General features: G+C 48.5%; 5 protein-coding genes across 15 annotated transcripts; 3 read left to right on the top strand and 2 right to left on the bottom strand.

Moving 5' to 3' along the window:
* Positions 1–11563: 11563 nt before the first annotated feature.
* Cryaa (crystallin alpha A) lies at positions 11564–14399 on the bottom strand. Of its 3 annotated transcripts, none has more exons than XM_041635007.1 (4): positions 14211–14399; positions 13877–13963; positions 12700–12822; positions 11564–11773 (listed from the first exon to the last, which is right to left on the bottom strand). In XM_041635007.1, exons 1-4 carry the CDS (start codon positions 14397–14399, stop codon positions 11564–11566), a joined length of 609 nt encoding a protein of 202 aa, XP_041490941.1. The 3 variants fall into 3 exon arrangements, with proteins under 3 accessions (XP_041490941.1, XP_041490942.1, XP_041490943.1); XM_041635008.1 differs by having other exon boundaries at positions 13895–13963; XM_041635009.1 differs by lacking the exon at positions 13877–13963.
* Positions 14400–29053: 14654 nt separating this feature from the next.
* On the top strand, positions 29054–29623 carry LOC121435570 (protein S100-A10-like). The gene has a single exon (XM_041635018.1). It carries the CDS (start codon positions 29105–29107, stop codon positions 29396–29398), a length of 294 nt encoding a protein of 97 aa, XP_041490952.1. The 5' UTR covers positions 29054–29104; the 3' UTR covers positions 29399–29623.
* A 3831-nt stretch (positions 29624–33454) lies between these two features.
* Positions 33455–44665, top strand: U2af1 (U2 small nuclear RNA auxiliary factor 1). 3 transcript variants are annotated; one of them, XM_041635026.1, is made up of 8 exons: positions 33455–33609; positions 36838–36925; positions 39182–39248; positions 42787–42836; positions 42919–43017; positions 43337–43470; positions 43549–43641; positions 44380–44665. In XM_041635026.1, exons 1-8 carry the CDS (start codon positions 33566–33568, stop codon positions 44522–44524), a joined length of 720 nt encoding a protein of 239 aa, XP_041490960.1. In that variant the 5' UTR covers positions 33455–33565; the 3' UTR covers positions 44525–44665. The 3 variants fall into 3 exon arrangements, with proteins under 3 accessions (XP_041490960.1, XP_041490959.1, XP_041490961.1); XM_041635025.1 differs by lacking the exon at positions 39182–39248 and adding an exon at positions 40016–40082 and having other exon boundaries at positions 33456–33609; XM_041635027.1 differs by lacking the exon at positions 33455–33609 and adding an exon at positions 40016–40082 and having other exon boundaries at positions 36911–36925.
* Positions 44666–50235: 5570 nt separating this feature from the next.
* Positions 50236–71878, top strand: Cbs (cystathionine beta-synthase). Of its 2 annotated transcripts, XM_041634802.1 has the most exons (17): positions 50236–50355; positions 53941–54148; positions 58739–58845; positions 59744–59878; positions 60172–60251; positions 60563–60697; positions 61205–61274; positions 62694–62785; positions 63871–63996; positions 64417–64501; positions 65969–66074; positions 67039–67113; positions 67227–67361; positions 68428–68536; positions 69157–69241; positions 69970–70011; positions 71213–71878. In XM_041634802.1, exons 2-17 carry the CDS (start codon positions 53949–53951, stop codon positions 71314–71316), a joined length of 1686 nt encoding a protein of 561 aa, XP_041490736.1. In that variant the 5' UTR covers positions 50236–50355; positions 53941–53948; the 3' UTR covers positions 71317–71878. The 2 variants fall into 2 exon arrangements, with proteins under 2 accessions (XP_041490736.1, XP_041490737.1); XM_041634803.1 differs by lacking the exon at positions 69970–70011.
* A 3657-nt stretch (positions 71879–75535) lies between these two features.
* On the bottom strand, positions 75536–114429 carry Pknox1 (PBX/knotted 1 homeobox 1). 6 transcript variants are annotated; one of them, XM_041634793.1, is made up of 12 exons: positions 114320–114336; positions 98229–98465; positions 96550–96657; positions 94582–94709; positions 92155–92326; positions 90629–90799; positions 87995–88094; positions 86649–86746; positions 84238–84366; positions 82566–82642; positions 80656–80828; positions 75536–78629 (listed from the first exon to the last, which is right to left on the bottom strand). In XM_041634793.1, exons 3-12 carry the CDS (start codon positions 96598–96600, stop codon positions 78418–78420), a joined length of 1311 nt encoding a protein of 436 aa, XP_041490727.1. In that variant the 5' UTR covers positions 96601–96657; positions 98229–98465; positions 114320–114336; the 3' UTR covers positions 75536–78417. The 6 variants fall into 6 exon arrangements, with proteins under 6 accessions (XP_041490727.1, XP_041490732.1, XP_041490731.1 ...); XM_041634798.1 differs by having other exon boundaries at positions 84238–84360; XM_041634797.1 differs by having other exon boundaries at positions 87995–88091.
* Between the last annotated feature and the right edge of the window lie 26247 nt (positions 114430–140676).

Below are 140676 nucleotides of genomic sequence, written 5' to 3'. Positions count from 1 at the left end.
ACATACCACACACACAGGCACGCATGCTATCCATAAACACATTACTACATTGACACTTAGGCACATACACCCCTGCATACGTGCATGCTTGTGGGCCTGTGTTCATATACGCCTACACATTATATGCAAGTGCTTCAGACATCTGCATATGAATGCAGGTATGTGCGTGCATGCGCACACACGCACTCACACGCTGTAGATGCTCAGGACCCCAGACGCAGATAGACACAAAGGTCTGATCTCATCTCCTGCTTTGAGATTTGCGACAGCCCAACTGGGCCGCAGGGCGGATCTTGACAAGCTGGGCTCAGGTCACCATATCAGATGGCTTCCGTTTCTCTATGCAGAGCCCCCTTCTCTCCCTGACTGTTAGTCACAGCCTGCAGCCTGTGTGGTGGGCACGTGCATGTGCCTGCCTGTGTCTACTGTACCAACCTGCTCCTGCTCCTGTCTGTCTTCTACTAACAGAAGAAGAGGCAGAGCACAGTAACGGATCCGTGGGGATGAGGCCCCACTCGGTGCCGGCATGTGTCTTGGATTGAGAGCATCTACACTTGCAGGGACATCAAGTTAGCGAAGAAAAGACATAGAGGTTATGTCGTACTCTTACTAGTGGGTCCCTGGAACTTCCCACTGCCAGTCCGTGTCCCCGGCATCCTTAGTCTACTGATCATTATCAGCCAGCCGACTTCCATCTATCCCCTCAACAGCCCTGTAACTGAGAATTAGAGTCTCCAGTAAAAAGATGGAGAAACTGAAGCCCGGAGCAGTGGGCAATTTGGCCTTGTGCCAGCAGAAGGGAGGTGGGGAATGAATGAGGTCACTGCTTCTCAAACCCGAGTTATTCTCGTCTTGTTGGTGTCACGGTGACATTCAATGCACACGTTTGAGTCACAGCGTGGGCACCAAAGAGCTTTCGCTGTGGCAGGGAGGGCCCTTTTCCCTGGTGGGGTCGTGACCTTACCTAGGAGGGGTGACCAAGAAGAGCTAAGCTGCTTCACCACGTATCCCACGCCACCCTACTTTGTCATCATCCCACCCCTGCCCCGTGTCCTCCCCCACATCCTCCCACTCCTCCCTCCCAGCAGGCCAATGGCCCACCTTTCTGCGTCAACCTTAGCACTGCTGAGGCAGCTTAGGGATGAGTCCTGGGGGAGGAGGGGAGCCAGCAGTCGCTCTGGGCCCGGAACTGGGTAGAAGGTGCCCCCTGTCGGCCGTGTTTAATCCAGCAGCAGCAGCAGCCTCGGTGGTACTGGGAGCCAGTTCCTAAGCAAGACAGGAGCCAGGGGGCCCTTCCCCATCTCCAGGGTGGTGCTGTAGCAGGGTGGGGTAGAAAATGAGGTTTGTTTTTTCCACACCCTATTTCTGGGCCTGGTTATCTTGGTTGCTGCCTAAACTTGGTGTCTTGGGCTGTGTGAGAACAAAATGCTCATCTTTCAGCCCTACTTGTCAAAGGGGAGTTCTACGGCCAGGAGCCAGGAGCCTCATGAGACGACAGCCTTGTACCCTCCTCACTGGCATGCTTCCTGCTGTGGGCACTGAGCCTTTTAGAAGGTGGCCAGCTGGTCATCTAGAACCCACAGCCTAACCCTAGCCCCAACCCCGGGGACTGCACACACCCCAGCATAGCATCCTGGCTGAGCTAGCTGCTGCAAATCTCAGCTCCAGCACCATACTCTTCCCAGCAGATTCAGCCCCGCTCAGCCTGGCCAGGCCAGATCGGACTCATCTATGGCCTGGACTCTGAGGCCCTTCCTACGCTCTCTAGTTTACCTCACAGGCAGACTGGGAGCCTAGCAGCTCCATCTGCCATCTGCTCCCGAGCTAGGACAGAGGGCCCTATGCCCCCATAGCCTCTGCAAGACAGCTAACACAGATAAGAACCTTTGTGTTGAGTCTTTAAATGCTGAAATCCAGTCTTCCTGGTGTTTCCGTCGCTTCTGTGTTTTGAAGATCTATTTATTCGTGCATTTTATGTATGTGAGTGCTCCGTCTTCATGCACACACCAGAAGAGGGAGTCAGTTCCCGCTACAGATGGTTGTAAGCCACCATGTGGGTGCTGGGAATTGAGCTCAGGACCTCTGGAAGATCAGTCAAGTGCCCTTAACCTCTGAGCCATCTCTCCAGCCCCTCTATCACTTTTCTATATGAAGTAAACGCTGACCCTTGGAAGGAAAATGAAGACTCCACTCTTGCCAAGCTTCTTCAGCACCTGGGCCTTCCTACAGACAGTGACCTTGTGGCCTCCCAAGGTCACCACCTCTAAAGGCTTGACCCCAGGCCCCAGCTTGCTGATGGGGGTCCTGGAAACCTGATGACATCAGGAGAAAGGGCAGCTCCTCTTGGCCAGCAATCACCCTGTGCAGTTGCCTCTGGTACCAGGTGCCGTTCTCCCTATGGCCCTCGCTCCCCTCTTCTACAGAGTGGAGGAGCAACAGTGCCCATTTCCAGTCAGAGGTCCTTGCTCAGTAGGAGTAAGAGTCATTCACAGGCTTTGTTCCAACCCAGGGCACCATTCTCCTGCAGTTTGGGGAGCCCTCCCAACTCATAGGCTGATGTCTCTAGTGCTAGGCTAGCTTCAGAAATGGGTGAGATCGCTTTGGGTACCCTGGGTTAAAATAAACAGGATTTCTGAGCCAGACAAGAGGTTTGATACCCAGCTCTCCCCTGGGGAAGGGGGGCGGAGACATGCCCTAAGTCAGGCCTTTCTGTGAAGTTGACCTTCAGAGCCTCCCCTGAGAACAAGAAATAAACCCTTCCCACCTTCCACACACTACCTCTTCTCAAACTCAAACCACCCTCCCTCCAGCCAGCTGTGTCCCCAGGACTGTGTCCTCAGAGTTACCCAGACTACCCAACCCACAACTCAGCGTGTGCTCCCACTAGCTCACACTCATGAGTGAGTAGCTGCTGAGATCTGCCGAGTCAGAACACAAGGGCCCCTCTGATTGGGAGAGAATTTAAATGATGAAAAACCAAGCCCTTAGGCTGAAAAGCTGGCTACACCTGAGAGGTGTACAAGGAAAGCCCCTCCCAACCAAAGCCGAATGGGAGGAGGGGTCCTGTCTGCAGCTTCAAGACTTCCTCCGTGACCCTAATGTTCAACTAGGCCTAAAAGCTGCCAAGCCAGGGTTGCAGACTGTGGGAGACAGGGGAAGGAGACTGTGGCTGGGCAGGCTGCTCTTACAGAGATAGTGGCTGAACGTGACCCCATGGGCTGGCCGCCTCCTTATTTGTCCATTCGTTCTGCAGTGTTTGTGGAGTCCTTACTCAGTGCCAGGCTGTTGGAAATTCAGAAATTCAGGCAGATTTAGTCCCTGCCTAGTAGGAATGCTGCCTTGCTAGGAAGGGACTGGCAGTCACAAATGTCTCTGCACACAACCCTAAGAAGACAGCCTTACTGGAAAGAGAGCCACCTCACGTGGGGACCTTCCAGCAAAGGGAGCAGGTGGGAGGGGGATCCACCCATGCAGAAGCTTGAGTGGGCTTCAGTGACAGCGCGTGGCCAGCCGAGGACGGCAAAGACAAAGAACTCAGTTTCCTTGGCCCTGGAGATCCACACACCCACTTCTTCCTCCCCAGAACCAGATGGGAACATGGAGCATGGTCATGGAAGAACCGATTCTGCTTGGATCTGGGAACAGAAACAAAATGTTTCCTTTGGGGTACCTGGGAGCTTTGGAAAGGTCCTCTCAGGGAAGAGAGGTTGACCTGGTTCATCCCCAGGTTCTACTGGTGAAGGCACAGAGCATGCATGGCAGAGCACAAAGTCCCCAGGGTGATGAGGTAGTGTAGGCCACTTGTGGGCTTCCAGAGTGGGGCCCTTAGCTGGCTCTGAGGTCACAAACAGGCTCCCCAAGTCAGAACCAGCCCCATGTGGCAGATGTGATAACTGAGTCCAAAGGCCTTGGCCGCCCACCTGTGACTTGAGCCCATGAAGACAACGCAGACTCCGGCATCCCCACAGAGACCAGCTGCCTCCCAACCTTGTACCCCTTATCCATTGCTCAGCTCACTCCAAGGGCCTCCCCAAGCTGACCCCATACTGCCCCTAGCCTACCCTCCTCGTGGGCACTCTGCCCTACCTACAGAACCCAGACCTGGCACCCATGATAGGTCCTCGGGATTTCCTTCCAGTGCCCGATTGAGGTCACCTAGCTGTCCCCAAATTCAAATAAAAGAAGGCCCATGCCGGGCGGTGGTGGCGCATGCCTTTGGAGGCAGAGGCAGGCAGATCTCTGTGAGTTCGAGGCCAGCCTGGTCTACAAGAGCTAGTTCCAGGACAGGAACCAAAAAGCTACCCTGTCTCGAAAAAGCAAACAAACAACAACAACAAAAAAAAAAAGGCCCAGCCTGAAAGAGATCCTAGGCATTGCCTTGATGCCTAGGAACTCCAAGGAGCAAGCCCCTCCTGGTCTTCCTCAGGCCTATGCAAAGGGAATGGCCCAGATTACATGGAAGTTGGAGACCGAGGGTGTCTTAGTCAGGGATTCTGTAGCTGTGATAAACCACCATGACCAGAGAGCAAGTCGGGGAAGAAAGGCTTTATTTGGGTTACACATCCACATTGCTGTTCATCACTGAAAAAGCCAAGGACAGGATCTCAAACAGGACAGGAACCTGGAGGCAGGAGCTGATGCAGAGACCATGGAGGGGAGCTGCTTACTGGCTTGCTCATCGTTATCTGCTCAGCCTGCTTTCTTATAGAACCCAGGACCACCAGCCCAAGGATGGCACCACACACAGGCCCTCCCCCATTGATCACTAATTGAGAAAACGCCTTAGAGCTGGATCTCATGGAGGCATTTCCTCAGCTGAGGCTTTTTCCTCTCTGATGACTCTAGCTTGCATCAAATTGACACACAAAACCAGCCAGGACAGAAGTTTAGTAAGGGTAGGCCTTCCTGCCTTGCTCCCTTTTCCTTTTGATCAGGTAGCCCAGGTCTAGCCTCCAATTCTCTAAGTAGCAGAGGATGACCTTGGCTTCTGACCTTCCTGCCTTTCTTCCAAGAGAAGACAGGCATGTGCCAGCAGTCTGAGTTTCTGAGATGCTGAGGATGGAACCCAGGGCCCCCTGTATGCTAGACAAGAGCGTACCATGCCTACCAACTTAAGTCACAAGCCTAGCCCTGGTGCCAGCTAATATAAACTCCTCCCACTTCCCCTTATCTCCATCCCCCTCAAAATATCTTCCTGTAAAGATGTACCCAGAAACCATGCACACTAAGGGGGCTCCCAAATGACCCCTCCCCTTCAGCCTCCCCTTCCAGTGCTCAGGGCCAAACAAAGCCACCTTTTCACTTGGCCTTACGGAATGCAGGGGAGTGATGGAGGCCCTGAATTTGAGGTCTTGCTTTCTTCCTGGAAAGACCTGATCCCTGACGGTAGAGTCCCTGTCCCCCGGGGACGCTTTCTCACATTTCCTGGTTCCCGGAACAAGCGTTCCGACCAGAAGGTGGCAGTATCCTTGGCTGGGTGGACCGTTGCCCCGAGCTTGTTAGTGGGTGACTCATGGCCGGACAGACGCTAAACAGGGGTCATCTGTGGGTGTGCTCTGTGAATTGCCATAGAAACATCTAGAACAGAAACACAAGCTTTCGCCCATGAGTGTGCAGCTCAGCCCTCGGGAATCAGAAGTGGGTGGCCGCTTGCTGAGGTCTCAAGAAGTTAGCTCTGCAGAAGAACACGAGGGCGGGAAGCGGACTCGGCTGCTTTCCTGGTTTGCTGATCTTTAAGCGCCTCCCAAGCCCTTCGTTTCAATTTTCTGAATAAACCATGAAATTCTCTCACAAAGAATGAAGAAACTGGGGCTGGAAAGGTGCCTCAGTAGTGAAGAGCACTCGCTGCTCTTCCAGAGGACCTGGGTTCCATTTCCAGCACCCACATAGTGGCTTGCAGCCACCTGTAACTCCAGTTCCAGAGATTCCAACAACCTCTTCTGGCCTCTGCCAGCTCCAAGTATATGTGTGGTGCCGGCAAAACACCCAAACACATAAATAATAAAATAATAATTTTCTTTTTGGGGAATAAAAAAACTTGGAGCCCTCCACTTCCTGATCCACTTGGGTACTCCTGCCTTGGCCAGCTGGAGGCTGGACCATGGCCCAGGCTTGCTGCTCTCCACCCTACGACATTTCTAGGTCTCAGTTTCTTCATCACTAAAGTGTGCTGATGTCTGTCCTCTGACAGCGGGGCTTCCTGAGGAGGACAGGCACAATAGCGCTGTGAAGCAGCCCCAGAGACACCGACCGGTAACTCAGGGGCATCAGCTGTTCTTCTGGATGATCTCCTAGTCTCAGGAAAATGTCTTCTGAAGTTCAGACACACCCAGCTCTCCCCTGGCCCTTCTGCACCTGTGTCCCTGTGCCCTCAGCTCTGCGTATCAGCAGCCTGCAGTGCTGGTGAGCTTGGGGTTGGCTTCTGACCCAGACAGCCTTTTAACTGGAGTTCTTGCTCACACTGGGGGCATAGGCGTGGGGCTCACAGCTTCCGTGCAGAATAAAGGAGCCACCTCCCCTAACTCCACACAGCCCCTCCTTCCCAGTGGCCTTCAGATGCCCTTGAATATGAGGGAGAGGTATTTTCCTCATTAGAAAAACAGAAAACAAAATCTGCGTGATTGTATGCTCCTAGTTCAAGTACAAGTCAGGCACAGAATGAAGCTAATACGATGAGGCAGCTAGCAGAAGCCAAAGTGTGGCTGTGGGGCGTGTGTATGTGCGTGTGTGTGTGTGTGCGTGTGTGTGCTTGCACATGTGTCTGCGTGTATATTCATGCATGCTTGTAGCATGACTTATGTGTGCCTGCATGCATGTTTTTCTTTCTGTTCTATTCTAACAATGACAGCCTGCACACACACAGGTTTGTGGTCTGCCTGCCCCTCCAGTAAACTCAATCCTCAGCCGGCATCCTTGGGGCTCCCAGTCTCTCAGCTAACAACAGCAGCCTGGCAGGGGTAGGGAAGTGGAGGAGGTGGGAAGGTTCAGAGTGAGGAGGTGGGGGAGGGGGCGCAGAGGTTGAGGGACCTCCTGACAGCTACAGCCTAGGGCTGAGCCCACCACCTTGCTGAGCCTCCAGCCTGAATGGGGTTCCTTCTCAAGCATCCTGAAGTGAGATGATGCAGGGGTGCGGTAGGGTTGGGGGTATGGGGTAGGGGTGGGGAGTTCGACCCTGCAGGAAAGGATGATGTCCTGGAGCAAGCAGACCCTGTCCCCAGCCTCCAGCATTCCCTTCGTGCCTTTCCTTCTAAGCTGGGACCGTCCCACGTGGAAGCTTAAGTCCCTGGGCTCATTGTTCTTGCCGGCAACAGCTAGCCGAGCCAGGCCGACAGAACGAGTGCTCTCAACACCTGTGTCAGTCAGCTGAGGCCGCCAGTTAGGCCCCTCTCTCCCGGCCTCCCTGCCCCCACACGGGTCTCTGCAGCTGTGGCCGGAAGGAAGCTGTTCTGACAGCCTCTGCCAGAGGCTTCCCAGCGAGAAGCTGTAACCCCTGGGGCCCAGCCGGCTCACAACTCGCATCAGTGCGCGCGCAGGAGCCGCAGCCTAGCTGCACGGTGCTGGCCTGTGTTAGGTGACCTCTCCTTCGAAAGATTGTTCCTGCAGACTCATTAAACAGAAACGCGACTGACCCCCACAGGGCCTTTGTGTGTCTCCAGCTCAGGCTCCCTGATGGCCAAGACTCCGGGGCCAGGGCTCCTACAGTTCCTTGTCACGGGGCCAGGGCTCCTACAGTTCCTTGTCACACGGGCAGAGGCCCCCAGAGCCAGGCCCTGCGGTTGTTTATTGCGGCTGCTCCCTGTTGCCTGGACCGGTGAAGGTGACCCCTAAGGCTGGTGTTCTCGAGTCGCTGGCGGCCAAAGTCTTGTCTTTGAGGCAAGGCCTCTGCTGCCACCTGGTGATGAGACTGTGACACACCAGTGGTTAGTAGACAAAAGTCTGTGAGGTCGAGGCCAGTTGAAACAAATACGGGGAACCTGATTATTTTAGGACTGAAAAACCAGCCTGCAGCCACAAAGCAATCCCTGAACAGAGCAGGACCAGCATCTACCTGCTGTCCCCAGAGATCCCAGCCTGCAGATTTCCGGTGATGCTATAATAATCTTCACCTGGGGATCCAGAGTGCTGGCTTTGAGGTCAGCGTGGATTCCATCCCAACCTTCACCGACGGGCAACACAAGGCAAATGACTCCATTTCAGAGCTAGGATTATGTCACCTAATATAAATGACCAAGTCACCGGCTTCTGGGTAAGTAGCGGGTGGACTGCCAGTTTCCAGTGTGACCAGCACCCTACTGGGCACACAGTAGGTCCTCTGTTAAGAAGTGCACCCCTACTGCTCTAACTCTGATCACACCACCATGCTGCTGCTGGCGATGGCCATGGAACTGATACCATCATGGCGGTGACTGTCCTAGATAGCGCATTATTTATCAATTTGGCAGAGCCTAGGGTGGGGAATAGAGGAAGAGTCTCGTGTGAGTAATAATCTCTTTATCAGATTGTCCTATGGCTATGTCTGTGGGAGACTGTCTTAGTTGTTAATTAAGGTCGGTGGGGGGAACAGCCCACTGTGGGTGGTACCATTCCCCAGGTAGGTGGTCCTGGGCTGTGTAAGAAAGCTAGTTAAGTGTGAGCCTTGAAACAAGTCAGCAAACAACATCCTCCAGGATTTTTGCTTCGTGTTCCTGCTTGAGTTCCTACCCTGACTTCCTCCAATGATGAACTATGACGTGGAAGTGTAAACCAAGTAAACCTTGCCCTCTCGTAAGTTGCTTTTAGCCAGAGTTTTACTAAAACAGCAGAAAGGGACCTAGAAGAAGGATGGTGGTAGTGGTGATGGTGTCGTCATGACGACCTTGGTGGTAGTGGTGACAGTGTCGTCATGACGACCTTGGTGGTAGTGGTGACAGTGTCGTCATGACGACCTTGGTGGTAGTGGTGACGGTGTTGTCATGACGACCTTGGTGGTAGTGGTGACGGTGTTGTCATGACGACCTTGGTGGTAATGATGATGGCAATGAGCTCCTCAGGTTGTTAAGTCTCAAACCTGGGACAAACAGCGAACTGAGGTGCCTATTAATATATCAAAGCAGACGTTATCCACCAGCCTGTCTCTGAGAGCCAGTACCTGTTACAGAGCCATCCTGGCTGGGATGCCTCACCCTCACACTAGACCCTCCCGCCCAGTGGCTGCCCATCCCCCAGCTGCTCTTCCCTACATAACCTCAGCCATCTTGGCTACCAGTCCTTTTTGGGTCTCTTGGTCTCCTGGCTTCCTGGCTCTCCCCTCTCTTCTTCCCCATCCCTTCACATAGCCTGGTCCAGTTTTCCAGCCGTGTTTACTCTAGACTCTCCCAGATGTCTCTGCCCTTGCCTGTGTTCTCCTTATATCTATAATAAAAAGAAGGAGCAATCATGTCCTTCTTTTATTTCTTTTTATGATTCACAGGTGATGAGAGTGTCATGGCAGGTGATGACAATATCATCACAGTGGTGATGATAATGGTGATAATAGCCATGGAGATGACAATGGTAATAATGATGATGATGATATAATCACGGAGGGTGATGGCAATTATTATTAGAGTGTCAATGATGGTGGTGGTGTCATTGATGATATTGTCATGGTAATGATGGTAACATCATGGTGGTGGTGATGGAGGTGGTGGTGATAGTAGTTATTGCTATATCCCCAATTTTAGATCTAAGACTCTTTTAGAGGCAGTAGCATTGCAAAAGTAAAAAAATTATGACACAGGCCTCCTCACTCCCCACTGGAGTAGGAGAAGAGAGTGGCCTCCATGTTGAGATACATAGATAATTTATAGGGAATACAGAGGTGTCGGCTTCAATCACAGGTCAACCAATCAGCACAGACAAAATGTTCACAAAAGTCACAAAAGCAGAACTGCACATTTACAAAAGAGTTTAACCAGCGGTCAGCCAATGAGATTGGCAGCACAGTCTTAAGATTAGGACACATTTGGTGTCCCGAGTTAATCACCAGTGTGGCAGGTTTTAGGGCCTCCTGCTTTGCCATCTCGAAGGTTGTAACCCCACTGTGACAGGTTTTACATTTCCATGTTCTGCAGTCCCAAAGGCAATTGTCTTACCTCCTGTTTCACTTAGGGAGATTCATCTAAACCTTTAGCAAACACGGGTGTCAGACCAGGGTCCAGGGGAGGAACATACCTCTTTCAGTTATGATGATAGCATTGAAGACAAGAAGGACATGATGGTGATTATGTCATTGTGGTGAAAATGATGACAGTAATGGTGGCAGTGATAATGATGGTGATGTCATCATGGTGATATAATGGAGGCTGTGATGATACTGTCATTGTGGTGATGATGAAAATGGCACTGATGATAGTAATGATGTCATCATGGTGATGATGATGCCAATGGACGTGATGTTGGTGGTGATCATGATGATAGTGATGATGATTATAATGATGATGACATCATCGTGTGGTGACGATGGTGATGACTATAGCAAGGACAATTCCCTGAGGTGGGACTGAAATTCCAGGAAGGGCTCACAAATGATTCTTACACTGGAACCACACAGCCACATCCAGGTGTCCTGAGTGGAGGGGGAACAGGTACCACTATAGAGCGGTGCCTCCAGCAAGGCAGCATCCAGGGAGATTTTTCTAGGGAATTTCCCACTGGTATTCCAGGATCTCCTCTACTTGTGTGACCTCAGGCAAGGACAATAGAGCAGTTTCACTCTCCAGACTCTGATGAAGAAGGTAGGGGCATGCTGGGAATGTATTTACAAAGCACTGTAAATGGATCTGAACAGAGAGCAGGAGCCTGCTCTGGGTAGACATGAACTTCCAAGTCCTGTCTGCTCTGGTGAGGGAAGGGGAAAGGAAACCTGACACCTCCGGCGTGGGTCAGGACACGGTGCCACTGAGCTAGCTACAGAGGACTTGAGAGACGGACAGGTTGCCAAAAACCTGCTCGGGACAGGCAGGAGATGCTGACCACACCCTCCCGGGTGCCCACCCCCCTACCCCAAAGGGAAACAGCACAACACCAGACTGCAAGTTGCTTCTGTCACCTGCTCTTTATTGTCTGCCAGAGGCTCCATTCTCATGGGTGACCAGGGTCCCCCAGGAGCAACGCTACATAGAGAAAGTTGCAGGAAGAGGGGCTGAGAAAAGTGGGCCGTCGGAGCTCAACACACGAGCCTGCAGCAAGTGTGAGCAAGAAGGGAGGTGGCCATCCAGGGGCTCAGCAGAGGGCTCTCAGAGTTGGTTAGCCGCCACCCACTCCGCTTTGCCGCAGAGCTCAGAAGCCACATCCCAGGGGGCCAGGTCATATCTCAAGAGTTCAATGCCATCATTCCAGCTGGCTGGTGTTGAGCCTGGGTCACCCTGAACCTGCAGCACCTCAGGCCAAGACCCCAAGCTCTCTAAGTCACTTTCTCAAACCCTCAGCCCTCTGAGAAAAGTAGAAAGGAAACAGAAAGGAAGGGAGGAAGGCAAGGCAGACTCTGCTGTGGTCCCTGGGCTCAAGGGGTCAGGGGCCTCAGGACAACCAAGGTGAGGCCTGCTTAAGACGAGGGTGCTGAGCTGGGCTTCTCCTCCCGCGACACAGGAATGGCCCTCTCACTGTGGCCAGCATCCAAGCCAGACTGGACCTTGGGGCCAGAGAAGGTCAGCATGCCATCCGCAGACAGGGAGCAGGAGAGGGCAGACTGGTCCACATTGGAAGGCAGACGGTAGCGACGGTGGAACTCACGGGAAATGTAGCCATGGTCATCCTGGGGACAGCCGGGGGAGGAGGACAGCATGGTCAGGGATGAGAGGGCTCTCAGTGGCCACCACCATCCCACACTGGAAAAAGAACATCTTAGACCACACAAGATGGCCAGGGTCCAGGTGGTCTCAGAGGGCTGGGCTTTAGGACCAGAGCACCAGTGCCTAGCCCCTTCACCATGAGATTCACAGACTTGCAACCAGACTCCTTCAACCCTGGAATTATAGCAAGCCTCCAAGGGACCACTGGCAAAGGCCAGTTACAGAGAGTGGGTCTGCTCAGGGCCCGTGCTGTGAAATGGGCTTCTGCAGATTCTTCCTCAACCATCAGCCACCCTACCCTGTGACTCCTGATCACTGCCGTCCTAGGTTCTATATTCCTCCCAGCTTCCCCTCCCCTTGGACCCACAGGGACTGCCCAGGACCAGGGTGGCAGCGGTCCCACCCCACAGAAAACTTCAGTTAGACAGAGAACTCACTTCCTCTGGAATCCTGGCCCCTCAGACTCAGCTTCCTGAACCCAATATCCCCCATCTCTAGGAACAAAGGCCAAGAGGTAGGAGGTATACTCTGCAGCCTGGCCCAGGGTCAGGGAAGCCTTGTTCTGACTTCAGCACTTGGGGTTCTTTTTCTCCAGTCAGGTTGCATATGGCTCAGAGGGGCTACTGCCTTCATCATTCTCATTTCCAGAGGTCCTTTCTAATCCCCTGTCATACAGAAGACCCAGGGGGACAGCTGGAATTGTGCCCAATACAAGGGTATCTTGCATCCCTGAGCCCCGCACCCGCTGCTGCCTGGCCCTGCCGGGGCTGAGCACAGTGACCTCCATGGTTCGGGAAGGTCCCAGAAGGAGCAGCTGAGCCAGGGCAGCCTCCCATGGTCTCTCTGGGGGTACAGGGCCCACATAGATGGGGATACTACCCAAACTCACCTGTCTCTCATTGTGCTTGCCGTGAATCTCCACGAAGTCCTCCAATACCTTCACAGTGAGGTCCTCAGGAGAGAAATGCTTCACGTCCAAGAAGATGACAAACTTGTCCCGGTCAGATCGGACCTGAAACCCAAACCCACATGTGGAGCTCCCCAAAGGGCCGCCAGCTCCAGTGACAAAGGGAGGGGGGGCAGCTGTGTGACTCCTTCTGGGTGGATGAGGCCAGACAGGGAGGTACCCACCCATCAGAACCGACAATCAACCTTGTCATCATAGCTCCTACTTCCACAGGCCGAGTAAGCCTAGAGGTGGAACCGCTCACCTGGCCCCACAGGTGAGAGCACCTGTAACCCCCGGACCCGAAGATTGGGCAATGCTAGGTCCGCCAACTGATTATAGGGTGGTTGGCTAATTGGTTATAGGTTGGAAGACTAGTTAGAGTAGGATGGCTGGCTGATGAATGAGTGGCTTGCTGGCTGGTTGGTCGTTGTCAGAAGGCTACTTACAAGTTGACCAGTTGTTTGGTTATGGCCTAGTGGCTGATCGTGAGTTGGGAGGGTCTTAAACACGTTAAGTAGCTCGTTGATTAAGTTAAGCCGGTAATGAGCTGGGTGGGTCTTAGCATGTGAAGTAGCTAGTTAAGCTATTAGATAGCTGATTGGTTGTGGTTGATCAAGGCCTGGTGGTTTCACTGGGGATTGTTTTCCTGGCTGGCTGGGAACTGGTTAGCTGGTAGGATAAAAGTCTGCAATCTCTCAACAGCCCCAGGAGCCCACCTCACCTGTCCACGTGATGCTACTAATAGCTTCAAATCACCGCTGTCTGCCCACACAAAGCCCATTGCGCTCTCCTCCCTCTGCCCTGACTAGAGCCTGTGTTTGGGCAGTTTGCATCCTAGAACTCTGGCTGGATCTGCTCTGGGAGCCTTCTTTTAAAGCAAAGGGAGGCTTAACTCTTCTAGAACTGTGGATCACTTGGGTAGGGAGGGAGACGGCCTTGTGGCCTTTCTTTGGCTATCAGGAAAGCTAGAAGGAAGTTCCATCCGCAGCTTTTGCCAGCTACAGAGGCTCGTGCCCCTCTGTAAGGAAACCCCTCCTCTCTGAGCTTTGGGCGGTACATCCCACCCCCACCCCAAAAGAGAAAGTTCAGGGAGGGGCGGCCAGCTCAGGACGCTTGCCTTTGTCACATGACTTGCCTTGATGGGGTTGTTCTTGGGGTTTCCAGCATGTGGTTGGTGCATTACAAACCACATATGGGTCATGAGCTGAGGGGAGGAAAAGACAGCAGTTGGGCCCAGGCAGGTCTCCTCCTCCGGCCCCTTTCCCAGTGACGTGGGAGGTTGTGACGGCTAGGCTTGTGGGACTACCCAGCCTCTGCTGGATGGGTATGAGGCTGGGAGAGGCAGAGGCAATGCTAGAGGAGGGCACAGGGTGGTAGTGGATCCCTAGCTGTGCTCTAGACCAGCACAAGACCCCTTTGACCAGCAAGAGGCCAGGGTGGCGGCATTTTACCTCAGAGATTCCAGAGTCCAGCACCGTGCGGAAGAGGGACTGGCGGTAGTAGGGACTGATGGTGGAAGACAAGAAAGGCAGCAGGTCGTATTCAAAAAGGCCCTCGCCGAAAAACTGGTCGAACAGACGGCTGGGGTAGAAGGGCCCCAGGGCACGCTTGAACCAAGGGTGCTGGATGGTGACGTCCATGTTCTTCTTGGCAGCACAGGGACCGGAGGCTGGCAGCGAGTCAGGCAAAGGCCTCTGGGCAGTGCAGTGGAGAGCTAGCGTTCTGGTCCGCCCTATATACGCCTGCACAGAATAGAGGCATTAAGGGATTTCCCAAAATGCCTATGCTCAGCTCTGACGGGAGGCTGCACTGTCAGCAGCTGGGATGCTCACCCGTCGCCCAGCCCCAGCCACACACCCTGAGCAGCAGGGGCCAGCTCTCAGTCCAGATGTCCCCAAGGAGATCTGGAGAGAGTCTTATCCTCCAGGGACAGCGCTACTTCACACGTTGTCCTGAGGGATCCTCCTGGCCTCCCTAGGAGTTTCACAAATAGGGAAACTGAGGCACAGAGCTTAACAAGCCATCTCCCAGATCTCCCAATGAAAGCATGTTGTTCAAAGCAAAACACCCTCTGTCTTTTTCTTACCCATAACAAAATATACACAACACAGAAAAATTTGAAAGGAGACAGAAAACAACAAAGAAACTGGCCAAATCCGGCTCTGGTTTCTGCTCTTCCTAAGCGTCTGTATGCTTCCATGATTCTGGGCTTTCATCTGTGCACCCCAGCCTGCGCTCCCCTCCCTGTGGTCACCGTCCTTAGCAAAGCCTTCCCAACATCTCTTCACCGTGGGTATTAAACCAGCTGCTTCTGTCCAGTTCAGGATTTATACAAATCATTCCCAGGTCTTCCAGGGTCTTCCGGGCAAGGCTGGAGAGGATTCTGTTCCTCAGCCTGGGACACACATCCAAGTATCACCAGACATCCCTGCGTTCCAGCTGCCTGTGTGTGGCCCTGGCAGGTGATGAGAGCACCAAGAACAGGGGCAGAGAACCTTGGCCCTGAAGGCTTGGGATCCCAGAGGAGTGACTTCCTGGGTTACCAGCAGCAAGGACTGGAAGATGCATCTGATAAATGCTGCACAAAGCAATGAGAGCCTCACAGTCTGCCCCCCAAGTCCCCACAACACTCGTTGCCCACAACTTAGTAGTTCTTCAGGCCGCACTAGGAGGCGGGTCCCAGTAGTACCCTGCGGGGTCACTTTGACCACCAAGGCCATCAAATGAGAAATAATCTCCGGGAAGGAAGACAGCAGTTGAGTTCAACATGACTAAGTAGCGGATGTGAGTTCAGACTCCGGAGCCTGACCCAGAGTGGTTTATTTTAGGCGTATTTAAGCACAGCACAGTTGGATGAAAACTTTTCTGGTGCTAATGAATTCGGTCCCATGTGTACAATAAAGCACACATAAATCTCTCTGAGGAACAAAGCAAACTAAATAAAGATCAGACGTGACTACATCGAAATTCTTTGTAAAGCATGTAAAGCTTTTCCTCGATCTATAGGACCCATTTTTATGGAAGGTGATAGGTTCCACAGACTGAGAAAAGCAGGCTTACGATAAGGGCCCTGGGGAGGGTCCAGGGTGGTCTCTGGCTACACAGTGCAAAGGTCACCAGGCTAGAATGCACATCTGATCCCAGCCTTCTGCAAGGGTAATCACATCCCCTCCCTTGAAGGAACAACCCTATGAGCGTTCCAGGTTCCCGTGGTGCTTATCTGTGAGCACAAGGACCTCCACGCCTTCGGTATCACTCTACTTTACAAACCACCAAGGAAGCGGGACTCAGGAAGGCTGAACTGCATGAGCACATCACCCCACTTGGAAGACAGGAATGGCTTCCAATACAGAGGGCTCAGGCCGCGTATTAAACTGGGGGTCAACAGGGCTGGAGAGATGGCTCAGTGGTTAAGAGCATTGCCTGCTCTTCCAAAGGTCCTGAGTTCAATTCCCAGCAACCACATGGTGGCTCACAACCATCTGTAAAGAGGTCTGGCACCCTCTTCTGGCCTTCAGGCATACAGACAGAATATTGTATACATAATAAATAAATATAAAAAAAATAAAATAAAATAAACTGGGGTCAACATCCGGGCAGTAGGAAGGGGTGAGAAAGCATACCTAACTAGGTTGAGGACCTGAGATGGTAAGTGGAGAGGGGCTAACCCAAAAGAGCACTGGCTACGCCCTCCTTGGAGAGCTTCAGTCAAACCAGGTCCACAATCAGGGCTATGAGGAGCCACCCTAGAGCTTGAGAAAGCAAAGACAGTAGTGTTTGTTCATTTACAGAGAGGCATTTGGGGTCCTGCAGGATGAATGAGCGGGTAAAGGAGCTTGCGGCACAAGCCTGACAACTCAACCCCTGTGAGGCTAGAAGGAGAAAAAAGATTCCACAAAGTCATCCTCCAACCTCTACCTGAGGCCACACATATGCACACACACACACACACATGTGTACACAAAGACACACACACACACACATGAACACATACATATACATGCACACTCAATTATTTATTATTATTATTATTATTTTAAACCAAGCCAAAAAAAAGTCAAGTCTAGCCTTTGAGGCCTGGAAGCTACTCCAGAAGCTGAGTCAAAAAGCTCTCAAGTTCAAAGCTCACCTTGGTTAGAGTGAACTCAAGGTCACACTGAACAGCTTCGTGAACTATCTCAAAAGAAAAGCAAGGAAGGCCCGGGGAAGGAGCTCAGTTGGTAGCACGCTTGACTGTCCGGCACAAAGCCCTAGGTTTGATCCCTCACACCACACTAGCCAGCGGTGGCACACGCCTATAATCCTAGCACTTAGGAGGTGGAGGCAAGAAGATTGAGTGTTCAAGGTCATTCTTAACCACCTGGCAAGTTTAAGGCCAGCCTTGGCTACAGGAGGCCCTGTCTCTAAATAATAAATTAACAAATAGATAGATAAATAAGGGCTTAGGGGGATATTATGGCAGCATAGCACCCACCTAGTATAAATGAAGTCCTAAGGTCCATCACCAGTATCACAAAAAAATAATAAATTTTCGTATTTTTAATCACAGGTTCTTTTAAGTCATTTTGACTTGTTTAAATGCTGTGTTAAGAGCTAGACATTGTAGTACAAGCCTTTAAGGCAGAGGTAGGCAGATCTCTGAGTTCAAGGCCAGCCTGTTCCAGGACACCAGGGATATACAGAGAAACTCTGTCTTGAAGGAAAAAAAGTGTTGGATTAAGACAAAAGGACTGGGAATTTTCAACTCCCACCCACGTCACTGAACACAGAGAACAATATTCTTCTCTGTCTCCTAAACAGATCCTGTGTGTGGATAAAGACCAATCTGGAACTACGGGCAGGAATAATGCCAAGGTGCCAGCCTGATACCTCCTCTTATGGGACACACAGCCTGGTACCAGGGAGGACAAAGCAAGCTTTTATACCCCCCAGAGTCCTGCTCCTAGAGAGATTATTAATCCCCGCATGCTAAGGGTTCAGTGGGCTCAGGGACTATGAGAGGCACAGTCCTCACAACGGGGCTTGCCTTCAGCCTAACTAGGCCTGAGTAGGCACAGAGTGGTGAAGTTCCAGGGAGGGAAATTTGAAGGTCCCACCCTTCCGCCTCAGCTCAGGTTGCTGCATGAATATCCTGGAGCTGCTGGAACAGAAAAACACAGTCTAGGCGGTTTACACAACACAGATGTATTGTCCTGAAGCTCTGGAGGCCAGAAGTCTGCAATGTGTATCTCGGAGCTAAAGTAAAGGTGCTGGATGGGTAGGGCCCTTGGAGGCTCTGGAGAGAATCAGCTTCCTGCTTTTCCAGCTTCTTCCAGATCAGGGCTCTGCCTCCACCTTCAAAGGAAGCCAGGGAGAGGCAAGTCTTTTTAATATTCCATCCCTCCAGCTGTCACTCTCCTACCCCTCTTAGAAAGATCTGTTCCAGCCGGGTGGTGGCGCACACCTTTAATCCCAGCACTTGGGAGGCAGAGACAGGTGGATCTCTGGGAATGCAAGGCCAGTCTACTGTACAGAGCAAGTTCCAGGACAGCCAGGGCTACGTAGAAAAACTCTGTCTCGCCGGGCGGTGGTGGTGCACGCCTTTAATCCCAGCACTCGGGAGGCAGAGGCACGCGGATCTCTGTGAGTTCGAGACCAGCCTGGTCTACAAGAGCTAGTTCCAGGACAGGCTTCAAAACAACAGAGAAACCCTGTCTGAAAAAAAAAAAAAACAACTCTGTCTCAAAGGAAGAAGGGAAGGAAGGAAGGAAGGAAGGAAGGAAGGAAGGAAGGAAGGAAGGGAGAGAAGGAAGGAAGGAGGGAGGGAGGGAAGGGAGGGAGGGAGGGAGGGAGGGAGGGAAAGAAGAAGAGAGGGAGGGAAACAGAGAGAGAGAGAGAAAGAGAGAGAGAGGTCTGTTCCTGCATGCTACAATACCAGCCTTCCAGGCAGGATGTACCTACTGGTGTAACACTGGCATGGCGGTCATAGGAATAACCAACCACTTTCTGCATGGAATTGAGGCCGACTCCACATGAGGAAACTCTTAGAAACCTGATGAAGAGCTCATTACTGGTGAAGTCATAGCTGCTAGCAGGAAACCTACCACCACTGTGTTTTGCTCAATGGACACGTTGTCAAACTACCTTCTAAATACTGACGTTTAATCCCATAGATTAGTGCTGCTCTCACCTTTGGTAAGAGAAACTTCTTTTGCGATGGGTAGCAGAGTCAAAGAGAGTCAAAATAGTGAGAGTAAGTGACCCGCTGAGCGGTCAGGACTAAATGGGACATTTACATGAACGCCCCACACCCAAGCCTCAAGGAGCATCTGAGAAGGGAGGGAAGGAGTATGAGAGGTAGAGAGTAAAGAGTAGGGCTGTGAGATGCTGTCTTCTGGATACAGCATGGCGTTGTTCCCATGAGCCCACAGCAGCTACCAGAGCAAGATGAAGGCAGCCAACATTTCACCAGAACGCCTCGTGAAGGCACGGAAGAATCTCTGCTACTCCACAAATTTGCATGCATCAACAGATTTCAAAGGATCTCATTTACTTGTATAAACTTCATGGGGGAAGGGGCTGTTGGATCAGTTCTGACTGTGGCCCACGGGACCCACCCGTGCTTTAGTGCAGGCTTAATGTTTAAATTTGTGAAACTGAGCCCAAATCAGGCATCACGTTCAAACACAAGCATCAGCCCATGCCTGAAATATGTCACTAAATAGAAACGCTCTCTTCTCCCTAATTGCCAATTGCTTTAAGGAGAAATGAGAATCACCGTTATCCATAATTATCACCTGATTACACTGAAGTCGATTTTGTCCTGTGAAGGGTGACGTGTTCATAAAGCAATCAACCTGTGTGTGGCCACACAGTCTGCCTTCTGAGGGGGCAGCAGCACCAATTCCAGGCCCCTTCCTCAGTTCCACAGGCAGGGCTGTTCTCACCCTAGAGCTCGGCAATCTCTATATTCTCACTCAAAGACGTCTCTTGGCTTCTCTTTGGCCAACCGGAATCGCCAGCGTTGTGCTTGTGTGGTGGGACATTATTAAGTAAAACTGGGGTTACAGGAACACAAACTCCCCGGCCCTGGACAGCGGTCTCAACCTCTCTTGACTAGAACCTTGGAAGCAGACAGCCCAGCATGTCCTGTTTACAAATGATGTCCCATTTGCAGGTTGGAAACAAACAAAAAACAAAACAAAACAACAAAAACAACAACAACAACAACAAAAACAAACAGAAAAAAAAATCCATTTCCCAAAATCAACGAAAGACAATGCACCCTTTTCCCGGGACTGAGAAAGAGGTCTGAGCAGAAATGAGTCCCTCTCTCACAGACTCTGGCTGGGGACTGCTAAAGGGCCTGGATGCCAATGGCTACCATGTGTGCCCAGCGTCCTGGGGCCTGTGAATTCAGGCCACAGGGCAAGGGGAACCTACAACGCAGGCCTCAGGCTGCCAAAGCTACAGGGACACCAGTCACTCTTGATCCAGGGGATGGGAGTGTGGGCTTAATGCCAGATATTCTGAAGGTAGAGGAGGAGACAGGGAGCAGAGGTGGGGATGTTAGGAAAGCACCCCAGTGGAACATGCTTTAGAGAGGCATTTGTACTGTGTGCCAGGTATGGGGAGTGTGGGATATGTGGGGATTGTGTATCTGTGATGTGTGTAATATATGCACCTGATATGTGTGTATGCTGTGTGTGATTGTGTGTCTATGGAGTGAGGTAATAGGGTGGAGTTGGAGGTAAGTGTGTAGTGGGTAAGCATTGTGTGAAAGAATGTCCTTGGTGAAGTCTCAGCCTTCACCTTGGCGACCCTCTTCCCCTTTGTCTAAGAACAGAGGCCAGGCAGGAAGGCCCTCCAGACTTGTTTCCGTGTCCTCCCCATCTGGTGTGGACAGCAGCTTCCCACCCAACCTCAGCCTTCCTGCTCTGCTGCACACGGCTCAGCCGCCCCATCCTGGCAGAGCTGACATCTGCTCGATTCTGAGGATTCCTGCGACGCCAGCAGTCTGCTGTGCAGTCAGAAAGCCTCGCTCGATTTTCCACCCCAGGGGCCAGGGCTCCTACACAAAGCCAGCGCAGGGTGACCAGCATTGTGGTGGGGCAGCAGGAATGCGCCCAGCTAAGCCCTGGCCCCAACCTCGGGGGTCAGCAGGCCAGACAGAACACACATCCCAGAAAAAAATGAGGGCCAGGCATGTCTGCCAACCCCTCCCAGGACAAAGCCACTGGCTGCAGACCAGTGAAAGCCCCCACCAAGCATCTGAAGAGGCCAGCCTGGGAGCCCTACCTCCGCCAAGGACTCCACACACCTGGTTTATAGTTCCCACCCCACCTGCTCACTCACACTTGGTGTGGTTGATAACTTCTGCCATGGCAGTAAAATGCTGTCTCAGGGCTTCTATTTTCATTACAAAAATATCCATGGGTCTCAAAAGTAGAAAAATTGGTACAAAGAGCATCCACAGAGGTACCAGTCGGATTTAACCATCGGGGTTTTTACCCCAATTGCTGTGTGTCATCATCACCACCATCATCATCATCATCAATTTATTTATTTATTAGTTACTGAAGTTTTGCTTGTTTGGTTGGTTGGTTGGTTTCTTTGAGACAGGGTTTCTCTGTGTAGCTTTGGTGCCTGTCCTAGAACTCACTCTGTAGACCTCAAACTCACAGAGATCCACCTGCTTCTGCCTCCCGAGAGCTGGGATTAAAGGCGTGCGCCACCACCGCCCGGCTAATTATTGTTTTTTAAACAGTTTTTAAACAATTTATTCATCTTTATCTGTATGTTCATTGGTGTTTTTTCCTGCATGTATGTCTGTGTGAGACTGTCAGATCTTGGAATTACAGACAGTTGTGAGCTGCCACGTGGGTGCTGGGAATTGAACCCAGGTCCTTTCGTAGAACAGTTGGCGCTATCACTCCAGTCCAAGGCAACTTATAAAAGAAAGTATTTAACGAGAGGCTCACTTACAGTTTTAGTGTTAAGTCCACGGCTATTGTGGCAGGGAGCATAGCAGCAGGCAGACCTGGCACTAGAGCAGTAACTAAACGCTTATATTGTATCCTCAAATTGGAGGCAGAGAGCCAGTGGCTGGGCCTACTATGAGCTTTTAAAACTCAAAGTCCACCACCCAATGACACACCTCCTTGAATTAGGCCATGCCTCCTAATTCTTCCCAAAACAGTTCTACCAACCAGGGACCAAGCATTCAAATACATGAGCCTGGGCTGGAGAGATGGCTCAGCCGTTAAAGGCTAGACTCACAACCAAATATATGAGCCTATGGGGGCCATTCTCATTCATACAACCACAGCCTTAGTAAGGATTTAAATAAGTATCTAACCAGTTGCAGATAATTATAAAATAAAATACATAGTAAGGGGAGGAGTATTTGCCTAAAGTTACAGAGGCCCTAGGTTCCATTCTTAGCCTTGCAAAAAAAGGAATAGAATAGCAGATCTCACTGGGCCACAAGATACTGATCATGCACCATCAACTGTGACTATGAATGGCCTTCAGGCCCTAAGGTCCCCTGGACGAAGTGAGGGGAATCCAGAGGTCGTGGTGATTTCCACAGCCAGCAAAGTCACAATCTGAAGAAGCCAAGAAGGCAGCTTGGTTCAGCACAACTAAGTAGCTGGTGTTGGCTCAAACCTCAGGAGCCTGACCCAGAATCATTTAGTTTAGGCATATTTAAGCACAGCATGATTTGGTAATTAAATCAATCCCATGTGTACAATAAAACATGCATAAATCTCTTTGAGGAACAAAGCAAACTAAGTAAAGATCAAATGTGACTACATCAAAATTCTTTGTAAAGTACTCATGACACTGATCATAAAGATAGGTTCTATAGATTGACTGAGAAAAGCAAGCTTATGATCAGGGTCCTGGGAAGGGTCCAGTGTGGTCCCTAGCTACGCAGATAGTGCAAAGGTCGTCAGGCTAGAATGCACATCTGATCCCAGTCTTCTGGGAGGATAACGGATTTCATACTCCTCTTGAAGAACAATGATCTGTGCTGACATTTCAGTTTCCCCTGATGTTAGCCTGTGATCTCAAGGACCTCCATGCCTCCTACAAGGAAGAAGAACCTTCCAGCTTATTCTTGAATGCCCGCTGGGTAGTAAGATCTTATGGCTTTTTTCGAGACCCGATTGTGTTTCATGTCACAGAATCACAGAACTGGGATTTGAGAAGGGATTTCAACTAGCCCAACCTTTTCAACAAGCCCTTCAGGTAGTCCAGTGGATCAATGAGCCAAGGTGGGTCCCTAGAATCTTGCAGCTTTGACACCCTTCCTCGCAGTGCCCCATCTGATTTAAGATGAACCAAACCTGCTGAAAGACTCTAAATGCATTTGTAAGCCCCCTCAACCCTAAGACATTTTTCTAAAACCTTACACTCACTCTATCTTGGAAAAGAGACAGTCCCCCCCCCACACACACAAACATACTGGACTGCTTATCCTCCTGTGTCCTTGTGAATAACCACATGCTGGACTGCTCATCCCCCTGTGTCCTTGAGAATAATCTTCAAACGTAACTCCATTTTGGGAACTGAGGTAAATACAACCCACAGATGTTGACTCAGTTCCTGATGTATTGATTTAGTTGCTGGACCAAAGGTCAGGAAGACCACAGAGATGCTCTCCCTTATCACGTGACCACGTAACTATTCTCCTGCCCTGGAATAGACCAATCATTGCTAGTAAGCCTTTGAATGAGCCAATCCAATAAGTTGGAAAACAACCTACAGGTCACCCCCCCTTGTGTCTGTGGCTTTTTGCTTTAAAAGATGGACTGTAACAGCTATCGATGTCCTTCATATCCCGAACCTGAAGGACCCTGTCATGACAGAATAAAAATCCTCTTGCTTTTGCACAATTTGCATTATGTGAATGGTGTCTGGAGCAACTCTTCCCTGATGTTTGGACTTCTAGTCCAACACTGCCAAAGGAGGGACACTTGCCTTCCCTACAACACAGATGGGAAAGATGACCTTAAGATATTAATTCTCGAGCTGGGCAGTGATGGCACATGCCTTTAATCCCAGCACTCAGAAGGCAGAGGCAGAATGATCTCTGTGAGTTCAAAGCCAGTCTGGTCTATAGAGCTAGAGCTAGCTCCAGGACAGTCAGAGCCATACAGAGAAACTTTTTGTTTGTCTCAAAAAAAAAAAAAAAGAACAAAAAGGTGTTACTTCTCTTGGCCAAAGGACTTCCTGTGGTAGACCCTGCAATGAACCAAAGTCCAGAGTCCCAGGCACAAGTCTTAAGTCATGCTAACCACCGTACTTCATATGGCTATCTGTGTACATCTTTACCCATTATCTATTGCTAAAACAGACTACTTGAGACTGGGTACCTTATAAAGAACAGAGATTTATTTGGCTCAAGGTTCTAAGGGATGGGAAATCAAAGAGCATGGTTTTGGCACCTGTTTCACAACAGGGCATAATGCAGAAGGCCAGGGAAAGGGAAATGGGAAATATTACTTTAACTAGGCAAACGTGTTACATTTGTTTAATTGTGTAAAGATGTGTCGCTATTTTATCTTGCCTGACTAAGGCATCTGATTGGTCTAATAGAAAGCTGAATGGCCCATAGCTGGCAGTGAAGGGATAGGCAGGGCTGGTGGGTGGAGAGAATAAGTAGGAGAAGGGATCTAGACCTGAGAGAAGAGAATGAGGAGAACAAGGGAGAAAGATGGAGACACCCAGGGCCAGTCAGCCACATGGAGTAGGACATACAGAATGAAAGAAAGGAAAAAGTCCAGGGGCAAAACTTAAATGAAAAGAATCAGGTTAACTTAAGTTATAAGAGCTAGTGGGACAAGCATAAGATAAGGCAGAGCATTCATAACTAGTAATAAGTCTCCATGTCGTGGTTTGGGGGCTGGTGGTCCGAGAAAGCCTGTTTCAGAGAAGAAGCATGAGACAGACAAGCACACCTTTATCGGGACCCTGCTCCCACAGCCACCACACCAGCATTCAGCTGGTCACCAAAGCAGAGCCTTCCCGCCTCACACCTTGGCAATGCCCCACCTCTCCACACGGTGGCGCTAGAGACCAGGTTTCCCACAGGAGCTTTGCCTGTGCCGGCTGCAGCAACTGGCTGACCTGTGCTAAGGAGAAATGGGCAGAACCTGCAGAAACCCACCAGTCCTGCCTGATTACACCCAGTCCGCCAAACCGAAAGCTTTCTCCCTCTTACCCATGGCCCCTGCCTCCAGCTCAACCAAAACCCCCCAGAGTGTCCTTCCTAAACGTTTGTTCACTAGTTTACCGCCAGTCTCTTCCTGGTTCTAGATTCTTCTCCTCTCCAAGAATCAGTCCACCCATCTCCTCCCCAGCATCCACAGCTTCGCTTTTTCAAGCACCAGTATTGAGACATGGCTTACATACCATCAACTTCAGCCTTTAAGTTAAGTGGTATACCATGTTTAAAGTGGAACAGAATCCTCCACCCCTGCTCCACTACCAAGTGTCAGGACTTTCTCAGGATTTGCCTGCTTATCTGTTTCTGTTTGTTTGCTGGCTGGCTTGCTTTGAGACTAGGTTTCATTGTGTGCCCCAGGCTAATCGGGAACTCACTATGTAGCCCAAGATTGCAGTGGGAAGCCACTTGTTTGTTTCCTGGCCATCCAGAATCCCAAAGTAACCACACACAGAAACTGTAATAATTAAACCACTGCTTGCCCCATTAGTTCCAGATTCTTATTGTCTAACTCTTACATATTAATTTAACCCACTTCTTTCTTTTTTTGTTTTTTTTTTGTTTGTTTGTTTTTTTTTTTTTGTTTTTTGGTTTTTCGAGACAGGGTTTCTCTGTGGCTTTGGAGCCTGTCCTGGAACTAGCTCTGTAGACCAGGCTGGTCTCGAACTCACAGAGATCCGCCTGCCTCTGCCTCCTGAGTGCTGGGATTAAAGGCGTGCGCCACCATTGCCCGGCCAATTTAACCCATTTCTATTCATCTGTGTATCACCACAAGACTGTGGCTTATGGGGTAAAGTTCCAGTGTCTGTCTAAGGAAGGGTTTTATGGCTTCTCTTTGACTCCGCCTTCTTCCTCCCAGCATTCAGTTTAGTTTCCCCACCTAGCTCTGCTCTACCCTATCACAGGCCCAAAATAGCTTCTTTATTAACCAATGGTATTCACAGCATACAGAGGGGAATCCCACATCACAAGATAACCCTGGACTTGTGGCCACCATCTTTTCTCAGACCCCTGAGTCCTAGTATTATAGATGTGAGCCACACCAGCAAGTTCTGGGATGTTTTCATCGCCCAAAAGGAAGCACACCCATGAGCAGTCATCCCCTGCTGTATCCCCCAGCCCTGGGCAGCCTCACATCCATCTGGATGCACAACACACACACACACACACACACACATCCAAAAAATAAATAAATGTAAATTTTAAACCTGAAGAAAACAAACAGTCTAGCTTAAAAACTGACTATGCAGCTAAGTGGAATCACAAATAGCTAATAAACACCTTTTAATTTTTTTTTTTTTGAGAGGGTTTCTCTGTGTACCCTGGCTGTCCTGGAACTCACTCTATAGACTAGGCTGACCTCCAACTCAGAGATCCACTTGCCTCTGCCTGCCAAGAGTTGACATGTGATAATATTTTATTTTTGCTATAACAAATAAAGCTTGCAGCCAGGCAGTAGTGGCTCATGCCTTTAATCCCAGCACTCGAGAAGCAGAGGCAGGAGGATCTCTGTGAGTTTGAGGCCAGCCTGGTCTACGAGAGCTGGTTCCAGGACAGGCTCCAAAGCTACTGAAAACCCCTGTCTTGAAAAACAAAATAATAATAATAATAATAATAATAATAATAATAGCAGCTCAGGATCAGTGTGGAACAAGCCACTAAAGCCACTAGTTAGCCACAGAGGCCAAGAAGTAGTGGCACACCCCTTTAATTCCAGCACTCAGGAGGTGGAGACAGAGGCAGACGGTTCTCTTGAGTTCAAGGTCACCCTGGGCTACACAAAATTAATCCAGTCTAAAGGAGAAACAGAGCCACCAGGCAGTGGTGGCTCACATTTTTTTTAAATTTATTTATTTATTATGTATACAATATTCTGTCTGTATGCCTGAAGGCCAGAAGAGGGCGCCAGACCTCTTTACAGATGGTTGTGAGCCACCATGTGGTTGCTGGGAATTGAACTCAGGACCTTTGGAAGAGCAGGCAATGCTCTTAACCACTGAGCCATCTCTCCAGCCCCCGGCGGCTCACATTTTTAATCCCAGTATTTGGGAGTCCCACGCCTTTAATCCCACCCAACACTAGGAAAGTGGCTGCAGGAAGGGTTATGACTGGGCTGAGCGAAGACTATAAGGTGGGAGGAGAAACATGAGTTTAGAACATCCTTTCTGAGGATTTGTGGAGACAAGATCTTGCCCTCTTTGGCCTAAGGATTCGGTAGAGGTAAAAGGTCTCTCTAATGGCTGGCTCCTTTACTTCTCAGATCTTTCAGCTTTCACCCCGATATCTGACTCCGTGTATTTTATTATTAAACCCAATTAGAATTCACACTACATTGGGATTAAAGGTGTATGCCACTGCCACCTGGCAGGAAACACTTTTTCAGATTATGTTTTAGTCTTAGAGATATGGCTCAGAGGTTGAAAGAACTTGCTGCTATCCCAGAGAACCCAAATTCAGTTCCCAGCATCTATATGGTGGCTCACAAAGACCCTGCAACTCTAGCTGCAAAGGTCCTAGTTGGGTGGTGGTGGCGCATGCCTTTAATTCTAGCACTCAGGAGGCAGAGGCAGGAGGATCTCTGAAGCCAGCCTGGTCTACAAGAGCTAGTTCCAAGACAGGCAACACAGCGACACAGAAAACCCTGTCTTGAAAAAAACAAAAGAAAAAAATCTATAACATCTAATTTTGTCATTTTTATTTTATATGTGTTTAGGTGTGTGCCTGCATATTGGATGTTCATCATGTGTATGCAGTACCCAAGGAGACCAGAAGAGGCATTGGAACTAGGGTTTCAGATCACTACAAACTGCCCTACTGCTGAACTGCCCTTCTGGCCCTAAGAGGATATATCGTGATAAAAATAGTTACAAAGTCTCATTTGCAAGGGTCATGCCTATAGGAGATTAAGGCTATTCTTTCAAAAAACACTGAAACAAACTATCCAGTGCAGAATGAAAACTAAGAACAAATAATACCTATTTCATGACCCCTAGCAGGGCCTGGACCAGGTTTCCAAATCAAATACATTCACATTTTTGCAACTAAATTCCTCTTGCTCTGTGAGATAAGTAGCAGAGGGATTGTGTTAGACCTGGCTTCCAGTTGACTATCGGGTCACTACTAGCTAAATTGTAACAAAGTGACTTGCTTAATTATAAGGTAACCACACACTGTAACTTTTCTGTTGTTGATTCTTGGGAAAGCTTTGGACTTAGGTGGCCTTTGTAGACGCTAACACAGTAATTCCAGGGTGGGTGAGGGAGCAACTCCTATAATACCAGCACTAGGAAGGAAAAAGGCAGACAGCTATATCGTCAGTTTGGGGCCAGCCTGATCTACATACTGAATTCCAGGCCAGTCAAGGCTGCATAATGAAACCTTGTCTCAAAAAAAAATAAATAAATAACAATAGAAAATTCAGTGCTCCCTGCTCACTAAGAATCTTTTCACAAGCAGGTCACGTGGTCATACTGAACAATCTGTGGGAGCTCCCACTCCCACACTGTCTTTCAACCCTTCTACCCTTTCTCATTCTCACCTGCATTTAACTCATTCTAGCAAGTTCTCCACCATTCAAGGTCAATGTGTGAGGTACTTTGTGTATAAATTCAATGTTTTCTCCACCTGGCAGTGGTAGCCATGCCTTTGGGAGGCAGAGGCAGGCAGATCTCAGTGAGTTCGAAGCCAGCCTGGTATACAAAGAGAGTCAGGACAGCCAGGACTGCTACACAGAGAAATCCTGTCTCCAAAAACAAACAAACAAACAAATAAAATCAATGTTTTCGGTTCCTGTGTCTTTGGGTGATAAATTTTGGAGGTGAAGAAGGCAGTCTGCCACCCCTGGGGTTTGGAAACGTAGTTCATTTGGTAGAACACTTGCCTATTGTCTATGAAGCCCAGGAGTAGTGGTGCAAGTCTGCAATCCTAACACACGGGCAGAGGCGGGGAGATCAGTTCGAGGACATCCTCAGCTATGTAACAAATTCAAGGGAAATCTGGGACATATAATAAAGTCTTTAAAAACAGAAGGGGGGGGGGGGAACTCCCGGCCATCAGCGAGCTCCTCTCCGCTGTGTCCAGTTCTTCCTACGACTGCTGCGCCTCGAGGGCCAGGTTTTAACAGACCTCTCCAAGATGCCTTCTCAGATGGAGCACACCATGGAAACCATGATGCTGACATTCCACAGATTTGCAGGGGACAAAGACTACTTGACAAAGGAGGACCTGAGAGTGCTCATGGAAAGGGAGTTCCCTGGGTTTTTGGAAAATCAAAAGGACCCCATGGCTGTGGACAAAATAATGAAGGACCTGGACCAGTGCCGAGACGGCAAAGTCGGCTTCCAGAGCTTTCTGTCACTAGTTGCAGGGCTCATCATTGCGTGCAATGACTATTTTGTAGTACACATGAAGCAGAAGGGAAAGAAGTAGGCCCAGTGGCGTCCTGGTACTCCCTCCTTGATGCGTTTCTCCCCGAGGAATTGGCCTCACTGCTTCTCGAGAGCAGATCAGGGCCCTTAGGAAAGTGCAGATGCCATCCAACTCCAATTCGACAAGCAGAGAAAGCAAAGGGAATGCAGTGACAGAGAAGCTTGTGATTTTTATATTGTTTTCACCCTTCTGCCCTCAATAAAGACAGTCCTTTTTTTTAGTTCTGAAAAACAAAACAAACAAAAAAAAAAAAACAGAAGGGGGGGGTGCTGCTGCATGTCTTTAATCCCAGCACCTGGTAGGCAAGAGCAGATGGATATCTGAGTTTAAAGCCGGCCTGTTCTACAGAGCAAGTTCCAGGACAGCCAGGACTACACAGAGAAACCTTGTCTCAAAAACAAACAAACAAACAAATAATAAAAACAGAAAGAATTGTTTGGCCCAGAGACTATGAAAGCAAGTGCTGTTGGGGCCTACCAATTGTCTAAACACTCGCAATCATGAAATGGTGGTATTGATATTGATCGTGCAAAGACGGTGCCAATATCTATCTATCTATCTATCTATCTATCTATCTATCTATCTGTCTGTCTATCTATCATCTATATATCATTCCCTCTTCTTAAAGAATATAAAACTCCCTTCACAAAGGGAGGGAAAGTAAATGTCAGAAGCATGACTATTCAAAAGACATTCAGGAAGGGATGGATGTGTGGAGCGGCTGTGCAGAACACCGAAGGCTGCGTTTTCTTCCAGGCCAGCTTCTCTGTTAGGAATTCATGGCACTTACACAAGAGCCAGGCAGGAAACATGTTCTGGCTTCTTTTACATAAGAGGCAAAAAGCCCATATTCACACCTGTGGCCTTTTCCAACCTGCCAGCTTCACCGCGGAACCTGTTGTTCTTCTCTTAGTCCACCCTGCCTAACTAGAAACGGAGCCAGAAAGCTGCCTCCTCCGCCCCTGGCACTTGTTCAAACTAGCTTCCAGAGCAGATTCACAGAAAACCTGCCCGTGTGGTTTTCAGCTGTTTCCGGGTAGGAATCTTTCCATCCGGGCAGGTTGCTTTTCATGTCGGCGCTTTTGCATATTCATACTCACCTTTAAAGTTCAGCCGCTCCTGCTACTTTGCAGCTTGTCATGACCGACACACCACTCCCTGGCATATGGTGGCATCTCCGTTGCCAGCTCCATCACTGGCAAAGATATTCCCACTTATGCACTTATAAGCTCCATTTATCTGTAGCTTTTCTCTCTCTATCTCAAGACAGGGTTTCTCTGAATAGCCCTGACTGACCTGGAACCTAGCTCTATAGACCATGCTGACCTCAAATTCACAGAGATCTGCCTCCCTCTCCCTCTGTGTGCTGAGATCAAAGGCATGCTTTGCAGGCGCCACCACCCAGCTCATTTATTTGTATCTTAAACAAACAAACTGGGAATTGAACCTGGGCCTTAGGAATGATAAACCACCGTTTGTACCACGGAGTTACAAGCCTAGCATGCCTCCCTCTTTTTTGGAAGATCTCACTGTGTATAGTCCTGTCTGGCCTGTAATTCCCCATGTAGACCAGGCTGGCCCTTGGGAGTCTCTGCCTCCTGAGCATGGGATTGACTGCGTGCATTAACACCTGGCTTCCCCAGCCCTTTGCAAAACTTTTTGCATTTGAAATAAGAGTCACTAAGTTGTCCAAGATGGCCTTGAGTTTTTGAACCTCCTGATTTAGCCTCCAGAGTAGCTGTGATTCCAGGCTTAGACCACCAGAGCCAGCTTAAATTTTCCAGTTTTTCAATGGCTCTTGCCTATTATCATTGCTATGAAACTTTGACTATTTCATCTGGCCTCCTAAATGAGAGGAATTTTATTCATGTTTGCTGCTTTTTGGAAAAGACAGCATTTCTGCAAGTCCTCCTAGTAAGCAATGGGGTTCATTTAACTTTTTAAGAAAATGTATTCATTGTGCAATTATGCCCAAGGTCATAAAAATTTTGAAAATTAAAACACACTAGCCAAGTGCAGTGGACCATGCCTGCATCCCAGTTACTCTTTTTTTTTAAATATTTTTATTATGTATACTATATTCTGTCTGTGTGTATGCCTGCAGGCCAGAAGAAGGCACCAGACCCCATTACAGATGGTTGTGAGCCACCATATGGTTGCTGGGAATTGAACTCAGGACCTTTGGAAGAGCAGGCAATGCTCTTAACCTCTGAGCCATCTCTCCAGCCCTCCCAGTTACTCTTAAGGCTGAGGCAGGGGCATCACTTGGGTCCAGACTTGCAGGCCAGCCTGAACAACATAGTGAAATACTATCTCAGAAAAATTAACTCTAAAAAACCTTTAAAGCACACACGCATTGGGTCTGGAGAGATGGCCTAGCAGTTAAGGGCACTTGGTTGGTCTTCCAGAGAGGGCTTGGGTATGATTTAAAGCACCCACACGGCCATTCACAACCATCCGTGGCTCCAGTTCTACAGGATCTGATGCTTTCCCTGTCCCCTATGGGCACAGTTTAGTGGAAGTGCCAGATAAAATAAACACAGAGCACTACTCGCTGAGGACGGTAACTGGGTTTCATGAGATGCAGCTGAGCCCATGAACAAATGGAAACAAGAGTACAGCCAGGCAGTGGCAGCGCACGCCTTTAATCCCAGCACTCGGGAGGCAGAGGCAGATGGATCTCTATGAGTTCGAGGCCAGCCTGGTCTACACAGTGAGTTCCAGGCAACCACACAGAGAAACCCTGGGGTGGGGTGTATGGGTAAGAGCGTACAGACAACTGCCAGCTGGGCCAGTGGCTGGGATTCCAAACGGGCATCTGTCATCCCAGATGTAATAGTATTTTTATGGTCGCGATGACCTAGCACCTGACAAGAAATAGCTTACAGGTTTGTTTTGCCTTGTAGTTGAGGGGATAGAGTCCATCATTGTGGGGAATGCATGGAGGAATATGGAAGTGACTGATCCTGTCCTCACAGACATCCCCAGAGATGCCTCTTCTCCACAATACAGGGAAGTTGACTTGAAGATTAAACATCACACCGGCCAAGGCACGGCTGATAACATGCTTAATAGTTGGTAGTGTGCTTAACAGACACGGAGTTCTGGGTTTGATCCCTAGCTCCACATAAACGTGATTGGTAGTGCCCACCTGCAACCCTAACATTCAAGAAGTAAAGGTTCAGAAAGCTCAGAAGTTCAAGGTCATCAGTAGCTGTGCGTAGTAGCCAAGTAACCTGCAGCTTATACAAGATCATCTCGTGGAGAAAAACAAAGCAAGCACAATAAGACAAACATCACAGCAGCCTGTATCTTAAGTATCTGTCACAGGACTTGTTCTCATAATGTCTCCAAATAAGAGATAAACAGATGTGGCACGGAGAAGTGGATAAATAAGTGAGACAAGGGTAGATAGTTGGGTGGATTAGTGAGGGGTGAATGCACGGGTGGGAAGATGAACAAATTGACGGTTTGGTCATCATTCTGGTTCCGATAACCAGGTTAATTGGTGAGAGCCTGTATAAACCTCAGTTTCCCAAAACCCAGCAGCCTTCCCTCTTCCACGGTTCATCCTCGGGTGGAAGAGGCTCTACAGCCAGTCGGTGGTGGTGCACGCCTTTAATTCCAGCACATAGGAGGCAAAGAAAGCAAGCAAAGTCATCCAATCGAGTTGATCCCACGGCCTGGGTCTCAACTCGAGATAACAGGATTAGACTCTGCCTGGAAATGTGGTAACTTGAAGGTGCTGAGCTGGTGACTGTGGGCATGCTATAGGTTTAAATCCGTCCAGGAGGCCGGATAGGGGCCCTTGTCTAGAGCCGCACCACTGCGACGCCCGGGGTAAGAGAGTGAGCAAAGGGAGAAGGCGCGGTCCCAGCGGCGGGAGCGGGAAACCGCGGCGCTGAGCACGCGCGGAGCAGCAGTTCACAACCCAGGTAGCAGGCAGCGCGCGGGACCCGCCCGGGCGGCAGGGAGTGCGCAGGCGCCAGGGCCGGGGGCGGAGTTTCCATAAGTTCTTCGTCCCGCCCCCACGCAGGCAACGCCTCTTCCAATTGGACGGAGCCGCTACGACGGGCGTGGAGAGAGTCGTCGCGTCCGGTGACGTCTTCCGAGGACGTCGGGAGAGTCGGCGGCGTCGGCTGCCGTGTCGGAGGCGTCCGCTGGAAAATGGCGGAATACTTGGCCTCCATCTTCGGCACCGAGAAAGACAAGTGAGTAGGGGAGGCCTACCGGAGCTTGGGCCGGGGCGGCGGTGGGCCAGCGGGTGCCGGCCGAGGCAAGCGATGGCGGCGCCCAGGCGTGGCGGGCCGAGAGGCCCTGGCGGCCTCGCGCGTCTAGGCGCCGCTGCCTCGTGGGCCGGGCGGCGGGACCTGGCGGGCTGCTCGGGCCGGGCCTCGGGCTTCGTGGGGCTCCGCGCCGGTTTCCACTCGGGACTCTGCCCCACGCCGCGCTCCCACTGCCGCCCTGGCTTCTGCTGCGAGTTAACGCGTTTCTTGCAACTTTGGGCTTTGAGTGTCGTGTCGGAAGTGCGGCGGCACTGTCCTCGCTAGAACTCAGTCTCTGGAACTAATCGTTGGGAGCGGAATCGACCGAGTAAACCTGCCTGCCGAAGCGTTGGCGGGCTGGCTTTTCTTTTTAAGGTTTGCGTGGGGTAAGAAGAAAAAACATCACAATAATTCCGCTAGTATTTGTATGCCACCGTGGCGCATACCTATTTCCAGTTTGCTGGCTGAAGTTTAGACTGAAGGAAACGTCTTCAGACGCTTTGAAGGATAATTCTTATTTTCAAAACCTAAAGATTGTCTGGCGTAACCTGCCCGGCGTAAGTAGTCACCATCTTGGTGTTCCTGAATCTCATACGAGGTTTATACAGATATCTGTGCTGGGAAGCCTCTGTGTTTGTTAGTAGATAACATTTTTGGTGCCACATCTCACTGTTGAAAATGTTCTCCTTTCCCGGCTGTCCAATCAGGCACCTTTATACAAGATAGTCTGCTGTGTGTGCAAAAGGGAATGTACCTCAAAGTCTCCTGCCCAAATTGGCAGTCACTGTAGAGGCATTTTATTAGGTGTCAGGTCCAGGCCAGAGTTAAGAGTATCAGCTGGGATAAAATTTAGGTTCTCAGGAAGTCATGGAGGAAGTCTGTATGTGTTAAGAATGACTGCAATATATTAAAGGGACGGAGAGATGACTCAGTGGTTCAGAGTGGGAACTGCTCTTTCAGAGGCCAGGAGTTTGGTTTCCCAAATCCATTTCATGATGTCTCGCAACCACCTGTAACTCCAGATCTGGGGAGCTTCATGGTCTAGCCACTACAGGCCCCTACATGTAGTAGGTGTACACATCCAGCCCCACATAGACTTCTTGGTCTTTTTGAGACACGGTTTCTTTTCCTAGCTCTGACAGTCCTGGAACTCACTCTATAAACCAGGCTGGCCTTGGACTCAGATCTGCCTGCTTTGGCCTCTACCTCCTGAGTGCTGGGATTAAAACCACCCAGCCACATATAATTAAAAATAAAACCTTTAAAGTACTTTAAAATAGACATTCAAAGCCAGGTGTGGTGGTGTGTGCCTTTAGTTCCAGAGCACTCCAGAGGCAGAGGAAAGCAGATCTCTGAGTTTCAGGTCAGTGTGGTCTGTACAGCAAGTTACGGGCCGGCTGGAACTACATAGAGACCCTGTCTCGATACATAAATATACACAGGAAATAAGTACTGTGACGAGTGTGATTTCTAAATTCTGGGGTCACCGAGAAGATGGGTTGGAATGCAGTGAAATGTGTGCTAGTTCTGACACAAGAGAGGCGTCCTTTCAAAATGCCTGAAGGGCCATAGTAGTTCTGGCCCTGTGTTCATGTCTGTAGTGAGGGGGTATCATTCAGATTTTTTATTTTTAATCTAGGTTCTGTTATTTCAGCAGAAAGTCGTCTGTAATAGGGACTTGTGTGCCTGTTAGTTTTTGGGTTTTTTGTTTGTTTGTTTGGTTGGTTGGTTGGTTGGTTGGTTTTTCAAGACAGGATTTCTCTGTAGTTTTGGAGCCTGTCCTGGAACTAGCTCTTGTAGACCAGGCTGGCCTCGAACTCACAAAGATCCGCCTGCCTCTGCCTCCCGAGTGCTGGGATTAAAGACGTGCGCCACCACTGCCCGGCTAATTTTTGTTTTTAAGAAGTAAAATGTGGGACTTTTCTAATTAAGTGTTTAGCTGTGATATATTTTTCTAGATTCAACTTGTCTGGTAGAGATCACCCTTGTACTCTACCCACACACTCCACCAAGTCAGGGTTTCTCTGTAGCCCTGGCTATCTTAGAACTCAATTTCTAGACCATGCTGGCCTCAAACTCAGAGGTGGCCTGCCTCTGCCTCCCAGGTGTTGGTATTAAAGACATGCACCACCACTCCCCCGACCTTAAAAGGTCTTTATTTTTAGTTGATTTTGTTTTTCAATGCTTTTTTTTTTTTATGTGAATTGGTGTTTTACCTATGTGTAGTCTGTGTGAGGGTGCCAGTTCCCTTGAAACTGGAGTTGCAGACAGTTGTAAGCTGCCGTGTGGGTGCTAGGAATTGAACCCAGGTCCTCTGGAAAAACAGCCTGTACTCTTAGCTGCTGAGACATCTTTCCAGCCCCTCAGTTGATTTTTCTAAAAAGATACTGTCTAATCAGGTTAGGTTGTGTAAGGAGCTCCCTCATAGTCGTCCTCTGGTAAACTCAGACTCTGATGTATTGTTGCTGTCTGGTTATAATAGGATAACTGGTCTTTGTGGTCCCAAATTTCACTGAAGTTGAGACCTTCAGGGTGAGGACCTAAGCATGTGGCTCTTGTAAAAGTCTCTTATGGGGCAGCATTCCGAATAGGGAAGCTGCATCGAGTGAAAGTTCACATCACAGACTTGCACCCAGCCCTTGGTGGCTTTGGTTGGTTGTGCTTCCATGGAGTATCTAAGCAGTGCTAAAGAGACTTTGTGCAGACATGTGCTCTCCAAATAGCATGTTTGCAATGAGGTCTCTAAAGAAATTGCCTCCCCAAACATGAATTTGAAGAAAACCTGGATTTTGTTTTCTTTAGATAATGACGGCACTTAATTAAGCCTGTGAATAAGAATACATATCTCACTCCGTTCTTGAAACAGTCCCTAATTGGTATTGTCCTTATTCTGTAGATGACATCCAGGACCAGAGAGTGGGGCGATCTTCAAAAAAGAAAAGCAAAGAAGATACTAAAAGGAGAGGGGCTTAGAGTAATGGAGCAGGTTAGAATTAGAGCATTCTGTAGGGAGATGATTACAGCCTCTAACATACTGCCTGTAAGAGGAAGCAGCCAGCCAGCTGCCAAACTTCTGTGATTGGAAGAAAAGTAGCTGGGAAATAAGATCCTGTTAATGGTATTTTCACCATTTCTTCCCCAAAATAATCAGTTCTTATTCTTATTCCCTTACAGAGTCAACTGTTCATTTTATTTCAAAATCGGAGCATGTCGTCATGGAGACAGATGTTCTCGGTTGCACAATAAACCGACCTTTAGCCAGGTTTGTGTGTTGTTGGGCTTTTTTTTCCCCCACATAATTATCAAAAGTTCTTGTGCTTTCAATGTTGATTAATGTTTCCACACACTTAGTAAGTCCTTTTTCCCTCCAGTTTTCTTTTGTATTTGTAACAGGGTGATGGACCCACCACACCTCAGTAGGAAGTCCTGTTGTTCTTACCCTTAGAGGAGCTCCTTAAAGGGCTCACTGCCCTGCTCTCCCTTCAGATGATGTAGTAGTGATGAGCCACTGGGCGAGTATGAGGCATGGGTGTTTGTCTGCGGACGCAGCCTGCTCTAGGTCCTCAGAAAGGTCCACACTTTGACACAGTTTCAGCAGGCATCATGATCTTAGAATTGTAATGGTAAAGATGAGTATAAATTGCCCCAAGTAGGTCTGGTTGGCTCACTGAGAGGTGCTTGTCATCTAAGACTTAGGTCTGTCTAGGTTAGCCTCAGTCCCACATTTGGTTTGGTGGGGCAGGGAGTTGCAGGGAAGGCAATCTGGTCTCAGCAGAGACTGACTAATGAATTAAGAGGGCAGAGATTGGAAGGTCTTGCTGCATCTGTCTGATTGGGCTGTGGAGTTCATTCTCCAGCCCAGGTCTACTTGCAGCAGCCCTCTAAGCCTTGGATGTGTCTTTTCTTGAGCACACATTTTTCTTTCACATACTTTGCCCTTCTTACATACTCTGTTTTGGGGGGTTTTGTTGTTGTTGTGGGAGTTTAAGAAATAGACCAGTTAATACTAGGAGACAGAAGAAATGGATCTTGGTTTAGAACATAAGACCCCAGGAAAACCACAGCATTATATGTTTTTAGAGGGGAGGGTTCAATAGTTTAACTCCCCAGTTATCACTATGGTTAGTGTAGAAGGCACCTGTCCTCTAATGACCCTCAAAGTGACCCTTTTTTGTGAATTTTCATACTTTCAAAGTACCTCCTTTAAACTGTGTTATGAGTGTGGTATTTGACTAGTAACAAACTCTTCCCACCTGACCAATGGTTATTGGCTGCTAAATGTGCGTGCCTTTATTATGTTTGTGAGGCATGTGAAGTGGTAGGCAGAGAGACTGTTCTCAGCCCTCTGGGCCTTTACTGTCCCACAGTTACCTCCTATGGCCTGAGCACTGTCCTAGAACAAAGCAGGGAGGATGGAGCCCCATACAGTGTAATGAGCTCAGCATTACAATAATCACCTCCTTTGGGTTTGATTGACAAGTCAGAGGTCACTGTAGCTTGTCTTTGCATTGCTTTCCTACAGGGAACAGCCTTTGTATGCCTCAGTAGTGGGGAGACCTGCAGGGACCAGGGTGGTAGAGAATTGTTTTAGCTCAGTGGCTCAGGGTGTGTGGTCTGGTGTTCAGCCTTCCTCCCAGGTGGGTTCCAGCAGCAAACGTGTCCCAAACACTATTCCTCTTCCTACACCCTTTGAGCACAGGCAGAAGAACTGCTTTCTTTCTAGCTCATTGTTGAGAGGCTGTGCTCTAGTCATACACACAGTCTCTTGGCTAGTATAATTGTAGTGTGATTCAGGGTGGGTTTCTTTGTAAGCTCGTAGTCATGTGGACGTGAGATTGATGTACTATATTAGCTTACTAACTTAAACATGGTTTGTTTTTTCAGACAACTTGATTTTAAGAAGAACGGTACAGTGTAAGGTTTCAAGTCTGCCTGATCCAGTTTAAAGCACAAGGGCTAAAAGGATTTTTTCCTTAAAAGAAGGATCGCAAAAGAGCAAATGTTTTAACTATTGTATTATGTAAACAGAGACCCACCAAGAAAGTGTAAATAAGAGTCAGGTATCCAAGACAACTGGCGTGGCTGTTTTGCTAAGAGACCAGAGCTTGAGTACTGCATACAGTTGAAGTATGCGTTTGTTTAAGAGAGATTCTGTGTGGGGAATATGATTATTATGTGACTTTTCAATATGTTCGTGTGTGCTGGCTTGAAGTACAAGAAAGTGTTAGTCTTCTCTTATCTTGTATTAAAGCACTTTATCATTGGTAACGGGGACCACTCAAAACAACAGATACAGTTCCTTCTTGGTTGCTGGCTGACTTGACCCAAGTCACTGCTCAAACTCTGTTTTCATAATATGATGGTTTTGGTGTTCTTGGCACAAGACACAAGTGTCTGACTTGTGAGAAAAACAGCAAACAAACGTTAACCGTTTGCAAACAAACTGTCTCTTTGCAATTGTCTGATATATGCACAGCAGCCAGTAGAATTCCCCTTTTTATTTTTTTTTTCCCCGCAGACCATCTTGATTCAAAACATCTATCGTAATCCCCAAAACAGTGCACAGACGGCTGACGGCTCACACTGTAAGTCCCACAGTTGGAGAAATTTTTTTTAAAAACGATGGTGTTCAAGAGCCCACTCTTAATTGAGACATAACGCTGGCTCTGAGCTGCTGACATAGAGCTGTTGCAAACAGGACACGGTGCTGGAACCGCGTGGCACACAGCCAGAACTTGACAGGGGCCGCGCTCAGGAGGCGCTTCTAGGGAAAGTCACTGGCCGGCCTCTCCTGTCGACTAACATTTGTCACGAGAGTGTCCGCCCACAGGAAGCGGGTTTTAACCCGGGTAGCCGATTGCGGCTTTACAGTGACTGAACCCTGGCCTTCCTTAAGTTCTTTCTGTAAAGTTAAAATGTAGGAATATTAAGGTAAGTTGCCCAGTAAGTGTGGGTTTTATTTCATCATTATAATTTTTCCTCTAGGAAGTGGAGATTTCATGACATGAGATTATTGTATTTTTCTGGTACAGCGCTTGGTTCGTCGCAGGTGCGAGCACTTTTCCTCTTAGTCTCTGTCAGCTAAGAGCCGGTGCTATCCTTGCTTGGCTGGCACTTGGCAGTGGAGAGTCCGCTGTGGGCAGAAGTGCGATATTAGCATCTCATGAGATCTCCCAGCACTGCAGTGTTAGTGTAGTTCAAGACAGCCACCAACTAAGGGGACACCTCTGCTCTAGAGAAATAACCTGCTCTCTTTTCAGCGCCGACTCAACTGAAGCGATCATCACAGGCAACCGGTTAAGTGTGTACATTTAATTTCCATAATATAAAGTTGTTGCGTTTTGTATTTCAGACCATTGCCCTCTTGAACATTTACCGTAACCCTCAAAACTCTTCCCAGTCTGCTGACGGTTTGCGCTGTAAGTTCATACAAGTTCCTTCCCTGGTCCCCTGGGCTTGCGTGTCAGAGCTCAGTGTCCACTCCACCCGGTCTGCTGTGCTAGTGTCAACAACCGCCTTCCTAGAAGTGACAGGAGCTGTTGTCCCCACTGACCTTCTGGAGAGCTGACCTCCTGTCCCTTAGTCAGGATGACAGGACTGGCAAGGGCACCCTTGAAGTAGTTGGGACTTGCTGCTCTTTGCTCCCTCCGCATTTGGACCGTCACCCTGGGATGCACTGGGATTGAGTTCGAGGTCTGCTCTTCCCTGTGAAGAGCAGTGGCATCTGAATGGCTCTCACTTTCTGGAACTTGAGTGCAAATTGCTTAGAAATGATCTGATTTTTATCTCTTAATAGCCTCGTTTCCATAAACTCTGCACGTCAGAGGTCATGTTCTTACATGAGGGCCTTGTTCTGAGTGTTTCCCGGGTGAGGGTCTGCAGCTCACACTGACCCAAATATTCCCGCTGCACCCCCCGCAGGTGTGCTGACCAGATGAGCACTCCCTGTAAAGATGCTCAGGGTCCAACCACGCACTTTGTATAGGTAGCACCTCCAGCCTCAGGAGGTAGTGTGCTACCTTTGGTAATGAAGGGTACTTCATGGGGCAACAGCTTAAACTGGTACCAGTCAACATTGCAGATTTGTGTGCTGCGAATTACTGTATTTAAGTTATAACTGTTCTCCAGTGGAACACTGGGATGCAGTCGTGTCCAAACCCAAGGTAGACTCCCCTTGGATGGCCACAGCTAAATCCAGCACACCTGACCGCAAGCTCCATCTGTTGGTTGGCTTACCCTGGGTAATAAATGGTCCCAGGCCATCACCTGCTGGAACTGGCCAGGCTGGGAGGCCTCTGGTGCACGTGTCTGTGAGTCGGGCTTTTCGTGTTTTCCCTGCTAAGGTGCTGGGTGTTTGTGATGGCCAACCCTGACCTGACAATAGAGCACTCTCTACATTGAGACAGCATTCACCTGGCAATCCTTGGTTTAAATACGTGGTCTCATTTTATTTTAGAAGGAAGGTCTGCATAGGAGGAGGGAGGTGTTTATGTGTGGCTTTATTAAGTAACGTTTGTTCTCATCCCTGCCCTGGGGTATAGCAAATGGAAACCGTGGTTGGTAACAGTGATTGTTCTTTGCCTGCTGGTTCAATTGGGGACTCTGCTTAATGACAGGATGTTGTGTTTTCTGTCTCTATTTGCAATGCACAGTATGTCTGGGTATATTGTAAACTGAATTTTCAGCTCTTATTAAATCTTCCAGTCCTGGAGTCCAGGTTGTGGAAAGTAAATGAAAGTAACGCTTCATTTTAGAGCAGATTGCCACCTTGACATTTGTAGAGAAATACATTTCAGGTACACAGATTAAAGTTGAATATAAATCTCAGTTTTAAGAATAGTATTTCTTTAAGAAAAGTAATTTTCTACGTTGTAGTATTTAAAATATATGGAGCCCACTGCTGTTCTGATCAGTTGTCTTGGTGTGCTAGTCTCGGGCTTTTGGGGTCGTTATGACTGATGGGAAATGGAATGGAGTAAAGTAGTTGTCAGTTTTAAACCATCACCAAATTGGGGGTGTTTTCCTTTCCGGATTTCCTGATCCAGAAGGCCTTGATATTAGCTGCTGTCATCTGCCTATGGAGCAGGCTTCTCAGCCATTTGCTATTGCCTGTGACCTGTTCCTTTTCAGGCAGGATGGGGCATCCCTGAAGGCTTGGTCAGGTACCATATATGGGGTAGGCTCCTATCACATTTCAATAAAATTTGGGTTTTCGGGCCAAATCATTTCCTCGAAATTCAAAATAACTAAAACAATCCCAGATGGGTTGAAAGAGAGCTGAAGTTGTCAGAACCAGAGCCGAGGCTAGGCCTTAGTTTCAGACACCAGAGCCAGGTGCCCTCGGTGTGGTGCCAGAAGAGGCAAGTTACCTGTAAGCTCGTCCAGGAATATGGCTCACAGAAGGTGTTTATTGACGACCCAAGCTGGACATCTCGGCCCCCAAACCCTGCCAGACCCTTTCCACCTCCTCGCTCAAGTGTTTGGAACATGACTTTATTGACATCCAGTTCTGTGAGGTTGAGGGAATGATGGTTGGGTTAGACCGACTGGGCACAAGTGCTCGTGACCAGCCATGACTTCACTTACTGCATGGCTTATGGAGGGTAAACTTGGTGCAGAGGTGGGGAACACCTTCAACAAGGTCTAACTGTGTATAGAGAGACATCCAAAATGCTGAAAGCTGGTGGCTTGGGTTTCAGTCATATCAGAAATAAGTGTGTGGTATTCCGTGGTTGCCAGTTGTGTAAAGGCGCATGAGCTCTTGCTCACTCACCTGGTTTCAGCTGTCATTTTCACCTAATAAAGGGGAAATCAGTGTGTTTATCTGGCCTCCAGTCTTAAGGAAAGCATTTTTATTTTAAAAGGTCTGAATCCAAGAGTCACCTTTTTCCTTGGACTTTGTGTGACCCTTTGGCACCTACTAAAGCTGGCTGTGGTTTTGGTAGCCAGGACTGAGGCTATGGTGGGCATTTTAAGATCTCAACAACTCCATATCACAAGCAGTTCGGTGCTCCTGTAGCATGCAGCTCTCTGGCCTGGCGTCCTCTAGACAGTCACTGTAGCAGTTGAGCTTGAGGACAGCAAGGCCACAGGGCTCTCACCAGCTGGCTGTCTTTACTGCAGGTGCTGTGAGCGACGTGGAGATGCAGGAGCACTATGATGAATTCTTCGAGGTAAGCACTTGGGCACAGGTGGGAGGGCAGCCACGAGAGACGGGGCTGTGCACAGTGCTCCTCAACCCATGTTCCCCCTCAGGAAGTCTTCACCGAGATGGAAGAAAAGTACGGAGAGGTTGAGGAGATGAATGTCTGTGACAACCTAGGAGACCACCTGGTGGGGAACGTGTATGTCAAGGTACAGACCAGTGGGTAATGTCTAGAGTTGATGCTGCTTGGGCTGGCACGGCTTAGTCTGTGTACTTTGTGTCTTTTTCTGAACTGATTCCCTGTGGGAACAGTCTGATATTTGCTCTTCATGGGTTGGGTTTGAAAAGGTAGTCAACACTTGGTGCAATCTTAGGCTGTCGTGGGGGCTATCATGAGGAGGATTGGCAAAGTTTTACTGCATCAGCCCATAAGTGTTTTGCTCAGTCAGTGTGTAACAATAGTGGGGTGGAGAATTAAACATTAGCAACACAGGAGTAGAGTGGCAAAGCCCTTTTTTTGCTTTTCAGTTTCGACGTGAGGAGGATGCAGAGAAAGCTGTGATCGACTTGAATAACCGCTGGTTTAATGGGCAGCCAATCCATGCAGAACTGTCTCCAGTGACCGACTTCAGGGAAGCCTGCTGCCGCCAGTATGAAATGGGGTAAGCATAAGTACAACTCTGGTGGGTGGAGCTTAGTCAGCGTGGGCACAGCCTAACATGTCTGGATCTGACCCACAGAGAGTGCACAAGAGGGGGCTTTTGCAACTTCATGCATCTGAAGCCAATCTCAAGAGAGCTACGACGGGAGCTGTATGGACGCCGGCGCAAGAAGTGAGTCCTCTGGGTGCATGGTGAAGTGGGAGGCTCCCCATTGCCAAAGAAAAACCAGGCCTGGGACTGGTGCAAATACAAAATGATTGGGAGAAGCTCGCCCCCTGCTGTGCAGAGGAGGCACTTGTGTTCCAGAGCTGCACGTGTCTGCAGGGATTTCTGATGGTGCAGGTTGTCTGGTTTTGCATATATTGGTCCATCATTGCTGACAGGTGGGCACTGTACTCTTGTTCCTGGCCCTGTGTCACAAAGAAGGGGTCAGGATGAGTCGAGGTCACTGATTCTAGATAGTTCTCTCCCTCTCCTGTTACACATAGTTCAGGAAGTAGAAATTGAGATTGCTTTGTCAGCAAGAAGCAACTCTTTTTCTCTAAAAATCAACCTAATGGACTCTGTCTAGCCATTCCTAAGGAGTGGGTCAGGTTGGAGAAGGAAGGGTTGTGTGTGCACAGCAAGTCAGTGTGGGTGTCCTCTGGGTGTGCTTCCAGGCGTCACTGCGCAGCCTGCGTCTGTTCTGTGCCTCTTTCCCACAGCATTTCAGTTGGTTCTAAGTTACAGGATACTGAACATAGCACACACATTTAGTTTGGGGATGCATCCTTCCTAAAGATAGTATCTAATTGGGGTGTGTCCCACACTTGAGGCTTGGAAGCTACTGGCCTCATCTCTCAGTTCATCACTTTGCAGGTAGGGCTGTCAGTGCTATGCTTTGATGCCATTTTCTTGTCCTTGATCCAGGCATAGATCCAGGTCCAGATCCCGAGAACGGCGGTCTCGATCCAGAGACCGTGGGCGTGGTGGCGGCGGAGGAGGTGGAGGTGGTGGAGGACGAGAGCGTGACAGGAGGCGGTCAAGAGACCGTGAGAGATCTGGGCGATTCTGAGCCGAGCTGTTTTTACCGTGTGTCTGCTAGACAGTGTTGTAGTTGGTTGAGAAGCCAGTTCATAATGGGATTTTTTTTTAAAAAACAACAAAAATAAACAAAGATGGGTTTCTGAATAAAATTTGTAGTGATTATACAGTATTGGTGTGACTTCTTGTAAAGTCTCTGTCTGCAATTTTTTTAAAAAAAATATTATGTATACAATATTCTTTCTACGTGTATGCCTACAGGCCAGAAGAAGGCACCAGACCTCATTACAGATGGTTGTGAGTCACCATGTGGTTGCCGGGAATTGAACTCAGGACCTTTGGAAGAGCAGGCAATGATCTTAACCGCTGAGCCATCTCTCCAGCCCCCTACAATTTCTTTTTAAATGATTTATTTAAATTTATTTTTGTGTGAAATTGTGAACTGTCATGTGGGTGCTGGGAGTTGAACCCCAGTCCTAGAAGAGCAGCCAGTGCTTTCAATTGCTGAGCCATCTCTCCAGCCCCTGCAATTTCTTTTCTAAAAGTACTAGTCCTATGTCCTTGAGGGAGGTTCATATCACTGGTTATAAACAAGTCTGAGGGCATAGAATCACAGCAGGCAAGGGTAGCTTCTTCGTTAGGAAAGCTGCTCTGGTGTCTTCATTACCAGGAGTTGTTCTTCAAGCTTTAAATATAATTGGCAGAATACAGACCATGGGCCCACACCACTTGTGGTGGGTGTACATACTATGGCACACGTGGGGGTTCAAGGACAACTTTCAGGAGTTGGTTCTACCTTTCTGAAGCAGGGTCTTTTCTGGCCCGCCTTGCTGAATCGGGGTCTCCTTGTTTCTCTGCACTCCAGGCTGGCTGGTCTGCAAGCTTCCTGCCATGAGTCCCAAGGCTAGATCTGCACCACAAGCTGCATCTGGCCTTTAATCCCAGCACTTGGGAGGCAGAGGCAGGCGGATCTTTGTGAGTTCAAGGCCAGCCTGGTCTACAAGAGCTAGTTCCGGGACAAGCTCCAAAAGCTACAGAGAAACCCTGTCTCCAAAACAAACAAACAAAAAAAAAACCTGCTTGATTTAAAAAAAAAAAGATCAATGGATTCACTGAGATACAAATGAATAAACCAGGTGAGGCACAGGTAATTCCAGTTACCCAGAGGTAGTTAGGCTTCATGAGATCTCAAAAAAGCAAAAAAAAAAAAAAACCAACCAAGCAAAGGGGTAGTTACATTTCTTTCTCAGGAGGCAGAGGCAGGCAGATCTCTAAGTTTGAAGCCAGCCTGGTCTACAATCAGTGATCCCTGAGGAGAGGGAGCACCACCCTTACCCGGTAAGGGCCAATGATTAATGCAGAAAGAATGATGTGGTTAAAATGTCATTTGGTGACACTTGTCGATAAAAATTGGTTCAATGTAGATATTAGAGTGCGAGAGACCAAAGCAACCAAAGCATCCCCATGGTTACTAAGTCTCCCCAGCAGGTTACCCCAGCCATGCTCTCAGAGTTATTACCAGGTTAGAGATGAAGCCCAGGAGACAGCATGCTGGCTAAGGGTTCATGAGGCCTGTGGCACCGTATAAACTCATCCTAGAACTCCGGAGAAGGTGGAGACAGAACCCGAAGTTCAAGGTCACCATTGACTACATAGCAATGGTGTATTTGAGGTCAGTCTGGACTACATGAAATCTTGTCACAAACAAAACGAAAAGTTAGCATCAGCAAGAAGACAATATAATCCCTGACAAAAGCGGGGACATAAACTCAATATTCCTTTCATGGCCTTCAGTCAAAGTGTGTCATTCCGTGGGTCTGGCCAAGAGGAGGAAAGAACACACAAATTCAAATCAATGGATATGCTGCAAAAATGCCGTCCTGGGCCCTTCAGAAATGTCCCTGTTCAAATACAGGGTAACCTTGGAACCATTCCAGATAAAAAGGAGGGCACAAACCCAGGGACTTGGCAGAGGACAATGTTGGGGCCACTGGCAAACTCTGAGTAATGGCAAGCAGCTGGAGTACAGTTCGTGACTAGGTTCCTGGTTGTTTTGGGTGGGGTGTTGTTTTAGAGACAGGGTTTCTCTGTGTGGCCCTGGCTGTCCTGGAACTAGCTCTGTAGACCCAGCTGGCCTCGAACTCACAGAGATCCGCCTTCCTCTGCCTCCCAAGTGCTGGGATTAAAGGTGGCACCACCATCGAGCAGCAAGTTCCTGTTTTTGGCAGGTGCATTGTGGGTATAGGAAGCAGTCCTGTTTTTAGGAAGTCATCAAGTATTGAAGGGAAAAGATGATTGTGCTGGCTAGTTTTTTTTTCTGTTTTTTATTTTTTATTTTTTTTCAGTTTGACACAATCTAGAGTCATCTGAGAAGAAGGATCCCCAAATGAGAAAACGCCTCCATCAAACTGGCCTTTAGGTAGGCCTGTGGGGGATTTTCTTGATTAATGACAGATGTGGGAAGGGCCAGCCTATTGTGAGTGATGCTACTCCTGGGCAGGTGGTCCTCGGTGCTATGAGAAAGCAGGCTGAGCACCATCAGTGAGCATCACTCCCCTCTTCATCCATCCTGCATCTAGGTTTCTGCCTTGACTTCCTGCCCTGACTTCCATCAGAGACAGAGTATAATCTGTAAACCGTATACACCCGCTCTTCCACAAGTTGCTTTGATCATGGTGATTTCACAGCAACAGGGACAACTACTGTCCACAGCAACTAGGACAGTGTCTCGCCTGCCTGCAGCTTGCTTCAACAGCTCAGATGGCACAAGTGTGCATGTGTGCGTGTGTGTATGAGTGTGTGAGTATGTGTGAGAGATAGAATGTGTGTGTATAAAGGAGAGAGGGGGTGGAGTGCGGGGCACAATGGGAAAGTCCACATGAAAGGCTCTTAGAACTTCTTTACTTTTCCCTACTCTTTCCCACCCCTGGTAGTCTGAAATTAGGTCACGACTGTCAATTTTAAACAAAACGAGATACTACACAAACTATCAAAAAATTGATTTAAAACTTAAACGCGTTTTTGTCCCCCACTTGCATGGGAAAGAAATGCAAACACGCACACACACACACACACACACACACACACACACGTGCGGGGGCTGTTGGAAACTGGGGGAGGGACTTCTGGCCTCTTTCACTCTGTTTGAGTAGGCAGCCAGCCAGAGGCAAGCAGTCCTGGCTGCTTGAGTCTTGTCCACTGTAATTTCAATGCATGTCTACATCATCCCAGGGCTGTTCTCCCTTCTCATCTTCTTGTAAGGACACCTATCATCGTGGATTTAAGCCACTAGCATGGATGTAATCAAATCACATCCCCTAAGACCTGAATTGATTCTTCTTTGATCTCTCTCTCTCTCTCTCTCTCTCTCTCTCTCCCTCTCCCCCCACCCCTCGTTTGTTTGTCTTTTGAGACGGTTTCTCTGTGTAGCTTTGGAGCCTGTCCCAGAACTCACTCTGTAGTCTCGAACTCATGGATCTCCCTGCCTCTTCCTCCCACCACCGCCCAGCTTGTTTTCCTTCCTTTCTTTCTTAATTTATTTTTACATGTATACAGGTGCTTTGTCTGCATATATGCCTGCAGACCAGAAGAGGGCATCAGATCATGAGCTGCCGTGTGGGTGCTGCCAATGAATCCTCTGGAAGAGCAACCAGTGCTCTTAACCGCTGAGCCATCTCTCCAACTCCAAGACCTGAATTTTTTTTTTTTTAAATTTTTTCTTTCTTTTTTTTTTGTGGGTTATGGAGGAGGAAGGGTGAAGGGGGGGACAGAGAGAGAGGGAGAGAGGAGAGAGAGAGAGAGAGAGAGAGAAGAGGAGAAAGAGACAGAGAAGGGGGGAAGCTGAGAAGTGGGGAGAGAGGCAGAAGCGAAGCTGCCTCTCCGAGAGGAAGATGGAAAAGAGCTGAATTTCTAAATATGGACCAACACTCAGGAACTCAGGAGATGGGTTCCTGGAAATTCCTGTTAGTGTCCTTGCCTTTAGTATGACGGAATAAGTTATACCGGGAGCCTAACAAACAAAAAACCTCAACATACTTAACCCCCCTAACAAAAAGCCCACTCTCCTATGCTGATCGCCAGATCACTAACCACAAGCTCCACCCCTCCCCTCCCCTCCAGCCTCCTTTCCCGCTGGCACCCAGTTCTCAGACTCACTTTGCTCTTGCCCCAGGCACTTGCAGTTTCCAGCCCAGAAGACAAGATGTGGTTCCTTTGATCAAATGATATCTTCAGATGTGCTTGGTGGCCCAGATCATCAATTCCAACTCTAGGGAGGCAAAAAGAACGGAAGTTGGAGCTTGTCAGCCACCGTGTTTCAAGAAGCAAAAGACAGGGGTGGAGAGATGGTTCAAGAGTTAAGGGCACTGACCACTCTCCAGAGGACCCAGGGTTCGATTCCCAGCACCAACATGGTGGCTCCCAGCAATCTGTAACTTCAGGTGCAGGGGATATGACATCCTCTTCTGGTTCCTGTGAGCACTGCCCACACAAGATGCACAGAAGCGCCCAAGCACACACACACACACACACACACACACACACACACACACACACACAAATTTAAATGTATATTATTCTTTTTCCAAGACAGGGTTTCTCTGTGCAGCCTTGGTTATCCTAAAACTAGCTCTGTAGACCAGGCTGGTTTCCAACCCACAGAGATCGCCTGCGCTGCCTCCTGAGTACTAGGATTAAAGGCGTGCGTCACCACAGCCAGGCAAAATAAATGTTTTTTTTTTTGAAAAGCAAAATAAATAAATAAAAATAAATAGAAACAAACAAATAAAACTGAGATCACCTACTTAGCCAGAGGAGACTCGTCAAAATCAGCTTATTTATTTTAAGATTCTTTTTTTAAAATTGATTTTTAATAAGTATTAAAATGTATTTTTTCTCTGCTCCCCTTCCTTCCTCTCCCCTCCCCTTCAACCATCTCCCATGGTCCCCATGCTCCCAATTTACTCAGGAGATGTCTTTTTCTACTTCTCATGTAGATTAGATCCATGTATGTCTCTCTTAGGGTCCTCATTGTTATCTAGGTTTTCGGGGATTGTGAATTGTAGGCTGGTTTTCTTTGCTTTATGTATAAAAGCCACTTATGAGTGTGTGTTTGTTTTTTAATTTTCCCTCAGGAGTCTATATAGCCCAGGTTGACTTCGATCTCAAATTCGAGATCCTCCTCCTTCGAAGCCATCCCAAATGCGGGGATTCCAGGCATACCCCATCACGCCCATTTTAATCTCCTATGGATGGAAATCAATATTGGGGCGCCCTTCCCGTGGCATCACGGGCCCAGGCCCCTCAGGCCGGTTGCTTAGTGAGCCTCAGGCAGAGCAGCGATGTGTGACCTGAGCATGCCAAGCCAGGAAACCTCACGTTTCGCCGAGGCACATCCTCGGGCGAAACGGGTCCTGGAAAAGGAGGTTGTCTGACACTCGGCCAAACTGTGCCGCAGGGTGCAAACCTTTGGGCACAAAATAGGAGCCCGCTCTAATGCCGGGTGACAAACGTGTGTCAGACGGCTGAGCTTTCCGAACTTTCGAGCGCACCTCCCTGACTTCTCAAAGAACAGAAAGACGCTCGCGTGTAGAGGTGGAGCGTCTAGCCGGCCCCTTGCTAAGGCAGAGTGGGGGTGGGGAGAAGGGGTGTGTGGGGGTGGGGTAGGTGGGCGGCCGCTCTGCGGCCCGGGATTGGCGGGTACCGGCCCTCCGCCCCCGTCGCCGAGCCAATCGCGTGCGCCTACTCTGAGCCGCGGGGTCGGTGCTAGACCGGCCACCCCCAGGATCCCCAACTGAGCGTTGAACCCGTTCTTGCGCGCTTTCCAGCCTAACCTAGCCGAAGCTTTCCCGCATCTGAGTCCAGGTAAGTTCTGGACGCGTTGAGTCCGGCGCAGCGAGGTTCTCGCTGCGGTTCAGTGCCCCGCGGGCGCTCCCCACCCCTGCGCGAGGACTTGGCATCACCTGCACCTGGAAGCTCAGAGCTGTGCCAGCTTGCGAGTCGGGTGCTCCGGGTCGCTAAAGTCTGTGTGACTCCACCGGGAGCACTCTGCCGTCCCCGTTGCCCCGCCGAGACCTGCGTCCCTTGCCCCCTTCCCACAAGCATCGACCTCCTCGCAACCCCAAGCTGAGTACCCACTTGTGGATCCCACGGCCACGCGTCTCGGAGCGTGGAGCCAGGTTCTAGGGTGCTCTGGTACCGGTCATCGATTTTTTTCTGTTTTGGTTGGAGACTGGTGTTTCACAAATTGTTCTTATGGGGCCCTGGTGCCGGGTGGGGTAAATATTGAAGTAGTGGCGCGCGTGGGGTGGCTACTGCGCGGGAGAGCAGATTCTGTGCCTGGTGCCTCGTGCGGAGCCTGGCGCTGGGCGCGCGAGACCAGGAGTGTGCGGCAGCGGGGGTGATGGGCGGCGGGAGGGTAGACCAGGGCTATGTAACTTGCAACTTGGCAAGGGTTTCTCACGTCACTGCCGTACACTGTCTCCAATCGCCCCTTCCGCACATCAAGTAGCCAGATGGTGTGTGTGGGAGTTCGAAGTCCCTCGGTAAACTCCGCTGGAAGAGTAGCCTCTTGGTGAGGGCGGGGAGGATGCCCTGAGGAGTGCTCTCCAAGGCGAGTTCTGGTTCGGGTTGCCGGTGACTTCCTGTTCCACTAAGATACCCTGAAGGATGGCATCGGGTGACCAGTGCCTGAATGGCTTTCTGGGGAGTTCTACAACCAGTGGCGCCCAGCAGGAGGGCGCTCTGGAGAGGAGTCTTGCAGAACCACCTGCCTAGGCCAATACCTGGCTTCATGCCTGGAAGCTGTGTTCTCAGCGTCTCCCAGGTGGCAGGTTTGATTCAAGTTAGTTTTCCACCAAGGGGATTAGTGAGATGGGACAGGGCCGAGTAGGGCTCTTGACCTCAGCTGGGAGTGCTTGGCCCTGCCTCTCTTTTCCTTTTTACAGTCTATGCAGCCAGGTTAAGATTGAACCCCAGATTCTTGCTGGCCTCAGGCATGATTTTCAGTGCCCCATGGGCACGGTTACATCGGTTTTAGAGTGTGAGACCTCCGCCCACCTCTCTGCTGGAGGTGGAGTCTTTGGCTTGCTGTCTAGTCTTGGGGCCCACAACACACCTGTGAGTACCCAGTATCAGCTTCTGTCTCGTGTTTTACACAGGAAGTTTATTCCCCCCCCCCCCCCCACCTTCAAGACAGAATTTCACCCAGCTGGCCTGGAACCCAGGCTGTCCTTGAACTTCTAATCTCCTGCTTCCACCTCTGGCGATTACTGGTTTGTGCCCCGTGTCTGGCCTTGTTCTTCTTTGGTGTAAATTGTGGGTTAATGTACATAAAACATATTGTCTTTTCTCCAGGTCCATGGAAGGTGGGTCCCCAGGGGCATCCTTCCGCGTAGTCCTATGCACCTCTCACAAACTCCAAATCAGGCTTAGATTACTTAGAACACCAGAATGGTGTCCAGGTTAGCCAAGCAGATGCTGAGGGATGAGGAGAGATGCTCGGTGGTTAAGACCTCTTGCTGCTCTTGCAGAAGACCCTGGTGGCTCACAATGGGGATCTGGCTTGCTCATCTGGCCTCTAAGAGCACCAGGCTCGCACATGGTGCACATACATACATTCAGGCAAACATCCACACATAGTAGTAAATTAAAAAAAAAATTTGAGACAGGATTTCTCTGTGTAACAGCCCTGGCTGTCCTGGAACTCACTCTGCAGACCAGGCTGGCCTCAAGCTCAGAGAGATCCTCCTGCCTCTGCCTCCCAAGTGCTGGGATTAAAAGTGTGCGCCATCACACTCAGCTTTTAAAAAAACTTTTTTTTTTTAAAGCAGCTGTGATGCTCCATTCTTTCTGGAAATAATAAGAAAACGTGTCCTTATTAAGTACATACACATTTCTTTCACAACTGCTTTCTTTGTGGAATAATAATATGAAAATGTGTCCTTAATAGGCACACACACATTTCTTTCTTTTGTTTTATTTGTTTTATTATATTTACTTTTTATTTTATTTTTTGGGGGGACAAGGAGTTGTCCTCTCCCACCAAACTACACCCGCCCTCTGAATGAATAATTTCAACCCGCAGTGCAGTCTGAGGTGCAGAAACGGTCACTATGGAAGCAGTGTCTTCTCACTTTATCCACAGTATGGCGCAACGCCTGTCACTGTCTGTGCAAGGTTTTGGCTAGTGTTGAATGTTACCTTGACACAGTTTAGAGTCACCTGATCAGGGGCCTCAACAGAGGGACTGCTGCCTAGGTCAGTTTGGCTTGGGGTCATTTAGTCCTCGATGTGGGAGGAGCCAGTCCCGTGGGAGTTCTGAGCGGTGTAAGACCCGAGAAGGCGGCAACATGGCTGCATTTGTCTCTCCTGGCTCGTGACTGTGGCTATGATGTGACTAGCTGCAGAAGTTCTGCCCTGGCTGCCCTGAAATGATGGACCGTAACCAGGAACTGTAACTGAAATAAACCCTGGCTACAGGGTGAAAATAGGACCAGTCTCGTGTGTTTTCATCATCTCAAAAGCCCTGTGCGTTAAACAGTTACTCTCTTTCTGCACACCCCTGCCTTTGATGTCCTGTACGCTCTGCTCCTATTGATTTGCCTGTTCTGGGTCCCTCACATGCATCAAATCATAGGACATTTGATCATTCTGGGCATTTCTAGAAATGAAATTTGTTTTGTGATTGACTTCTTTCCTCTAACATCATGTCTTCAGAGTTCATCCATTCTTAGTTTTAAAAAACAGATTTACTGGGGCTGGAGAGATGGCTCAGAGGTTAAGAGCATTGCCTGCTCTTCCAAAGGTCCTGAGTTCAATTCCCAGCAACCACATGGTGGCTCACAACCATCTGTAATGGGATCTTGTGCCCTCTTCTGGCCTGCAGGCATATACACAGACAGAATATTGTATACATAATGAATAAATAAATATTTTAAAAAAAAAAAAAAAAAAACAGATTTACTTACTTGTGTCTATGTATGGGTTGCGTTGGACATCTTGCTTGTTACGTGTGTGCTTAGATCTGAACTCCAGTCTTGATGACTTCAAAGCAAGCATTCTTAACTGCTGAACCATCTCTGTAGCCCCAGTCTATTCCTTTTTGTGGCTGGATAGTTAGTATCCATTGCATGGACGGAACACATTTTTGTGCATCCATTCATCCGTGACCTTGGGTGATGTTCACCTTCTGGATCTCAAGGCTGTCATGAGAACGAGCATACTAAATATCTATTTCTATTTTTCTTTAGTCTCTGCCTTGGAGTTGAGTTGCCGGATCATATGGGAGTTCTCTGTTTAACTTTCTGAACAGGAGCCTAACTATTTCCACAACAGCTGGAGCCTATGCCTTTTCTCCCATCTTTGCTGGGTTTGTTTGAGTGGAGTGTCATTCTCACAGGGGACGTGTGAGCCAACTTCCAAACCAACAGATCTCTGCTCCCTCTACAGATCCCAGCATGCCTTTGGGGACATCCCAGTGTGAAGCTGGTTCTGCAGAGTGCCCTCAGCACCCCGAGATGCACTCAGGGAAAGGACACCTAGAGAAGGGCTCTTCGGGGGACAGTGAGCGCCTATGGATCCCACCCGATACCCCAAGCCGATGTACCTGGCAGCTGGGCAAGCCCATGGCAGACTCCCCTCATTATCACACAGCACCGTAAGTCTTGGCTTTGATCCCGAGATGGCAGGCCTATTTCCTTGAGGGGTGGAGCAAGGGAATGGGGGCCATACAGCTACCAGGTTCAGGGTGAGGACCCCTGCTCTGCGATCCACGTGGGGGCAGGCCCAGGGGGCTAGAAGCAATGTAGACCAGGTTCAGAGAGGCCAAGGTTTTTTGTACTATACAGCACAGATGTACTGAGTTGTACTGAGTGTTTGGTTCTTATGGGTTCCTTTTATGGTTGGGCAGAGACTGTCAGTGGCACTGATAGATATCTGCCATGATTTTATTTGAAAGAACTCAAATCAGAAGCCATTCCACACACAGTTACTCAGTAGCTTGCTCAGGAACAGTCACTGTGTCGTGCCCTGTTCTAATCCCCAGGATGGAGCCATACGGGTTCCTGCCCTGTTGTAAAAGCCCTTAGGATTATCTTCATTCCCTTAGTCTAATGTCTTCAAATTAAAACAAGTGGGTGAAAGGATCTGCGTTTTAAATCTTAGAGTCCTGTTCCCTGTGTGTGGCCACCAACATTTATGGTTATTGATTCAAAAGTCTGAACAAGCATGGGCAGGTGTGGGAGGCAGCATTTTCAAGGCGCCAAAGGAGGGGGCAGGGGAGTATACAAACTAGAAGCTGTGCCCATTGAATGGGCTCCAGTGCTGGGAGGTCAGGAGACAAGTGGGGGCCTGGCCGGAGGAGTCCTTGCTGGGACAAGAGAGCAGGAGGTAGAGCCCGTAGCTGCAGAACTGACTGCCGAGGGTGTCTGAAGGCCTGGGAACTGCTTGTTCAAAGACATATGTGGCATGCATCAGCCCTTAAAGGGCAGGTTTGTCCTCAGCTGCCTACCCCTGCCTTTGTCAGAAGTCACTGGAGGACCAGGGAGGAAACCCGAGGGAAGGCTCACACACTACACTGGTTCAGGGAACCTGGTATGGCCCCAGATATCAGCAGAGAAAAAGATGGAAGATATTGAACAGGGCGAGACAAGCCAGCCAGTTCCAGAGGTTCCTGATGTAGGGACTTCAGAGGGAAGGACAGGTGGGCAGGCAGCCCTGATGGTGAATTGGGGTTTCTGAGGTCCTGTGGGGCTGCCCTCGTGCGCTGGCAAGGCACAGGCAGCTGGGACGGGCAACAGATCTGAGCCATCACCTGTACAAACAGCTGATAAGTTTCTGAGTGAGGTCCCAGCCCGTATCCTGGTGCTACCCCTGCCTGGCCTCCCTGGGGTTGAGGGTCAGGAGCTCTTTAACTTGACCCAGCCTATCTCTACTTTTCTGAGCCCAACCATAGACAGCCTTGGAAGGGAGCATGACCAGCTCTTCTGCAGAGCAAGACTGCCTCTGTGGAACCAACACCTCGCTGGAGTTTAGCCTGTTGCTGCGTGTTGGCACCCAGGCAGCTGCTTTTCCTCCCTCCCTGGAACTCCATATTGCTTACTCCTCCCCTGAACAAGGGCCAAAGGTGTCTGAGATTTCTATTTAGTCAGTTTGGCTTCAGTATGGGAAGCCTGGGGTGGGGAGGCAGGAACCTGGCAGCCTTGAAGTCTGGGTGTGGGGCACAGGGTGGCTGAGTACAGCTAGGGGGAGGCAGGGAGTGCGTGGACATGCAGCCATTCCTGAGCCTGTGGAGGGAGAGTTGTAGAAGAACTGTTCTGGAAACTGCTTTGGTCACTTTGTACTGCCATGGAAATGCTGAGGATAGCCTTGCAGATAGGCTTGACCTATCACTGGCCCATAGCCCTGGCCCCAAGGGCAAACACGAGCAGCCCCAGCCTTGGCCCTTTTGTTTCTTTTCTTTACTTTTTTTTTTAAATATTTATTTATTTACAATATTCTGTATGCCTGCTGGCCAGAAGAGGGCACCAGACCCCATTACAGATGGTTGTGAGCCACCATGTGGTTGCTGGGAATTGAACTCAGGACCTTTGGTAGAGCAGGCAATGCTCTTAACCTCTGAGCCATCTCTCCAGCCCTTTTCTTTTCTTTCTTTTTTTTTTTTTTTTTTTTGAGACAGGGTTTCTCCGTGCATCTCTGGCTGTCCTGGAACTCACTCTGAAGACCAGGCTGTTCTCGAACTCAGAGTTCCTCCTGCCTCTGCCTCTTGAGTGCTGGGATTAAAGGCATGTGCCACCACTACCCAATTGGGCCTTTTGTTTCTGTATACCACTTCTGCCTTGCTGGCCCTGTAACGTCAGGCTTCTGGGGACTATGCCAGTGGCAGGATATCTGGATGTCAGCAGTGAGGACCCACTCCTGAGAGGGAGACACCTCAGTTGTTCAGGGAACTGAACGGAAAGAAGGAGTTCCTCTGTCAGCTATGGTTGACGAACCAAAGGGCTAGGATACTCAGGGAAGACTTTCTAGGCAGAGGCTGGGTCTTTTGTCTCAAAGTCAGGCTTTGTTTGTTGGTTACATAGCCTAGCTTGTTCTGGGCCTTGAGCTCACAGTAATCCTCCAGCCTCAGCCTCCCGTGTACTAACTCGGATTATAGGTGCCTGGCTGTTTTTAGTTTGAGACTTTGGAGTCCACTGGTATCATGAACCCACGACACTGTCGGCTGGAGGGTCCCATGTGGGTTTTGTCCTATTTGACCTAGTGTAGAATATGATCCAGTCTGGGAGAGATGTGCCTTTGCAGTAGAGCCATTTGAAGCATAATCTAATGAATTTTAAAGAAAGCTAACCCAATTAGCTGTTGAGGAGGCTGGACTGAAAATGGAGATGTTGTAATAACAGCGGCGGGGCTGTGTCCCCAGCACCCTGGCCACCTGCTAGCTTATGCCCGAAATAACAACACACAAACTGTATTCATTTAAACACTGCTTGGCCCATTTCTATCTAGCCTCTTCTAGGCTAATTCTCGCACCTGGACTAGCCCATTTCTAATCATCTGTGTAGCCCACGAGGTGGCTTACCAGGGAGATTCTAGCCTACGTCCATCGTGGGTCGGAGCTTCATCGCGTGTGCCTCAGAGAGCAGAGCTATCACGTCTACCAGGGAGAGCAGAGCATGGCGTCTCTCTGAGGTGTCTGCCTCCAAGAGGAGAGCTGTTGAGTCTGAGCTCACTTCCTCTTCCTCCCAGCATTCTGTTCTGTTTACTCCTCCCACCTATGTTTTAACCTATGAGGGCCAAGCAGTTCTTTATTGCTTAACCAATGAAATCAACAGATTGATATGACACTCCCACATCATGGAGAGGATGAGAAATTCTGCCACAGAGAAATGAGGGGCCAACCATGGCTATATCTGTCTAAATAATGATTGGGAAAACCTCTGCCTGACAGGGCAGCAGACCTGGCACGGAGGGAGTACTCACTCCCCAGGAAGAGAGTGGGGAGGCAAGGGCTGCTGTGCAGGGGCAGAGGACTTGGGAGTTTTCTGGAAGCCCTATAAGGCAGGAGAGAGACAAGACAGGAGACATATGTGGTCAGTTAGTGTATCAGCTGTTCAGTGATACTCTGGGGCCCTATAATGTTTGAGACCCATAGGAGGAAGTAAGGGTTATATGTGGTCAGTTAGTATATCAGCTATTCAGTGATACTCTGGGGTCCTATAATGTTTGAGACCCATAGGAGGAAGTAAGGGTTATATGTGGTCAGTTAGTGTATCAGCTGTTCAGTGATACTCTGGCGTCCTATAATGTTTGAGACCCATAGGAGGAAGTAAGGGTTATATGTGGTCAGTTAGTATATCAGCTATTCAGTGATACTCTGGGGTCCTATAATGTTTGAGACCCATAGGAGGAAGTAAGGGTTATATGTGGTCAGTTAGTGTATCAGCTGTTCAGTGATACTCTGGGGTCCTATAATGTTTGAGACCCATAGGAGGAAGTAAGGGTTATACTTTGAAGACTGGGGTAAAGTTTATGCAGTGTAAGTTGAGCCTAAGGATGAGTAACAGACCCAGCTGGGATAGAGATCTTCTCCAGTAGTAAAAGAAAAGATATTAAACAGAGGTGTGTGTGTGTGTGTGTGTGTGTGTGTGTGTATACATGTACCATAGCACACATGCACATGTGGGAGTCGGGGACAACCTTGGGTACCAGTTCTTGCCAACTTGTTTGAGACTCTTGCTTTTCTCTTCTTCTTCTTCTTCTTCTTCTTCTTCTTCTTCTTCTTCTCTTCCTCCTCCTCCTCTTTCTCCTCCTCCTCCTCCTCTTCTTCTTTTTGTTTTGTTTTTGTCGAGACAGAGTTTCTCCGTATAGCCCTGGATGTCCTGGAACTTGCTCTGTAGACCAGGTTGACCTCGAACTCACAGAGATCCACCTGCCTCTGCCTCCCAAGTGCTGGGATTAAAGGCATGTGCTACCACCTACTGGTTCTGCTGCTCTGGCTCATTTTTCTGGTTCGAGCACAGGGGTTTTAGAAACACACTACTATGTCCACATTTGACAGGAATTCTAAGGGTTCAAATCCAGGCTTGCCCAGTATGATGCTTTAACCACTGAGCTGTCTCCTCAGCCCAGAGCCAGATTTTTATCTCCTCAGAGCCATTCTGTAATTCTTTATCTCCTAAATGCCCATGATGCCCAGCTTCCAACTGTTATTCTTTTTTGGTTCCTGAATGGCTCCCTTTCTCTGTTTTAGGACAAAATCTCCAAAAATTTTGCCAGATATTCTGAAGAACATTGGGAACACCCCCATGGTCAGAATCAACAAGATTTCAAAGAATGCAGGACTCAAGTGTGAGCTGTGTGAGTGTTTGGCTCTTCTGGGACAGCCTCCCTCTGGACCAGGACCCTGGGATGACCCCTTGCTGAGGTTCTGGCGGTGTTGGCAGTGGGGTCTTCTGGGATGCAGGATGTGTGTTGGTGACGGAGATGGCCTCTCTAACTGATGGTTTGGGGTCAAAGAGCCTACCTGGGAAGGTTCTGTAGGGGTCAAAGGCAGAAGCAAAACCTGAGCGCTCGGTATATCTTTTTTTATTTTTTAATTGTTTTTTGAGACAATGTTTCACTGTGTAGTTCTTTTTTTGTTTGTTTTGGTTTTAAGAGATAGGGTTTCTTTGCTAGCCCTTGCTGTCGTGGAAGTAGCTTCTCCAGCCCTGAAACACCCTTGAGGTGGGGAGGAAGGCTAAAGAGCAAGGGATGGTCCAGCATGGAGGGAGGCGACGTCAGGTGTGGGTGGGGCTGAGCAGAAAGGCTGGGCTCACTGACCAAAGATGATGGAGGCTGCCAGGGGTGGTGGAGTTTGGGGCAACTGGCAGGGGTTCCAGGGGACTCAGGTCTGAGGTGGTCTGTCCAGGGCTGCTTGAACTGGTTGCCTTGGCAGGACTGTATGGGCTCAAATCCAGACACCTACTGCCTGTACACATTCTGCTGGGACATGTCTGCTAACCGTCTGCCTGTGGGTTCTTGACTGTCTTTCCCGTTTACTTAGTATCGCCATGGGTCTGCAGGCCAGGTGGGAGACAGGCCAGCTGTGACCGGGGGTGTCCAGGTACAGAAGTGGGCAATGGGTATACAGATGCCCAGAATGGCAAACACCCAGGCCTGCCCTCATCCTGGGGGTATATCCGGTGTAGTTGAGGGTGGCAGGAATCCATGGGGGCCAGAGAGTCCTCCCCCCTCTCTGATTCTGTTTGGCTTTCAGTGGCCAAGTGTGAGTTCTTCAACGCGGGTGGGAGTGTGAAGGACCGCATCAGCCTTCGGATGATTGAGGATGCTGAGCGAGACGGCACCTTGAAGCCTGGGGACACGATCATTGAGCCGACTTCTGGGAACACAGGTGAGGGTAGGGCCAGCTGAGGCTGAGCAGAGGCTGAAAGTCCCTGGTCTGTGCAGACCTGCAGGGAAGTCAGGAGGCAAAGGTTGGCTACCTTGTTCTGTTTCGCTTCACCCCCAGAAGTATACCTGGCTGCCAGAATAAATTCCCCTAAGATCGCCATCAGAGTGTGGGGTTCCTACCCAGAACAAGGGCCCTTTGTCCTTCCATGCTTCGGGGGCATGCTCCAGGCATGGGCAGGGAGGCACAGGGCCTTGGGCACGGGGCCCCTCTCACCCTCAGCATGCACCCCTCAGGGATCGGGCTGGCTCTGGCAGCTGCTGTGAAGGGCTACCGCTGCATTATCGTGATGCCAGAGAAGATGAGCATGGAGAAGGTGTGTCTAGGGTGCGGCGAGGTGGAGGGCGTGGCCAGTGGGAGGGCAATGACTTGATGGGCTATTGTTGAATCAAATGGATAAAAAGGGGAGCTGGGGGGGATAGGGGTGGCGCTTTGGCTTTCAAAGTGTCTTCCCTTCTGCTTTACAGTCTCTTTGCCTTGTTCTCTCTCTCTTTCTCTGTGTGTATGTCCCTCTGTGTCTTCACCCTTTAATAAAAGCCTTTCTTTACTGACTGGAGGGTACAATTTAGGCTGGTGCCTAACTTAGGGATCAGACCCAGGGATGAAAGTATGGTTTTCCCTGTGCAGGTGGATGTGCTGCGGGCCCTGGGAGCTGAGATCGTGAGGACCCCCACCAATGCGAGGTTCGATTCCCCCGAGTCTCACGTGGGAGTGGCATGGCGACTGAAGAATGAAATCCCCAATTCTCACATTCTGGACCAGGTGAGGTGTCTCCCCTACCCCACTCCTGCTCCCCCAGGAGAAAATTTTGTGGTCAGAGATTTGTGTTCAAGTGTGCTGTTTCCTCTGGGTCCTGTTGGGAGACTGGGAGACAGGTCTCTGCCCTGCATGAGCAAGGTGACAGTACTTCCTCTGGGGAGGTGCTCCAGGGCCCTGCTCAGTGGCAGAGCCAGTGGTTTTGGCTGTCCCACCACCCAGTTGTGCTTGGTCAGCAGTGAGGGTGGGCTACCTTTCCAGAGGACCCTCTGGGCTCTGAAGATGCAGAATGTCTATAGCCTGCATCCCAAGGCTCAATCCGCTGTTCATTTCCTTTCTGGGTTAATTTCACATTGTGATGACCTGATTTTAATATCTTGTCTGTGAGGTTCCCGAGATGAGGTTTTCTAGGCTGCTGTAGGACTTGCTGGCCAGCGTGGCACTGACTATCCAGTGTCCGTGCACGATGCAGGTGATTTCCGTTCCCTCACCACCTTTCTCTCTTCCACACAGTACCGCAATGCCAGCAACCCTTTGGCGCACTATGATGACACGGCCGAGGAGATCCTGCAGCAGTGTGATGGTGTGTGTGCTTTCCACTCCTCCACACACCTTGACCGCAATCATCATTTCTTCTTCTTCTTCTTCTTCTTCTTCTTCTTCTTCTTCTTCTTCTTCTCCTCCTCCTCCTCCTCCTCCTCCTCCTCCTCCTCCTCCTTCTTCTCTTCTCCTCCTCCTTCTTCTTCTTTTCTCCTCCTTCTTCTTCTCTTCTTCTCCTCCTCCTCCTCCTTCTTCTTCTTCTCTTCTTCTTCTTCCCCTCCTCCTCCTCCTTTTCCTCCTCCTCCTTCCTCTTCTTTGTTATTTACTTATTATGTATACAGTGTTCTGCCAAGGGAGTCACTCGCCCTCTCCTTGGCAAACTCAGCTTAAACACCCATCTTTGTGAAATAGTTTCTGGAGACACTATTCTTTCCCTGAGGCCTCTTGGCTTTCACCGGTGCCTCTCCCTGTGTTCCAGAAACATGATTCAGACTGCGTGTCCACATTTAATTTTTTCTTTTTTTCTTTCTTTCTTTTTTTTTTTTTGCTTTTGTTTTGTTTTTTTTTTTTTTTTTTGGTGTTTTTTGAAATAGTGTAGCTCTGGCTGTTCTGGAATTAGCTCTTGTAAGACCAAGCTGGCCTCAAACTCACAGAGATCCACCTGCCTCTGCCTCCCGAGTGCTGGGATTAAAGGTATGAGCCATATGCCTGGCTAGGGGCATTGAATTTGACATTCAGCTTTTCTTACCTCTGGCAATAGTTGTGGTTATCTTACTCCAGTACAGGCATGAGGCTCCTTAGAACCATGTACATGTGCTGAGTGCCTATTTCCTGGGGCTGGTGGGAACCCTAAGAGGGACTCATGGGAGAAGGTGCCTGAAGGTCCCACCCTTGGCTTCCCATTAGAACCTGGTGTTGGCATTGACCTGAGTGCAGACTTGTTCGGTGCCCAGGAACCGGCCCATAAAAGCCCGGGTATTTGCTTAGCTGGTTTTATGAGTGAGAATTCTCATTTGGCAGAGTTGGTGCACATTGCTTCATTCCTGAGTTTGCCCAGTTCAGGCTTGCTTGATGTGGAGCTGACCCTCAGCAGCATGAGAGAGCTTGGGCCAGTTCTCAGCTTCAGCCATTTTTCCTGTATCCTAAAAACCCAGTTTGCTTATCTGTAATCACTCAAGAATCAGCCAGCCTAGGAAGGCACACCATTGACAGCTTATCTCTGCCAAACTTTTAGCTGCCCAGCCGTGACCCATCCTTGTAGATCAGCTACACTGGTGGTTTAAAGGCCAACGTCACAGTACAGACAGCAGCCCCTGCCTTGGGCATACTGTCCACAGATGGGGGCAGTGACAGGCGATGTTTATCTCCTTGACCTAGTTTGGCTTAATTGTATTTCCACCAATGGTCATTCAGAGTGGAGGGCTGACTGAGTCGTGACCTGAGAATGTCCTCCCTCCCCCAGGGAAACTGGACATGCTGGTGGCTTCAGCGGGCACAGGTGGCACCATCACAGGCATCGCCAGGAAGCTGAAGGAGAAGTGCCCCGGATGTAAAGTGAGTGTGGCACCTGGGTGGTGCTGGTACAGACTGGGTGGCTGAGAGGGAGGGCCTGGACTCACTCTCCTGCCTGCGTGGCCTGAGCTGTGTTGAGAGGCTCAGGGCTGTTGGCATCAGGCTGGCAGGTCCCTCTGCCTGGAAACTGGTTTCTTCCCACATTCCTCTCTCATTGCATTGCTGTCTTGAATAGTTGTATCAAGTTGCCCAGGAGTAACTTGGGGAGCAGAGGGTCCTGGGGGCTCCTATTCTGATTAGTGAGACTAGCCCAGAAGCCACCAGAGAGAGTCCCAGGTTGTCGTGAGTTATGGCAGTGGTTCTCAACCTGTGGGTTATGACCCCCTTGGGGGTTGTACATCAGATTTTCTGCACATCAGATATTTACATTATGATTCATAACAACAGCAAAGTTACAGTTAGGAAGTAGCAACAAAAATAATTTTATGGTTGGAGGGTAGGCACAACATGAGGAACTGTATTAAAGGGTCGTAGCCTTAGGAAGGTTGAGAGACACGGGTTAGGAGCAGGCCTGATGAAGAGGGGCACAAAGAAACAGGGGTATTTTCTCCCCATGAGACTGCCCACCCTCCAGGAATATATCAGTGTGCAGAGCTGTCCTTTGTCCCCAAAGGGCTCTCCAAATGCTCATGACTGGGACCTTTCCTAGAGCAGCATGGGGAGAATCTTTCGAAATACCCTGTGCTAGATCTTAGCTCTGAAAGGTGTGGCCTTCCTGCTTCTTTTTTTTTTTTTTTTTTTTTTTTTTTTTTTTGGTTTTTCGAGACAGGGTTTCTCTGTGGCTTTGGAGCCTGTCCTGGAACTAGCTCTGTAGACCAGGCTGGTCTCGAACTCACAGAGATCCGCCTGCCTCTGCCTCCCGAGTGCTGGGATTAAAGGCGTGCGCCACCATCGCCCGGCCCCTTCCTGCTTCTTGTCTGAGATTCTGGGACTAGCTAGCACAGGCATCCTGTGAGCCAGTCATTAACAGGCAGATATTAGTGGATTAATCTCCTTTCTAATGGCAGCTGCCCCGGGCTGGGTTGCATTTCTCCCTGACCTGAGCCCTAAAGCTGCCCACCCTGCAGATCATTGGTGTAGATCCTGAGGGGTCCATCCTTGCGGAGCCTGAGGAGCTGAACCAGACAGACCAAACAGCCTATGAGGTGGAAGGGATCGGCTATGACTTCATTCCGACCGTCCTGGACAGGGCGGTAGGTTGGGCCAACGTGCTCCCCCAGGCAGAGTTACAGGAGGCTGCCGCCAGATCCTTAATCGCTTCTGCATTCTGGCACTCAAGCTGACCTAATGGGTGTTGAGGGGACGGCGTGGGGAGCGCAGTTACAGGAGCTGAGTCAGGGTGAAGCGCAACACCATGTTCAAATATGGCCTCTGAGATGCAATGGGAAGGACGGACAAGGATGGCCAGGGTGGATGTGGGATGGCCACTATTAACAGAGATCACCAGACCCATGGAGATGCTGGTGGTCTGAGTTACTCTGCAAAGCACAACTGAGCAGGGAAGGGCAAAGAAGTCTCAGTTTGCAGACCCAGGGGACAAAGTCTTCTGGGAGGTTTCCCCGCCCCCAGCCCCCTCCACCAGAGCAGAGGCCCATGACCCTGTCTTGCCACAGGTGGTGGATAAATGGTTCAAGAGCAACGACGAGGAGTCCTTCACCTTTGCCCGCATGCTCATCGCCCAGGAAGGGCTGCTGTGTGGTGAGTGGCTGGACGAGCCCTGTGGGGGGTAGGGTTAGAGAACCGTCCAGGCTGTGTGCAACCTACTCCAAATGCATGGATGTCATGGACATTCTGAGGCTGTGTGACCACAGTGACTTCCCTTCCCGTCCGTCTGTCCAGGCTCTTCCTTCCTTAGCTGTTTGCTTGTCCTTTGCAGCCTCTTGGAGTCACCTGTGGAGATGAGAGCGTGAGGCACAGGGCCCAGGCTTCATCTGCCCTTCTAGTGTCTGAGGCAAGCTCTTGTGGGTCCCCCCCATTCATATATAGTCCTGTCCTTGGAATGATGGCTCAATCATCAGCAGCTGGAGGCTAGGGCATGCTGGGACCCACAGAAGGGCTCCCTCAGTCATCCTGTTCAGGGTGAATAGGGCACCATTGCCTGACCACAGAAGTTTGAGTTAGACCTGAGAATTGGAGAACACCAAGCGTGCCTGAACCTGCCCTATAAGTGTGGCCCCATCTGTTCTGAGTCATGCTGGAATGGGGCAGGGGAAGGCAGTCAGCCCCTAGCATGGCCTGGTCAACAGCCAAACACTATTAGGAGAGGGGGAACAAGCCCTTCGATTGAAGAGAACTTTCAGTGTGACCACTAGGAGGAGGCTTGTGACGTGGACTCTCATTCAGTGAATTTACACACACACACACACACACACACACACACACACACCGCATGACCACTAGGAGGGAGAGGAGACATGTGGCTTGGGCTCTCATTCAGTGAATTTACACACACACACACACACACACACACACACACACCCGCATGACCACTAGGAGGGAGAGGAGTTTATGCCCGCCTCTCGCACTCAGTGTAAGAAGTATAAACCTGGGAGCAGGACCATGGCCTCTGTGAGAGGCACCAGGTTGACCTTTCTGACTGACTTGTGCCTTCTTAGGCTGAGCCTGGAGGAGCCCCAACTGGAGAGGCAGTGTCACAGTGTCTTTGGCTCTCTTTGGAGGTCCCAGGACCAGGGCCCTCTATGGTCAGTGTCAGAGAGCCTGGTGTCACCCTACTTGCTTTGCATGGTGGCTTTGAGCAGTCAGTGAGACACGTGTTTTCCTTGTTTGGCTCTTGGCTTGGGGTCAGGCTATAGCTTGGGGAACCAGGAGCCCTTGTCGTGAGCCCCTCTTCTGACCGAGCATGATTTGCCTCTTTATCCCGGGGTCTCCTCAGTCTTCCAGAGTGTTTAATTATGGAATGCGAGCTCCATTGACCTAGAGGAAAAAGATGATGCAGAGGAATAGAGTCCCTTAAGGCCTGTTCTCTGTCCAGAGATCCCACAGATTCTTCCAGAGCATGAATGGGCATGTGTGAGATACATGCCTAAATGGTTCCCACAGATCCTTCTAGAGCATTGCCGTAGGTGTGGGGTTATACAAGCACATGTTGTTCATCTATGGATGCACACACAAGCCTGTGGGCAAGTCTAACAGTCCTCTCGGCAGGTGGAAGTTCAGGCAGCGCCATGGCTGTGGCCGTGAAGGCTGCCCAGGAGCTGGAGAAAGGACAGCGCTGTGTGGTCATCCTGCCTGACTCTGTGCGGAACTACATGTAAGACACACCCCTGGTCCCTGTCGCCCTCCTGGCTGCTGTCACCTAAGTGCTGACCGTGGGATGCTAGGAAAGGGTAGTGGACAGGTGGACCCTGTAAGCCTGCTAGCCCCAGGATCCTCCATGTCTTTGGAGCCAGTGTTCACTTTACATGGCTCTATCCTGAGCCTGTGTGTGTGTGTGTGTGTGTGTATGCCCATGGTGACAGCTCTGGTAGACAGTTGTGTCCCCTATACACTCCTCTGTCCTGGCTGAACTAGGAGGAGCTACTCTGCAGTAGGCCTCGTGGGCAGCAAGAGTACTCCCTCACCCCTTGGACTTCCTCTACAGCCTGTGAGCTATGTTTGTGTTGAGTCTGGCAGCCTGGCAGGGCCACGCATGGTGCATGGGCATCCCACTGGCTTCCAGGTAGGGTGATGAGCAACCCAGAAGGCCATCCATCTCCCCTGCACATGGCTGGCCTGTCTTGGGTGTGCATCTGTGTGTGTGCATGGTCCTGTTTTGTGTGAGTGCAGGCGTGTGCTCAAGTTGAGGGCCAGAAGCCCTTGAGCATCCTATACGAGAGTGCTGGAGCAGGGGCCGCCTCTGCCGCATGTTGCTGCCCCTCAGCCTGTCTCCCGGTAGAGATCCTAACAGCTCTGTAGCCTGGCTCTGCAGCTTTTGGTCAGAATGGGAAAGGCTCCCTCTTTTGGGCAGACCTGGAGGGGGGGGGCGGTCCAAGGAGAAGGCTGCCCAGGAACCTACAAGAGGGGTACTGATCACAGAGGCTTCCAGAAGCAACCTCCTTGGTTCCTTCAACCTCGATGCCCAGTAACCCCCAGTTCTCTGCCTCCATGGAACTCCACCATCCTTCCATCGTACGCTGAAATTGGCCCGAGTTAGTCACAAGGCCCTCTGAAACTCATCCCTGACCATGTATGTGCCCACTGGGTACAGAGGCCTCAGTGACACCCTCACCCTGCAGGTCCAAGTTCCTGAGTGACAAATGGATGCTGCAGAAGGGTTTCATGAAGAAGGAGCTCTCCGTGAAGAGGCCTTGGTAAGGTGCTGCCTGACCCTGGCATCCCTGGATGAGCAGGAAAGGCAGCCTTCCCGTTTCCCGTCACGGCGGTCACGCCGCCTTTCCCTGTCCTCTTCCACCCGCTCCTTCAGGTGGTGGCATCTACGTGTTCAAGAGCTGAGCCTGTCAGCGCCACTGACTGTGCTGCCCACGGTCACCTGTGAGCACACCATCAGCATTCTCCGGGAGAAGGGCTTCGACCAGGTGCCCGTGGTCAACGAGTCAGGGTCAGTCTCACCCGCACGCCGGTCCAGGACTCTGCCTTTAGACTGTGCCAGGATCCCAGGTCCTGCTTCCCAGGCCTCTGTGCCCATGCCACTAAATGGGATGGGCAGCCACAGGCTGCATGTGGTCACTTTGCATACAATGTCTAGAGTGACAGACAGCTACTGACCACCTTGTCCCCCAAGCAGCTGAGATTAGACCCTACTAACTCTTGGGGGGGCCTCAGTTCTTCTGTCTCCCTAGTTCATTGTTAGTATGCAGGCCCACCCGTGCCCTAGGGAGTGGGTGACAGGCACCCTGGGGGGGTGGCACACACAACAGTGCATGAATATGCAATGGTAGGGAAATCCAGTTGACCAGCATCCTATACCCAGCTTCAGAAGTCTGATGGCTGGTCACCATGGACCCCCATGGGGACATAAACACTGCAGGACTCGTAAGCTTGCTTGTCCCACTGTTCTTCCTCCCCCAACTGTGTTTTTTATGCATACGACTGCTTTTTGCCCTGAATACATGTATTTGTGTGTATGTGAATCTATGTGTGTGTGTATGCACACGCGCGCATGTGAATGTGTGTGCACCACCTGTGTGCCTAATGCTTGCGGCAGTCAGAAGACATCAGATTGGGAGCTAGAGTTACAGGTGTTTGTGAGCTGCCCTGTGGGTGCCAGGAACCAAACCCAGGTCCCCTGCGAGAGCAGCAAATGCGCTGATCACTGAGCCGTCTCTCTATCTCCTGGGTTGAGTGTGAAAGGATCTTGACATCAAGTCAACATAAGACACCCAAGGCCAAGTTCTCTGCACAAGATTTATTTTCCCCAGAGGGACAAAGGGCAAGGAATGAGAGACAACGACAGGAGATAGAGGGTGAGGGAGAAGGGGAAAGGGATATTAAGGAGATGGACCTTGATGGCTGGTGTATATGTATATAATCTAACAGTTTGACAAGCCAGAGGGAATGGGGGAAGGGCAAGGCCTGCCAGAGCCACGTTTGCCATGCTTAGGCCTGCTAGAACCCCTTCTCTGACCCTTGCCTCTTCTCCCCCGCCAACTCTACGCCCTTCCCAGGGCCATCTTAGGGATGGTGACTCTTGGAAACATGCTGTCATCCCTGCTTGCTGGGAAGGTGCAGCCATCAGATGAAGTCTGCAAAGTTCTCTACAAGCAGTTCAAACCGGTACGCGTGTTTTCCAGAGGGAAAGTGGGCATAGGAAACCGGTACGCATGTTTTCCAGAGGGAGTGGGCATGGGAAACTGGTACGCATGTTTTCCAGAGGGAGTGGGCATGGGAAACCGGTACGTGTGTTTTCCAGAGGGAGTGGGCATGGGAAACCGGTACGTGTGTTTTCCAGAGGGAGTGGGCATGGGAAAGCAAGTTGGGCCTTCAAGGCAGGGCATAGTGTTTGCGGTGCCCAAGGTGGGTCCCTCCCATACCACCCCTCGGAAGCTCTACAGCTTGCTTAGGGGGTTCAAGGTCACTTCAGTTCAAGGTCACCACTGTCACATAGATCTTGCATGCAGACTCTGTACTCTTGGTCCATCTCTCCTTCACAGACCCCAACAAGCCATGGTGTGTCTGCTAGTTTGGCCTCTAAGCAGAAGCCATGGGTTGGAGTCAAATGGCAAGTCACTTTTCAGGCAGGTTGCCACAACACAGAATGCTCTAAGCTCTGCGGGGCCTTTGTTCTACTTATCTGAGCAGCTTTGGAGAATGTTGCACCTCTCGCCTTTGTCAAGTCTGTGGGGGCTGGTAGCTCTGAGGGCCAGCATGGAGCATGGACACAGCTTTTCTTGCAGATCCACCTGTCCGACACACTGGGCACACTCTCCCACATCCTGGAGATCGACCACTTCGCCCTGGTGATCCATGAGCAGATCCAGTGTGAGTGGGGTTCACTTGGTGCTGGGTTCTTGTTGGGGGCAGAGGGTGTTAAGCCCTGGACACTGGCCGTGCCTGGCCCAGGCTCTCTTGGTACAGACTTCTGCTATGCGCAGTAGGCAGGTATGCTCCCTAGTGGGTGATAGGGAGTCTGTAGTCCTCATCTTCCCACCATAGCTTTCGACATCCTGATTCTCTCTCCATGGACCTGTCAATCCAGTCATGTACCCAAGGAACACACAGGGCCAAATCATGCTCCAGCGGGCCCTCATGTCACCTGTTTAGATAGCGTAGCATTTACCTAGGTGCACAGGGTGAGACAGCAGGCAGTCTTTAAGGATGCTGGGGGCTGTCTCAGAGACACCTGCGACAGCTGGACTTCCTGGCCCTTCAGGACATATCGCCAGGAGCTATTAATTGGTTCTGATGGGCTCCAGGGGTACTCTGCAGGGAAGTGCTGGGCATCTGTTAAAAGGATAGCCTGTGAGCCACACTTGTCTCTGTGCATATGAAACACAGTCTGTCCTTCCTGCTCTCAGAGAACCTTCCCAATGTCAGCATCTGCAGGATGTCATCTGGGGATGACACTCTCAGGTCCCAGTGGGGTGAGGGGCATTGATTTTCATTCCTCAATCCATAAGAACTGGGAGGGCCTTATATCTGGCTCCAAGGCTGGCCTACATGTGGGGGTGGCCCCATGTCTAACCCCTCTCCCGTCCTTGGCTCTACAGCACGAGACCAGGCCTGGTCAGGAGTGGTGGGGGGGCCCACAGGTATGTACGCCTCACCCATCCCAGCCCCTAGGAAGTAATCCTTACGTTCAGAATCACAGCTTTCCAACGGCATCTAGGGCCTTGGATCTCCGAGGTTGGGTTGGGTGGTAGGGGAACTCCTGATCTTTGAGCATCTCAAAAACAAACAAAACAAAACACGAATTCCAACATCAGGGGCAGCTGGACTGACAGGACAGAGCTGTGTGTTGTCACAAACTAAACATTCCCCACCAAAGCCTGCACGGGGAATCAGTCAGCCTAATCGGAGCCTGCTATCACGTGCTCCATGTGGGTCCCAGAGCCAATCAAGTGGCCCCTTTGCTTCAGGGGTTCTGAAAGGCAGCAGTTGCAATTCTTTTGAGTTTTTCTGTCCTTTCCTGGGGTTCCAGATAGGCCAGTGAGGTGCCTGTCCCTGGTGGGTATCTCTCAAGGGGCTTCTGTCTTCAAACCCTAGGTGACCTGAGCCTCTCAAGGGCTATGCCAGCAAAGGCTATCCTAAGAAAAGGCCTGAGAGAATGGGTATCTGTTCGGGGGTGGGGGAGGTGGCACGAAGGCCCAGCCCACTATTATGGAGGCGGACATGTGTCAAGGGCTGAAGGCCAAGTCATCAGCCTAGAGACTTGTGAACCAGGGTAAGTCCTGGGCCAGGGACACCCCTACTCATGGGAAGCCCCTGTGTTCCTCTCAGTCCCTCGTATGCTCTGTGGACAGAAGTCTGGGCTCCCCATATCCTGTCAAACGAATAGAAAACTGTTGTCATGGCCCCTCTCTGCCTGTAGGCCCTGTGCTGTAGGGCCAGGCCCAGGCTGACAGGAGGCTCCAATCTGAGAAACCTGAGGTGAAGAGGCTCTGGGTGCCATGCAGGACTCTGGACAGAAAGAGGGCCTGCGGCTTGCCCTGGCAAAGACACTGCACAAGGCCTGTGGGCATAGGCTGAGAGGACACCCCTGCCAGGCTGTCCATTCTGGGGAGCCTGGGTTGGTTTCCGGTTCTGTTCCAGACAGCACCCGGCATCCTATATTAGAGCTGCCGAGAGGAACTGCCCTCTGGCGCTGCCCACGTGGCTCAGCTGGAACAGCAGTGGCTGGTACTCTGTTCCTGCTTAGAGGCTGGAAAGGGTCTCCAGCTTCCGACAGGCCGCGGCCTCAGATCAGCTCTCTATCCCAGCACCTTTAATCCAGCAGCTGTTTCCTTTCCTTAGACCACAGCAATGGCCTGTCCAGCAAGCGGCAGATGGTGTTTGGGGTCGTCACTGCCATTGACCTGCTAAACTTCGTGGCAGCCCGTGAACAGAACCAGAAATAGAACCCGAAAGTTGGGACTGGCTTCCATCCTCCCTGCTGGGACCTCTTGGCTTTAGAGACACCGACTAGTCATGCCCAAGTGCAACAGGCAGCACAAACAGGTGGCTGTTTAGACCAGCTGCAGAGGTCCAGCCTCCCTGCTAACATTCACCTTCTTAACTGAATCCCGAGCCTGAGTACCTTACGTGGGTGTCCTCTGGTGTCACAGAAGAACTGAGGGGTGTCAGCCGTGCAACTGTGACAAGCCTGAGGGGGCCAGCAAGTGTCCTCCATAGAGAAGGGTCTAGCATGGGGAAGGGCAAACCCTGGACCGACTTTGTGTCCATCATCAGGGGCGGTGTTGTTCTCAGCATGGGAGCACGTGGGTTTTAATGATGGTGTAGTTCCTGTGACCCGAGACCCACAGCTTTGAACAGAGTGCCCACGGTGTCACCACTTAGGCCATGCCTCCTGTCAAGCAGCTCTGGCTCACCCTCCCATGCACCCCTGACAAGTACTTACCCCACTTTCTGTCTCGATGGGTTTCCCTGTCCTGGGCACTTCCTATTAAATGGACTCACACACCCGTGGCCCCGTGTCTCATGGTTTCGTGTTGCGACCAATGTCTGAGTTGCATTCCTCTTCATGGCTGAGCAACGGTCCATTGTGTAAGTGGTTCTTGCTTTGTTCTGTTCACCCATGCACAAGTATGTGTTGTTTTCACCTCTTGGATGTTGTGAGGGTCTGTGCACATGTCTGCTCAAACACGTTTTTCCTAGGATGGATCCTGGATTTGGGCTCGCTGCAATCCTGTGTTCCATTTGTTGCAGTGGGCTGCACTAGTTCACATTCTCGCCTGTGCGTTCCTGAGCAGCTTTCTCAGCATCCTCCCCAACCCTGGACATCTTTCACTCTTTTTTTTTTTTTAAAGATTTATTTATTTATTTTTATTATGTATACAACCTTCTGCCTCCATATATGCCTGTGTTCCAGAAGAGGGCGCCAGATCTCGTTACAGATGGTTGTGAGCCATGTGGTTGCTGGGAATTGAACTCAGGACCTCTGGAAGAGCAGCCTGTGCTCTTAACCACTGAGCCATCTCCAGCCCCATCTTTCACTCTTTGTGATTCAGATTTGCCTCCCAGCAACTACAGCTATCCCACCTGCTCCACCCATGTTTAAGTTGTGCTGTCTTTTTCTTTGCTTCTAGGGAGGGATTTTGCTTTGGTGTGGGGTTCAGGGTCTCACTCACTATGTAGCCCAGGCTGGCCTCAAACTCATGAGTGTGAGGATGGAAGTGTGTGCCACTCTCCCGCTTATCTTTACTTAGTTTCGCTTTTGTCTATCCTCGCCGGGTGTGTCCTCCCCAGTGCCACATGTAAGACATGAAAACCCATCTTTGCTTCTAGGAGTTGGATTCACTGCTTAAAAGAAAAATTCATCTATTTATTTTACATCCCAGCCGCAGTCTCCCCATCTTCCCCTCCCAGTCCCTCTCCTCCATCCCCCCTCCCACCCCACAATTGACCCCCTCCATTCAAGAAATGGTATATCTCCAATGAGTATCAATAAAACATGGCATATTGAAGTTGCAGTAAGACGAAGCACCTCCCCACGTGTTAAGGCCAAGGCTCTTAACTCTGAGCCATTACTCCAGGTCCCCTCTGGAACAGCCAGGGCTCTTAACTCTGAGCCATCACTCCAGCTCCCATATATAAACATTTTAAACAGTACCCAGGCCAGCAGATGAATCAGCAGGTGAAGGCACTGGCTGCTAAGCCTGATGACCTGAGTTCCATTCCTAGAACCCGAGTGGCAGAAGAGAACTGATTCCCAAAACATTTTCTTCTGACTGCAGCAAAAAAGGGTGGGGGATAAGTGTCCATCCTCAGAGGAAGGTAAGCAGGGTTGGAGCTGAGAGCTGGTATAGGGAGTGAGTGAGCACACGGGCATGTGAAAGATGAAGTGGAAAGGGTAAACTGGAAAACAGGTATATGGATATGAAGAAGAGGGCACGCACAGACACCGAGCCCACAGTGACAAGGCCAGTTGGAGATCCAAAGGGTGCACCGCAGAAGCAGGACACTAGCCGCCACCACATGTAGGGGTCAGCTGCTGCACACAGCTAGCCCTGCAGGAACAGGAGTGCATGCAGGCTTCACATGGGTCCCAGTCATGTGTAGCTGGGTCTAATGGCTTAAGGGGTGACCTGGGTCTCAGGACCTAGCTGGTCAGATCCATTTCCTGTGTCTCCATTTCCTATGCCCCCATTCCAGTCCTGCCAAAGGCAGGGAAGAAACTAAAAGCCATTACTGCCATTAAAGCTGTCCTTTACAGAGACTGAAGCTATAGCTCAGTGGTTAAGAGCACTCGCTCTTCTTTAGGACCATTATCAGCAGCTACACGGTTATCACATAACCATCTGTAACAACAGTTCCAGGGCATTCAAGGCCCTCTTCTGGCCTCTGTGGGCATCAGGCCATACATGCAGGCAAAACACCCATACACAAAAAAATAATAAAAACTGTGCAAGTATGATGGTATGAAAGAATTCCTAATTTGTATTAACACTCTTGCTGTTTTTACATGGCCAAGTCTTGGGTTCAAACAACAAGACCCCGAATGGCATCACTGGCATAGGTAATGGCTCTAAATGCTGCTTACCTATGAAGTACTCACCAGATGATCCCTTGAGCTCGGGCCACATCCAGATGATCCCTTGAGCTCGGGCCACATTGGCCTTCCAGAACATCGAAGGCCAGGCAAGAGACTGGGAAGGAAGAGTATAATAGGGCCCTTAGCACAACTGACTCCATGATGGAAGTACTGTTTAGGCCATAAAACTCCGCAGGTATAGTAGCACTACCTGCCAAAATGAAAACAAAAACCTAATCCATCAAAGTCCATAGTTCTGAGAAAGTCTTTAAATATACTAACCTTGCTTTTTGGCTTCTGCATTTCCATTTCTGGCTAACTGTTCTTGTTAACTGAAGTATGTCAACCCAGAACATGGTTTTTGTGTTTAAAAGCTCATCCTGAGAAAGGCTCAGAGCTACAATGGGATCCCGGGCACCCAGTGGAGTCCACCAGGCCAGCTAGTAGACTTCCTGTTGGTGTAAGCCCATGTCCAAGCATCTTCTCTGGGCCCCCTGCAGAGAGCACACTGTTGGCCTATGGGGTCTCACCAGGCAGGCATACTCAGATGCCACAGCTGTGGGGGTCTTTAGGTTTGTTGTTGGACTTGTAATTCTCCTGCTTCAGCATCCTAAATACTGGGATTATCAGCACAAGTCACCATACTTGGCAACATTTAGGTCTGAAGAATGGAAGGGAAATATTGGATCTAGTGAAGGCTGAAGAGCTAATCGTACAAGGATAAAAACTGTGCACTAAGGCTCCCTCTCTGACTCCATTGAAAGGCTTGTGGGCTAAACATTGTATAAATCACAAAAAGCAAAAGCCCTACGCTTTTAATTCAAATACACCACCCATCCACAATTATTTTGCTAGGCTTGTCTCTGTTTACACAGGTATGTTGAATCTGTAAGTCATCAATACTTCCCAAGATACTGGCCACCCAGAGTTCCAATTTTAATGTTATTTTTGTCTTTTTAGACAAGGTCTCTCCTATCTCAAACTTCCAATACAGCTCAATTTGAGCTTGAACTTCTGATTTTCTGACCTTCCACTCCCAACTTCCAGGATTATGGGGTGCTAGGCATTGAATTCAGGGTTCTGTTCAGGTGCTCTACCATCTGAGCTCCACCCCCAGCCCTTAGACACACTTCTGAAGAAAAAGCCTTTGGTCCACGCCTCCAAGCACAAGCTGTACCTACAACTCCTAGACAATTTCCTGTGCACCTTGGACACAACCAGGATCCGCCTCACAAGGATTTTACAGTGTGGACCAGCAGAGGACATGCCCAGGATCCGCCTCACAAGGGGTTTTACAGTGTGGACCAGCAGAGGGCACTGCACCCACGAGTCATTCTTTTCTTGTTACACCAAAGTAATTCAATTTATGAAAAAAAAAAATGAAAACTATTTTGCAAGTTTTTCCTGAAAAATGACGAACCGAAGCCCAGACCCTTGAGGGTGCAAATAAAGCTAAACAGTTAGCGCAATGTCAGCTTGTCCCTAGGAACTCTGGTGTCACCACAAGATGTGTGACAGTCTGCAAGTCTCAGTGTGAAAAAGCAGCTTGGTGGCACAAGGTTTACAGAATCAATCATCCACAAGGCATGTTTTTGTTTTTAATTTTTTCTTTGATAAATCAATTGCTTCACAAAAATCCTTTTAAAGACAACAATCCGAGAAAACATATCGTTACAGTATTCACATTTTAAAGATTGTCAGTTTCAAAGACCGAACTTAACTGAAGAAGGCAGACTGCTGAGTTCTGTGGCCACCTGCGGGAGAAGTCCTCAGGATGGGTATTCCCTGCAGTGTGCGGGAGCTATGCAGAGGGGAGCATGTTGCCAACTGCCCGCACAGGTGCGCCGGCCACTCAGCAGGCTACACAGTGTCCCATCAGCCTTAGGCGGAAAGGTCACAGTGCATATTGCATATACACTTCTATTTGACAATCTGGACTCAAAAGGGAGAAAACTGAAGCCACCAGATGGGTGCTCAGCCAGTCTGGATTTCTGCTAGGCAGCCAAACAGCAGGAATGACACAGGTTGACTCAGAACACATTCGAAAGGCTCCAATGTCAGGGAGGACTTTAATAGGAATGGAAGCTGGAATCTGACCGTTTAAACAAAGACCAAAGGAGATGGACTTCCAGATTTTCTCCACAGGCCAAGGAAAGGAGAGCAGAAGTTATGCTTGGGCTCTTGAGACAGGGTTTCAAAATGCACCAGACTGATCTAAGCCTTGCAGTAATCCTCCTGCTTCTGCCTCCTAAGTGCTTGTATTCCAGGTACATGCCACAATGCCCAGTAAGCAGGTGTCTTGAAGGTGCAACTGACAGACAAGAAATGTGCTGGGCAGCAATTCTATGAACAGCTTGCCTCATGGGAGTTACTTAGAGGCATCTCAGTATGCATGGGAGGTAGACAGAAACTCAGGCTATGACCCTGTGCCAGCTCTTTTACAATCTTTTTTTAGAGTCAGGTTATGTAGGCCAGGCTTACCTCCTGTCTCGAGTTCTGAGATTTGGGATTCCAGGAGTGTGCCACTACACCCAGGTTTTCTCAAGATCTTCATGTTATCCCTCTGAATTTAGCAGCTGAGAGTTCAGGGCTTAAGAAAGCTGATTCAACTGGAAAGGACACACTGGATCACGGTGTTCAAATCCCAGCTAGCCACCAGCTGGCATGCAAGCCAGACAGCAGGGACTAGGCTTCCTTTAGAGAGAGTGCAGACCTCTGCAGGAGCTCACAGGGGCGATGCATTTCTGCTTTAAACCCAATACTGACAGTCTATCAGGCTTTTATATACATGACTTAAAACATTAAAGTAATTTGAGAATAAGTAATGGAAAGGCTGCTTAACACATTATTCTCTCCTCAGAAAAGTTGCTGGCAAGATTTTTGGTTTTGTTTATTTTGTTGTTCTGGTTTTGTAGTGCAGGCTCCTTCAATGGTTTGAAAGGAGACCCTATTTTTCTTGTGACTATTTGTCTGTCCAGGTATTCGCTCTATGACTAAACGGAATCAAAACAATTGGGGTGGGTGTGAACCATTCCAGAAGAAAAATGTGAATTAGCTAAAGATGTCCTCCTAAGGTAGCCTTGGCCATAACCAATTACCACCCTTGGTTCCCAAGAATGGCACCCTTGACAGCTGCACAGCAGGTGGGCCTAGGTACCGTCTGTGAAAATACAGCCGCTTGCTCAACATGAAGTAGGGAACTAGTTTTCAGAGAAAAGGCCTCCCAAGTAAACCAAAAGCAAACCCCCAGCCTACAGTCTGCTCTGTCTTGACACCAGGAAATGAAGTCCCCAAACTGTCCTAAATCGTGAAAGGGGAGGACTCTGGAAATGGGAAGCAGCACCTGCACTGTGAGTGTGTGACAGCAAGAGCATTGCAGACTCTGTGAGCCGAGAGTGGGGCCACTGGGACAATCCCTGCACGGGTCTAACTCCAGAGGTCTGCCCATTGTGTAAGATGGTTTGGGTGTTTCATGTTTCCCCAGCTCTGAGCCAGTGGGGAAGAGCACATTTTATATTAGTTTATAATAAACATTCTATGTATAACATGTTTTAACTAAAAAAAAAAAATCTAAAATTACCACCCAGTTAACATGGCAAGGCAGCCATGTAACTGCAGTCAGGTTTGAATTAGGCTGGACTAGGCATGGCAGAGAGCTGTGACACTAAGGGCACTGCGTGGCGGCAGCTCGCTTACCATCCATTCTACTGAGTACACTCTGTGAGACGCTAGAGCAAGTGTAAACTGTAGTCTGAGTATCACACATGAACACAAACTGGAGATGGCAAAAGTTCAGTTGACGGTTGCTTCCTTTGAGCAGTTATGGTGAGACCCCCACCCAGGGAGCAGGAGACCACCATGGGCGGCTGCCTTTCAGAACATTCCAAATCCAAAGACAAGCATGTGCTGTTCCTTCTCTAGAAATTTATCCTCAATATAGTCATAATCCAATTAATAATTGATCTATAAAAATAGCTTTTTATCCAATAATCCCAGCAAGGTAAAAATAGGAGTTTCTTTTTCTATATAGCAAATGAAACAGGCAAATGCTGCCCAAAGAGAACTCAAGTGTGCTGTGGGCACTCGCAGCCCACCAGGGCCAGCGTCTTCTTGCCCTGCAGCCCACGTGCAGGTCATCTTCAGACCTGTGGGCGACATAAGCAGCAGCCCCCAGACCTGCTGTAAACCACAGAACTCAACTGCAACTGCATCATTTTGTAAAAAATGGCAGCACTGTTCCTTAATCCTGTCAGGATGGAGGGGCAGGGGCCACTCCTCACTTTTCTAGCGTTAAAAACCCACACACGCACATCCGAAGGAAGTCGCTGCACCAGCGAAGACATCTTGAAGCTTGCTGTGAAATACAAAAGTGCACCCTTCTATATCTACATATAAAACATATCACAAAGAAAACTGTGTAAAATGTTTGCTGTGCTCCAGCTCCGCGCTGGCCCTGCTGGCGCAGGTCCTACTGCAGGGAGTCACTGTTCTCCAGCACCAGCCCACTGATGTGTGTGGGCGCCAGCGCACCCCCGTCATCTTCTGTGCTGTCCACCGACTCATCTTCACTCTGCCCCGCCATCATGACCTGCTGTACGGCCAAGGTGGCCCCATCTGAGGACAGGGACTGAAGGCTGTCCACATTCATGTTTACAGGTGTGGTGATGGTCACAACGGCACCTAAAGTGGAGCACAAGGGTGTCACTGCCTTCACCAGCCAGAGAGAAGCACAGACAGAAACTGCATGCTTGTTCAGTCTACATTTAAGACAGCTGTGTGGATGCCAGTCACTGCACCAAAGGGTACAAACTACTCCCGCCCTACTTCTGGAAAGGTGAAGTCCATATCATCTAAGACAAACTCACACTGTACAGAATCAACACTGCAAAGGAAGGGCAGCGACAGGGCAACAAGAGCAGCAGAAACAACTCAGCATGAAATGGATGGAAAGGAGAGGCATGCCAGTGACATGGACAGACTGCAAACACACGCAACAGAAGGCTTGAGAAGAGGCAGGGCGGGGGCTGGGCTCAGCAGTAGAGTACACGAGTGAGGCCAGGGGATCCATACCCAGCATTCCAATAACAATTTTTTTTTTTTAAGTTTTTCGAGACAGGGTTTCTCTGTGGTTTTGGAGCCTGTCCTGGAACTAGCTCTTGTAGACCAGGCTGGTCTCGAACTCACAGAGATCCGCCTGCCTCTGCCTACCAAGTGCTGGGATTAAAGGCGTGCGCCACCACCGCCCGGCTCCAATAACAATGTTAAAGAAATAAAATGCCATGATCATGCTCCTGCACTGTAAGGGGCAAGGAAGCTACTTCTGCAGTGTTGTCAATGACTGAGACTCATAGTTGAGAAGAGGGACAAAGGCTTCTGTGACAGTCCACCATACCCATCCAAAAAAACAGTAACAGCCTAGACAGAAAGCCATTGAAGAGAACTCTTTTTTTTTTTTTTTTTTTTGGTTTCTCGATACAGGGTTTCTCTGTGGCTTTGGAGCCTGTCCTGGAACTAGCTCTTATAGACCAGGCTAGTCTCAAACTCACAGAGATCCGCCTGCCTCTGCCTCCCAAGTGCTGGGATTAAAGGCATGCGCCACCACCACCCGGCTAAGAGAACTCTTAAAAACTGTGATAAGGATGCTGAAGTGTAGCTCTCCACAGTTGATAGTTTCAGGGGGCGGGGAGGTAGGGGTGAGGAAGGGATTGGCCACCAGGAGTTTGACCATGCTTCAGTGAGCATATGGGCAACACGAATTGGACTTTTTTCTTTTTCTTTTGGGGGGCTATAGGCCTGGGAGGACTGAGAAGTGTGATCAGGGTTCATGATGTAAAATTCCCAAATAATCAATAAAAATACTATGAGAAAAAGAAATGAAAAACTGTGCCCAAAGCTTCCTAACCACATAGCAGAGTATTGTCAAGGGAAAAAAGAAAGAATAAGGAGACATGGCTATGCCTGCACATTCAAACACACACACCTGGTTGGAGGCAGTGGCACACACCTCAGTCAGAACTGCTGAGGGGAAAGTGCTTAAGCCTGGAGTTCAAGGCCATCCTGAATAGCTGCAGGAGGCCTTGCTTAAAGCAAAACTAATTCTGTGCAAAACAAGGCAGACCTTGAAGAGCTTACTGCACACAGTCACACAGTTGATAGGACACACATCAGGATGATGGCTTGGGACAGGGAGAGTAGGAAAAGGTCAAAAGCAAGAGACAGGCACAAGCCCTTAAAAAAGAGACCAGGTGTGAGGAGGACCAACTCCGCTGTCTGCTGAAGGCTGGAAGGGAAAGGAAGCAAGCTGGAAGTAAAAGAGAGTGCCTCGCTAAGGACACCTCAAGACCGGTAAGCATTCTCACGGGCAGCATGCACAAATTAACTCCCCACCACTGGAGAGCCTGAACAGCCATCCATGGACACCTCCTCCCGTTATTTACTTTGAAACGTATTTGTTTAGTATCTGTGGAGTATGATGTAATGTGGGCATGATGTGACGGTCACAGGACAACTTGCAGGAGTTGATTCTCTCCTGGGAACCAAACTCAGGTTCTTAGGCTTGGTGGCAAGAGCCTTTACCCGATGAGCCATCTTGCCAGGCTTGAGTCTTAAGAGGCAAAGGGCATCTCAGGTACACAGCTCTGCACAGGATACAGCTACAGCAGTGGGCCGGGCCCATCACTCCCTATGCCCATCTGAAGGGACGCACCTTCTGACATGGCGAGCTCACTGGGTGCCGCTTGTGCCACTCCTGATGCAAGAGAATCCGGCCAAAACCTCTGAACTGGCCTGTTCTGAGCAGGCTTTTTCTTTGTTTTTGGAGTCTCTGAACAGCTGGAATCCAACATTGGCTGGAGAATTCGTCTTCGGGCATTGATGAACCTATGAGTAGACAGAGATACTCAGGCCAAAAGAACTTGTAAAGATTTGGCATGGGGTACCACCCTTTAGGAACCATGTTGGCAAGAGGAACACGTGACAAGCTCACAGACTAACTGATCTCCAGAAGAGCAGACCCAGCTCTTTTTTAAAAAATGAACTTAATGGGGCATGGTGGTGCACACCTTTAATCCTAGCACTTAGGAGGCAAAGGCAGGTAGATTTCTATGAGTTCAAGGCCAGTCAAGTCTACATAGACTTGTGATACTAACATGTCATAATCAGGTGAAAATAACCATGGAGACTCTCAGGAGACTGTCACAGGAGTTGCCCAGTCTTAGCTACACCACATGAAACTATCTCACCAATCACCAAAGAGAGAGCAGAGAGAGAGATAGAATCAGCCAGCAAGAATATTTCATTGTCGGGGCTGGAGAGATGGCTCAGTGGTTAAGAGCATTGCCTGCTCTTCCAAAGGTCCTGAGTTCAATTCCCGGCAACCACATGGTGGCTCACAACGATCTGTAACGAGGTCTGGTGCCCTCTTCTGGCCTGCAGACATGCACACAGACAGAATATTGCATACTAAATAAATAAATAAATATTTTAAAAAAAGGGAAAGTCTGCCATCTGAGACCACATGAAGGAGCCTGGAGGAAAACGTAACACTGAAATATGCCAAACACATAAAGATAAATAGGCCATTAGTTCAAAAAAAAAAAAAGATTATTTCATTGTATTCATAGCAACGAGAAAGAGAGAGAGAGAGAGAGAGAGAGAGAGAGCGCCAGTCAGTCAGCTAAGAATGGTTCACTGTATTGACAGCAACATGCTTGAACCCTTTATATTTTTGCCAGCACTATATTTAACAGGAAATAACTCAAGCAGCATGGTCTACTATTTCTACTTAAATATTAAATACTGGCTCAAATGCAAGAAAGTAGGCATGCTTATGCACCCCTGAAGGATAGCTCCTGCATCTCTGGTAGAATAAGCAGGCCAACTGCACAGCGTACTCTAGAACTGCAGCAGGCATGGATGATGGCGATAGCACAGCCCTACTATGAAGCTATAATGCTTCTGAGTGGTAGTGTGTGTTTCCCTTTCTGAGGGCTAATTCTACGAAGCTGACATTGTCTTCCATCTGAACACAGTGAAATGGAGACAGTGACTGCCCAGTGGAAGAGAACAGCACCCTGATGAACACCAGTTCTCACCATGGGAGCACATGCCTAGGGCTCAACTATTTCCAACAATGTAACCCAAACCTAGCAGAGAATGTTTCACTTGTAAACATGGTGGTCTTCTCCGGGCAGGTCTATCTGGGGAATGGCTCTAAGTCCCATCATGCAGCAGAATGAATGCAGGGACACATGCAAGACTGTCCCTAAGCTGTAGGTCTAAAGTGATGGCATGGGTTTTTGCTTTTTGAGACGGGGTCTCCCAACAGCCCTGGCCATCTTGGAACTTATGTAGACGAGGCTGACCTCAAACCCGCAGAGATCCTCCTGCCTCTGCCTCCTGAGTGCTGAGTTAAAGGCATCACACCTGGCCGTGACCTATTTCTAAAGGAGAGCAAGAGGGGCCACTGTGTTAGCATACCCGTGAGGCGGAAACACGTCCAATATACCCTGACACACGATATCTCTGGCTGCAGCACTCTGATGGCAGCAGAGAGCATATCGGGAGGCCAGGCTCTGCCAGAGCAACAGGTGTGGTGCCAGCACGCGGTCATCTTACCAGTTGTTAACTTGAAGCAGTGTCAAATTTGTCTGAGCAGCAATCTGCTTTTTTTCATCCTCTGTTGGGTAGGGATGCTAAAAATAAAGATGGTTACTGTCACAATGGGCTTTGAATTGAAAAGGGAAACCCAAGACTATCTAGGTAAATAAGATGCATACAAATAAAGAAGAGAAAAAGCCGATACAGTAGAGCTTTCAGCACAATTAGACTACTTCACAAATCCTTATCTTAGAAATGTTCAGATAAAAAAGAAGGGGGCTGAAGACATGGTTCAGCAGGTAAGAGCTCTTCCAGAGCACCGGGGTTGACATGGCAGTTGACAACTGTCTGTGACTCAGTTCCAAGTGATCTGATGCCCTCACACAGACATACATGCAGGCAAAACATCAATGCAAATAAAATAAGAATAAATAAATCCTTTAAAAAAAAACAGGTAAGAATGAAGCATCTCTCCTCCCTGACCAAGAATGTCCAACACTAGCAGCTGTCAGTGTGTGGTGAGAATGTGCTCAGCCAGTGTCCCAAGATGCACAGGTAATAGTAGTGGGAGCTGCAGCCCTGTTGTGGGGCATCCTCTGTGCCCAGACATTTGAGCCTTGACACAGCACATCTATATCAACTTTGTTGAGGTTTATTGCATGAACAACACAACACGTGGTATCTTCTTCAACCCTGAGAATAAATGGACACTAGGACAGACCAGTATCACTGATAGCTTTCTTAGGATCAAACCTCTGTTGGATTAACTTGGTGTTAAAGTCCAGACACTGACTGCCCCTCAAAGGTCTGGGTGTTGAAGGCTTGGTTCTTAGGCTGCTGCTATTGTGAGGTGGTGGACACTTAGAAGGTGGAGCCAAGAGGGGGAGACCTTATGCCACTAAACAATAAATAAAAAGTGAGGTCAAAAACACAAGCACAGAGAGAGAAATCAGACAGCAGTCACTGCTACCCCACTGCTTGGAAAACTAGATGTTGCAAAGAAATGAGGACAAGAAGGCACAGGAAAAAAGGAAATATGTCCTCACTGGTCCTTATAACCAGGGTTTATGTTTGAGGAATATTAACTCATTAAAGGGAAGTGTGATAAGACACTGACGCCCGAAAAGGAAAGAGGTGAACCCAAGGCAGCACTTCCGTGGGGAACTGTGGCCACTGCATCACAGCCATTGCACTGGCCACCACTTCTTGTCCTTTACCGGACACACCTGTGTGGCAGCCCTCACCATCAAGTACACTTGTGTGCCTCTCTTCCTGCCTGGGCTGCTCATCTTAAACTAAGCAAACCATGCATTGGCACTCCTCATTGTGCCCAACTTCACGATGTGCCTTAACTTACTGCATCTCCCTCTTAGACCCACTGCACAAGCAATGCTGCTTGCTCTTTTCCTTTGCCACCTCCTCCCGTCAGCCCCATCACAGAGTAGGCTTTTCTGATCCAAATGGGCATGATAAGTAGTAGCTCAGTTGCTCCCTTTCCAGCCATAGGGGTACCCTTGCTGCATTTTAAGTTTCTTCAAGTCATTATTAGGGACCTATGCTCAAACCCCACTATGGACACAGTATAATACCAAACTTAGACCTGGGTTAAATAAACACAAAAGTCAGTTTCCCGGGGACACAAGCCAGGAGGGCACCTTGGTCACTCAGGGTGTACCCAATGCACTCTTACCCCTATGTGCTGAAAGAGCCAGGACCGCATCACATTGGTGGCATGTTTCGGCAGGACGCCCCTCTTGTTCTTGGAGGAGCCGTCTTCTTGATGCAAGATGCTGAGATCTTGATTCAACTGCAGCTGAAGCTTTCACACAGTGGACAAATAATGTCAGCAAGGCTTTGAAATGACAACACATCAAGCAGCTTCAGAGAGAGGAAGCTTACTTACAGCCAACAGGCACGTGTGGGAACCCTATACAGATTTTATATATATATATCTTTTGAGGATGCTGCAACACAGACAACATGTTTGGTCTTCATTCCCATCTTTGCAGCATGTAAGTCCTACAATTTGTAGACTCTCCAAACTGCTAAGGGATGCTTCCATATTCTGAACTGTGTCAACTGTTGACTTCAGCCCCCAGGAAAGGACTGTTCACAGGCTAGACTGAGGCAGAATCACAGATATCAACTTCCGTCGTGCACCAACGGGCTAAAGTTAAGGGTGATCACCAACAGGCAGTGGGGTTCAACAATCCTACTTGTGTTGTGAAGTTTCCAAGCTCTTGGAGGGTGGCATACTAGAGAGAAACCAGGGGGTTCTGTGCCCGCCCTCTCCACTATTCCTGCCTCTATCTGCATCCTCTGCAGAATGGGCCCAGGCCTGGAAGACAGTCCTGAAACAGCTGGCTCTGACAAGACACGCAGCACCGATGTGTCACCTGGCACTGTGGACACAGACCAAGGGCCAACTGGACACTTACATAATAAAAACATGGTACATACAAAAAATAAGCACGCTGCAAGCCAGAGCATCGTGGAGCTACTGTTGAGAGCACAAGAGGAGCTGGGGCTGGTGTCACAATAGGTGCTGACTTGATGCAACTGGAGGAGGTGGGCAGGATGTGAGAATGGAGCCCCGTGCAGTGGAAGTTCCAAGGGCATTCATCAGAGGCATGCTTCCCTTTAGAATCATATGTGGATAGAATAATTGGCTCAAAGGCTTGGAGGGGACCTGGGGGCAGTGGAGAAGTATTCAGATCTGCAGCCTGCCTATGGTGCTCTGTGAAGGCTGAGCCATGACACACCCCAACCTGACAGAAGCATTCCAAGTAATGCTGAGAGGTGAGGGAGTCAAAACCCGGTACTCTTCTGAGTAGCAGTGGTACAATACGTGGTCAGGCAGCTGGGCTGCAGCTATGCGAGTAACCTTAGGTTCCACCCGCAGCACCACATAAGTCAGGGGTGGTGACACAAGCCTGTGTCCTAACACTCAGAAGGCGGAAGCAGAGAATGAGAAGTCCAGGGTTATTAAGAACAGCTTGTGAAACATAAAAACCTACCTCCTGCCTAGTCCTCCCTCTCAAAACCATTTTTATGTGTGTGCTAGCAGTATGGTTAAAGACTTCTCAGTGGTCATCTCTCAGGAAGTCAGAGTCAACTCCAGCCTACTATCATCCTCATGACCAGGCCATGCACGGCCAGGTCAGAGCGTCCCGACCAAGGCTGACACCCTCTTCAGAGAGCAGCAGCACGCAGCACTTTTTGACCTGAGTCTGCCATGTGCCCCTAGGCAGGGAGCCCTGTGTGACAGTGGAAAATAGTGTGGGAATGAGGGTCGTGGGGTTTTTACAACAGGTCAGGAAATACTGTCCTGAAGGACTCAGGCTTAATAGGTTTGCTACTTAAATGAGTTAACCTTTATCCCTAAGAAAATGCAGTTACAAAGAAGCGAAACCTTGTCCCAATCCCCTCCAAAAACAAACAACAACAAAACCAATCCTACAACTTTCTTTTTTAACAAGACAAATGGAGTATCTTCTACAGTACTAGTAGGTTATTTGACTTAAAATGTCTTCCCCTAAAAAAAGCATAATTTGCTGGGCGGTGGTGGTACATACCTTTAATCCCAGCACTTGGGAACAGAGGTAGATGACTCTCTGTGAGTTCAAGACCAGCCAGGTCTATTACACAGAGCAACCCTGTCTCAAAGCCAAGAATTGCTACTGCAGACACCTAGAGCCTGATCTCAATAAAATACCCCAATCACGTCAAGGATACAAAGCAAAGGCCTGGGATGATTCCAGAGCTTGGGGTGTAGTTTCAGGCTAGGGGTACAGTCTGGGCTTTGTGGTTCTGAAAACTGAGCCTGGCTGTTCTGCATCATAGGACTTGAGTCATGATGTGTATACACAGTGGACATCATTGCCATGGCTGCACCTGGGGTTGTCAACAGCTTCCCTGGTGCTTCAGACTGTTCTGAATTTTGTAAACTTCCACAACAAGGGAGACGAAGCATGAAAGGAAATAAACCGACTACAGGCTGCTTGACAACAAATGACAATCATAAAAAAGGGACGGCTTAGCTTGCTTCACCTACCCCCACCTAGGCAGCACTCATTACAAGTCCTAAAGGACATCACACACCTGGGAGTTCTGGATCCTAATTGTCCCAGGAGACAATGCCTGTGTGACCACTTGACCTTGTGGAGTGACGACGGTGACAGGCTGGTACACTGTGCCACCTCAAAAAGAAAAAGAGAATTTAAATATTAAACTCCTTTTAAGTCTTAATGATTTAAAGCCATTCTTCCTGATATGCTTATGGAAGAAATGAAAAGCCTATTGAGTGAGCCTTTTAACCATTTCAAATGGTCAACAAGACTTAGCAAAGTATGTGGTGAGACAAATTATCACATCAATTCTGGCCCGCATGGCACCTGCCCTTGTCACTGGGGACCAATTCATAATACTAGGTAGTTTCCAGGTCCTGTAGATAGCACAATTAAAAACTATGTTATTTGAGAAGTTAGCAGATGACTCAGCAGGTAAAGGTGCTTGCTACCAAGCCTAGATAACGCGAGTTTGATCCCTAGAACCGATTCCTACAAGTTGTTCTCTGACCACACCCACGCAGTGACACATGTACATGAATTTGTGTATGTGGGTGCACCAACTAAGTATTTTTAAACCTATGTTGTTTGAAACCATAATTAATTTTTGCTGTATCTTTTCTTTTTCTCTTTCTTTTTCTTTCTTTCTTCCTTTTTCCCTCTTTCTTTCTTTCTCTTCTTTTTTTTTTCCAACACAGAGTTTCTGTGTAACAGCTTTGGCTGTCATGGTACTCTTTGTAGACCAGGCTGGCCTCGAGCTCATAGAGATCCACCTTCTTCTTCCTCCCGAGTGCTCAGATTAAAGGTATGTGTCACCAACTTCTTTTCTTTTTTTACTTTATTATTTTAAGTGTGTGTGTGTGTGTGTGTGTGAGAGAGAGAGAGAGAGAGAGAGAGAGAGAGAGAGAGAGAGAGAGAGAGCGCGCGCGCGCGCGAGCAGTATATGCACATGAATACAGGTGCCCACAGGGGATCTCCTGGAGGTGGAGTTATAGATAGTTGTGAGCAACCTGACACAGATGCTGGGAATCAAACTTGGATCTTCTGGAAGAGCAGTAAGTGCTCTTAACAGCTCAGCCACCTCTCCAGCCCCTTGCTACATACAGTCAATTCCTATATAAAACCTTTCCCCCAAATGCTTTTGATAGAAAGCTACAATCTGTACAATATACTTGTTGAAAAATCAACAAGATGCAGATATTCAAACTGCTCTGGTCTCTAGCACTATTATATTAGTAACTGGCATTGAGTAAAATACAATGAAATTAAGAAGAAAAAAACCCAGAAGTTAAAAGGCATTTATATATGTGCTTGCTCTAATATAATGGATGTTTTCTGCAAAAGCTCACAGAAAAGGTGCCCATTTTTAGGTGGTCCTACCTGCCACTGTTGCCATGGTTACATTTCCCTGTTGCAGGGCTGATGCTGGCACCACGATTCCCTGGGGGCTGAGAGTGCCTGTGATGGCGCTTTGAATCTGCTGAATGTCAGAACACACACATGTGGGAATTATTAGAACACAGAGAAAGCATGTTCAAACATCAAAGGAAGCAAGATTATAATGTTGCAATAAGGAAGATGAGGGAGGCCAGGGACACTGAGCAGATTCAGTGGACTGGCTTTCAGAAAGCAAGCATCCTATATGGGAACTAGAGATGCAAAAGCAGTCAGACTAGCTGTGATCCACACCGTGGTGTGTGTGCAGTGTGTGGCTTTTCTCTTGCTGCTCAGGCCCAGGAGGTGAGCAGAAAGACCCTGCCTTCACATTACCACTTTCTCCTACATTAGGCTCAGGTACCAGTTCTCCATAACCAGACCCTTCAGGACAGAACAACATGTGCAAAGCTGACACCACTGGCTCAGAGGCACCAGAAGTGACCAGGACAAGAGAAGGAAGTGAGCCCTTAATGAGCACTGGATATTTCAGCCAATGCAATGAGGCAAGAAAAGGGAACAAATGCACAGCGGTCAGAAAGCGAGCAGACAGAGTTGTTCCTATTTGTACAGGACACCAATGAAAGAAAAGAACTAGGGAATGAAGCTTAATCCCAGCACTCAGGAAGCAGAGGCAGGCGGATCTCTGTGAGTTCAAGGCCAGTCTGGTCTACAAGAGCTAGCTCCAGGACAGGCTCCAAAGCAACACAGAGAAACCCTGCCTCAAAAAACAAAAAATAAAATAAAAAGAACTAGGAAATAGACTAATAAACACTTTACTTAGAACAGAGAAATGAACTCATCAAGTCATAGGATATGAGAACGAACACCAAATGTCAGAGGGGCTCTGAGGGGCAGGAAAGAAGGATGAAGAAGTAACAGGGGTGAGGGGCACCAAAGCACCACACACACGTGGAGTGTCAAAATGCAATTCACTATTTTCTACAGCTGACACCTGCTCACAGAAACACATGGCTTTATCTGATTTTCTTATGAATGCTTTTACAGCACATTAAAATATAACCGTTTTTCTTCAGGCTAGCAATGAACACAAAACCCAAAAAGTACAATCCAGGGGCTGGAGAGACAGCTCAGCAGTTAAGAACACATGAGGCTCTTACAGAGGACTGGGATTGGTTTCCAGGAACTACACAGCAGCTCACAACTGTTGGAAACTACAGTTCCAGGCAGTTTTATACCTTCTTCCAGCTACCTCAGACGCCAGACAAAGTACACATACATTCATGCAGATAACACTCTTAAAAACAATTTATTTACAGTCATTCAAAGATATACTTGTGTGTAATTCTGTTTGTTTGAGATAGGGTCTCACTGAGTAGCTCTAGCTGTCTTAGAACTCTCTAAGTAAACTAGACTGACCTGACCTTGAACTCACAGAGATCTGCTGGCCTCTGCTTCTGGAATGCTGGGATGAAAGGTGTGCTTAAATACAGTTGGCTACTTGTATGTACTTCTAAAAGTGCGTGGATCACTTTGGTGAAAGCTACAAAACACTGATGAAAAAGTCCTAAGAGATGTAAATAAATGCAGAGATGGGGCACATTCTGGACTGAAGAGTCACACAGTAGAGATGTCGGCTCCCCTATACTGATACAGAGTTAATGCAATGCTATCAATGCCCACAGTGGGATTTGTCTTGTAGATCTACACGGTATCACTGACAATTTATATGGAAAGGCAAAGAAAGCAACTAGAAGAGAGCTAAAAACAACTCTGAGAAGTGCTGAGCTGGAGGACAGCATCCCTTCAGTGCTGAGACTGCCAGGTGGCTGTAGTAATCATGGCCTGGTGGTACATTCACACAGCTCAAGAGAACACCAGACTCCTGAAACATGCCCACCTGGCTTTTGACAGAAAGGGGGAAAGCAGTTCAGTAGAACAGCTGCTAACAACAGGTGCTGAAGCACGCGAACATCTACAAACAATGAGAACTTTCAAAACTCAGAAACTTAAGGAAAATAAAAGTTTAAAAATGAGCAAAAGAGCCGGGTGGTGGTGGCACATGCTTTTATTCCCAGCACTTGGGAGGCAGAGGCAGGCGGATCTCTGTGAGTTCGAGACCAGCCTGGTCTACTAGAGCTAGTTCCAGGACAGGCTCCAAAACCACAGAGAAACCCTGTCTCGAAAAAAAAAAAAAAAAAAGAGCAAAAGACATAAGCAAACTTTTCCAGCAAAGACGACACACAGAAGGCAGATCAGCACATAAAAGTATCATTTGCTATCGGGAAAATGCAAGTCCTTGATGAAATACCACCACATATCAGAATAGTTAAAACACAATGATGCTTCATTCCTGCCTAGGCTTAAGAAAGTTCTGAGAAGTGAAATTAGTCAGATATTGTATGATTCTACGTCTGTGAGGAACTCAGAGTAGTCAATTCACAGAGATGGAAACAGAATGCAGGGCCAGGGCAGGGGAGGGCAGTACGAGTTAGCAGTCAACTGGGACAGGACTTCAGGGCAGCCAATGATTCTGAAGGAGCTGGCAGTCTCAGAAGTAATGATGCATGATCAATACTACAGTGACCAAGAAGCACAGTGGGCCCCAAAGGCAAGTACCTGGGACTGCACAGGAGAGTATGGGCTCCCAGGCTCCCCACTCAACAGGGTCTCGCTGTTCATTTTTGTCTTCAGACAAGCAATGTACCGACTACAAAAATCTTTACAGAGTTCATTAACCTTTTCCAGTTCAAGAAGATGAATGCGTAGAACCTGGATTGCTTTCACCATCTAGAGGTAGAAAAAATAAAGACTGTTAAGTGAGAAATAATGTGCCGTTATCAGAAGTCACCGTTATCACACATACTGCTTAGTTATCAAATGGGAATGACATCAGCGCCAGTAGCAGAAATGGAGCAGCACTGGCAATTGCACACAGTGTTCCAGCACTCCAGGGTCCCTGCACCAGCCCAGCTGCACCTGTGCCAGACACGGGAACAAGGTGCCTCCTTCAGCATGGCCATGCTGGGAATGTGGCTCAATGCTTGCAGATGACAGGGCTACAGCTCGCTCTGCTCCACCTCAATGTCCACACCTATCCTAGGGGTGGTTCTAAAAGTTTAACCCACCAGCTCTGCCTTTTCTGGATCATACTTCTGGTGTCAAGTTTAAGAACTCTTCCTAGTTCTAGATCCCCAAGTTCTCCTCCTATTATTTCTCTTTTGTTTACTATGAAGTCACCACGGTTGAGCATACTTGCTCTCTAGCAATGGGTCACTAAGGCCAACAGTGCCATGTCACTGACAGCCCTTGCTATGATCAAGGCCCAGCCCCTCAGCCACAGACTCAGGTATGAAGTCACCTACATTCTTGATGCTGTGAGAGACCAATCAGTAACAGAGCTCTGTTAGATCCTGTGCTTAGATGAGGAGGTGCTCGCAGGGTGTAGAGGACACCTGTTTCCTTGACTGAGCCAGGCCAGGGATGGGCCAGGACCAAAAGGGCTTCTGCTCCTTACTCAAACGACATGTATTTATTTCAGAGACCAAAAAAAGTCGAACAGAGCGCATCTGCGAAAGCTCTCAGGTAGTAAACACTGAACACACAACGAGAAATCAGGAGCAGCAGAGCTAAGGCCAATACGATTTATCCACAGATGATGAAGACCTGCTGAGGGCCAGAGTCTTTCAGATACAAAACCCAGAGAACGCACCTTGCTGTGGGGCTCTGAGTTAATCTGAATTTGGGAGAAACTCAGGCTGGAAGGGCAGACAGTGTGGGTGCCCTGACAAAGGATGCTGGCACTGCCTGTGTCCTCAAAGACCTTGCCACTGGGTCGGACAGGAAGAAGGCACAGCAACTGGTGTCAGCACTGGGAGGGAGGCTGTTCTGCAGATGATGGCTCGAGCCTGTTTCTAAGATTAGACTTGTACTCACAACACAAGTGCAACAGACACCCCGTAGGAGCAGCCTGCCCCAGGAAGTTTTTACAGACACCCAGGAAAGGACTAAGTCCCACCTGGGAGGAAGTACAAATCAGTTAGATTGTTAGAGGGAAAACTAGCTAGAAACTAGAAGACTAGGAAGAAGGAAGGAAGGAAGGAAGGAAGGAAGGAAGGAAGGAAGGAAGGAAAAACTTTACTCACTAAGTTGTCAGTTTCTGGATCTTCACAGAAGAAGGGCTTCCCATCCTTCTCTTGCTTCCTGACAAAGTTCTCAATGTCCACATCGAAGCTGGCAGAGGTTGTGCCTTCTGAGCCCTGTGTGGACTGCTCACATTTCTCAAACAACAAAGCTAGTAATGGAAATAGCGGGTGCCTGCAGGGAAAGACAGCAAAGGTGTGCCACCTCTCTCCACAAGTCTTTGCACCAATGACCCTCCACCCCTTTTTAGACAGGGATCCATTATATGAGCCAGGTTGGCTTCTAACTTGAGGCTCCCCTGCCTCAGCCTCCAAGTACTAAGTTACAGGGATGTGTTTGTCTGGCCTGTATGAATGATTTTAAACAGTCTGTTACTTCTTTGTGTTTACTCTTTTACATTTTTATTAAATATATGTGTGTTCCACACCCACTGAGGTCAGAAGAAGGCATCGGATCTCTTGGAAACTGAAGCAGGGTCCTCTGGAAGAGTCTGTGCTCTTCCACCCTGAGCCATCTCTCTTAACCCGTCTGTGACTTGCTTTTTAGTTTATATGGCATGGATATTCTGAATGGAAGTGTTTCGTAAAAAAAAAAAAAAAAAAATTCTGGTTTTTGGAGATAGGGTTTCTTTGTGTAGCTCTGTCTGTGTCTGTCCTGGAACTCACTCTGTAGACCAGTCTGGCCTCAAATTCAGAGATGTGCCTGCTTCTACCACCAACACCCAGCAAAATACTTTTAATTGAGTTAGTTTTAAGTTACATTAAGATAATTTTTCAAAGCTCCTGATCTATTTGTTTTATGATGGAGCATCTCACTACACAGTCCTTGCTGGCTTTGATTCACACTTCTCTTACCCCAGCCTCCCAAGGTGTGGATTACAGCATGGACCACCATGCATGTATTTAAATTATTATTTGTGAACTATCCAAAAATAAATAGACTATTCTTGGTGTTTAGACCCTTATATGTGTATCTAGTCACATCAGAACCCTCAAACCCTCCTTTTTTCTCCCTTTGGTATACCATGCTGGAATCCCTAGCCCCAGCAGGGGGTCACCATTAAATTTTCTCTTGGTGTTATGAAAAGGTATTTATACAAAATGCAAGCCTTCTGAGAAGGGCTTCCTTCATCAGAATAAGACAGCTGGGATTCACGTATGAAGAAGCATGCAGCCATATTCCTTCCTTTTAATGTTGAGTAGCATATACTGTATGGACCCACTACTATCTGAGAAACATATAGGCTGTTCTAGTCTGTCAGTCATGAGGGGAGCTTCTAATACACTGTGGACAGCTAGATCTGCACACCAGCTCATAGTGCACTAACTGTCAAAAGGAGAAAGCACAACCACGGGTGGTGCACACCTTTGATCCTAGCACTTGGGAGGTAGAGGCAGGTGGATCTCTATGAATTCAAGGCCAGCTTGATCTACCAGTGAGTTCCAGGCCAGGCTAGGCCTATAAAGAGAGAGCCTGTCTCAAGGAAAAAAAAAAAAAAAGGAAGAAAAAGAAAGGATGAAGCAACACAAATAGATAAATGTGGTATATACACAGTGAACACAGTGAAATATTATTCAGCCTCAAAAAGTCCCAGCATATTCTAATATAACAGATTTATGTTTAAAACATTTTCTGTGAAAGAAGCCAGTCAAGAAAAGAAAATCAAGAAGATACTAATACTATGTAACGGAAATGAACCCTCACTATAGAACATGACCTCACTCAGGAGATACTGTCGGAAGCTGAGGTCTACAGAGCAAAATGACAATTTCTTTCTTTCTTTCTTTCTTTCTTTCTGTTTTTTTTTTTTTTTTTTGGTTTTTCAAGACAAGGTTTCTCTGTAGCTTTGGAGCTTGTCCTGGAACTAGCTCTTGTAGACCAGGCTGGCCTAGAACTCACAGAGATCCGCCTGCTTCTGCTTCCCAAGTGCTGGAATTAAAGGCGTGTGCCACCACTGCCTAGTTGCAAAATGACAATTTCTAAAGCAGCATATGTGGAGGTCAGAGTCAGCTCTGTAGACTTCTCTCTACTTTCTGTGGGTTTTAGAAATCAAACTCAGGTCATGTTTTAGATGGCAAGAGCTTTCCTTGCTGACCCATCTCAAGGCCCCCTTTCTCTTTTAGAGTCTATAAAGTAGCCCAGACTGGCCTGGAACTGACTTTGAGTTCTCTGTTCCCAGTGCTGATATTCCAAGTGTGCACCGCCATGCTTGACTGAAGCTTTTCTGAAAGGCTGCCCAACACAAAGATCTGTAGTATAAACCTGTTTTACTATTAGAAGTAACACCTCAGTCTGAAAGGCGTCCCCAGTAGTCACAGTATCCCAGTGGTCCCTCCCAGCTCAGTCTAGAGCCCAGCCCTGGTTCCACTTCACATATCTGCACTCCTCCTGGTCCTCTGAAAACCACACAGTCCACACCTGGGCACTACCTATAAATTGCCTGCTTGTCGGCATCCATTGGGGTCTGAGACTCCATGGGAGGAGGACTCACTCCTTCTGCATCTGGGTCAGAGCAGTTGGGATCTTGCTCTGTTTTTAACTCCGTTACCACCTGCATCTGTAAAAGGAGAAATTTTGTTACAAAATACAAAATACAAAGTGCTATTCACTCTGCAATTGGAAGATTATATAACTGCCAATAACACATAGAACATTAGCAGAAAAAACTCCTTTGAATATCTCATGTTCTACCAGTAGACAACATAAAGGCCAAATTTCCAACACATTAAGAATTGAGATGAGCCAGGCAGTGGTGGTGCACACTTTTAAACCCAGTACTCAAGAGGCAGAGGCAAGCAGATCTCTGTGAGTTCAAGGCCAGCCTGGTCTACAAGGCAGATACCATGACAGTCAGGACTGTTACACAGAGAAACCTTGTCTCAAAAAACTACACAGGCATACATACATACAACAAAAACTGAAAGAATTTTGAAGCCATCATGATGAATTGCAGACAGGAACAGTGCAGTGCTCCCAACTAGAAACTTACGAGACTGAACAGAAGGCTTGTGTTCTTATACTCGCACACAAACAATTCAAATGCAACAGTACAACTTTATGGCAGGGTTCAAGTTCTCCCACACCTGCCCTACACCATTATGCAAATAAGAACACGGGCTGGGGGCATAGCTCATGTGCAACATCCTGCCTGGATCTGATCCCCAGCACACACTCACATGCATATAATATTTTTGTAAGATTTTTACGTGTGTGTGTGGTGTGTATGGGGTGGTGGGTATATACATGCATGAGTATGGGTGCTCTTGAGGTCTAAATGAGGATACTGGATACCCTGGAGCTGGAGTTACAGGTAGTTGTAAGCTGCCAGGGGTTCTGGGAACTGAACTCAGATGCTCTGTAAGAGAAGTAGTCAATCTTAATGCTCTGCCATCTCTCCAGACCCAGGATTCCCTTCTTGTAATCTATACTCACAAGGCTGAGGCAGGTCTGCCACAAGTTCAAGGCTAGACTGGATTATAGCATGAGACCCTGTCTCACAAAACAAAATGCAGGGGCTACTAGATGGCTCAGTAGGTAAAGGCCCTCACTGCCAAGGTTGATTCCACACAGTGGAAGGAGAGAACTGAGTCTAGACAGTTGTCCTCTGACCTCACAATGCACTATGTACATGTGCCCTGTGTACAATAAACAAACATTTAAAAAAAAAAAACAGAACTAGGCACATGGTATACTTTGTGTCCTAGCACTTAGGACACCAAGGCAGGTGGGTTGTGAGTTCAAGGCCAGTCTAGGCTATGCAGAAAGCCTCTGTCTCAAAACCAAACAACAAAACCTCTAGAACAGCCAGCTTATGGGGCATAGCAGTAAAGTGCTTGTCAAGCACTAAAGTTGCAAACAGACAAACATCCATCCAGCTTTTCTTTCCTTTTTTTCTTCCCTGTGCTGGAATCAATCCAAATGCTTCACAAAACCTAGGCAAGCGTCCAGTTTTAGTTTTTGCTTGTTTGTTTTGTTTTTTGAGACAGGGTTTCTCTGTACAGCAATGGCTGTCCCGGAACTCTGTAGAGCAGGCTGGCCCCTAACTCTGAGATCCTCCTGCCTCTGCCTTGTCTCCTGAGTGCTGGAATTAAAGACATGCCCCACCATCACTCCAAAAGTACCCAGTTTTTAATCCCCAGCACCACATGCTTGCATGCACCCATGCATCCGTGCACAATAAAATACTCTAAAAATGGTTTAGTGGCTAGGCAGGAATTGGTGTCTCTTAAGGAACAAGCATGAGCAATTGATAGCTCTGATGTGCAATGGATGCCTAATATATTTGTAAGGTGGATGTGTGAGCTCATGGAGCTGAACATTCACACTGAGTGCTGTCCACATTTAGTGTTGGGTCGCCTGGTAGTGATCAGGATGCAAAATAAAGGTCAGGCCCTTACTTGCTGTCCATCTTGATAGCTGTCTATACTTAACGTCTGTGTAGCCATCATGGTTGATGAAGATTCACTTCAGACATCAGATCATCTTGAGTCAGAAGAGAATGGTGTCTAGAAAAATAAAGCAAAAGAGTACCGGTTAACATGTGCTCAGCATTTCTTGTCTTTTATCCCAGAGCATCATGTAATTTCTAAATACTATGTATTTTATGCAGAGGACAATCCCTTCTTAACTCCAAGCCAGACCCTCCTCGGCAACACCACATTTGCTTAGCGGTCACTCGCCTTACTGTGCTGGGTCTCAACCTGCTATGAGACGGCTGAGCAAACCCCTTTATCCCCTAACAAGGAGCCAGTAAATACTGCACACACAGGGCACTGGGGGCTGGGACACCAGAAGCACAGGGGTTAGCCTAGAGAGACCCCCACCTTCCTTGAGAACAGGACAGTGGCAGCAGAATAGGAGACTAGTAGAAGAGACACCAAGGGCACGAGGAGAAAAGGAGAGTATGGAGGGATTCCTAGGATGTGTGGGCAGAATAGGCCTCCCCAGGAAAGGCCATCTAAGAAAGGCTTGAGAACCCACAAGACTGGAGAGAAAAGAAAGGACTAATGTGCCCCACAGGAGCAGATGGCACTCTGACGTATCTGTGTGTGTGGCACAAATAAGTAAGCAATGTCTTTTGCTTAATGATGACAGAAACCCTCAAAATAATGTTGCTGAGCTGGAATGATAAGCAGGGATCTGACAAGCATGGGAGGCGGAGGGGGATGGGCAGCACTGGTCAGCCCCAGCTGGCATACACCAGCATGCAGGAGCTTGCCTAGATAGTCACTTTAAGACCAAGGGCAGGGACATCACTTGTCTGCACTGGCAGAATCAACTAAGGGGCACCAAGGGAAGTACAATTATACTCTAGACTATACAAAACAGAGGCACATACAGTCGGAGCAGGGCAAGCCAAGGACAGGAATGAGCAGCATGTCTTGAGACAGCTCAAAGAAAGGTGTCTATCCCACAAACAGTGTAGTGTAGTGGTAGCTGGGCTACCTCCTGTGCACATGATAGTTCCTCAGGGTTCTCAGATGAGGCCCACTTTATATCTTAAAAGTCAGAATAATGGGGCGAAGGCCACAGGGCTGACCAAAAGGTGAGCTAGACTCACCTCAGCATCATCATACTGAGTCTGTCCCCAGGTACCAGAGTTTCCATAGGCCCAGGAGCTAGCACATGGGATGGAGTTAATACATAAATTCATTAGATGCTATGGGGACAAATGGCTTGGTGTAGATGCAAACTACTGACAAACACTGGCAAGTCAATGCAGGAGTGATGACAGAGGATGACGAGGGATAAGAAAGGCACCTTAGAGGAGAGGTCTGACTAGGGAAGTAATAATAGGCCGCCTACCACCCCTGTGCAGAAGGAAGACAAGAGACAAGACAGCTGAACAGAGCGGTAAGGATGTGTCTGATCAGGAGAGTCTGTGGCTATAGTGAGGACAGCAAGTTGCTGGACAGAAACCCACAACAGGTGAGCAGTGGGTGACACATGTATAGACCAGACTGCATGCCTAAGGGGCACAAGAGCCAAGAAGGAGCTATAGGCACAAGAATCAGAGGAAGTGAGCCAGGGACCTGCAGGTGGACTAAGGGAGCAGGGATGGGTCCAAGCTTCCCACCTGAACACCTGGAAGAATAGAGCCGCAGGTCCCGAGATGAGCAAACAGCTAAGGTCAGCTCCATGGCTTGGGAGGGAAAGGCAGGACATCTCAGGCAGCAGGCGAGTCTCAGATACCTTCTCGGAAACTGAGCACAGGAGGCTGGGCTGGAATCACTTGGTCATCATCAAGGTACCGTGGGTACACATGGAGATGAGCTGAGTCCTCCATAAGACACGTCCCACTCTAACCCAGCACCTGAACATGGACCAGATTTAGAAACAGGGTCTTAAAAAGCCGGGCAGTGGTGGCACACGCCTTTAATCCCAGCACTCGGGAGGCAGAGGCAGGCGGATCTCTGTGAGTTCGAGACCAGCCTGATCTACAAGAGCTAGTTCCAGGACAGGCTCCAAAACCATAGAGAAACCCTGTCTCCAAAAACCAAAAAAAAAAAAAAAAAAGAAAGAAAGAAACAGGGTCTTACAGAGGGAATGTCACTAAGGACTTGGGAGGGAGTATCTGGTTGTCTATCTAAGAGGAGAGGGGAAGCTCTGAGACACACAAAGAGGTTCACCATGGAAAGACAGAGGCACACACTGCAGTAATATACCCCTCAGTCCAGGAAGTCTAAGCAGGGTCACAGAAGCTGGAAGAGGCAAGGACAGACCCCTAGAGCCTTCAGAGAGAGTACAGCCCTATCTATAACTTGATCATGGATTTCCAGAACCATGAGAGAATCCATTTCTGAGGGTGGTAGGGATTAAATCGGGAGCTGTACACATGCCAGAGAGCAGTCTACTGTTTAATATACCCAGTTTGCAGTAAACTGGCACAGCAGCCCTAGTTTAAAAAATATATACACATAAATACATGATGCAAAGCCAAGAGAGCAGAGGAGAACAGAAGGAAGACTAAGAGATGTGTGTGCTAAGAGATGGCCTGGAGGCCAGGGGACAAGAGGACACAGCATGATGTGATAAGCATGAAGAGGGAGCCACGATGGGGGAGTGCCAACCATGTGAAGGACTTCCTCAGGACCAGGAAGAGGAGGACTGAGTCAGCAGCTGGTGAACAGAAGGTCTGTGGGGGAGCAAAACAAGAACCATGGCCCCAAACTCTACCATCAGAAGTGATAGTACCGGCACGGCACATTCCTGAGAACTGTCTGTACTAGGAAGGGTGGAAAAATAGTAAAAGCAGCTTACAGACTCAGAAGATGGGAGCTGAGTGCAGTGAAAAACTAAGTTAAAGACTTTTTTTTTCTTTTTTTAGAGACAGGATCTCACTATGTAGCTTTGGTTATACTAGAATTCACTTTGAAGACCAGGGTGGTCTCGAACTCACAGAGACCTGCCTCTGCCTCCCAAGTGCTAGGAAGTCATGCCACCCACTATGCTCAGCTTCTGAATTAACATCTTTAAAACCCTGTTTTAAGTCTGCTACATCTGTATGCTCTGCCTCCCCCCAGGACCTCCCTCTGGACAGAGAGCCACACACCTACACCTTGTCGAGCATCTCCTAAAGGCCTTTGTACTGATTAAAGTCTGACTCTCCCAAATTCTGACTTCCACCTGCCCCTCCACCTTCAGAGCCAGCACAGCACATTTCATTTCCCTGTGGCTGTCATAGCCCAACTCTGGCCTTGCTCCAAACTACTCGCCAGGCTTTCTAAAATGCAAATCTGGTCATGTGACTAGCCTCATAAGGTTGCTTCTACCCAAGCCCATTCCGGTTATCAGCCCACCTCCACCCAACTTCCCTAACACCAAGAGTATACCCCTATCTCCCTTCTGCAGTCACTCTCTCCCACCACAGACCCTAGAAGGTCTGTCTGCCTCCCACCCCTTCTGTATGTATGGCTAGCTATGAGTAACGACCACCTTCCTCCTGGGTCTTGCCTAGGAAACAAGAACCCCACAGAGTCTGGGAACTGATGATCTTCAACCATTAGTAAACTGGAGGTATATGTCTCTAAAGGTCTGAGATGCTTAAGATATAAAAGTTTTTTGTTTGTTTGTTTTGTTTCTTTTTTTTTCTTTTTTTTTTTTTTTGAGACAGGGCTTCTCTGTAGCTTTTGGAGCCTGCCCTGGAACTAGCTCTTATAAACCAGGCTGGCCTCGAACTCACAGAGATCCGCCTGCTTTTGCCTCCCAAGTGCTGGGATTAAAGGCCTGAGCCACCACCGACTGGCTACAAGCTTTACTTGTCATAGCAAAATCAAAATATTATAACAACAACAAAAAGGTTAACTATTTTAGTGTATGTATGCATGCCTGTGTGAGTTTATGTGCACCACGCAGAGGCCAGAGGCCGCTGAATCTCCAGGAACTGGAGTTCCAGGAAGCTGTAAGAAGCCGAGTATGGGCATCTGAATTTGGGTCCTCTGCAAAAACAGCAAGTGTTCTCAACTACTGAACAATGTCTCCAGTCTTATAGAAATTTGTTCTTATTGTTTTATTTTTGTTTTTTTTTAAGACAGGGTTTTGAAGCATAATTAATAAAAACTCAGAAAAATTGGGGTTCAACCTAAAGGTCTGAAAAAGCAAAGCGGCCAGCCACTGGCTCTTACCGCCACCTCAGTTCAAAGTGGCAATCCTGACTCCAGGAATCTCAGAAAGAGAGTAAGACTGTGAGCTGTCTCCTCCCATCTTATATTCCTCTCTAGGGCTGGGATTAAAGGTATACACCGCCTATTTTCTAGGGCAAACTAGTGTGGCTACTGGGATTAAAGGTGTGTGTCACCACTGCCTGGCTGTAAGGCTGACCAGTGGGGCTGATCTTCAGGCAAGCTTTAGTTATTAAAATACAAATGAAATGCCACTACAGGGTTTCTCTGTGTAGCCCTGGCTGTCCTGGAACTCACTTTGTAGACCAGGGTGGTCTCGAACTCACTGAGATTCATCTGCCTCTGCCTACCAAGTGCTACCACTTGGCATCATTTTGTTTTTTTGAGATGGGATCTCTCTACAAATCCCTAGCAGTCCTAGACCAGGTTGGCCTAGAACTCAGAGATCTGCCCGACTCTATCTCTGAATACTGAAGGATTAAGGGCGTTCACCACCACACCCAGTCTCTTATAAAAGTTTTTTAAACAATTAGCATTCAAAAAAAAAAAGCCACTAGACTCCCTCACACAGGTAACTACTTCCCTGGCCACTCTGGGTAGAGAGGCATATCTTCCAGTGTAGCCAGACCTCAAATCTTACAGGCTACTGACGGTTCTCCGCGTAAAGCAGGTCAGTCTGGAAGTGACTGCAGCACTGGAAGTGAGGCTTCCAGACAGCTCTCCAGAGCACTTCCCAAGCTAGGGAGAGTGGTTTAGAGCAAAGGTGCCGCCCTGCTGTGCTGGGAGACACTTTTCCCAGTCTCACTGACAAGGCTTCTTGGGCAAATCTGGCTAAAAGATGATGGCCGATGAACACACCTGGGAAGCCAGGGCAGTGTAACAACCCAAAGATTTAGTGTCTCCATGTCTGTGTTCCAGAACAGAGTACTGGGAACCTCCCAAAACACACCTGTCCACAGTCCCCAAGTACAGCACATGGGCTTCTGACTGCCAGCCAGAGAGGGCAGGACACAATGAATTCTTTTTTCAAAAGAAAAAAAAAAAAAAAACCTAGAAAGAACATCAAAAAAAAAAAAACAAAAAAAAAAAAAAAAAAAAACAAGAATAGGGACGGTGGTGGTGGCTCACACATTTAATCCGGCACTCGCAGGCAGGCGGATCTCTGTAAATTCGAGGACAGCCTGGATGGACTACAAGAGCTAGTTCCAGGACAGGCTACAAGAAAAACCCTGTCTCAAAAACAAACAAAAAGAATAAGCTGTGGGCATTAAAGCTGTGCTATGATTTGAATGTGTTCTTCAAAAGTTCACGTTAAGTTAGGGAGCTGGAGAGATGGTTCAGTGGCTAAGGACACTCACTGGATGTTCTTCCAAAGGACCGGGGTTTACCTCCCAGCACCCACATGGAGGCTCACAGTCAACTGGAAATCCAGCTCCAGGATTCAATATACTCTTCTGCCCTCCACAGGCACCAGGTACATAAGTGATGCACATTCAGGCAAAATACCCATACACATAAAATAAAACAAATAAGGGCTAGGTAAGAGCCCTGGCTGCTCTTCCAGAGGACCCAGGTTCAATTCCCAGCACCCACATGGCAGCTCACAACCATCCATAACTCTAATTCCAGGGGATCCAATGCATATAATCTCCTTGAGCACTGCAGGTATTTAGTACACATGTGAACATGTAAGGAGACACTCATACACATAAAATAACCTTTAATGTGTTTTTAAAAATAAATAAATTGGGGGAAGAACGAGGAGGGCGATGGATAGCGGGGATGTGCACCTCTGCATGCATGCTGAAGCCCAGGATTCAGTCCCGAGAATAAAAAACAAACTAAACCCAAAAGCAGTGAGAATGAGTATACAGCAGTGAGTGGGGAAGGCAAAGGTGCAGCCAGCATGCACTTCACTGCACCTTTCATTCACTCTGCATGTATACTGGGGAGAGGGAAAGTCTTTCTCCTCGCTGGGATCTATCCCAAGTGCAGGGATGGATCAGTAAACAAAGTTGCTTCCATACAGAAATCACTTTATTAACAACTGCTGTAACAGACCATGGGTGATTTAGGGAGGGACAAGGGTCTTTAACTTCCAAGTCAACCACCCAAAGAGCACAGGACCCTTGTTTCCTCATCTTTACCCATTACCAAGTTCGAGGACTTCCGGGTTCCTCACTGGATGCCTCCCCTACGCAGCCAGCCCATGGTTTTTCCTACAGCTGCTGCATATATTTCACTGCACTTGGCTCTTGTTGGTGGATGCTCATGGATGGAGCAGCACTGCGCAGTCTGACCTTGGATCTGCTATGTTAGTGGACTCCTCTAATCTATGGTTTATGCAGATTCCATGGTTTTTTCCATAAATGTCATTGCAAGCCATGCAGATACAATCCTGTGGAAAAATCTCTGTTTTAAGATCTCCAACTACTCTCAAATGTAAATGAAGAGTAACAACAAACTCCAGGTGGTGGTGGCTCACACCTTTAATCCCAGCACTCAGGAGGCAGAGGCAGGCAGATCTCTGTGAGTTCGAGACCAGCCTGGTCTACAAGAGCTAGTTCCAGGATAGGCTCCAAAGCTACAGAGAAACCCTGTCTTGAAAAACAAAACAACAACAACAAAAAAAAAACAATAAAAGTAAATCTTTAAGTGCTTGGATATCAATTGACAAGGATGAATTTGTGATGGCTTTGTCAACTGGATTAAAGAAAGAAATGCTTAGGGATTCAGTGAGTAAGGGTATTCCCAGAGAGAGGTAATGAGGGTAAGACACACCTGTACAGCAGTGGTGCCACTTCACAAGCTGGGTCTAAGAAGGAATCAAATAGGAAAAACAGAGAAGGGGAACTGAGCACAAATACTTCCCCACATAGTTTTTTGAGACAGGGTCTTTCTATGTAGTCCTGGCTGTTCTAGAACTCAGTATGTAGACCAGGCTGTCCTCAAATTCACAGAAATCCACCTGCCTCTGCCTCCCGAGTGCTGGAATTAAAAGCATGAGCCACTACCACTCATCTCTGTTTCCTGATCCTGCTAGAGATGAGCAAGCAGCCTCCATGTTCTCCCCACCATGATGGATTAATTGTACCCTCAAACTGTGAGTCAAAATGAACTCCTCCCTTACATTACTTCTTGTCAAGTATTGATCGAGCTAGTAAGAAGAGTCCTGTAGCCCCTTAGGGTAGAAGCCATCAAACCTGTGACAGCCCTTAGGTCTGGAAGCAAATATCACAAGATTATGAAGAACTCCTCTTAGGCTATAAGGATGACTCCTTGATTTTAGGAGCAACCTTCCTAAGGCTATGAGGAAATTTCTGATTCTGTGCAACCCATTAGTTCTGTGAGTTATTCCTTTCAAGACTGTAAGAAAGCCCCATAAGGCTATAAGCAAGCCCCTGGTCACATGGAACCTCTGCAGACTAAGTGTTCTGGCCAACATTCCCTCCTTATATTAGAATTGACAGCTACATCTATAAGATTTAAGAAAATGTCCCCACTGTTCAGGAGGCATGAGACCACTCTGGTCTACATGCTGAGTTCCAGGACAGTCAGAACTACATACAGAGACCCTGGAAGAAGAAGGGGAAAGAAAGATGATGACAAAGGAGGAGGAGGAGAAATGATGTCCCTAACAGACTGCATCTCTTTATCATCAAGCTACCCTAGTCTCTAAGTTAAGGACCCAAACATCATGGACATGCAAGTTGTTTCCTATGAAGTTTTTTCCAACTCTAGCCTACAGAAAGCATGCATATGATAAAATGGTTGTTTTATGCCACTAAAAGTTACTAGATTTATACCAGAAACATCTATGTACTTTTGAAATAAACTTCACGATCTAGGAAACATACACCAAGTTAAACCAGTTTCCTGAGGTCGCTCTGCCCAGCTAAAAGGTCCTTTAGTTTCTTCTTCTATATAATAATACAGACTTCACAAGGAAATCAGGAAGCATTCTGTAACTCGATAAGCTCTGGTGCCTGTTAAGTTTCATCAACTCAATTCATGTATCATGGTGTTTTTCAAACTCTGAGTCACCTAGATAGTTGACTAAACAGAGAAACACAGGGAATCTGTGTGGGGTTTGGACATGAAGTGTCCTTCTCTAAAAAACCATGTGTTCGATCCTTGACTGGTGACACTATTGAGAGGCAGTTGGGTGATAGGGGCACTAAGTTCGTCAATGGTTAGGGTACTGAATTCATAATGAATGGGCTATAAAAAGGTGGGGCTTTGCTGGAGGATTGGGCCTTGTTGCAGCAGGTGCCTAGAGGTGTGCCTTTAAATGGGTTAGCTGGCCTGATCCTTTCCTGCTTATCTCTCTGTTTACTGGTTGCCATGTAATGAGCAAGTATCCTCTGCCATGCCCGTCCATGGTGCTTGTCTTGCCATTGGCATAGAAGCAACGGGCAGCTAACCATGGACTGAAACCTCTTGAGTCTGTGAGTCAATATTACATCCTTCCTCCTCTAAGTTGTGTATGGTGGGCTATCTTGCTACAGTAATGAAATCCTGACAGAAATAACTGGAACCAAGAAGCTGGTGCACAGCCAAGCGATGGTGGCACATGCCTTTAATTCCAGCACTAGGGAGGCAGAGGCAGGCGGATCTCTGTGAGTTTGAGACCAGCCTGATCTACAAGGCTCCAAAGCAACAGAGAAACCCTGTTTCCAAACCGCCCCCAACAAAGAAGACAACGAAGGAGGAGGAAGAAGAAGCAGGTGCATTACTGTGACTGTCTCACCATGTGGTTCATAAGCCTATGGAACTTGTTTGTAGGAGGAATGTGGAAAAGCTTGTAAGAGAGTTAAAAACTCTTGACTGCTTCTGCCTTTCAGAGTGAACTTGGAAGGCCAGAGGTTGACAAGAAAGTGGAGAGAAAATATTGTGCGTGCTTTCAAGGTTTCTAACAGGAGTGAGGATTCCATTGAGAACGGGATTAGAGGCCATTTGTGTACATTCTGGCAAAGACATATGCCTATATCTTGTCTATAATGAATTATGTGGGGCTGAATTGAAAGCAGATGGGCTAATTAAGCTTGTGGAAGAAATTCCCAGTCAGCCTGTGATGTGCTTATCGGTGGGTACTTTTGGACAGGTTTACAATAAAAACTGTGAGCAAAAAGCAGAAGAGAAAGATTTAGAAAAACAGTTTAGACACAAAAGGAGCTCACTTAGAATTACAGGCAAGAGCTGGGCGGTGGCAGTGTAGGTCTTTAACCCCAGCACTCAGAAGGCAGAGGCCGGTGGATCTCTGTGAGCTGGAGGCCAGCCTGCTCTACAGACAGCCAGGACTGTTATATAGAGAACAAGAACATAACTGCAGAAAAGACTAGACACTAAAGAGAAGCCAAGTACTTTGCATCAGGACAATAACAAAGCTGCTGTGAGGACACCTCAGGATTTGCCAGGCCCTATGCCCCCTCTCCCCTCCCCGTTTAAGGATGTAAAGGCAAATATTCATTTGACTTTCTGCTAAGAAGAGAGTGCTTCCGGGAGTGTGCTGTTCTCCATAGGAATCAAGTTTTGTAACTTGAAAAATGCAAGATTTAGTGTCTTGCTGAGTCTTATACCCAGTTGTCAAAGGAAGGTGAAGTGTGATGGGGGTGGAGTCCCTGCAGGTAGGCTTGAGTGATGTGTGAAACTCTGAGCATTTTCTGACATTGGGAGGGAGACCCTATGATGTGGGAGACACTGACAATGGGTTATTTCTGTCAGGAAAAGCTACAAACATGGAGCAGAGCCAGCTTAAGGATGAGGACATGAAGACTGCAAACAGCAAGATTGCAGTGGTGGGGTTGGCTACATAGGACACCAGGTACCTAAATATGGCAAATGCCCTACAAAGTTTAGTGTTTGCTCTTCAGCTTTCAGTCTTGCTTGATCCCAAGTCTTTAAAGAGAGACTTCAGTCTGATACTAACATACCTAAGCCTATCAGGGATAACCTTTCAGGGATTTTCTACTAGCCACGAGATAAGGGCCATAACTCTGAGCATATCCAATGATGGCCGGGCCTTGGTTTTCTCTTCCTCCCTGGCCCCCACCAGTCACTTCAGGTTTCTTGTAAGCTCTTTAGTATCTTCTCCAAGCTGCCTTCAAACACATAACTTCTGTCTAGAATGGCTTGGCTCCCGTTCTCCTCTGCATGGCAGTCATCTCATTGCATGAGTCACCCGGACCCCTCCCTTCCAGTCCTTACCCAGGTTGTAATAGACCATTTCTTTTGATGAGTCACTGATAAACTCATTTCCTTCCAGGCACAAACTTCTGTACATGCCAGATAGGAACTTCAGCTGTTTCTATTCATCCCCACATTCCCAGTCATTATCACAATGCTGGGTACACAGCGGAGTTCCATTATTTAGTAAGAGATTCCTAAAGTCTGGACAACATAAGAATTACCTGTTCTATGAAAATTCCATAGGTCTCACCCATCTGTGCCTGGAGCCTGTTCAAGATGCTCTACCTAGAAGGTCAACTCAGACTCTGCCTTCATACCCGATCCACAGCTCCTCAAAGGCATTGCCATCAGGTATCATATGGTGTTCCTTTTTGTTATTAGACCTTTATGAATGCTTTGCACCGTGTGTGCCTGATGCCTTCAGAAGCCAGTAGAAATCACTAGTTCACAGAACTCAAGGTACAGTTGTGAGCTGCCAGGTGAGTGCTGGAAATAGAACTCAGGTCCTCTGGAAGAGCAGCCAGCAACCCTGAACCTCTGGGCCATCTCTGTAGCCCCAATGTAATGTGTCCTTATTTTTGTCACCATCAATCTATCTTTCTGTCTCTTTTTTTAACTATTTTTCTCTAATTTCTTCTTAATCAAATTTAACAAGCTCAAAATCAGATTTGCCCTCTTTGGGTCAATTTTACTTTTCTTGTGTCTTAAGGTGAAAGCTCAATCTGCTTCCTTTCTTATGTCCTAGAACAAGCACTTGTGGATTTAGTTTCTCCTGAGCCCTATTCTGGCTCTATCCTGGAGGTGAGCATGTGTAATACAGTTATTCATTTGTAAGTCAGAAAATAGTTGTGGTCATTCTTTTATTCAGAGGCAGAAAACAGTTTGGTTCTTTGAGACAGGGTCTAACGTGCAACCCTAACTGACCTCGAACTCACTATGTGTCTAGGCCTCAAACTCAGAGAGATCCTCTTGCTCTTGCCTGTTAAGTGCTAAGAATAAAGGCATGTCCCATCTCACTGGGATAGTTTTGGAATATCCTCTTTCTTTCAAGAAATATACAGAAGAATGAGATCCACCTGCCTCTGCCTCCAAGTGCTGAACAGAATTAAAGGTGAGCACCACCACACCCGGCTCAAAATTTCTTTCTAGGAATCTTTGGCTTCCCTTCTAAAGTTCAAACTAAGCTCTGGTCTCAGATTCCCATTTGCAGAACTCCTTGTTCAACTTTACTTGTCTTTGAGAAGCGGAAGACAACCTTGAACCCCTGATGCAGCCTCCACTTCCTAGGGCTGGAATTACAGGAAGATGCTACCAGACCTTTTAGGAGAGGGGTCTGTTTTCTAAGACAAGATTTCACTGTAGAGCCCAGACTAGCCTTGAACTCACAGCAATTCTCTTGATCTGTTGTTTAATGCTGGAGTTAAAGTGGTACACCACACCAGGCTAGAATTTACTTTTCTGAAATCTGAGATTTTCTTTTACCCTTAACACACAGCTAATTTTGTTAAGTGTTTATGTGACGAAGACAATCTACATTTTCTTTAATAGGCAGAAATTTCTGCCAATGTTTATTGGTTCCTTTGCATCAGCAGTTCTCTACTGGACAATGTTGGCACCCAGGGAACATCTGAAAATGCCCAGAGACATTTCTCTTTCTTTTTTTTTTTTTTTTTTTTTGGTTTTTCGAGACAGGGTTTCTCTGTGGTTTTGGAGCCTGTCCTGGAACTAGCTCTTGTAGACCTAATCCTCCTAAGAACTGATGGTCTTTGTCCAAATTAAACCTGCTTTTTAAAAAATTTTATATACAATGGTGTTTTGCCTCCATGTATGTCTGGGTGAGGGTGCTGGATCTCCTGGAACTGGAGTTACAGACAACTGTGAGCTGCCATGTGGATGCTGGGAACTGAACCCAGTTAACTGCTGAGCCATCTCTCTAGCCCTAAATCTGCTTTTTAATAAACCTGCAAAGCCAGTGCATTCTAAGAACACTAGCGAAGATCTATCTTCAAAAGTACTTTCTCCAGGAGCTCTTTTGGAATTAAGCACCTAGCATAAAGTCCAGGGAGTTCCACTGTGTAAGAAGTCTCAGGTGACAGGGCTCACAACTCATCAACAGCCCCAGTTCCCCTTCCCCAGCAGACAATCAGTCAATAAGTAACTCAGTAGAAGGAAACATCTGCCAAGAAACCACTTTAGTCTTCAGACAAAGCTTGAGAGGGTGCCATTTAAAACTCAATATCCAAATAAAATCAGATATTAAATCTTATTAAAACAAAACCTGTGCCAGGCTCAGTGGTACACTCACAACCCAAAACAACTCAGCTACATGAGAGGCTCAAACAGAAGAATGGTTTGAGGCAAGCCTGGGATACAAAGCAAAAAACACACTAAAAATCTACAGAATAAAAGACAGCAAATTTCTAATAACAAAGACACATGTGTGTTAGTGTAAGGGTGTGATTGCTGGCATAGTGCTATAGCATGAGTGTGCAGAGGTCAGGGGACAGACTTGAGACAGTCCTCACCTTCCACTTTTCTTGTTTGCTACTGCATTTGCCAGGCAAGCTGGCCCATGAGCTTCCAGGGATTCTCATGTCTCTCTGCCTTCCGTCTCACAGGAGTGCTAGGATTTACAGATGTGCTACCACATGAGGCTTTGTGTGGGATCTGGGGATCTGAGCTTGGTTCACACTTGTGTAGCAAGCACTTTACCTGTTATCTCCTTAGCCCTAATAAAAGACATTTTACAGGTTTTAGAATTTTTTTTTTGTTTGTTGTTTTTTTTTGGTTTTTCAAGACAGGGTTTCTCTGTAGCTTTGGTGCCTGTCCCGGAACTAGCTCTTGTAGACCAGGCTGGCCTCGAACTCACAGAGATCCGCCTGCCTCTGCCTCCTGAGTGTGGGGATTAAAGGCATGCGCCACCACCGCTCAGCTAGAATGTTTTGATAGACCGAATTAGACGGTCTATTATAGCTATGAAACTCATTATCAAAGTTTTAAGACTTTATGACTATCACTGGTATTAATAAAATGACACACAAAACTTACATAATGTCCTGTAGACAGTAAAACTGTCCTGTGAGAAATGGGTGCTAGGCTATAGCATAATGGTAATATATGCTTATCATGTACAGTGTCCCATATTCATGTGCTTACCATGTACAGCGTCCCAGGGTCAATTCCTAGCACAAGGAAAGCAAAGGAAGGAAGTAGAAACGGACTGTAACTCCTGCACACTGAGCACCCTTTCCCTAGGACAGTCTCTCTCCCTCGGGCACTGCCAGTGTTGCTGAGAGCCACCAATGGTGCACTACAGAAAGAGGCCCTAGAGGGCCCTTCTGCCTGCAGCTGCTGCCTTTCCACAGCAGAGTCCTAGTCAACCTGTCTAGTACCGCGGTGAGCAGATGAGAGAAAAGTCAGACAATGTCAAAAGCTAAGTGTTCAAAGGCACTGACACACTAGGCATAACCATCAGATATTTAAAAAAAAAGAAAAAACTGTGACACATTTTTAAATTAAATTTATTTCTTTATTGTGTGTTTGTACAATGCCACAGTTAATGTGGAGTTTAAAGAGCAACTTGTACAAGTCAATTCTCTTCTTCTACCATGTGGGATCTGGGAATGAACACAGGTTGTCAGGCTTGGTGGCAAGTGCCCTTCTTTACCTGCTGAGCCATCTCTCTGGCCAGACTTTAAAATTTTAAAATAAGAAACAGTTATGTTAACATGCATAAAATTATATGATAACGCCAGATACAGAAGCACTTTAACAACTGATACATAAAATGTATGTTTATAAACTAGATTCAGAAGTGGGCAAAGAACTTAAAAAAAGAAGTGTCTTCAAAGAAAACACACAACTGGCAAATAAACTCAGAAAAAGATGCTGAGCATCACTAATCACCAAAGAAATTAATTAAAATTATAAAATGCTACCTCACACCCAGCAGGATAGCTATTAACAACTACACAGAAAACGGGTGCTAGGAGAGCGCTTGCCCACTGTTCAAAAAGCTCTAGGTTCTTTCCCCAAAACAACAAAACACTAAGAGCCAGGATGGCAAAAATCTGGAAACCATGAGCACTTCACTGCCATTGTAGAGAAGCAGGATAGGGGTTAAGACATAACTAACATGATATCACAATCTACTTCTGAGACCACCAAAGCACTACAGGCATAGCCTCGGATACTGACAACTCATGTTCATGGCCATGTTATTCACAATAGCCAAAAGGTGGAAGGAACCAAGTGTTCAGCAAAGGGTGGGTGAACAAAATGCAGGACAGATATAGAATGGGACTGTATTAGGCTTAAAAATATGGAAATGCTGGCACAAACTAAAGTATGAAAAAAATTTACTAAGTGAAATGAGCCAATCATAAAAAGGCAAATGTATTATCCCACTTGTATGGGATACCTAAAATTGGCACCTTCATACACATAGAAAGTCAAATGTGGTTGTTGGGAAGAAAAAATAGTTAATGTGGAAAAAGGCAGCCCCCAGCTCCGAGGCAGTGAGTGAATGGTGATGTGTGGGGAAAGAACTCAGAAATCTCAGGTTCGTGGCTAACAAAGGGAAGAGGATGAAGAATGTATAAATGGGCACTGAGGGAATGTGAGATGGACTGGGTGAGGACCAGGCAACATGGTGGTTACAGAGGGAACCCTGGACTCCTGCTGTCTCATCCCACTGAGCACACATATACACTGTCACCTGAGAAGACTTTACTCAATTAGAGGGTGGGCCAAATAAGTGACACAGGAATTTAGGATGACAGGATTCCCCTGAGCAGAAATGACCTCACACACAACAAGCATGGACAACCCACACTAATCTCTCCTCAAAAGGGAAGAAGGCCTGTGGTTTGACACATCAGGCTGATCACATTCTATCATTCCAGAGACTGGCCCAAGACAATAAAGCCACCTGGGATAGGGATGTTCAGAATCAGCTTCAGCAAAGTTCTGTCTTTGAGCTACAACCCTACCTAGTGGTTTTCAACATTATAAAGACCACCAGATGTTTTCCTCCCTGAAAATACTTGGAATAAGAAGCTGCTCCATCCTCTTTCCATGCTCCTGAGAACCACAGAACAGCAGAGAAACAGGAGTTTTCAACCACAGGCCAGGCACCACACTGACTGCCTTCTGCAGAAAATTTCCATTAATAACAGCAGAACAGCAGGGGCTGCAGCAGGCTAGGTACCCCGCATCCTCTCAGCAAAGGAACACTCAGCAGCTTTTGTGGCCAGGTCTATGGACGCTTAGCACCAAATGACCGTACAGCCCAGACTTTGTTCATCCTACCAATCTCTGCCACCAACTTCTATACACAACATACTTCACTTTATACAGGCTCTAAACAGAACTGAAGACACATGGATTCAACACGGCTAGTTGTAAGCCACCTTAATCACCAAAGACTCTTACCCTCAGCCACTCTGAGGCCACACCATTACATCAGGATATTCAAGTCCCCCAACTGTTGTATTACTTGAATTCCTTGTCACCTCTGCCATCAACCGTGTCAGGAAGGCTGGGGAGGGGCACATCCCCCCATATTCCTGCCAAAGATCGCTGAATGTACATGGGTTTCTAATGAGGACCTTTAAAACTAAGTAGCTGAAACTGACAAAATCAAAAGTATCTGCAGCAGCTTCCAACTGCTGGAGGTGTCCTCCAAGTCTTGGAGGAAGGCAGACAGTAAGAGCAGGAGATCTAGCAGGGCCAGTTTGAGGCATGTCCGCAAAGCATCCGGGTTGTCACAGAAACCTCACCACACTCCCGAAGGACACGGAGGGGCTCTGTTTAGCCTGGTTGCACCGTGAGCTAATCCAGGGCTCAGATGAGACTCTCTCCACTTTGGTCCCATACTTTTGATAGCTATTTTAATACGGCCGGTTCTGTTTGACCCTGGGAAAGTTACGGCTCCTGGATCCACACTTGGAACTTTGGCAAATTTCTTTTCTTCTCAGCCGTTCTAGTTTTAACAATACCCAACCAAAAACAAGCTTCTAACCGAATGTTACTACTCCCGTAGTGACTTTGTTTCCACAATTCACAGGACTTTCCCAAAGTTAGGCCACAAAAGCCAAAGAAACGGAACTAAACATCCACCTGCTTGCAACATGAATCGGAGACCGTGGGGGAAAGAGCTATCGTTCCAGCCACGATTGCTCGATTCTAAAGCACAGGGAACTCTCTTAAGGTGCCTCCACTCCTGGTACCCCGGTAACAAAGTTTGCCAGGAGAAACCGTGAGCTTCAGCGATATCTCACACAATGGTGGGTCTAGACTCAACACGCTATTGCAGCGGGATGCTCGACAGGCACAGACCCCGGACTGAAAGGGTCCGCCGACTCCTGCATCACCTGGACACCGTCTGAGCAACAAAACGTGCAGGCAACGCGATCCTGCCTCGGTCAAATCCTTCCTCGGAGTGTTTAAAGAAAGCTCATTTTTCTAATGCCATGACAGGAGGCCTGCTTAGGGGCGGGTTCTTCCATCCTTAGTGGAAAGCACCTACATCTAAAAAAATAAAAAAATCAAACCAGTCACTTCTGGAAGAAGCTTCCGTGTCGAGGCTGACACCTATGTCTCAGTTATCCAGAATCCCAGGCACGCGCTCAAACTTGGGCCTCGCGGCCCGCGCTCCCGGGTGGCGTGGCGGGACAGATCGCGCAAGCCGTAGCCTCAGGAGCCCGGAGCCCCGAGATCGGCGGGCTCCGATCTCCTCATCTGTACCGCTTCCCTTTACAGGAACACACGGAGCAGGAGCAGCGGGCCAATCGCTCCCTAAGAAGCTATCCCTGATGGGCCGCGGACACGCGCGACACGCTGTCACCGTCCGCAGACTCCCGCGGGAAGCCCCACGCTGGCTCGGGCCGCCCCTCTGGGCCGCGGACCCCGCCGCCATCTTCCTGCCTCGCAGCCCCCCGGACCTCGGTCCGCGCGCCCCCGCCAGCCCGCGCGCCCCCGCCGCCCGCGCGCCGCGCTCCGTGAGCGACGGTTAGGCGCGCGCCTCGAGCGGGCCCAGCGTGGAGGCCCTGCCGCCTTCCAGAAATTTCCGCGCCCCTGAACCCGCAGAGGAAAACAAGCCGGGCGCGCCCCCGTGCCGCGGCCGCAGCGCCCCCTCCCCCATCGGCGCTCCCCTCCCCCGCCCCCCGCCCCCGCCCCGGGCGCGGGTCAAGTGCGGCCCCGGGCACCGCCCGCCCGCCCGACCACCCTCCCGGCCCGCGGCGGAAGAGGCAGCGGCGGAGGCGGCGGCAGCGGCGGCCTCGGCCGGTGTGATTGATAGGGACGGCGGCGGCGAGAGCGGTGGCGGCGGCGGCGGAGCGGTTGAGTGACAGCTTACCTGGGTGCCAATCTTCATCACACTGACAAGCGGCTGCAGCAATCGGGACCCGCAGTGCCGCGCCCGCGTCCAACCGTCACGCCGACGCTAGGCCACGCGACACAGCCTCGCTCAATGGGAGGAGGGCGACGCCGACGCGCGCCGCATCAATATTCACCGCGGGGGCGGGGCCTGCCGGGCTCCGGCCCCGCCCCCGCCCAGTGCGGCGGCGGGCACAGGGCGGGGCGGCGGGGGTCGGGGGCGAGGCAGGGGGCGGGGCGGGACCCGAAGGGGCGGGGCAGAGACCGGTCCCGCCCCTCCGCGCTCTCTCAACCAGGCCCCACCCAGCGGCCGGGCCCCGCCGCCTGTAGTTTCCTGCCCCGCCCCAGAGGCAGAGCTTACCATCTCATGATTATGCGATGAAGGCGTGGCCCGGATTGCAATAGGTCACGCCCCCTATGCGCCCGCCTCCGCTTTGGAGAGACGTTTTCCGAGCCGGGTGGAACCATCTGTAGCTCTGGCGGGGAGTACAGGCTGTACCATCTGAAGACCTGAGACTCTGGGCCAGTTCCAGACCTTCTGCCTGTGCAGCGGCTAGCAGTTCAGATTCTGGAGCTGGGGTAGGCGCGGGGGTCGGCGGGTGGTGCGCCTTTGAGGACTGAGCGCCCGAGGTGTCTACCCTGAGAATTGACCCTGGATGCTGTCTCCCGAGCGCTCGGCTACACACTGACCATGGTGTCTGTGAAGTGGTTACGGTCTGGCCTCTGGTCCGCTTAGCTTCACTCCCAAGGTTCTCAAGTGCACCCGGACTCCAGGCAAATAACTTGCCCTTCCTTAGGAGAACTGGAAAATGTTGTCTCTAGTTGGAGCTCTGCCTAGCCAGGTCATCTGCAGCAGCGTACCGACGGGTTCCGTGGCATCACAGAAAGATGGAAAGACAGGGATGGAAGCCCTGGGTTTGCCTGGCTTGTCTAGGTTCACTCGTTTTATGCAGTGGCCACCTGTGTGTGCGGTCAGTGCTTTGCATCCACACACAGATTAAAGAAAGCTGTTCTGGTGACCCACACTCCTCAGGAGGAACGGGGTACACCAGGACTGGTGGCTGGAAGGGGCCTGAGGTAAATCCACCACGCAAAGCTCAGAAAACTTGCTCCTGTGTCCTCAGAGCTCCACAGACAAGAGGAAGCCAGTGCAAGGCAGCCTTTGTAGCTACCGTTCAGTTCGTAGAACCCATGTGGAAGGAGGGAACAACTACCAACACATATGCATACTCATTTACACACACACACACACAATAGCAACAATAATAATATCTGAAAAAAATGAGTTAAGAGGCAGAAGATGTGTTTTTCAGTTGATAGAGTGCTTGCCTAGCATACACAAAGGGGACATGCCTGTCATCCCAGCTCTTGGGAAGTAGAAGCAGGGGACCAGAAGTTCAAAGTCATCTTTGGCTACATACTGGACTCCTGGCTGGTATGGAATACATGGCACCATGTCTCAAAAACAAAAAGATACTAAGAATTTCAAGGGATCAACAAGGGGTCAAGGGAAGGTGTCCTGCTTCGTTTTCTGCCGCAATGGCAGAACACCTGGGAGAGCAAAGGGCTTATTTGGCTCACACTTCCACATTATGGTCTGAAATTTGTAGTGATATTTCATTTGTATTTTAATAAATAAAGCTTGCCTGAATTTCAGAGAGTAAGACAGCCCCACTGGTCTCCTCACAGACCAGGCAGTGGTGGCAAACACCTTTAATCCCAGCAGCCACACTAGTTTGCCATAGAAACCAGGCAGTGGTGGTGCACACCTTTAATCCCGGCACTAGACAGGAATATAATACATAAAACGGGAGGAAGCAGCTCTCACAGTCTCATCCTGAGCTCCCTGGAGTCAGGATCGCCATTTTGGACTAAGGCAGAGCTAAGAGTCAATGACTGGTTGTTTTGCTTTTCTGACCTTCAGGTTAAACCCCAATTTCTGTCTCTCTGGGTTTTTATTTATTCTACTGCAGTCATTGAGGGAAGTCAAGGCAGGAACTGAGGCAGAGACCTCAAAGGATCTCTGCTTACTGACTTGCTCTCCATGACTTGCTTGATCAGCTCGCTTTCTTATACAACCCAGGACCACCTGCCCAAGGTAGGCACTACCCACAACGATCTGTGCCCTCCCACACCAACCAGCAATTAAGAAAATGTCCCACATAGGTGGATCTCTATGAGTTCGAGGCCAGCCTGGTCTACAAGAGCTAGTGCCAGGACAGGCTCCAAAGCTACAGAGAAACCCTGTCTGTAAAAACAAAACAAAACAAAAAACAAGAAAATGTCCCACAGATATGCCCAAAGCAAATCCGATGAAGGCAATTCTTCATTTGAGGTGCTGGCTTCCTGGGTGACTTTAGTTTGTGAAGTTGACGAAAATGAGCCAGTGCAGAAGCCCTGGTAAACAGGGTCCTACGCAATGGCCCAAAGGCCATGGCTGGTGTCAAGGAAGAGGCATAGGGGTTCGCCTCATCCCAGCTTTGCCTGAAGGTTTCTGTTCTCTTCCATCCAGCCCACTGAAGCACCTGAGTTTGTCATGAGGATCCAGGTGCATGGTCACCCCAAAACAAGCTGCTGTCCCAGAACCCAGAGCCAGCCAAGTCCTTTTTCCCCGGTCTGGCTTCAGAGTGCAGGAATCTAGTCTTCTTTCCTTATTCTTTTCTGCCATTCATTTCCTTGTTCACGCAAGTTCATCTGTGGGAAAAGGAAAGCTCTCCTGTTTATTCTGCAAGTGTGACCCATCCATCAGGGGAGCAGAGCCCTTGCTTCTCTCGTAACTGTTCACACAGGACCTCTTCCTAGAGCTGAGATCCAGGGTGACTTCTAAGGAAAGGGGTATTATACATTTAACCCTTTACCATTTACTCTGCGTCTTTGCAAGAAAGAAGGCTCCGTGGTTAAAAGCATGTATTGCTCTTCCAGAGGCAGACCACCTGTGTCACCCCCTCTAAGGGACCCTACATCCTCTCTAGCATCTATAGGCACATACCCATAGAAACACATGTACACATAAATAAAAATAAATTATTTTTAAAAGCTTCTTCGTCACTGTTTCCCTAAGAACCAGGTTTCAGGGCACGAAAATGGAAAAACCACACAGTAACTGTATGAGGAAATCAAGAATGGAATTCTTTCCCATTTTTACAATACTGGCTGAAACTTGTGGGGTTAAGGGTATGATCGTGGGACTTAAGTTTGCACCCTGCTTTTCCCGCTCAAGAGCCACCTGGCCACGACCTCCCTCTGACTTGCACACACTCATCGCTGCTCTCCTAAAAATGTATCACGTCTGTTTGTCTTCATTCTGTTTCTGATTTTACCCCATTCACAGGAAGGAGGATTTTAGTGCTCTGAGTATAGGTGCTCTCGGTGTACACAAGTCTGCAGCTGTAACAGGGGAAGGGAGGGACCAGAGAGCCACCTGCACTGGGTGGAGAGTGGGCACACTGGGCAGTAAAGAAGAGGATTAACTGGGATGGAGCCAGACAGGTGTTCCATGCAAAATCACAGGAAGGGCAGAATCCATAAAGGCAGCAACTTGAGGAATCGAGCTCTCCCTCTGGCCCAGCCAGGGCTCAGGACTGCAGGGGACTTCACAGAAAAAGGATATGGCTCCTGACCCCTGACCCCTGACTTCAGTGTGCCTATCAGCCCAGTGCGTGGGATCATCAGTCGTCAGAGGGACACAGAGCCCTGCTGGTCCATGTGAACTAGGGGAGGACTTTAGACGTCCTTTTTTTTTTTTTTTTTTTTTTGGTTTTGTTTTTTCAAAGCAGGGTTTCTCTGTAGCTTTAGAGGCTGTCCTGGAACTAGCTCTTGTAGACCAGGCTGGTCTTGAACTCACAGACCTCCACCTGCCTCTGCCTCCCGAGTGCTGGGATTAAAGGCATGCGCCACCACTGCCCGGCTTGGATGTCCTTAAGGAGTGTCAGGCAGAGTTTTTTGTGCTACAGGGCACCTGTAATCCCAGCTACGCAGGAGGCTGAGTCTGGAAGATTGAGAGTTCAGAGCCAGCCTGAATGATTTATCAACACACACACCCATCTCTAAATCAACCATCTAGGCTTGGGGTTTTGTATCTGTAATCCTAGCACTTGTGGAGGTGGAGGCAGGAGGACCAGAGTTCAAGAACATCCTTGGCTACACAGAGAGTTCCAGGCCAGCCAGCCAGGCCTATGTGAGGCCCTAACTCTAAACAAATGAAAAACAAAGACAAAACTCAGATTAGTCACTTAGGATGTGTAGATTCCATTGGAGTTATTTATTTTTCAGTTTTAATTTTATCTTCATGTGTGTAGCATATGAGTGTATGTGTTTGTGTGTGTGTAGACCAGGCGCCAACATTGAATGTCTTTCTCAGTCGCTCTCCACCTTATCTTTTGAGACAAAGCCTCTCACTGAACCTAAAGTTACCTGCCAATTCAGCTAGATGGACTGGCCAGTAAGTCTCAGGGATATCTTGTCTCTACCTCCCCAACTGACTCTGGGATTATAGGTGTGTAAAAGCCTCTCCAGACTTTTTGTTTTGCTTTATTTTTCGAGACAGGGTTTCTCTGTGTAACAACCCTGGCTGTCCTGGAACTTGCTTTGTCGACCTCGAACACACAGAGATCTGCCTGCCTCTGCCTCCTGAGTGCTGGGATTGTAAGTGTGCACCACCACCACTGCCCAGCTTCTCCTGCCTTTTCACATGATCAAAAGCAGATACACCGGTGTTGCTAGCGCTTACCCATCTCTCCAGGTCCTGAATGTGTCTTTAATTCCAAGTCTCTTTATACAGGTATACACGTTTCCTAGGGACACCAAAACTACCAAGCAATTTGGTAGGGCTCTCTCTCTCTCTCTCTCTCTCTCTCTCTCTCTCTCTCTCTCTCTCACACACACACACACACACACACACACACACACACACACCCAAGGCTCTGTGGGAAGGTCTGCTGGCCCCACTGTAGCTTCCCTCAAGATTTCCACAGTGGGAGGTGAAGATCCCCAGGGGCTTCGCCTTGTCCTCCTCTTTGCTTACACATTTGCTGTGTGTGTTCAGTCTCTGAGCTCCTCCTCTTTTGTAAGGACACAGGCCAGACTGGACCAGTGCCCACCTAAGGATTTCACTTTAACCTGGTGATGGGTGCTGTTGAGAATTACCCTGACCTTGTCTTTCTTATCATTACCAGCCAATTGCTAAGCACTTGCATATCTTGCCTGAAGCACCGCAGCCGTGGCCATTGGGGAAGCTGTGGGAAGGCATAGTTGAAAATGGCAGACCACTACCTGTGTCAGCCCTAAAGCTAAAAATGTCATCAGAATGCACCCAAGGCCTATAGAAGAGATCCCTCGGTCGGCTAACCTACCCACTCAAGTCCTCACCGGTGTAAGCCATTGGTAAATGCACTGACTTATGACTGTCCTGTGTAACCTCTTCCACAGTGGGCCACATCATTCACTGTGGTCTGAATCTGTGTCCCGGGGCCACTGTTCTCAGATTTGACTCTGAACGATCTCTTATTTCTTTTAGAATGACAAGTACATTTCTCATCAACTGTAACCCAGTACATTTTGGCTTCACCCGGTTCCTAGCACCTTTGCTGTTTCCTGGGTTGTTATCTAAATTAGGGTCACTGTTGTGATGCAATACCATGACCTAAACAAACAGGGGAGAAAGGGTTTATTTGGCTTGCATTTCCATATTACTGTTCCTCAACAAAGGAAATTAGGACAGGAATTCAAGCAGGGCAGGGCAGCAGTTGACACATGGCCCTGCAGGGGGCTGCTTACTGCCTTGCTCCCCCACGGCTTGCTCAGCCTGCTTTTTTGTAGAGCTCAGGACCACCAGTCCAGAGGTAGCACCACCCACCATGGGCTGGGCCCTTCCTCACCAATAACTAAAGTAAACGCCCTACAGGCTTGCCTGGAGCCCATCTTATGGAGACATTTTCTTAACTGAGGCTCCTTCTTCCCTGAGGACTTTAGCTTGTGTCAAGTTAATTTAAAACTTGCCAACAGGCTTGTTCTTGATCTGGTCCTCAGTATCTGACCCTGGTTCCTGACACAGAGCCCCCCCCCCCCCCAATCTGCCTGAACAAAGGAGGCATCTCTGGGTGGCTCCTAAATGGCGGAAGACCAACAAAAAGACCAGTTCTAACTAGAAGCCTAGAGCTTTCTGCCCCCTCTTCCTCTGGGAAGAAAATGTAGTTGAACAAGATGTCCCTCATAGTCTCAGGCATTTGAATACTTGGTCCCCAGTATGGAGTGTGTGGTGTGGTTCTGTGTGTGAAGTTTAAAGAGGTATGGCCTTGCTGGAGGAAGTACATCACTGGAGGGGGGGGGGGTAAAAAAAAAGCCTCTTATGGGTTCCTCCTACCCCCTCTAGACATTGTGTTTGTGGTTTAAGATGTGAGCCCTAAGCTGTGGCCGCCATGCCTGCTGCTCACTGCCCTGCTCTTCCCACTACGATGGACTCTTCTTACTCCTCTGGGACTGTAATCCCAAATAAAGTCTTCTTTCTATAAACCGCCTTGCTCGTGGTTTTTCATCTGAGCGCAGAAAAGTAACAAACAGAGAGGAACTGTGGCTCCAGAGAACCTCCAGGTATGGGAGGAGCTGTGGAGGGCAGTGCCCCCCAGGACATGGCAGCCCCTTGCCCCTTGCCTCTACCTCAGAACCTCTGCCACCTGGTTGGTTCTAAGTTGTCCTCTTTAAAATAAAAAGGATAAATATAAGTCAAATGTCTTTCTGAGTTCTGTGAACAATTCTAGCAGATGGCAAAATAGGCTCAGAGGAATTCAAATTCGAGGCCTAAATATCTCCAGTTTGTAGGGAATCTATCCAAAGCACCCATGCCAGCCGGGACCTGAAGCTATTGTCTGAAGTGGGGTCCAGCCTGTGGAGGTCGAATCTTGGCCTATGGGATCTGATGTTCCAGGTGGAGCCAGGGTGGAGTGAATCTCCCACCTAGGAATTAGTGTGTGGGGAGAAGCCCACCAGGTTCGGACCACAGAGGTCGGCATGAAGGAGAAAGCAGTCAGGTTGTTGCTCTCTTCCAGCCGTGCGCAATTCAACCCACACAGTTGCAAAGGCTAGGGCCAATGTATGAGGGAACCAGGCCCTTGCTGCATGAGGATTCTCTCTCCTGTCCATTTCCCCACCTCCCCCACTTCATTCAGCATGACTGGGCCCCATGGTGGGCTCAGACGCTGGCACCAGAGTGGTACGGTTTACCACGGCATCTCTCAGCTGGTAGCTGCTATGGTTTGGAGAACAGTCCTCAGAAGGCTTGTGCATCGAAGGCTTATAATGTTATTGGGAGTGCTGGGGCCTTTAATAGACAGAGTCTAGAGGGAGGGGTTGGCTCACTGGAGGCCTGCCCTTAAGGAGTACATTGGGAACCCAGTCCTATTCCTGTTTTGTTTCCTGGATGCTTGTGTGAGGGGCTTCCTATAGCACAGGCTCTTGCATTGATGTGCCTCCTCCCCACAGGCCCAATGCAACAGAGCCAATAGAACGTTCTTCTTTTTTATTTTTGTTGTTGTTGTTGTTGTTTTTGAGACAGGGTTTCTCTGTGTAACAATCCTAGCTGTCCTGGAACTAGCCTACCTCGAACTCACCGAGATCTGCCTGCCTCCCAAGTGCTGGGATTAGAGGTGTGCGCCACCACCACCCGGCCCCTTCCTTCTTCTTAAATTGATAATCTCAGGGATCTTGTGATGGTAGTAACTGACCCACACAGAAACTTAAAGCTTGCTTCTCTGTAAGGTGTTTGCTGAGGGGTCACCCTGGAGGCGGTGTACAGCTGTCAGGCCTCGTCTGCTGGCCAGGCATGTTCCCTGAGGGTGTAAGCAGCGACACAGAGCTCCAAGGTTCTGGCTTCCATGATTCCTGGTTTTACTCTGACAGCTTCAAGCTTTAGATGAGTTCCAGATCCAAAGCCGTTGTCCCACTGCCTGTCCCCAAACAGCTTGCAGCATCTTACAGACCTAGGGTCACACAGGCCCCTGAGGTACAGGGCCAGAAGCTGGCTAGTGATACCCATACAGCTCAGGGTGGCGACAGGGTGGTTAGACTGTGGGTCAGATCCAGTCCCCCAGGCCACAGGGGACCATGCTGTACTGTGTCTGTGGCTCACCCACCCTGCTTTCTTGCAAGCAGCCGCAACTTGTGTAGCCAGTTGCAGCTGGGTTTCTTTTCCGAGTGGGTCAGCTTCCAGATTAGATCCACAGATTCAGGTATGGCAACATTTTGTAAAGTGCTGTTTTGTGCTGAGTCAGGGTCTTGCTATGTGGCTAGCCTTCAATTTGGCAGTCTTTCCGCTCCAATCCCACTAATGTTGGGATTACAGAGCTGACCCTCCAGGCCCAGCACTGTAAAAATATGTTTTACAAAGAAACTAGGGAAGTGAGCGCAAATGTCTTTCTTCAGGAACAAGCCCTTCTTCATCCTCCTGTTCAGTGTGGGCCTGGGGACAGGTCAGCTTGGTTGTTGTGCCCAGCTCAGTCTGACAAAGGAGCCGATCTGCTGAGTCAAGATTCTTCCTGTTGTTTGCTATGAAGACTGATCCATTTTAAACAGTTCTCAAAGCCCTCTGGCTTCTTTCCCATGATGTAGCAAGTGCAGGATTCCCTTCCTTTTGAAGGCTGAAGGCTAGCCCATTGAAGGCTGAAGGCTACCCCATTGTGTGGGTGGATTCCAATGTGTTACTCCACCCATCAGCCATGGAGTACTGGGGTTGCGTCCAAAGTTCTGCATTGGGGAGAGAATGTGGCTTCTCTGAACACAGGTATGCAGAGAGCTCTTGGAAATCCTGCTTTCAGGTTTTTGTTCAGTTGGTTGGTTGGTTGGTTTTCTGGTATCGACCCCCAAACTGGAAGTGTGAAATTACTGTGGAATCATTTTAAGTGCTTTTTTAAAAAGGTTTTGTTTTGAATTATGTATAAGTGTATGGGGGTTGTGCACATGAGAGCAGGGACCCAACGGAGTTCTCCCTGGAGCTGGAGTTCCTGGGACATTGTGAGCTACTTGAAATGGGTTTGGGGAACCAAACTCAGGTCTTGGAGAAGAGCAGGAGATGTTAACTCTCTAGCCCTTTCATGTTTGTTTGTTTGTTTGTTTGCCTTTTAAACAAAGTGTAACCCAGGCTGGTGTTGAACTCGTTGTGTAGCTGAGATTGACCCTGCTCCAGCTCCAGGACGTCGGGATGACAGGTGTGTCACCACGCCCTGTTTCGTAAATCCATGTTTAATCTCTGGAGCAGCCGCCACCCTGTTTTCCACAGCAGCTGTGCAGTTTTGTGTCCCCACCAGCTGCACACAAGGGCTCTAGTCTCTCCACTTCCTCCCAGCACTTATCTCTCTCTCCGCCATTCTCTCTCTCCCTTTCTCTCCTCTCTCTCTCACTCCTCCCTCTCTCTTGTCTCTCTCATATCTGACTCTCTCTCTCTCTCTTTCTCTCTCTCTCTCTCTCTCTTTCTCTCTCTCTCTCTCTCTCTCAATATGACCATGCTGATGGGTATGAAGTAGTATCACTGATTTCTAAGATCAATTTGATTCTAGCTTGCTGCTACACTTTTTCTCCTTCACCTCCTGGGATTTTTAAGACATCCGGTTCATGATATGGAATTTCCTAAACATAAAGAGTTAAGAAGACTAAACTCCCCAGAGTTGGGGATAGGACTGTTTGTTTACATTACTGAACACTCCCAGCTGAAGCCTGAGCTCTCTCTTTCCAGCTAGCTGGCTTCCAGCTTATGCAAGCATACAGTCCCCCAAAACTGAAACAGACCTAAAAACAAAAACAAAAATTAAAAAACCTAGTCTGTGCCACTTTCGGTAACCTAAACATTTAAGAAAAGATTTCCCCAAACAAAGAACAGACAATGAGGAGGATGACATTGTTTAACATTTCTGCAAATCCCTTCAACATCTGGCTTCACCGAGGACAGCCAGATTGCCCCTATCCGCTTCTGCATTCAGCGAGTCGTGATTTATAACTCTGGCTGATGTATGTGAGGAATGAGTCCTTGCAGACAGGTCTGTAGCTGGGATGCAAAGGAGGATTTAGGTGGCCTTTGCAGATAACATGACACTCTGCCAAACTCCATGTGGCTGTTTCTGGCAGGGCTGCGCCATTGGCAGCAGGCTTAGATATAGTCAGGGTTGCCACATTGATGAACTAAAAGCCACTGCTGCCTGGGGTTTGACTGATAGACACATCACCCCTGTGGAATTGTGCAATGGGGCCATTTGGAAAGCATCATTTCACTGATTGTGCAGACACACCAAATGTCGGTCCATTTTCACTAAATTAAACAAAACCCTGGTTGTTAGTGCTCCTACCTCGTTCCTAAGAGTCAGCACCAGAAAGTGATCAAGTTAACGTCACAGATGTAAGTTCTCCAGAATTTTAACTTTTGCTTGAAATTTCAGATTTTATTCCTCACAACCAATGAGCCCGAAGTCACAGGCCCACTGTGTGCTCAGTTTGGCTGTGAACTTCAGGGCTCACTGAGTAGCTGGGCCCCCAAGTGTGTACACTGGGTCTGATATTAGTGCTTATTTTAAAGAAATCATCTGCCCAGGGGTCTGGGTAGCAAGGGCTGACTGCACAAGCACAAGGACCTGAGTCCGGATCCCCAGCATTCGCGAACAAAGCCAGGAACCACGGCAAGTGCCTGGGACCCCAGCATTGGGTGTCGGGGTGTGTGTGGGAGTGACAGGATACTGGGGGCTAGCTGGTCAGCCAGCCTAGCCAAAATGGGAGCTCCAGGTTAAGTGAGACACACTGTCTCAACAAAGTAGCAAAAACCAGGTGGAAAGCAAAAGAGAAAAACATCGGAGATCAACCTCTGGACTCTCCAGACACCCACATGGGTAGTACATCTAGACAGACACACACACACACACACATACACGCAGGATGAATAAATTAAAAATAACAACAAAGAAATTGTCTGCTTAGTGTTCAAGTGTTTTCTGCTTGTCTGTGCTCCGGAGGCTTGAAGTCGATGTCAGCATTTTTGTCCTCTTCTTCCATTCTCTCCCTTAGTTTTTGGGTCAAGGTCTCCTCTCTCTCACTGACCCTGGAGCTTATAGATCTGGCTAGATGTCTAGCCAGGGGTTCCAGGGTGCGCACGTGTCCACCCCCCAGCACTGGGGTGGCAGATGTGCACTGTCAAACCTGGCTTTCACATGAGTGCTTGGGACCTAGACTCAGGTCCTTGCACTTGCTCAACAAACTCTATACTCACTGGTCTCTCTCCCTAGCTCCCAATACTCAAGTCTTGAGTAACCAAAGTGTGTCAGTCAGCTATCCTTTCAAATAAAGAGGATTCCAGTGGTGGCGCACGCCTTGAATCCCAGCACTCGGGAGCCAGAGATAGGTAGAACTCTCAGTTTAAGGCCAGCCTGGTCTGCAGAGTGAGTTCCAGGACAGCCAAGGTTACATAGAGAAACCCTGTCTCAAACAAAACAAAACAAAAGAGTATTCCATAAAAATAAATCCAGCAGCCGGGCGGTGGTGGCGCACGCCTTTAATCCCAGCACTCGGGAGGCAGAGGCAGGCGGATCTCTGTGAGTTCGAGGCCAGCCTGGTCTACAAGAGCTAGTTCCAGGACAGGAACCAAAAGCTACGGAGAAACCCTGTCTCGAAAAATCAAAATAAATAAATAAATAAATAAATAAATAAATAAATCCAGCAGACCTCAGGCTGTGGCTCATTGTCTGGCAGGCACAGGAGTCCTGGGTTCTACTTCTGGCACTGAAAAAAATCTGGGAGGGATGAAGGAAAATGGGAGGGAGAGAGGAAAAAAAGGGGAGAGAGGGGGAACAAGGAAGGAAAGAAATGAGGAAGAAAGGGAAGGAGGGGAAGGAAGAGGGAGAAGAAATAAGAAAGGGAAGAATGGAGAAAAAGAAGAAAAAAAGAGCCTGAAAAAGGAGAATAAACAACTGGCAGTAATCTGATTCTCCTGCCTCAGCCTCCTGCCTGGGATCACAGGTGTGTGTCATGACAGCTTTAACAGCAAACAAACAACCAGCAAGGGTTTGGGGGTAACAGGCAGTGCCTGTCTGGCAGGGTTCTCCTGCTGTCTCATTGGTAAGCAGTCAGGAAGGAGGTGAACTGTTTCGGTGAGAGAAATTCAGGAGACAGCAACCTGGTTGTCAGACTTGCGTAAAGCAGCTAACTTTCCATGACATGGCTGGGTTTCTGTCCCTCGGCTTAAGGCTTTAAGAAATGACAGGGCAAGGCTGGAGAGGCTCAGAGGTTAAGAGAATTGACTGCTCTTCCAGAGGTCCTGAGTTCATTTCCCAACAACCACATGGTGGCTCACAGCCATCTATAATGAGATCTGGTGCCCTCTTGTGGCATGCAGGCAGACATGGAAGGAATGTTGTATACATAGTAAATAAATAAATATTTTAAAAAAAGAAAAGAAATGACAGGGCCCAGCAAGGAAGGAATTCCTCCAGGTAACCAGACTCTGGCCAGGCAGCTGCCTACTCTGGTGTTCAATGTTGCAAAACAATCTTTCAAAGCTCTTTGCTTGGCTTCCATAGCACTCAGAACTAAAGGAAATCAGATCTGAGAAGCTGCCTTGGGGTGATTGGCTCCTGTGTATAATCCTACCTCCAAGAACGGGCAGGGCTCTCTCTAGGTTCTCTTGCTTGATTGAGAAGTTTCTTCCAAGAGCAGCACAATTGGCTTGGACCCCACCCCCCATGAACCCCACTAGCAGGGAAGATAAGTTGACAGCAAGAAAGGCAAGAGGCTGGAGCAGAGTTGCAGAGGTAGGAACTAGGTTCCCAACGTCCCGAGATGGTCAGTCTTCACTTCAACACAATTAGGACAGCCAGGAAAGAGGGGCTGACTAGGGAAAGGCTCCAGCATGCATTTACACGGTGCCTGCCTTCTATTCCAAGGCTACACCCACGTTGTAAGAAGGCCTTTGTTCCGGCACAGCCTGCCACCTGTCACCACCTTCCCCAGAGCCTGGAGCACTTCGTGCCAAGCCTCGGTGTATCCTTCGGACCAATCCATTTCTCTCCAAATCATGGGGCCTGCCCTCTCCCTGCCTGAAGGGCTCTCCAGTCTTTCCCTCCTCCCTCACCCCTGCAAGCGAAGGTACTTAAGCTCCAACCATCTGGCCCTTCTCTGGCTTTCATATTTCGTATGGCTTCTGTGCAGATGTGCGTGTTAATAAATCTGCCCACTCTTCTCCCCTTGTGCTGTCCGCTGTTGGTTTCAGCGTGCTCAGTTTGCAAAACTGTAGGGGCTTGAGCTTCGCTGCACCTGCAGACCTCACACTTCACAGCCTCCAAGCTCCTTAAAATAAACCTGAGAAAGAAGAAAGGAAGGAAGGGCAGATGGATGGGTGGGCAGATGTATGGATGGGTAGATGGATGAATGGATAGGTGTGTGTGTGTGTGTGTGCGTGCGTGCGTGTGTGTGTGTGTGTGTGTGTGTGTGTAGATGGAAGGATGTCTCCAGCCCACACATTATGCTTCTCAGGAGCATATTGCCGTTCTAACCCCCTCCTATCTCTGTTTGGACTTTGACATGCATCTCTGATACATCACACCACTGTCTTGTCCCCCACTGTGGAGAGTCAGGACAGTCCTGGATAACTGTGGTCCTGGCTGGCCACTTAGCGCGGGTTCTTCCTAGAGGTAGGGTGTAGGAAGGACCAGTCACAGGAAGAGGAGTGCTTTTGAACGCCTGCTGTCCTGCTTGCCATCTGCAGACAGCAGTATCACCAAGGCTCTTTCCCTTCTGCCAGCATGCAGGGGCAGCAGGGGGTCACACACTGTCTCCTGGAGAGGACCTTGTCCCTCTCAGCCTGGTTGAGGATTGAAGAGGATCAAAGGAGAGGGGAAGTGGGAGGGGCAGTGACTGGGCTCATCCCTGCCCCCCAGCTGGTCACAAAGGCCTTTGCAGACTCAAGTGGCCTACTTCAGCTATCTGAAGAAACTTAACATGAAAGACTGGGGCAGGTGAAGCTAGACAAGACTAGAGCTCTGCCTTCCTATTCCCTGGACCTGCAGAGTTAATCCACAAAAGAACTGTCAAACTCAAAGAAAATCCTTCCTTTGTTGGCAATGTTTTCCTAGCTAGCTGTCCTTCTCATCAGGCCAAAGTGAAGACTTGCCATCTGATACCAAGAGGCATCCAAGTACAGGTTTCTGCTTCCCCACACAGCCAGTGAAGACAAAGAGGGTGGCCTTGTGGGTGGGGCCCCTCAGGACCCACAGGGCTGCTTCTCTGACTTCCTGTCTAGGAGAGTAGGCTGCCCTCACCCTTGGCCCCCTTCCATATGTATTATCCATCTACACATTGGGGCCTTTGTGTGTGTGCGCGCGCGTGTGCACATGTACAAGATCAGACAGCACCCGTGAAAGCCTAACGAATGGAATGAACTCGACGCAGAATGTACTCAGAAGTTTAAAGCAGAAGCGTCAGGATGCAGCCTGCTCTACAGAGAACAAGTTCAAGACCAGCTCCCAGGCACCCTCATCCCTAGCCCCACAGTGATCAACTGTGCGGGAAGGGAAAAGCAGTCTCCTTCCTCCTCCTTTCAGGTATTTGCCGGGGTCCCTGTCAGAAAAGGCAAATCAGCAAAAGAAAAACATGTAAAAGTATAATCTGTATGGCTCCTAATGTATGAAGAAGGAATTAATTCAGGGGTGAAGGAGCCCAGAGGTGGCTTAAACAGATTCTCTAAAGCCAAGGGAAGGCAAACAATTGATAAGGGGGCCCTGTACGGGTAAAGCAAGTGACCAACTCAAGAAGTGTTGTGCAGATTTAAATCTCTGGAGAGATATTTGGTGAAAGAAGGAAACTTCTGTACAAAATGACTCCACACTCCTCCCACCCCACCCCAAGAATGTCTCTGGTGTCTCAGGATGATCGTCTTATGTTTTTGAGGTGTATTTACGGTGATATATACTGGTGTCCTATAAGTGACTGTCTTCTCACACTGTTCCATATGAACAAGGACGACAAAGTCTTTTTGTTTGTTTGGAGACAGGGTCTCACTATATATCCCTGGCTGTCCTGTAACTCGCCTTGTAGACCAGGCTGGCCCCAGACTCATAGATCCACTTCTTTTTGCCTCCTAAGTATTGGGATTAAAGGCATGTGCCACCATGCCTAGCTTTAGGACCACAAAGTCTTAATCGATAAAGATCTTTTGAAGACTTAACAGTAACAGCTTGATGGAAACAATACATAATTAGTTAGGCAGCTGGTAAACATTTGTAAACATTTTCAAAGTCCTTCAAGTAGCATTTGTTACTTAGCGAAAATTCTCCCAAGGCATCGCCTTGCCCTTATTATCCCAATACGAAGGGTTTCTAAACAAAACAAGTTCCAACCCTTCATCCTGATCACTGGCGGTCCTGACTGACCAAAGACTCCTATGTATCAATTTATGGTGTTGACTTGCTTGCTTATTTTTGTGATTAATGTGGGAGGCATTTTATAGTTTTCTTTTTAATTGGAAAGCTGGCTATGATGTTGCACACTTGGGACCCCAGCTCTTTGGAGGCTGAAGCAGGAGGATTGAGAATTGAAGGCTAGCCTGGGCTACTTAGTGAGATGTTGCCTGGAAACAAAACAAAATGAAATGTGGTTGTTGGCACTTTTAGGCCAGACTCCTATACTTGTGGGAAAGCTGCTGCCCTTTTGAAGCCTGTAATGGGGCCTTTGTTTCAGTTTAACTAAGGCTTTTTTGGGAGAACTTGGAGGGACTGAACTTTACCTCTGGGTGCCATATTTTTGAACATATCCTTGTAATCTTGAATTCTTACACTGGAGGATGCCCCTCTGCAAGTGATGGTGAGTCTCCCCTGTGCAAATGCACACAAGCTCCTTCTTCTCTGCCACACACACTGTCCTCCAGGTTCATAAAAGGGGGTTGGATCCACTGGAGCTGGAGTTATGAGTGATTGGGAGCCACCACACAGGTTCTGGCACCTGAACCCAGGTCCTCTGTAACCGTAGCAAGTGCTTTTAACTGTTGAGCCAGCTCTCCAGCACCAGTCCTTGATTTCTGAATGGTGGCCACACAGTTTCAAAATGCATAGCAATCCCCTCCCAGTCTAGACCACTCACAGCCTTTATCACAAGGCTGGTGCTCTGATAGCCACCGTGTCCTATGCGTACTGGATCCTCTCACTGACACCTGAATCCCTGCACTCAGAGAATCGGTCCCCTCATTCAAGATGGTAGGAATTAGCCAGCTTCCTCGGGAGCCTCTCTGTATTCAGTGTGTGTACCTGCCTGGGAGCCAGTGATATATAAATAAAAAGATATTATTTATCATTTACTGAGCTAGAAATGTTACATGGAACCCCAGAGATAAATTGTCAGCTAGGAGGCAGCATATCTTTGATATATTTTGAGTTTATATCCTTCATCACCAGTGAGCCCAGATGGGGTTCCCATCGCTCATGTTAAAAGCAAGTCCCCTGCATAGCGGCCCCTGTTTGAAAGCTTTATTTTTGTCCTTTGCAGCCTCTCCTCCCCAGGGTTCTAATCTATTTTCTGTCTCCTTGTCAACAGCGCCTCAAGGTGTGATGCAATCATTTTAGGGCCACGGAATAATAATGCAAAGTCTTATTTATGATGCTGCCTTCTCCAAGGAGCGAAAGATACCCTGAGAGGACTGTTGGAAGTTAGTGTGGCTTTTACTTAATGTGTTAAGCAGGGCCGGGTGTTATTAAAGCTATTTTTTTTTTACTCATTATTTTGGACATTTCTGTATGCATAAAGGTAGAGAAGAACATATAATGAACATATGTGATGAGCATTCAGCTGCAAAATTAAGGGCTGGGGGAACAGTTTAACCGTAGGATACATGCTTAACATCCATGAGGCCCTCCATCTAATCCCCTTTGATCCCATCACACAAGTACCCCCTCCACACACAGACAGAGAGAGAGTAAAAACAGAAGAGTAATGGTGTGTCAATCTTGTTTTTTCTATTTCCTGTCCATCTCCTTTTCTCCTTAGATTGCTTTAGTATTTGTTTGTTTCTTGTCATACATGTAAAGCAAGTATCTGCCACTAAGCCCTTTCCCCTAGAGGCAAATCCTAGGCATTATGTTGTTTCACTACAATCTGGGCAAGTATTATTAACTCAATTTTATGGGCAATTAAAGGCATTGACATGTTAAGAATCTCACCTAAAATGATATACAGAATCTGGGAAAAACCGGGTGGTGGTGGCGCACGCCTTTAATCCCAGCACTCGGGAGGCAGAGGCAGGAGGATCTCTGTGAGTTCAAGGCCAGCCTGGTCTACAAGAGCTAGTTCCATGACAGGCTCCAAAGCTACAGAGAAACCGTGTCTCGAAAAACTAAAAAAAAAAAAAAAAAAAAAAAAAAAAAAGAATCTGGGAAAGATGGTCAAGCTGAATTCCCCCCAGAGACCCCCAGAAGGTAAAGAAAACTATCCTACAAATTATCTTAGTAGTATATGTTACTTAGTTGCCTAGTTACCTTTCAAACCCTACTACAAACTGCAATCGTAGTGACAAAGTTCAAACAGATTAGTTACATGGATTTATCCAGTGCATGGTGTTTAAAGACGTGAAGAGTTTACTCCCTGAATCAAAAGCAGAGTTTCTTTAAAGGGGAAACAGGGACTGGGGGTGATGATGGTCACCTTTTCTTTTTTTTTCTTTTTAGTTTTTTGAGTCAGGGTTTCTCTGTGGCTTTGGAGCCTGTCCTGGAACTAGCTCTTGTAGACCAGGCTGGCCTCGAACTCACAAAGATCTGCCTGTCTCTGTCTCCCAAGTGCTGGGATTAAAGGTGTGCGCCACCACCACCCAGCTGGTGATGCTCACCTTTAATCCCAACACTCAGCAGGTTGAGGCAGGAGCATTCCTGAGTTTGAAACTACAAGGGCTACATAGTGAGACCTTGTTGTGTTTTGTTTTCTAAAGACTAATAGGAAATCTAAATCCAAAGTCACATTTACTTATAAGGTTGTTGCTTAAAATCTTTGTGTGAGCATGTGATTGGCTGGGCACCTGAGACTCGGCACGTGTGTCTTGTTTTTGCTGTTGCACATGGCCTACAGTAATTTGTACCCCTATGGGGAAGTTTTCCTGAAAACTGCCCCACTGAGAGATCTCAGCTGTGAGTTTCCCCCTAACAGGTCTTTGAGTTCTGAGGATCTTGACTGACAGCTCTCTGTACGTTGGTTTCCCATGAGGTATGGTTATCAGGATGGGTCCCAGAGAAGTCTCACAGGGAATTGCCTTTGGTCCTCCACTGTCCCTGGAAATACAAAAAATATGGCCTTGTCCCTGGCTCCTTGCTGGACTGTCTGAATGCATGAATAATCTGAGTGGCTTGTGACGGCCCACAGACTACACATGATAGACGCCCACTTTCAGGAGGGTCCCTTCCTGTTGGAAAGAGCAGCCATGACATTGGATGATTGGGAGTTTTTAACCTTACTGGGGTAGCCTTGGGTCACTGTGACCCAATATAGGCAAGAACAACACCAGGGAAAAGCATTGGCTCCTGGCTTTAGAGGCTCTGCTGATCCTGGCCCCGTGCTGGGGTGGAATGGTCTGGTGGACAGGAAGCAGAGAGAGGACATATAGGAAGGGACACTAAGAAGATACAGTTCCTGGGGGCTGGAGAGATGGCTCAGTGGTTAAGAGCATCGCCTGCTTTTGCAAAGGTCCTGAGTTCAATTCCCAGCAACCACATGGTGGCTCACAACCATCTGTAATGAGGTCTGGTGCCCTCTTCTGGCCTGGAGACATACATGCAAACAGAATATTGTATACATAATAAATAAATATTTAAAAAAAAAAAGAAGATACAGTTCCCAAGGCCCCTCCCCCAGTGACCTGTCTTCTAATAGGTGTCACTTCCCAATAGTGGCATCATACATTGAGAGATAATCAACTCATCAGGTCAGGACCCTCAGGACCCAGTTTCATCCCAGCCCCCCGCCACCACCCCGATACCATCAGCTGGCAACCAAGCCCCTAGTTCACAAGCCTGTGGGAGACAGTTCCAGTTCAAACCATCCTCTTGGATTACTAGGCTGTCCTTGAGTGGAGAGAAGGGTTGCAGACTGAGTTAGATCAGGTGACCTGTGATCTAGTCCATCTCCTTAAGGACAGATGGAGATCAGATCTGCCACTCACAGATGAGCTTCCTAGTGGGTGGCCACATTCTATGGTTACCTGGTCACTTGGTTCTACTAGCCCGGAACTCAGAGATCCACCTGCCTCTGCCTCCCAAGAGCTGGGACTAAAGGTGTTTGCCACCACTAGCCAGCTGGCTTAATGCTTTTTAGTGTTTGGATTTTCTTTGGTGGGAGCGCTGATGGAATTCAGGGCCCTGAACATGCTCAGTTCTTGCTGGCTCTACAAAAATCTGTCTCTCTGTCTAGGTCTCTGTCTCTTTCTCGGTCTCTCTCTCTCTCTTCTCTGTGTGTACGGGTATGTGGTGTGTGTATATGTGTGTGTGTATGTATGGGTATGTGGTGTGTATGTGTGTATGGGTTTGTGGTTTATGTGTGTGTGTATGGGTAGGTGGTGTGTGTGTGTGTAAGAATATGTGGTGTGTGTGTTTGTATATGTATGTGATGTGTGTGTATGTTTGTATGGGTATGTGATGTGTGTGTATGTGTGTATGGGTATGTGGGGTGTGTGTTTTTATGGGAATGTGGTGTGTGTGTGTGCATGGGTATGTGGTGTATGTGTGTGCATGGGTATGTGTGTATGTGTGTATGGGTATGTGGTGTGTATGTCTGTGTGGGTATGTGGTATGTGTGTATGGGTATGTGGTGTGTGTGTGTCTGTGTGGGTATGTGGTATGTGTATATGGGTATGTGGTGTGTGTGTGTGTATCTGTGTGAGTGCATGTGAGCACATGGGTCTATAAAAGCCAAAGGTCAGTCTCTGATATTGTGCCTCAGGTGCGGTCCACCTTGGGGTTTTGTTGTTGTTGTTTTTGTTTTGAGACATAATCTCTCAGGGGCCTAGAGCTCATCAAGTAGGCCAGGATGGCTACCAAACCCAGGAAATCACCTGTCTTTGCTTCCCTACCTTTGTCTGCTGGAGCGACAGGCAAATGCCACTGTGTTTTGTCAGGGCCAGAGAGACAACTCGGCAGTTAAGAGCACTGTCGCTCTTGCAGAGGACCTGGACTTAACTCCCAGCACCCACACGGTAGATCACAACTGGCTGCAACTCCAGTTCTAGGATACCTGACACACTTTTCTGGCCTTTGTGGGCCTCAGGCAAATGCGTTGTACACATACATGCGCAGGTAAAACACTCATACACACAAAACCAAATAAATCTAAAACTAACAGCAACAGTGACCATGCCTTCTAGGGATTGAACTCAGGTTCCCCAAGTCTGAAAGGCAAGTGCTTTACCAGCTGAGTCTTCTCTCCCCAGCCCTCAGCTACTCTGGGGCTCCTGGGGCTCTACCCTTGCCGCTAAACTATTGGCAATTGATGGTTCTAGGGCGGTTCCCAGAAACCACCACAACTCACAACCACCTGTAACTCTAGCTGCAGGGCATGTGACATGATACTTTCTTCTGGCCTTCACAATATATATAATTAAAAAATAAAACAAGTGGACTCGGGAGATGGCTCAGCAGTTAAGAGCACCGGCTGCTCTTCCAGAGGTCCTGAGTTCAATTCCCAGCACCCACATGGTGACTCACAGCCGTCAATAGTGGGATCTGATGTTCTTTTCTGGTGTGCAGTTGTACATGCAGAGAGAGCACCATACACATAAAATAAGTAAATAAATCTTTAAAAAATTAGTAGAACAACATCTTTAGCCAGCATGGTGGTACACATTTCTGATCCAGGAGGCAGAGACAGAGGCAAAAAAGACTTTATCAATAAAACAGCCTGAATTGGGTGGGGGTGAGAATTCTGCAGCTGAGGCTTCCCTTCAGAAAGCAGGGGACACAGCTTTCCTGGCCTGTTGGCTGGCCTCTTCCCGGGTCCATTAGTGGTTTGTCATTGTAGCCTTTGCTGACAGTGAATCTCCTCTCGATGGGACTGTCAGAAGAACTGCTGCCGCTGCCAGATTCCTTTGCTACAAAACTCCTCTGAGTGGAAGCCAGCGCCATTAGCTGGGGAGGAACAGCTGCGAGGGCCACACATCTGTGAGTCATTTGAACATTTTATGACCAACGAAAAGTATCCATTACCCAGACTTATGCATTATATATGAGCCCAGTGCCTCCTCTTTTAACTGTGCCAGCGGGTCCTTTTGTTGTCGGCCTTCTCCCACCCCCTAATGACATACTAACTCCAACAATAAATTCAAAAGTCAAAAACTTTAAATCTCTAGCAACACTACATAAACTTTCCTATTCCGCCGTGGAATTCTCAAAAGCCGCAGTAAGCAACAATGATGAGTACAGCATCCACCGCAAAGATACAGGCGTGGAAAACCCTGGAAGGGCAAGCATTTGGGATGAGAATTACGCATTTTAGAGAAAATAACTGGAAGATTAATGCAACACAAAGAGCATCACAAGATGCCAAAAATTAGCCTTAAATACACAGGAGAACAGAAGTCTCTCTAAGATGCCTCCTGCTGCCGATGACCTCGGTTTACAAGAGGGTTTCTGGCAAAACGATGAGGATCTTTTAAAGGGCCCCGCACCACAGTGAAAAGGGAGGAAAGTGGAAACCGAACCAGGAGAAGCCGGCTGTCTGAGGTGTCTGAAGCTGAGCGAGGGCTTGCTCTGCAGTCCAGAGTCCGGCAATGAGGACAGCACTGGACAACCAACCTGTATGCCTTCCCCACCCTCAGGATCTCAGAGGGCCTCAGACCCGGAGAGCTGCTTCCCTCCCTCACTCCACCCCCACCCCACCCCACCCCACCTCACCTTTTCTGTTCTTTCTTCCCAACTCTTTAATTTAAATAGCTTTCTCCTGGAAATAGCTTTGAAGGCAGGAAGCTTTGTTCCTGGTAAAGGCAAGGGAATGACCTTCCCAGAACCTCTGAAGGCAGCAGTGGTTGTGGTGGCTGCCGTGGCAGTGGTGGCAGAGGTACTCGGTGCCTGGCTTTGCTCTGCTGTACCTTGGCTGTCTCAGAGATGAGGACAGGTATGGCTGCCATATTCAGTAGCTGGCCCTTTACCACCCACCACTTGAGCATAGCGGTGTCCCAATCCTCCCTGGCTCGAGCTTCCTTTCCTAGTCCATTCTGCATGGGATTAGTGGGAGCTTCAAAGGTCTTTTACTATGAAAATGGAACCACAAACCCCCTTCTGCCCTCACCAACCCTTTCCACCTCTTCCATCTCTGCCACTGTCCCTCTCACCGCACAGTTGAGGGTGGAGAGTGAGAATTCCAAGTGTTAAGATTAAAACAATAATAATAAAATAAAGCTTCGCGGGCGGTGGTGGCGCACACCTTTAATCCCAGCACTCGGGAGGCAGAGGCAGGCGGATCTCTGGGAGTTCGAGGCCTGCCTGGTCTACAAGAGCTAGTTCCAGGACAGGCACCAAAGCTATAGAGAAACCCTGTCTCGAAAAACCAAAAATAAATAAATAAATAAATAAAGGCTTCTTCCAGAACTCTGAGGTGACAATCATTTCTGTTAGCCATTGTGAACCTTTTACATTATAGCATTTCTGGGCCCTTCTGGAACAAAGGTGAGAGGAGTGTAAAAAAGAGAGATGGGGTGAAGGTGCTCAGCACCTTAAACACCCTATCTGCCTCAGTTTCATCTCTGACCAGCCTTTTGCTAAAGAAACCATGGTGATGCCGGGCAGTGGTGGCATACACCTCTAATCCCAGAGCTCAAGAGGCAGAGGCAGGCAGATCTCTGTGAGTTCAAGGCCAGCCTGGTCTACAGAGTGAGTTCCAAGACAGCTAGGACACCCTGTCTGGAAAAAGCAAAAAAGAAACCATGGTGACACCTTGAATCCCCTGACTGCCAAACCATGGCCTCACTGACAAGGTCTTGTACACTGTCCCCTTTAGTACACAAGGGTAGTGCTACTGCCGTAATGGCCTGTACTTTAAGAGGGCTACAGGAAGAGACCAGAATTGAGATCTTGTAAGGACTACAAAACCTACTGCATTTCCTGCTGGCTTGACCAAGCATCTGCTGTCCTGCCTTAACAGAAGCTAAGTGTGCAAACTCCACATCCTTACAGAATAACCTCAGGGGCACTGAGCACAGCTTCTGAATGTTGGCTTGTTTCTTGTGTGCAAGCCAGACTCTGCTGAGGCAATCTGGGTGTGCATTTGGCTCCGAGGCCAGTACGGCCAGCAGAACACAAGTTATTCAAATGAGAAGTGGCTGTTTATGGTGACTGCAACGGACACAGCAGGATAGGCTCCTGCTGGCTTCAAGGGTTGAGGGAACTTTGTGTACAACCCGCTCTGTTCCGTGGGCATCTGCACCATATACGAAGGAGCAACTCTAGAAAAGATGCCAGGGTACAGGTGACAGAAAAATAGGAACCATAGTCATACATGTCACACTGTTTTAAAATTCAGCCAAAGGAAAGCAGAACTAAAGTCGGCAGTGTGTGACTCGGGTGAGAATCAGGAGAGCCATCCTAAGGCAGTGACTCAAAGCACAGGCAAGTTCGAGCCACACAGATGCTCTGGCAGCAATCCTTAGAGAAGGGGAAAAAAACAGACACCTCCCTCTGCCACCCCAAAACTGACTCTGGGGGTAACCACTACATTGCTACCAGATGGAGTACCCAGGAGGCACCAGCTGTGACCGTGCCTGGGGCTGCCTGTCATTGTCTTTCAGCTCTTTCAATGGGCAGTGAGCCAACTGCCAAGAAGGCAGAGACAGCCCAGAGGGACCAGTTCCAAGGCGAGAACGGTTCAAGCCTCATGATTCCTGTTTAGATTAAAACGTATTCTTGATGCGAGAGAGATGGCTCCGAGGGTGGGAGCTGCTAAGCCTGGTGACCTGAATTCTGTCTCTCAGACCCACATAGTGGAAGGAGAAAATCAGCTCCTGCAGGTTGTCGTCTGACCTCCATGTATGTGCTGTGACATGTGTGAATGTGTGTGGACACACTCGTGCACGCGTACACACAAATGCAATTTATATATTACTTTCTTTTTTTTTTTTTTGGTTTTTTGAGACAGGGTTTCTCTGTGGTTTTGGAGCCTGTCCTGGAACTAGCTCTTGTAGACCAGGCTGGTCTCGAACTCACAGAGATCCGCCTGCCTCTGCCTCCCGAGTGCTGGGATTAAAGGCGTGTGCCACCACTGCCCGGCCTATATATTACTTTCCGTTCAAGGCTGCACATCCCTCAATTGCCTGAATTTGAGAAGCTGCTAAGCTAAAGTCAAAGTTTGAACATTAAAGCTAGGTACATCCACCTCACACCATCTCCATCTGGGGAGAAGAGCTGGTATGGTGAATTCTGGAAATTCTTACTGCTTTCCACTTTTGTTACTTTTGGTACAGTACTTAAGTAGTTTAATAAGAAATGTGATTAGGAGACCCCAGGTGACAGGCGAGAGTCAATCACAATCACTCTACTCTCTGTCTCAGTGGGTGGCAGTTAACGCAGGGACTCATCAGAACTGGTGAAAGGGCAGAGAAAAAGTGACTGTTCTCAGTTCTAAATGGGACAGCTGTACCTATCCTGTCTCATCCAAAGCTCAGAGAATTCCTCGGAACAAGCAGGTGGAAAGGATGCTAGAGCCAGAAGATGATGAGGAGGACTGTGAAGTAGTAGAGGCTACTTACGCTAGACTGAGCCAGTTAACATGGACCGTGGATGGAGGAGGGACTCATTGGCCCAGTTCCTCCTGTGAAGCTGCCAGCAGTCAGTGTTAGAGGGCAATCATGTCCTCAGTAGTACAGTCGTTAGCAATGTTAGAGGGTAGTCAGGTCCTCTGGTACAGTCGTTCAGCAGTCAGTGTTAGAGGGCAGTCATGTCCCCAGTGGTATAGTCACTCAGCAGTCAGTGTTAGAGGGCAGTCATGTCCCCAGTGGTACAGTCGTTAGCAATGTTAGAGGGTAGTCAGGTCTTCTGTTACAGTCATTCAGCAGTCAGTGTTAGAGGGCAGTCATGTCCCCAGTGGTACAGTCTCTCAGCAGTCAATGTTAGAGGGCAGTCATGTCCTCAGTGGTACAGCTGCTCATAAGTTGACCCTGTGCTTGTTAGTTTTTTATCAACTTGACACAAACCTAGATTGGGTTAAACCTGGGAAGAAAGACCCTCTGTTGAAAAACCTGCCTCATCAGATTGCCCATGGGCAAGGCTGTAGAGCATTGTCTAGACTAAGTTGATGGAGAATCAAGTTCACTGTGCAGCCCCTGGCTGGGTGATCCTGGGTTATATAAGAACACAAGCAAATCAGTAGATTCTCCAGTGGCCTCTGCTTCATTTTAGTTTCTGTCTCCAGGCTCCTGCCCAGACTTCCCTCAGAGGTGGACTGTTAAGGTCTAGGATGAAACAGACCCTTTCCTCCCTAAGTTGCTTTTGGCCATGGTGTTTATCACAGTAATAGAAACCCTAAGACACCTCTGCTCCAGGGAGGAGTCCCAGTCCACACTCACATAAGCAACCCTAGTTAAATGAAGTGGACATCAGAGTAGGAGGGAAGTTCAATGGGAGGGAGAGGGGGGCTGGAGTGGGCAATGGATGTGTGATCCAAGTACATTATATAAACATGTAAGACCAGAAGAATAAGTCTCACCACATGATTAAAAGACCCTTGCTGAGTTGCCGAGCCTTGTGCTGGTTACAAAATCAACAGAGGATCACAGTATCGTTGGGTGAGTTTTCCACTTGAACTAACTCTGAGAAGTGTGAATGGAAGTTGGGTGGCAAGGGTTCCTAAGCTAACATGGACCTCTGCACAGCTACATTGCTCAGTGTGCTGTGGCCACCAGTCTCTGCTGTCCTGGAGGGCACCCAGCTGGCCTTTTCAGATGTGGTAGCACATGTTTGTATCCCAGAGGTAGAGAAGCTGAGGCAGGAGGGCCAAGCTGAAGGCCAGTCTGGACATTCTGTTTACATGTATATATATGTATATATGTACACACACACACTAATTTTTTTTTTGTAACATAGCAGTTAAAATCAGCGTAACTCCTACCCTTTTCTACTCTTTGTGTAGATACGTGTGTATGTGCTTACTTATTTATAATGTAGCAGCTACAATCAGTATAATTGCCATCCCGTTTCTACTCTTTCTCTCTCACACACACCAGTTTTTCTTTTGTGATGCAGTAACTACAATCAGTGTAACTCCTACCCCCAGTCTATCCAGGCTGTGGCTCAGATCTAGAAGTTACCACTCCATTTAACCAACACCCCACTGCCTGCCAGTGCAAAGCAGAGTGGGCCGGAA

This window comes from Microtus oregoni, unplaced genomic scaffold (assembly GCF_018167655.1).
Source record: "Microtus oregoni isolate MIOR12 unplaced genomic scaffold, Mior012 000046F_ref0000063, whole genome shotgun sequence".
NCBI classification, from domain to species: Eukaryota; Metazoa; Chordata; class Mammalia; order Rodentia; family Cricetidae; genus Microtus; species Microtus oregoni.
The sequence above is the reverse complement of the archived record's forward strand: the minus strand, read 5'-3'. Positions and strand labels throughout refer to the sequence as shown.

Excerpts from the sequence above, each read along its gene's own strand:
- Cbs (XM_041634802.1), top strand. The coding sequence starts at position 53,949 with ATGCCTTTGGGGACATCCCAGTGTGAAGCTGGTTCTGCAGAGTGCCCT. Across the intron at positions 54,149-58,738 it reads CCTCATTATCACACAGCACC|GACAAAATCTCCAAAAATTT; the intron begins GTAAGTCTTGGC and ends TCTCTGTTTTAG. Across the intron at positions 62,786-63,870 it reads AGAAGTGCCCCGGATGTAAA|ATCATTGGTGTAGATCCTGA; the intron begins GTGAGTGTGGCA and ends CCCACCCTGCAG.
- U2af1 (XM_041635026.1), top strand. The coding sequence starts at position 33,566 with ATGGCGGAATACTTGGCCTCCATCTTCGGCACCGAGAAAGACAA. Across the intron at positions 33,610-36,837 it reads TTCGGCACCGAGAAAGACAA|AGTCAACTGTTCATTTTATT; the intron begins GTGAGTAGGGGA and ends ATTCCCTTACAG. Across the intron at positions 43,642-44,379 it reads TATGGACGCCGGCGCAAGAA|GCATAGATCCAGGTCCAGAT; the intron begins GTGAGTCCTCTG and ends TCCTTGATCCAG.
- Pknox1 (XM_041634794.1), bottom strand. The coding sequence starts at position 96,600 with ATGATGGCTACACAGACGTTAAGTATAGACAGCTATCAAGATGGACAG. Across the intron at positions 90,800-92,154 it reads ATCCAGAAACTGACAACTTA|ATGGTGAAAGCAATCCAGGT; the intron begins GTGAGTAAAGTT and ends TTCTACCTCTAG. Across the intron at positions 80,829-82,565 it reads CTGCTTCAAGTTAACAACTG|GTTCATCAATGCCCGAAGAC; the intron begins GTAAGATGACCG and ends GTCTACTCATAG.
- LOC121435570 (XM_041635018.1), top strand. The coding sequence starts at position 29,105 with ATGCCTTCTCAGATGGAGCACACCATGGAAACCATGATGCTGACATTC.
- Cryaa (XM_041635007.1), bottom strand. The coding sequence starts at position 14,399 with ATGGACGTCACCATCCAGCACCCTTGGTTCAAGCGTGCCCTGGGGCCC. Across the intron at positions 12,823-13,876 it reads AGGCAAGTCATGTGACAAAG|GTCCGATCTGACCGGGACAA; the intron begins GCAAGCGTCCTG and ends TTTGGGTTTCAG. Across the intron at positions 11,774-12,699 it reads GCAAGCACAATGAGAGACAG|GATGACCATGGCTACATTTC; the intron begins GTGAGTTTGGGT and ends GGCTGTCCCCAG.